The sequence below is a fragment of the Trichosurus vulpecula genome, chromosome 1 (assembly GCF_011100635.1).
Source record: "Trichosurus vulpecula isolate mTriVul1 chromosome 1, mTriVul1.pri, whole genome shotgun sequence".
Classification (NCBI taxonomy): Eukaryota; Metazoa; Chordata; class Mammalia; order Diprotodontia; family Phalangeridae; genus Trichosurus; species Trichosurus vulpecula.
In genome coordinates, this window is record NC_050573.1 from 306,060,304 (window position 1) to 306,204,482 (window position 144,179).

At 38.5% G+C, this 144,179-nt stretch overlaps 1 protein-coding gene and 1 pseudogene across 1 annotated transcript; one reads left to right on the plus strand and one right to left on the minus strand.

The window, feature by feature from the left end:
- The first annotated feature begins 21,668 nt into the window (after window positions 1-21,668).
- On the plus strand, window positions 21,669-78,573 carry LOC118833539 (carbonic anhydrase 13). The gene is made up of 7 exons (XM_036740900.1): window positions 21,669-21,705; window positions 26,581-26,778; window positions 37,522-37,640; window positions 64,427-64,522; window positions 65,860-65,922; window positions 66,699-66,854; window positions 78,454-78,573. The coding sequence occupies exons 1-7, from the start codon at window positions 21,669-21,671 to the stop codon at window positions 78,571-78,573; spliced, it is 789 nt and encodes a 262-aa protein (XP_036596795.1).
- A 61,804-nt stretch (window positions 78,574-140,377) lies between these two features.
- LOC118837472 lies at window positions 140,378-142,968 on the minus strand (annotated as a pseudogene).
- Between the last annotated feature and the right edge of the window lie 1,211 nt (window positions 142,969-144,179).

Sequence of the window (144,179 nt, forward strand, 5' to 3'; positions counted from 1 at the left end):
CATTTTAATTGAATCCTCTTTATCAACCCTGATAACAGGGTTCATAGGAGACAGACATATTATCTCTTTATATTTGAAAGTAAGCAGTTTATTCTTGTTTAGTACTTCATCATTGTCCATTCACGTTTAGCCTTTTATATTTCTCTTCACTCCAGTGTTTTTTACTTTAAAGCTTCTTCACAGCTCCAGTCTTTCTGTCAGAAATGCTTGGAAGTTCATTATTTCACTAAAGGGTCCAATTTTCTCTCCTGTAACATTTTACTTAGTTTTGCTGGGAAAGTTTTTCTTGGTTATAAGTCCATATCCTTTGCATTCTGAAATATCGTATTTTACAACTTTATGCTGGTGGTTGCTAAATCATGTTTGATCCTGGCTGTGGCTCCTCAGTACTTGGATTCTTTCTTTCTGACTTCTTGCAATATTTTCCTTTTAACTTGGAAACTCTGGATTTAGGTTATGATATACATTTTGAGAGTTTTCATTTTGAGGTTTCTTTCAGGAGGCAACTGGCGGATTCTTTCTGTTCCTATTTTGTCCTTTGGTGCTAAGAGATCTGGGCAGTTTTCTTTTGAGATTTCTTGAAATAGGAGGCTTAAGCTATGTTTTTAGTCACTTTCAGATAGTCCAATGGCTCTTTTTTTTAAATTTACTTTTTATTTTTAGTTTACAACACTCAGTTCCACAGGTTTTTGAGTTCCAAATTTTCTTCTCCTCCCTCTCCTCCCCCTTCTCCCTCGCAAAATGGCATGTAATCTGATATAGGTTCTACATAGACCTTCACATTAAACTCCAATGGTTCTTAATTTTTTTTCTCCTCAATCTGTTTTCCAGATCAGTTATTTTTGCTATAAGAAACCTTATATTTTCTTCTATTTTTTTCAGCCTCTTAATTTTTTTTTTGGAGGGAGGCAGAGCTAAGGTGGTGGAGAGAAGGCAGGGACTTGCCTGAGCTCCCCCACCAACCCCCTCCAAATACCTTTAAATAATGCCCTACAACAAATCCTGGAGTGGCAGAACTCATAAAAGGATAGGGTAAAACAATTTTCAAGCCCAAGACAACTTAAAAGTTCATCAGGAAAGATCTGTCACATTGTAGTAAGAGTAGAGCACAGTCCAATGCAGCTGCACCAGCTCAGCAAACCAGGGGCAGCCTTGGAAGCAAATGAATCAGCAGCTGCAGTGGCTGCTTCTAGAGCTTTCAGCCCACAAATGGTAATGGGGCAAACAACTGGTCAGAAGGAGATTACAGGCTCTCTTTGCTGGCATTGGAGGTAGGATTCTGTTGTTTTGTGCATACTCAGATCCAGGTCACAGTCCTGGCTGCCAGTCCCAGGGTGAGGAGGAGCACTAGCACATCAGAGCTTGAGGCTGACCTCCATCACAGTTTCAGGGCAGAAAAGAGTGCTGGTCTTACTCTCAGACCAGAATACAGGCCAGGAGGGTAATAAACACATCTCTCCTTAGATCATACCACCTTGGAAAAACTGAAAACTTACAGGTCCCTGGAATTATCTGTGAAAATAGATACACAAAACCCCTGATGTTTGGGACAATGTGCCCTCTACCCTGGGACCAGAGTCCCACTTTAGCAAAGAGTTAAAAGTCAAGAAATAGGTTAGAAAAAATGAGCAAACAACAGAAAAAATTCTGACTATAGAAAGTTACTATGGTGACAAAGGATATTGAAACACACACTCATGAGAAGACAGCAAAGTAAAAATTTCCATCCAAAGCTTCCAAGAAAAATATGAATTAGCCTCAGGCTGTGGAAGAGCTGAAAAAGCATTTTAAAAATCAAATAAGAGATGTAGGGGGAAAATTGGGAAGAGAAATGAGAGTCATGCAAGAAAATCATGAAAGAAAGAGTCAACAGCTTGGTAAAGGAAGCACAAAAAAAAATTGAAGAAAATAATACCTTGGCTCAGATTCAATCTAGCTCAGCTCAGATTAATCTGGCCCTCTAGCATTAGTGTCACAAATGCTCAGGCTGCCTAAGAGTCTACCCAATATTGCGAATCTTTAATAAACTTTGTTTTTCTTTGGCTGAAAAAGAAAAGAAAATAATACCTTAAAAAACACAATAGGCCAAATAGTAAAAGAGGTACAAAAATCCAATGAGGAGAAGAATGCCTAGAAATGCAGAATTGGCCAAATGGAAAAAGTGGCACAAAAATTAACTGAAGAAAAGAAGTCATTAAAAAATAGAATTGGCCAAATGGAAAAGGAGGTACAAAAACTCAGAGAAGATAATAATTCCTTAAAAATTATAATTGAGCAAGTGGAAGTTAATGATTCTATGAGACATCAAGACACAATAGATCAAAACCAAAAGAATGAAAAAAAAGACAACGTGAAATTTCTCATTAGAAAAATAACTGGCCTAGAAAATAGATCCAGAAGAGAGAATTTAAAAATTATCAAACTTCCTGAAAGCCATGATATAAAAAAAGAGCCTAGACATCATCTTTCAAGAAATTATCAAGGAAAACTGCACTGATATTCTAGAACCAGAGAGTAAAATAGAAATTGAAAGAATCCACCTATCGCCTCCTGAAAGATCCCAAAATGAAAACTCTCAGGAATATCATAGCTAAATTCTAGATCTCCAAGGTCAAGGGGAAAATATTACAAGCAGCCAGAAAGAAACAATTCAAGTATCAAGGAGCCACAGTCAGGATAACACAAGTTTTAGCAGTTTCTACATTAAAAGGAGGACTTGGAATGTGATATTCCCAGAAGGCAAAGGAACTAGGATTACAACTAAGAATCACCTACCCAGTAAAACTGAGTAGAATCCCTCAGGAGAAAAAATGGATATTTAACGAAATAGGGGATTTTCAAACATTCCTGATGAAAAGACCAGAGCTGAATAGAATATTTGACTTCCAAATACAAGACTCAAGAAAAGCACAAAAAAGCAAATAGGAAAGGGAAATTTTAAGGGACTTAATAAAAAGGTTCAAGCATTGTCTGCCACCCCCTCATCTCCTCCACTGTATAATGTCTTGTACACCTCTTTTATGTGAGATAATTTACTCCATTCTACCTCTCCCTTTCCCCTTCTCTGAGCACATCCTTCTTCCCCCCCCCCCCAATTTTATTCTTTTAGATATCATCCCTTCCCATCACACCTGTGCTCTCTGTCTATGCATACTTTCTAGCTGACCTAGAAAGGACTCTTAGGAGTTACGAGTATGACCTTCCCACTCAGGAATGTGAACCAGTGAATTCTATCAAACATTTAAACAATTAATTCCAATACTGCATACAATGTTTGAAAAAAATGGAGAAGATGGTAGAGTACAGGCAGCAACCCAACTGAACTCTCCTAACATTTCCCTCCAGACAACTTTAAAATTACTCCTTAAATCAAAAGGTCAGAATGAGGTGTTTTTCCAGTTTAAGACAACTTAATACTGTTTATACTCAATACTGTTTATATTTCTACATGGGAAGATGATACTTGAAATTCATAAGATCTTTCTCATTATTAGAGCAATTAGAAGGAGTATGTATAGACAGAAGGTACAGGTGTGAGTTGAATATAATGAGGTGATATCTAAAATAATTAAATTAAGGGGTGAGAAAGAGGAATACACTGGGAGAAATGGAAAGGGAGAGGTATAATGGGGTAAATTAACTCACATAAAAGAGACAAGAAAGAGCTATTCCAAAGGAGGGGAAGATGGGAGAGGTGACAGGGAACACTTGAACCTTACTCTCATTGGGAGTGGCTTAAATGGAACAACATACACATTCAATTCATTATGGAAATTTATCTTATCGTACAGGGAATTAACAGGGCAAGGGGATAAAAAAGGGAGAGAGAATGCTTATAGAAGGGAGGATAGATTGGGGGAGGCAATAGTCAGAAGCAAAACACTTTTGAGGAGAAACAGGATGAAAAGAGAGAGAGAATAAAATAAATGGGGGAAATAGGATAGAGGGTAATACAGTTAGCAATCGTAACTGTGAAAAAATTTTGAAACTAGTTTCTCTGCTAAAGGCCACATCTCTCAAATGTATAGAGAGATGAATCAAATTTATAAAAATAAGAGCCATTCTCCAATTGACAAATGATAAAAAAAATAAGCAGTTGGTTTTCAGATGGAGGAATCAAAGTTATCTATAGACACATGAAAAAATGCTCTACATCAGGGCTGTCCAAAGTGTGGCCTGCGGGACGTATGTGGCTCGCAGTGCTATTTTACATGGCCCACCTGTGTTTACTGCTGGTGTGGAAATTGACATAAATGCTTTAACTGAAGCATTTGTGTTGATTTCTGTGCTTGTGGTGGACATAGGAGGGCCACATGGGGGTGCATGGCCTGTGTTTTGGACAGCCCTGCTGTAAATCACTATTGATTGGAGAAATGCAAATTAAAACAATGCTGAGGTACAACCTCACACCTATTAGATTGGCTAATAAGACAGAAAAGGAGAATGATAAATGTTGGAGGTGATGTGGGAAAATTGAGACATTAATGCACTGTTGGTGTAGTTGTGAACTGATTCAACCATTATGTAGAGCAATTTGGAACTGTGCTCAAATATTTATAGAGGTTCTTTTCTGGTGGCAAAGAGTTGGAGACTGAGGGGATGCCCATAAATTGGGGAATAGTTGAACAATTTGTGGTATATGATTGTGATAGAATGTTACTGTGATATAAGATATGATAAGCTAGATGCTCTCGGAGAAACCTGGAAAGATTTGCTTGAACTAATGTGGAGGGAGATGAGTAGAACCAGGAGAACACTGTGCACAGTAACAGCAATATTGTAAGATGATCAACTGTGAAGGACTTAGCTATTCTCAGTAATGCTTTTCTTTACAACATATGACTAATATGGAAATATGTTTTACATGACTACACATGTATAACCTATATCAAATTGCTTGCCTTCTCAATGAGGGGGGTGGGAAGGGAGGGAGAGAATTTGGGAACTCAGTTTTAAAAATGAATGTTTAAAATTGTTTTTACATGTAATTGTGGAAAACAAAATACTGAATTTTTTAAAATTTTATTTTAATTTTTCTAGCTGCCTCATGGAGTCATGAGTTTCTATTGAGTCTATTATAATTTTTAAGCAGTATGCTGCTTGGGCAAAGTTTTGTACCTCTTGTGCTAAGCTGTTAATTCCTTTCCAATTCTTTATTCAATAGATAGCATTTCTTTTCCGAATTTTTCTTCAAGCACTTTTATTCCATTTATAAAAAAAGCATTTTTAGCTCTTGCTGCATCTCTTCCAGAAGATGTATTTTCCTCTGAGGCTTCGCTTGTAGGTGTTTTAGATTCACTATCTTCTCCATTTGTGTCTTGAATGTCCCTGTCACTGTAATAGTTTATTACAGTGGGGTTCTTTTTGTTTGCCCATTCTTCCAGCCCACTTCCTGGATGTTAGGGCTGGGCTCTGCCACATTTCTGGTGAGGTCTGGGATGGTCTTACTGCTGCTTTTGTGGGGTTTGAGCATTGTCTTATTCCAGGATCTCACCTAGAAGCTTTTGGGCTTCCATAGTCTGAGCTCTGCAAGTTCTTCACCTAGGTTTGGGTCTGTGTAAGAGTAGACTGCTCCTGGACTCTGCCTCTATCAGCCATCTGGAAAGTTCTCTTGGTTTAGATCGTAGGTTCCCCTTTGGCCTGGCACTCCTACCTTGCTTATTCCTTTGCTGCCTGGGTTAGATGTTGGAAGTGAGACTCTGCTCTGTGCCTGAGGACCGAGTTACATCACTGCTGCTACAAGTTTTAGAACTTCCACTTTTCTCCATACATGGCCCAGGTCCCCTTCTTGGTCTGCCCTGGGTCTGTGATCCATAACTGGGCAGTAGATGACAAAACTGCCAGTGTATACCTGTTCCTGTTGCAGTTACCCAATTTGGGTCTGGTAGTGCCCAGTATGGGTTTAGGACCTCCTCTTGCTGCAGTTAACAGACCCTTCCTGGGCATTAGAGTGCTCTAGGGGAGGTGACTCCAGGCTTGACCCCAGTTCTCAGGGTCCACAGACCGCCATATTTGTTTTCCTAGTTGGGCTGAATAAATGAGTCACTGTGACTTTCTGGATTTGCTCGTCAGTACTTGGTCTGGTGCATTTAAAAAGGAATTTTCCAATTTCATGTAGAAACAATTTTTTACATTCATTTAAAAAATTGAGTTCCAAATTCTCTCTCTCCCTTCTTCTCTCCTCTTCCCCTTCATTTAGAAGGCAAGTAATTTGATGTAGGTTATACATGTCAGTCCACGCAAAACATACTTTCATATTGTTCATATTGTGAAAGAAAACACAGACAAAAAAATCCCCAAACAAAAATCAAGTAGAAAAGAAAGCATGGTTCTACCTACATTCAGACTCCATCAGTTCTTTCTCTGGAGATGGATAGCATTTTTTATCATAAGACCTTTGGAATTGTCTTGGATCATTGTATTGCTGAGAATAGATAAGTAGTTCACAGTTGATCATCATGCAATATTGTTGTTACTGTGTGTGCCCTGTTTTCCTGGTTCTACTTACTTCATTTTGCATCCATATATATCTATATCTATATCTATATATCTATATATATAAAGCCTTTCCAATTTTTTCTGAGAGCACCCTGTTCATCATTTCTTATAGCACAATATTATTCCATTATATTCACGTACCACAACTTGTTCAGCCATTCCCCAATTGATGGCATCCCCTCAATGTCCAATTCTTTGTTCTTTTCCTGTTTTTCTTTAAATCTCTTTGTGATGTAGACCTAATAGTGGCATGGCTGAGTCAAAGGGTATGCACAGTTTTATAGCCCTTTGGGTGTAGTTCTAAATTGCTCTCCAGAATGGCTGGATCAGTTCATAACCTCATTAATAGTGCAGTATTGTCCCAATTTTCCCATATCTCCTTCAATATTTGTTATTTTCCTTTCTGTTATTATATTAGCCAGTCTGATAGGTGTGAGGTGGTACCTCAGAGTTGTTTTAATTTGCATTTCTCTAATCAGTAGTGATTTAGAGCATTTTAAAAAATGACCATATATGATTTTGACTTCTTCATCCTTTCATTTGGGGAATAACTTTTATTTTTATAAACTTAACTCAGTTCTTTATATATTTGAGAAATGAGGCCTTCATCAGAAAAAAAAATGTGTTGTAAAGTTTTTTTCACAGTTATGCTTATTGACCGTGTATTTCTTTCCATGCTATTTTTCTCTTGTTTATTCTTCTCCATTTCTTCTTTTACCCTATCCCTCCTCAAACGTGTTTTGCTTCTGATCACTGCCTTCCCCGAGTCCATCCTTCCTTCTATCACTTCTACCCCTCTTCTCTTATTCCCTTTGCCTTCTACTTTCCTGTAAGGTAAGATAGATTTCTATACCCAAATGAGTGTATATGTTATTCACTCTTTAAGCCAATTCCAATGAGATTAAGATTCAAGCATTATCTGCCGCATATCCCTCATCTTCTCCTCCACTGTATAATGTCTTGTATACCTCTTTTATTAGAGATAATTTACTCCATTCTACTTCTCCCTTCCGCCTTCTCTGAATGCATCCCTCTTTCTCTCTTCTTAATTTTTTTTTAATTATCATCCCATTATAGTCAAGTTACACCTGTGTTCTCTGTCTGTACATACTCCTTCTAACTGACCTAATAATGATAAAGTTCTTAGGAGTTATAACTATCAATTTCCCAAGCAGGAGTGTGAGCCAGTGAATTCTGTCAAATATTTAAACAATTAATTTCAATATGACATATATTGTTTGAAAAAATTGGAGATGGTGGAGTACAGGCAGCAACTGAGCTGAACTCTCCTAACATTCCCTTCCAAATAACTTTAAAATTACTCCTCAAATCAAAAGGTCAGAGTGAGGCATTTTTTCCAGTTTAAGGCAACTTAAGAGTTTGGCAGGAGAGGTCTGTGACACCAGGGTGGGGAACCTTTCCAGAGCACATTAATAGCACCAGTGTTGGTGGTCACAACAGCAACAGCTTCTGGAGCTCTCAGCCAACACAGACTGTAAGGGGGTTGGACAACTGGTCAGAAAGAGATTACAGGGGACCATTTGCTGGCATTGGGTGCAGCTGGCACTGATTAACAACTCTTTTGCATATAAGCAGTTCTGGGTTACAATTCTAGAACAGAGAGAAGCACAAGCACTTGCAGCTGCAGGGGAAAAGGGGCCCATCCTGAAAAACACCAGAGTGCAGACCACAAGAGCAATGCCCACACCTTCCCCAGATCACATTGCCTTGGAAATGCCAAAAACTTGTAGCCTCCAGAACTAGCTCTGAAAACAACAGCACAGAAAAAGCCTAAAACTTGGATCAGTGATTCCACAACCCCAGGTGAGCAGAGCTCAACTTTAACATAAAGAGAAAAGTCAAGAAATAGGTTGGAAAATAACAAAAAAAAACTTGACCATGAAGAGCTAATAGAATGTCAGAGAAGACCAAGATATAAACTCAGAACATAACATCAACTAAAAACAGCTATAAGTAAGGCCTCAAAGAAAAGTGCTACTTAGACTCAAGCCCAAGTAGAATTCCTAGAAGAGTTACAGAAAGAGATAAAGGTGGTAGAGGGATAAAAAGAGGCATAAAAAATCACTGAAGAAAAGAACTCCTTAAAAACCAGAATTGGTCAGATGGAAAAAGAGATACAGAAGCTTATTCAAGAAAATAATTCCTTAAAAATTAGAATTAAGCAAATGGAAACTAATGACTCTATGAAACATCATGAAACAATAAAACAAAGTCAAAAGAATGACAAAATAGAAGAAAGTGTGAAATATCTCATCAGAAAAACAAGTGACCTAGAAAATAGATACAGGAAGGATCATTTAAGAATTATTGGACTACTTGAAAACCATGATCAAAAAAAGAGCCTAGACATTGTATTTAAAGATACAATATATCTTGAATCCAGAGGGTAAAATAGAAATTGAAAGATCCACTGATCACCTCCTGAAAGAGATTGCAAAATGAAAACTCCCAGGAGTATTATAGCCAAATTCCAGAATTCCAAGGTCAAGAAAAAAACATTACAAGCAACCAGAATAATTCAAATATCATGAAGCCATAGTCAGGATCACAGATTATACAAGATTTAGCAGCTTCCATGTTAAAGGAGCAGAAGGCTTGGGATATGATATTCTGGAAGTCAAAGGAGCTGGAATTACAACCAAGAATCACCTACCCAGAAAAACTGAGTATAATCCTTCAGAGAGGAAAATGTATATTAATGAAATAGAGGACTTTCAAGTATTCCTGATAAAAAGACCAGAGCTGAATAGAAAATTTGTCTTTCAAAGACAAGACTCAATTGAAGCATAAAAATGTAAACATAAAACAATAATCATAAGAGATTCAATGAAGTTAAACTGTTTACAGTTTACAGATGATACATGTAACTGCAAAGAATTTTATAAGTATAATAGCAGTTCAAAAATGTCTACACAGACAGAGGACATGAGTGTGAGTAGATGATATTGGGATGATCTCAAAATAAAATGAAGGGGTGAGAAAGAGGGATGCACTAGGAGAAGGGGAAGGGAGAGGTAGAATGGGGAAAATTTTCTCACTTACAAGAGGTGCACAAGAAAGAGGATTTATAGTGGAAAGGAGAATGGGGTTGAGGTGGTGGGCAATGCTCAAACCTCTCTCTCATTGGAATTGGTTCAAAGAGGAAAGAATATATATATATATACACACACACTTGGTTATATTTGACTCATTAGGGAAATAGGAGGGGAAGGGGACATGAGATATGGGGGAGGGAGAACAGAATAATAAAAGGGAGGCAGTGGTCAGAAGCAAAACAGACTTTTGAGAAAAGGGACAGGTTAAAAAGAGAGAGAGAGAAGGATAAACAGAAGTAATCCTATGATGGAGGGAAATACACAGTAATCATAATCGAATGTTAATGGGATGAGCTCACCCATAAAACAGAAGTAAATAGCAGAATGGATTAGAAACCAGAATCCAATAATATGTCATTCATGAGACATACTTGAAACAGAAAGGCACAGAAAGAGTTAAAATTTGGGGCTGTAGCAGAGACTGTTATGCTTCAGGTGAAGTAAAAACAAATTCAGGGGTAGCAATCATGATCTCAGACAAAGCAAAAGTAAAAACCTGCCCAAAAGAGATAAATCAGAGAAACTACATTTCACCCAACAGTACCACAGATAATGAAGTAAGATCAGAAATTTTTTCCAGCAAGTTTCTCTGATAAAGGCCTTATTTCTCAACTATATACAGAACTGAGTCAAATTTGCAAAAATAAGAGCCATTTCCCAATTGATAAATGATCAAAGGATATGGACAAGTAGTTTTCAAAAGAAGAAAGTGAAACTTTTTGTAGTCTTGTGAAAAAATGTTCTAAATCACTATTAATTAAAGAAATGCAAATTAAAATAACACTCTTTCTTTTTTTGCTTTTCTTTTTTTTTGTAATATGGCTAATATGGAAATATGTCTTATGATTCCATGTGTATAACTGATAGGATTTTTCTTATCTTCACAGTGGGTGGGGATGGGTTGAGAGGGAGGGAGAGGATTTGGAACTCAATTTAAAAAGAAAAGAATGTTTAAAATGAATAAATATTTTTTAAAAAGAAAAATAGGAAAAGAAGGGGTCCTATCAAATTCTTCTATGACTTAATTATGATCTTGATGCCTAAAGCAGAAAAAATCAAAACAGATAAAATTATAGACTAATAATCTTAGTGAATATAGATGCAAAAATTTAAATAAAATATTAATGAGGAGATTAAAGCAACATAGTTTGAAGATTATATACTATGATCAGGCTGGATTTATCCCAGGAATTCAGAGCTGGTTCAATATTAAGAATACTATAAACATAATTGACCATATTAATATTTTTTAAAACCCCAAATCATGATTGTATCAAAAGGTTCAGAAGAAGCTTTGGACAACATACAACACCTATTCCTGTTGAAAATACTTTCATTAATATGAGAAATAGTGCCCAACTAAAACTAAGAGCCATTATGGGTAAACCAAGCCAATATAGCAAAAATGACTATGCTACATAAATTAACTTACTTAATCAGTGCCATGCCAATCAACTACTTTATAGAGCTAAAATAAATGATAATAAAATTCATTTGGAGGAACAAAAGTGAAGAATATCAAGAGAATTAATGAAAAAAAAGTGGGAAGGAAGGGAGCCTAGTAGCATCAGATCTCAAACTATAATAAAAAAACTATAGTAGTCAAAGCAATTTGGTAATGAGTAAGAAAGAGAAAGGGTAAGCAAATGAGCATAGTGGCCTACAGTTTGATAAATCTAAAGACCCTAGCCATTGGGGCAAGAATTCATTATTTAGCAAAAACTGTTGGGAAAACTCAAAAGCAGTCTGGCAGAAACAAAATACATTACATTATACTTTAAACCAAGACAAGCTCCAAATGATTTAAACATAAAGGGTTATATCATAAACAAATTAGAGAAGTATGGAAGAAATTGCCAGTCAGATTTATGGATGGAGAAGAGTTCATGACCAAACCAAATGAGATAATATTTGTAAGAAGTACTTAGTATAGTGTCTGCATTGTCATAGTAGGTGCTATATAAATACTTATTCCCAAACAAGAGATGGAAAGGTCCAAAGGAGGGAAAGTGGACAATTTTGATTATGTAAAATTAAAATGTCTTTGTGCAAACAAAATGAATATACTTCAAATTAAAGGAAAAGCTGGATGTTGGGGGGAAATCTTTGCAGCAAATTTCTCTGATACAGGTCTTATTTCTAAGCTATGAAGGGAACTGACTCCAATTTATTAGAATAAATTATTCACCAATTGATAAATGGTCAAAAGATGTGAATAGGTAGTTTTTAGAAGAATAAATCTAAGCTATTAATAGCAATATAAAATGCTCTAAGTCACTAATAGAGAAATGCAAATAAAAATATCTCTGATGTATGACCTCACACTCATCAGATTGACAAAGCTGTCAAAGAAGGAAAATGACAAAATGTTGAAGTAGCTGTAGGAAAAGAGATTCATTAATGCACTATTGATGGTGCTGTGAATTGGTCCAGCCTTTCTGAGAAGCAGTTTGGAGCTGTGCCCAAACAGCTCTTAAACTGTGAATGTACTTTGACCACAGAGATGAAAGAAAGAGGAAAAAGACTATATATCCAAACATGTTTAAAGCAGCTTTTTTTGTGGTCACGAAGAATTGAAAACTGAGGGGATACCTATCAATTAAGGAAAGGCTAGGTTAGGTTGTTACACTTCATGTTCAAAGCAGAACAAAATGACATCATTATGTTAGGGTCCATGTGTCTGACTATGGCTGATTAGACCAATATGAGCTCAGAACAGATCAGGCACAACTAGTCCATATGAACATTTGGAGTGTAGATGTCTCTAAATTTGTGCAACTCATGTTTCTTTGGAGCTACTACAATTCTGCTTTGCTTCTAGAGCACAACACCTTCTTTGATGCAGGCACACCATGCTGGGTAGTCCTGTGCCAGTGTCTGCCATGTCTCACAATCAATTCCAAAGTTCTTCAGAGAGACCTTGAGAGTGTCCTCGTATGCTTCTTCTGACCTCCATGTGAGTGCTTGCCTTGTGTGAATTCTCCATAAAATAGTCCTTTAAACAAACGTACTTTGGCATTCAAACACCACAGTCAGCCCATTGGAATTGTACTCTCTGCAGTAGAGTTTGAATGCTTGGCAGTTTAGTTCAAGAAAGGACCTCAGTGTTCTGTACCTTATCTTGCCAGGTGATCTTCAGAATCTTCCTAAGACAATTCAAATGGAAGTGATTCAGTTTCCTGGTTTACGGTCCAAGTTTCACAGGCATATAGCAATGAGGTTAGCACAACGACTCTGTAGACCTTCAGTTTGGTAGGCAGCCAAATACTTTGTCTCTCACACTTTCCACACTTTCAGTTATGGTATATGAATGTGATGGTATGGGTATTGTGCTGTCCATTATGAAAGGGATAGTTTCAGAGAAATCTCAGAAGACTTATATGAGCTGATGCAAAGTAAAGTGAGCAGAACTAGGAGAATAATTCATAAATTAACAATAAAATTGTAAAGACAAACAACTATGAAAGATTTAGGGACCCTGATCAAGTGCCCAACCATAATTCTAGAGGACTCATGATTCTTCATCACCCCATTTAGGGTTTTCTTGGCAGAGATACTGGAGTGGGTTGCCATTTCCTTCTCCAACTCATTTTACAGACTAAGAAACTGAGGCAAGTAGGGTTAAGAGACTTGTCCAATGTCTGAGGCCAGATTTGAACTCAGATCTTCCTGACTCTAGGCCTGGTGCCTCTCTCCACTGTGATGCGGTCATGAAGCATGCTAACCACCTTCATATAGAGAGATGATGGACTCACAGAGCATATTGAAGCATACACATGGAGAGAGAGAGAGAGAGAGAGAGAGAGAGAGAGAGAGAGAGAGAAGAAAGGGTTACATAAAAGGTTTATATATGTGTATATATATGTATAATGCCAGTATATATGTGTATACATACATTGGATATGATTAATGTGAGAGTTTATTTTATTTAACTATACCTGTTTGCCATGGGGTTCTTTTTCTTGCTTTTTCAGTGGGTGTTGAGGGAAAGGTGAGAAGAAGAAAATTTGGAACTGAACATAAAATAAAATTGAATTTAAAAGAAGTTGTTGCCCAAGATAAGCAGGGAGATAATAAGAGAACAGTTAATCACCCCAGATTAGTACCATTCATGAATCCCAGATGAGTTACATTGCAGGGAACTGAAAGAGTTGAGTAGAGTACATTTGGGAAAGTATATGTCTATATACGCATGTATATATGTATAAGTGTATGTATATATCTGTATGTGTATGTATATATCAAGAAACATATCTAAATTATATTGCAGCCTTCTGGGGGTGGGGGGAGGGAAGAAAATAACAAAGTTAAAAAGTGCACAGCAGAGAACAAAAAAAAACACAAGGAAGCAAAGAAAAGATGGACAATTCTCAACACAAGGTGTATTACTTATCATATAAGCTTTCTTGAAATGAAAATTTATTGTTACATATTTTGAATCCTCTCCTATGTTCTGCTATGCACATGACATACTTTTTTTTCTTTCTTACTTTAGATTTAAGTTTATGATATGTTTTTGTTTCTTTTCTCTATTTTGTATTTGTGTTCTGGTAAAATAAAATAAAAACTGTTTAAAAATAATAAAAAAAGAAAGAGTTGAGACATGCTGGCAAGTGATCTTTTTTAAAAAAGGGAAAGGACTGGAAAAGTGTAAATGTCTCTATTTTTTAAAAAAGGAGAGAGTAGAGTCTAAAAGCTATACATCAGTGGGGTTAACTTCAATTCCTTGAGAAATTCTAGACTATTTTATTAAAAGAATAAATGGTAAACAAATGAAAAAGGAAGTGTTGATCATAATGAGGCAGCATGGCATCATGGAGAACTGGTTGTGCCAGACTAACCACATTTTCTATTTTGAAAATGTGTTACTATATTAGGGGAATTCTAGATATAGTTTGCCTAGATTTTGGCAAAATTTTTGATAAAGTTCCTTAGGCTATTCTTTTGGAAAATATAGAGCTATGTGGACTGATGATAGTACAATGAGGTGCATTTAGAACTGGCTGAATTGAATGAATTAAGTCAGAAATTATTTGCTGTCAACTTGCAAGTAGGTCTTCTGGGAAGAGCTACGGGGATTTGTGCTCAGTCTTATTCTTTTATTTTTTTCTTAATATTTGTATAAAGTCATAGCCTGCTTATCAAATTCTTGGATAACACAAGACTAAGAAGGATAATTAGCACACTGATTGACAATCAGCATTGAAAAAGATCTTTGCAAGTTAGACTACTGGCCCACATCCCATTACTATGACATTAAATAGGAATACATTTAAACTCTTAAACTAGGGGTCCAAAAATCAAGATGTAGGAGGTGGCTAGACAGCAATTCATTTGAAAAGGCTCTAGGGGCAGCTAGGTGGTGCAGTGAGTAGATCAGGTCAGGAGGACCTGAGTTCAAATCCAGCCTCAGAAACTTGCCACATGTACTACCTGTGTGACCTTGGGCAAGTCACTTAACCCCAATTGCCCTGCCTTCCCTCCTCAAAAAAAAAAAAAGAAGAAGAAAAGGAAAGACTCTAAAGGTTCTGCAAGTTTCAGCAGTGTGGTATGGTGACCATAGTTAAAGGTCTGTATAGGCTGTATTGAAACAGATATAGAATCTAGGAATAAGGAGAGACAGTCCTTCTGGGCTCTACCCTAGTTAGACCACATTTTTGAGTTCTGGAGCATTCAGGTCTGGGTGGCACACTTTTTTTTGTGCGTGTGGGGGGGGGGAGGGGGTGTTGTGGGGTGGGGGCAAGACATTAATCATTTCAAGAGCATCTACAGGAGGGCTACCAGGAGCTCATGTAATAGAAATTAAGTATGTTTAGCCTGAATCAGTGAAGACTTAGGGAAGGATATGATACTTCACTTTAAGTATCTGAAAAGCTTTCATATGAAAGAGGGGACATTTTCTTCTGAGCCTCAGAGAGTTCCCTGGGTAGAAGTTAGAAAGAGACAAATTTATACCTGATGTCAGGAAGAGACCTTCTAACAGTTAGTAATTATCCAGAAGTAAGATAGACTGAGGGGAGGTAGTAGGTTTCCCCTAATTGGAAACTGTTGGGCAAAGGCTGTATGGCTGCTTGTCAGTTATGACAAAGATCCCCTAAACAAGAGAGTACTCTGGTTTTGGTATGAGTTGGCCTTAATGGCTTCTGAAGTCCCTTTTGAGGCTGAGATTCTGTGATTCTGTAGGTGTTTCAGGGAAGTACCTGAACTGTAAACCCTGAAAGAAGACGACTATTCTAAGAGATAAGAGGTACCAACCCAATTCTTGAAAGGGGGCCAAGGTAGCTTATTCATCTGACAGGTTTATGAACCTGACTTTGATTCTTGGCAAAATCCTAGAACATGTGGTTAAAGGGATGGTTTATGAGCACTTAAAAAAAGGAAGACGGTGATCACTAAGAGCCCTCATGAGCTCTTCAATAACAGATGATAGGCTTTAGAGCTAGATGGAACCTTCTTGTCGTGGTAATTGTATTTCCTATTTTGGCAGGATGGCTAGTCTGATGGATCATTGGAATGCTATAGTTATACCTAGATTTCAGCAAGGCATCTGGCAGAGTTTAGCACAGTGTCTTTGTGGACCAGACAGTTATAGGCTGATTCAGAGTACAGCTAGGTATAACAAGTTAAATGACCAGACCCCAAAAGGAATAACTTATAGATTAATGGTGATAATATGGAGGGATAGCTTCAGTGGAGTGCCACAAGCCCTGTCCCTAATCCTGTTGTGATAAACCTTTTTTTTAAGTTAATGATCTGGATGAAAGAAGGTAGTATCCTTATCAAATTTAAGCAGTGTAAACATATAGTTTTTCACTTAAGTTTTTAAAAATCATCTATGTAAATACAGACTGGAGAAGACTTGGCTAGACAATGTTTCACTTGGAAAAGATTCAGGGATCTAACTTCAGTGAGTCAAAGCATTCAGCTCTGGGTGCCACATTTTAGGGAAGATAGTGAAAAGCTGGAGAACATTCAAAGGATGACAGCAGGGGAATGACTGGACTGGAGAAAAGTAGACTTATAATAGGCACACAACTTCTATTTTTGTATTTTTATTTTTAACTTATGGAATAAAACAAGCATTTCTGTAACATAGTATAATAAAAAAGATGATTGCACATGAAACTGCAAATCTACTATGTACAACTTGCTGTTCATTTAAAATATATGATAAAGTTATCATGTAAATTTCTTTTTCTTCTTTTTCATTCCCTTTTTTTCCTTCCCTCCCACTTCCCCACACTGGAGATGGCCACCATTAGACACAAATAGATTTTATTTTATTTTTGATGAGGAAGCGGGATGAGCTTTGTTTTGCTTGGAACCAGGGGCAGAAGTAAGAACAGTGGATGGAAGTTGTGGGTAGGTAGATTCCAGCTCAATATAAGGAAACATTTCTAAATTGAGTTTTTCACAAGAAGAATGGATTGCATAGGAAGGTACTGAGTTACCCCTAACCACTATAGACTTCAATCAGAGGCACCTATCCCTTGTAGGGATAAAGTCAGAATTTTCATTCACTTAAAAGTTGACTTAGACAGGCAGCTAGGTGGTGCAGGGAGTAGAGCACTGGTCCTAAAGTCAGGAGGACCTGAGTTCAAATCCAGCCTCAGACACTTGACACACTTCCTAGCTGTGTGACCTTGGGCAAGTCACTTAACTGCCTTCCCCACTTTGAAAAAAAAAAGAGTTGACTTAGAATGAATGAATGATAAAGAAAACATTTATTAAGCATCTACTTTGTGTAAAGCATTTGGCAAGTGCTGGGGAAGGCAATATTTATGGAAGGTTTAAGGTGTGAGTCACATGGAAAAGTCCCATAGTTCTTAGAGTGCATGAGTCATATGGAAAAGTCCCATGGTCCTTAGAGTTTAGCAACCAAATAAATTGTAATTCACTTCCATGGGTAAAACCAGCTCCATTTCAGATACTGAAACATTCAATGGTGCCAAGGACTTTGGCGATGAGAACTTTCTTTCCTAGGTCTTCAGTAGCTATGACTGTTGAGGAGTTGGGAGATGCATCTTCTTTAGAAGCAGCTACCAGATAGCAGCTCCTCAAGGGTTACTTCTGGAGGGGTGTTCTGGAGCCAGCTCTCAACAGGGAGAGCCAACTGTTAAACTTTCCGTGTGTGAGCATTTATACATCAGAAACAGTTTGTTGATTGTTTAGATTTAAGAAAGTATTACTAATGCAGATTAGATTTAAAAGTGTGTGTGCATACATATTCCTATCCCCATCCCCTCTGCTCCCCTCTCCTCTGGTAGTCAAACTTTTAACAGCACAACCCTGTATTGCCTATAAACATTGTGAGAGAAGACTCAGGGAATGGAGTCGTTACCAGACTGGAAGTCTGGTGGTTGTATAATAATAATAATAATGATAATAATAATGATGATGATGATTACAATTAATAATAATAGCTGGTATTTATATAATGCTTTAAGGTTTGTGAAGTATTTTACATCCATTATCTCATTTGTACCCTACAACACCCCTGGCTGCTTCCAGGCCATTTCTAAACCATGCTCCACTACAGTCGCTGTGCTTAATTAACCCCCTCACCATCCCACCAAACCTTGGACTTAGGCTCTGGGATCATCTTAGGCTCTGACAGGTGAGCTTGCACTTTCTTTTGCCCAGAACCAAGCCTCTATCTCATCACCTGGCCATTTTGTGTGAGCTGCATTGTGAGTTCCTTGAGGACAAAGACGGAACTGTTTTCTTGTATTTGTATCCCTAGCACTTAGCACAGTTTCTGACACATAAGAAGCATCTAAAAAATGCCTTACCATTAATTCATTCATCCATTCCCTGGATGGTGGTTGATGGGGCTGGGATGGAAATAGGGGTAGTGACCCAGGGGTTTGGAAGATGGATTGTTATTCCCTGTACTTTGGGGTTTATTTTTCTGACAATGCTAGTCGGTCAGTGAAGGTGGTAGAGAGGATGGTGGACCTGTGGATGCTCACCTATAGTCCAGTTTCCCAATTTGAAGTTTCAGTGATTTCATATTTAGATAACTGTAGTACACTGGGGTGGGGGGAGGGGAATAAAAACATTGCAGCATATATAAGTCAAGGGACCTTGATTCTAGCCTTGCCTTTGCCACAACTGGCAGTATGACCTTGGACAAATCTCTTCTCTTTAATTTTTAGTTTCCTCATCTGTAAAATGAGAGGGTTGAATTATATGGTATTTAAATCCCTTCCAATTCTAAAATTTGATGACTATGACCTCAAGTTTCTAACTGGAGTATATAGGCATATGTAGTCAATAGGAATATGTACTGAGGAATTTTTCTCAGTCAATTAAATTGCACTTAACTATTTACTGGGCCAGTTAGGTGACTCAGTGGATAGAATGACCAGCCTAAAGTCAGGAAGACTCATCTTTGTGAATTCAAATCTGGCCTCAGACACTTTCTAGCAAGCCGGGCTTGCAAGTAGGCAGATAAAGACAATAGATGTTAATAAACTGTAATCTGAGGAGTCTGAAAAAGACCTGTTATGCCTCCAAATCATAATTGTGTAGGAAAGGCTGGATTGACTGATAGGAGTCATTTCAGGAAGTGTGTGCCTAGAGATCCCCCAAAACTTCCAGGGACTCCAGGGACGTGTTGGGTGACTTAGCACCTAGGCTTCTAGAGAAGGTGCAGTGGATAGTGCTCCCGGCCTGAAGTCAGGCAGATCCATCTTCAGCTGTGTGACCCTGGGCAAGTCACTTAACCCTGTTTGCCTCAGTTCTTCATCTGTAAAATGAGCTAGAGAAGGAAATGGCGAACCACTCCAGTATCTTTGCCAAAAGAAACCCAAAAGTGGTCACAAGGAGTCAGACATGACTCTAACAACTCAACCACAACACGCAAACAACTATGTACAAACAAGCCTTGTGGAGGATTAGAGATAATAGAAAGAAGGCACTAACATGAAGAGGAATCTGAGAAGGTTTCTCACAGAACAGGGAGTTTATCCAGGGCATGAAGGAAGCCCGGAAGCCAGAGGGAGAGTATTCTAGGCACGGGGGATAGCTACTGAAACTGCTGGGAGACAGGAGATGCAGTTTCTTGTGGGAGGAACTGTCAGGAGACCAGTGGCACTGGATTCCAGAGAATGAGTGTGGGAGTGAAAGGTGTAAGAAGAATGGAAAGGTGTGTTTGTGTGTGTGTGGCCATTCAGGTTATGAAGGGCTTTGAACGTTAAAAAGAGGTTTTATATTTCATCCTGGAGGGGATAGAGAGCTACTGGATTTTATTGAGTAAGGGAGTAACATGGTTAGACCTGAGTTTTAGGAAGATCCCTCTGGGTTGAGTGGAGGATGGACTAGAGTGGAGAGAGGTGTGGCGATGAGGCCAACCAGCAAGCTGGACATGAGCTAATGAGAGACTACAACAGGGTTGTGGTAGTGTCAGAGGACGGAAGAGATCTTAAAGACCATTTTCTCCAACCCCTTTATTTTTACTGGGTCTGTGAGGTAGTGCAGTGGATACAGCCCTGGGCATGGTATCAGGAAGACCTAAGTTCAAATGTGACCTCAGACACCTACTAGCTGTGTGACCCTGGGCAAGTCACTTAACCTCTGTTGGCCTCAGTTTTCTCAAAGTAAAATAGGAGGAAAAATAGCAGGATTATTGTGGACAGGGTACCGGCCCCGGAAACCCTCCCGGAAACCTCCCCTCAACTTTCCCACATGGCCAAGTCTCTGGCATTAGCCAGAGGCATTGACATTGACCCATCCCAGGCAACTGGCCTTTCATTGTGGCCCCACCGCCCAAACCTCCAATTCTCTGTTCCCTTTAACCTAGCCCAGCCCCTCATTGTTTGCACCAGGCCCCACCCTAGACTCCCTGATTCCATCTAGACCCACACCTTGACCACTGTATAAAGGTCTATCTCACCTCTGTTAAAATGCTAAGATTCCTTTAGAGTCCGGTCAATGGTTCAGATTCACCGTGGTCCGCTTATCAATACAAGAGTCACAAATGCTCAGATTCCTAAAATCTGGTCAATAGCAGGGATTCTTAAAATCTCGGCCAGCCCAAGTGGTGTTCTAATAAATCTTGTCTCTGGCTGAAAGAAGGCTTGGGTCGGGATTCACTGGAGGCAGGACCTGTGTTTGCCCTTGAATTTCAGGGTCCCAGCACCCCTAGACTTCAACATTGTGAGAATCAAGTGAGATCATAAATGTAAAGCCACTTTTCTATAGTAGGTGCTGTATAACCATTAGCTGTCCTTGTTACCATTATTGGGACCTTAGAGATGCTTTACTTTAACCCCTCACTTTTACTGGGGCTGCTAGGTGGAGCAGTGGATAGCACCCTGAGCCTGCAGTCAGGAAGACCCAAGTTCAAATGATTACTGGCTGTGTGACCCCAGGCACACTCTGAACCTGTTTTCCTCATATGTAAAATGGGGAAATTAATAGCATCTACCTCTCAGAGGGCTGTTGTGAGGACCCAGTGATAGATTATCTGTAAAGCTACTCTTCTGTTATTACTATTGGGACTTTAGAAGCTATCCACCTTCCTTTAACTGATGGGGAAACTGAGGCCAAGAGAGGTTGAAGTGCCCTGCCTAAGGTCACCCACGGCAGACCTGGGGTTCGAGTCCAGGTCCTGTGACACCCAATTCCCTGCCTGGAGGAGCCGCTTCACTCTAACTTGGGGGAGGCTGGGGAAAGGGTGGGTGCCCCGTAACATTCATCGCTTCTTCCGCCTCTTCCCCTGCCCTGCCTCTGCCCGCCCCAGACGCCACGCGGGGCGAAGGTTCCCGGAGCGTGCTCTCCTTCCCCTGGGGTGCGCCTCCCCGGGCAGCTCCAAGAGGGCACCGGGCGCCCCGCCAGCACCCCCACACTCCGCCCCCGTCCCGGAGCGCCGCCTCCCAGCGGGGTCGGCTGGGAGGGGCCGCCCCCGCTAGACGCGCGACTTGAAGTTCATTCCTGAGCCGGCTACACCGCGCGGGGCTGGCCCTGGTGTGTCCGCGCGCTCCTCCGCCCACCCGGTCCTGTCTGTTCTCTCTGAAGTCACACGCGGCCTCATCTCATCCCGAGGGAACAATGTCCAGGCTCAGCTGGGGCTACTGCGAGCACAATGGTGAGGGAACGGACTTGGGTAACTTGGAGGAAACCGAGGCCAGGGCGGGGGTTTCCAGCTCTGCTGGGGGCACAGCTCGCCCTGCTCTTAGTGTCTGGGTGACGCGCTGCGGGGTCCGCGGGGAGGCTCGGGGCTGGGCTGCGGGGTTCCGCGGGGCCAGGCTGCGGAGGGTGGCTAGGGGAGGCGCAGCCCTGGCTCCTCTAAATAGTTGGAGGAAACTTTCTGGTTCCTCATTAATTGGTTTGCAAAACCCACAGCCGGGGAAGGGCTGGCAGGGTCTGTGACGTGTTGCTGTGAAAAGCATTAATTTTTTTTTGGCGAGAGTTGGTATGTGTCATCATTGTCATGGTTACAAAAACCCATCACTAAATAATTTCCTGAAGTGCTTCCCAGCCTTTGCTCTGTAGTAATTGCTTAACTAAAGTCAGGTACTAATCGGTTCAAATCAAACAACGATCTTTTTTTTTCCTTATAAATGAATTGAGGCGTGCCAGGTGTCGGGCACTTCTCAGCGCTGGGTCCGATATAACTGGCCACTGCAACACGCGCAGGTTTAAGGGGCTCTTTTTGCTTGGAAAGAAGGTGCGGTGGCATGGGCTGCAGAGGAGTCGGGCACACGCAGTCTGGTTAACGGTTATGCCCCATTGCCTGAGTATGCGATTCTTCCTGGGAATTGATGCTACCCTGGTGCTCTTTCTTAACACACCGCCTATCGGGATTAAGAATTACTCTTTGTAAATCTCCACTGAAAGCATAGATTTCATGGATTGAAGCAACTCCAACGATAATATGCGTGTTTGTTCATGTAGGTCCTAAGCTTGATGCAGTAAAACAATAATTCTAGTTTTTCTACTTTAAATGCCAGTAAGTACTAATCATCCCTTAATGAATTCATGTTGTGGATGACTGTCAATTAGGTCATTATGTAATGAACCAAGTATTGGTTATGTTTTAATATATATTTTTATATAAAATTTGTATATTTTATATTAATATATTTTTTATTTTTGCCACAATAAAACTACAAAACAAAATTCATTTTCCTGTGTCGTGCTGTGTGTTGTATGGTAAACAGTAAGCAAATTGTGGAATGCACACTAGGAAAGATGGAAAGATGGATTTATTTTCTAATTAGTGTTATACTCTGGCTTCATGGAGTTTGTAACGAATGTGCTAGTTAAGTTAATGACAGGAGGTAAAATTTAGAAGTATAATTTAATGAACGCTATTCTTTTGGAGAATTTCTTCCTAGCTGAGGTCTTAATTACAATTTTATATTTGGCTAATTTCAGCTCCTATTTTGAAAGAGAAAAATGCCTTCCTCTTCATTTCCTTCTCAGCTGGAATCATTTCTATTATTGTTATGTACTTGTTACTAGATGCCAGCAATATGCTTATTGCTCAGAAGGGAGTAAAAAAAAAAATCCCTGCTCAGTAGGGTAGTGAATGGAAATGTATGGCCTCCAGAGAAGCTGGTCTTGATTCCTAAACTCTTTTGTCAGGCCTAGAAAAGTTTTGAGCAAAGGAAGAATTTAAATCTATGCTTGGGATTGTAATATTTATGTGTTTCTTCACACTCCCCTCCGCCCCAATAAATTCATTGTGATTTTGAACAAAATATCTGAAACTGGATCACTAAAAGGCTATTTGATAGGCTTTATTTGTTGGTTTTGGTCTTGGATATAGTGTGTTCATATAGCAGGAATTTAGAACTGATTTCAAATAGTAAGAGATAGCTTTTGAGTTGTTCTAGGGAAACCACTACATAATTTGTTTTGAAACTGTGCATGTCACTTTAAAATGTGTTTTAAATCATATGTTCTCAAAAAAAGAAAGTATAATTTCTTTAAGAAGAAGGTTTGCTGGTACAGCAAACTCTATACAATAGTTAGTTAATAAGTAACCTTTGGTATTTGATGCAAAGTAGCTTATATGCCAGCTTTGAGCTTCAAAGGACTTTTGATAAGGAGAGGGAAATCTCTTGATTGGAAAAAGATAAAGAACAGTAAATATATGCTATGGATATTTTCATCTGCAACTTAATTTTCTTCCACTTAAGCCAAACCTTGTCAACTGCTGGAACTGCAGTTTTCAAAGTTTCTGCCTCATAAAAAGAAGTACAAAAAGACTGGACTGTTATACAGTGGTATTTAGAGACCTAAATGAGAGAACTAATAAGGTAACTTGATCTATCCTCTCTGATAAGTTGAAAGCAGGTATTTGAAGGTTTTTGATAAGCAAAGCTTCTAGTTAAGCTCCCTGGGCAGGATACAGAGCTGAAGTAAGCTGAAAAGCCTTTTAACTTAAAATGGTGTAGATAGCTGAATTGACCTTGGGGAAATGTAAAGGAAAGGAAAAGTTAAAGATCCCTCCTTAGTGTAAGAAAAAAGAAATCTTGGTGAGATTAAGCAGTGTGAAAATATAGTTGAAGGTTATAAGAGTCTATCTAGGGTGTTTGATTTTCTTTAAATCTTGCTCTAACTTAGGATCTCCTTCATGCAAATATTAGTCATCATGAATTATGCCTTATTTTTTTTTTATAAATTTCTTTATTTATTTTTGGTTTACCACACACGGTTCTACATAGTTTTGAGTTCCAGATTTTCTCTCCTCCCTCCCCCCTCCCTCCCCAAGACGGCATGGAGTCTCATATAACTGTCATGAATGACTTTGCATTGAATTAATTTATGCACTAGTCAAGTCGTGGAGAAGAATTTTGACCAATGGAATGAATCATGAGAAAGAAGAAACAGAACCAAAAAAAAAAAACCCAAAAACAAAAACAAAAGAGAAGCAGAAAAGGCGAGCATGTAGTGTGCCTCAGTCTGTATTCAAACTTTGCAGTTCTTTGTCTGGACGAAGATAGCATTCTCCATCGTGAGTCCCCTGGAGTTGTCCTTGCCCCTTAGGTTGCTGAGAAAAGCGCAGTATGTCAGGGTTGGTCCTCACGGAATCCACATATCTGTGGCTGTGCACAACGTTCTCCTGGCTCTGCTCCGCTCACTCAGCATTATGTCGTGTAGGTTTTTCCAGGTTGTTATGAAGTCTGCATCGTCCCCATTTCTTATGGCACAATAGTATTCCATCACCTTCATATACCACAGCTTGTTCAGCCATTCCCCAATTGATGGGCATCCCTTTGCTTTCCAATTCTTGGCTACCACAAAGAGAGCTGCTATAAATATTCTTGTACATATGGGTCCTTTTCCCGCTTGCGTGATTTCTTTGGGATACAACCCTAGAAGTGGAATTATGCCTTATTTTAATAAAGGGCTGGGTGTTGTGTTTTTTTTTTCATAGAAGAAGCATCATTTGCTTACTGATATGTTAAATACTCTTCAGTTATTTGTCCTGACTAGGAAATGCTTAGCCAATTAGCTGAAAAAAAGAAATAAAATTAGTCACCACTATTCAACTGGTGGTTGCTGTGCAAATTGGAAACAATAGTGTCTAGCAGAAAATAAACAGCCTCCGAAAGTGGGGTTCAGCTATCCAGGTGACTGTATGTTTCCTATTGATTTTGTTGAAGATAAGAGTTAGACTTTCAATACAGTACTGTCCTGGTAATATAGTATTCATAGTAATGTGAGAAAGCAAAAACTCATAGGTCACTCATGCCACCTCTGTCCAGCAGCCTTCTCTACATTGAAATATGGGGTAGAATGTTTGTTTTACCGTGTGTGAAGGAGTGTCGTGCTTCCTGAGCCTGTGCTCCCTATTATAACATTGAGGGAAGATGGTTTGCTAAGTTTTACTTGAATGCTGAGATGAGGACAGGGTGGCAGAGATGAAGTCTATGAATTGTTAAAGAGTAAGGCAAAGGCATCCTTGAATACTCTTCTTCTGCCCTCACTTTCCCAAGTCTCCGCCTCACCTTCTGTAAGCCTGAGGGTTGCTGCCCACTACATTTGCAAAAGCCAATATTTTGTTTCTTAGAACAGAAAAGAAGGCACACCTTTTTCCAATAATGACTTTTGGGTTTTCTTTGAAAGTCAGGCTTCTTTTAAAGACCTGTTAGATAAACTTGTATGACTTCTTCATATACAAAGAGAAGATATTTTGAAAGTTGTATTTGGAATTTAATTAGGGAAAACCAAAGGGTTTCATATTGGTAATGAAAAAATGTGTTACGCTACAACTAGACAGGCATCCCCTTGAGGTCAAGGAGCATTTCATTCCTTTTTGTATGTCTCTTACCTAGAACATGGTAGTTCGCATAGAAGGCCTGCATAGATTATGTGTGTGTGTGTGTGTGTGTGTGTGTGTGTGTGTGTGTATACATATATATGTGTGTGTGTGGACAAGTTTCAGTGTGTCCAACTGTAGTTGATCAGACCAATATGAGCTCGGAATGTTCTATAGGTCAGGCACAAATAGTCCATGTGAATATTTGGGGTGGATTCTTTAAATTTTCACATCTTGTGTTTCTTTTGAGCTATTTCAATTCTGCTTTGCTTATATAGAGCACAGCAGCTTCTCTGATGTGGGCATGCTATGCTGGGCGGTCCTGTGCCAATGTCTCCCAGGTCATGCAATCAATTCTAAAGTTCTTGAGAGTATCCTTGTATGGCTTCTTCTGACCACCATGTGCGTGCTTGCCATGTGTGAGTTCTCCATAAAATGGTCTTTTTGGCAAACGTACATTTTGCATTTGAACACTGTGCCCAGCCCATCCAGCCCATCGGAGTTGCTGCTCTCTGCAGTAGAGTTTGAGTGCTTGTCAGTTTAGTCTGAGAAAAGACCTCAGTGTCTGGTATCTTATCCTGCCAGGTGACTTTCAGAATCTTCCTAAGACAATGTATGTATATGTATATATGTATATAAACACAAATGAATGAACAAACCAAGTTACTTAGCTCTTTCTCATCATCATAGGCCCTGTTCATTGGAGTGAACTTTTCCCAATTGCTGATGGGGATCACCAATCTCCGATTGAGATCAATACCAAAGAAGTGAAATATGACTCTTCTCTCCGGCCTCTCAGTATCAAGTATGATCCAACCTCAGCCAAAATAATCAGCAATAGTGGTCATTCCTTCAGTGTGGACTTCGATGATTCAGAAGACAAATCAGGTTGGTTTGGGGAATGGAAAATGTTATGTTACATTGAAATTAATTTCTTGTCGCTGTTCGGTCATGTCCGACTCTTCGTGACCCCATCTGGGGTTTTCTTGGCAATGATACTGGAGTGATTTGTCATTTTCTTCTCTAGCTCATCTTACAGGATGAGGAAGCTCAGGCAAACAAGGTTAAGTGACCTGTCCAGGGTCACATAGCTAGTTAGTGTTTGAGGCTGAACTCGGATCTTCTTGACTCCAGGCCCAGTGCTCTATCCATCTAGCTAATTATTCAAATTAAAAAAAAAACCCATAGTTATTGTTTGTGTGTATCAGGAGGACAATCGTATTTCTATTAAGTTTTAATAGTGGTCTTAATTTGTAACTTGACCACTTAGTATTCAAGACCATGGAAATGTTGACAACTCATGATTATTTCATAAAATGATTAATTTTTTTTCTTTTAAAACTCGAGTTATCATACACTTAGAAGTTTTAGAGCTGGAGAGGTCCTTGGAGACTCTACAGGTGAGGAAGCAGGCTTGGAGAGAGACTAAACAGCTTATCTGAAATCGCACAGCTAATAAGTGGTAGGGGCAGGACTCAATCCCATCTTCTCAGTTGCAGACCAGTCAGTTTTCTTTTTGTGCCACCATAGCACTGTACCAGTAATTGGAGCACATGTCTTTCATCTGAACAGAAGGGATTAGGATTTTAATTTTTAAAAAGGGATATGGCACAACTTTCTATCACATGTTGATAATAGGAACATAACCTGAAATTAAAGGTCATGTTCTGATCAGCGCTTAATTATCACAGTGCCTTATTAACAGCAAGCATTTAATAAGGATTTGTTGATGGACTGGTTAATCAGTAAAACTTCATTGTCCTAGTCAGTACTTTAATAGATGTATGATTCTTTCAGTGTGTATGCTCCCTCTGATGTAAATCAAAGTCCCTTTTCTTCTTAGTGCATGGTTTTAAGTTTCCATGGACAAAAAAAAATGTATCACATGGTGGTAATTCTTTAAAGATGATGATGTTCTCCTTGACCTGGGTGTACCTTTGAAGACTTTCCAATTTGAAAATACTGCTTAGGAGCTCAACCTTTGCAGCTTTAGCTTAAGGTCACTTCCACATCCTTTGGCAAAGCCAAATAAATATAGAATATATTACATAGTGTTGTCTTCCTTTAAATGAACAGTTGTAGTTTCCTCAAAAGCTGTGTGTGTTTTTATAATTATAAGGATTGCCAAGAAAATGGGTCATTAAAATGAGGCTATAGATGACAGAGAAAACTGTATAAAATTGTACCCACAGATATTTATTGGAGTTTCTGACTTCCTTTTTTTTAAATTTAGCTTTGAGAAATCAAATCAAATACCATCCTAATTAGAAATAGAAGTTTTTAAAAGATGCTATTCATTGGAAGAAATTTTCTCTTATTTAGAGAAAAGTTGCTATAGTTTAGCAGTAATGTCTTAGATTTATATATAGTTTTGCAATTGGCAAAAGTTACCAGCCTTCACAAATTTCTTTCCCATATTTCCAAATTCATAGTGGCAATATATCTTTTGCCAGAGCATAAATTACTTGAAGGAACACTGAACTCTTACTACAGACTTCATTTCCATTTTTATTTCCCACTATTTCCTATAGAATCAGTCTAATTCCTTTCTAGCTTTAATCCTTAACCTTTTAAGCTAATTGGTGTGCTATAAATAACAGATAAACATAGACACCCTCCAAGGCTCTAAATATGTCTTGTTATGATTATTACTATCACTAATAATAGTTTTAGTGCCTTTGAAAAAAATCATTTGCATCATTTAAAGAAGCCTGGCCATCCCCTTTTTGTTTTAGGATAATAATTACTTAGATTGTATATTACCTAAAAGTTAACACTTTACTCTGTACAAAGATACATTATTTTTCACCGGTGAGAACCTGTATTATCTTCCAGAGCTGACGTTGGGTTGTGGGCTTTATAACAGCAGTGTCAAACTCAGATAGAAATGGATTCTTCCCTGTTGCATATTGATTAACATTATCTTTGTTGTGTTGTATTTTTATTTATTTTGTCAAACCTATCCCAATTACATTTAATCTGGTTCCTGGGGCTGCAAGTTTGACAGCTCTGCTTTGTAAGAAGGGAAAGCAAAGAGAACCTAGTGGCAGAATTATGCAGCTCTGGGGAGTCTAGTTGTCAGGGTATCTTTCCTTGTGTGCCTAGGTTTATGTTCCCTTTGGAGTATCTCTTGTGTTTGTCTGGGCTGTAAGCTACCTGAAGTCCTAGGGACAGAATGTACCAAAGTGCTGAACAATGATTATTTTATGTCACAAGATCTACATCCATGGCAAGTTTCTGCAGGGCAGGGAATATTGCCATTCTAACTTTTGTATGTCTTCCTTCCTAGCATAATGCCTGGTACCTAGTAGGCACTTAATAAATGCTTGTTCAGTCGAACATCTTTTTAGCCCTTTACTATTCTTTTCAGCATTACAGTGTCAGAGGTCAGCATATGCTGGTAGTATTCAAGGAACCCTGACAAGCAACGACCAATATACAAAAGGGGTTCCCCTTATCCTTGTAACCATGATAGTGAGGGTGCCCTTTGATAGCAGGGGATAGTGTTAGACTTCTTAGATACTTATTAGTTATGTGACTCTGATCAAGTCACTTTACCTCTCCCAGCCTCAGTTCCCTCATCTGTACAATGCGTGTTATAGCACCCAACTCAAAGGGTTCTGAATTGATGAGATCACAGACCAGTTTGAGTGCATGTAGCATCATTTTTATAACTTTCCTAGCACCATTCACAGGGTCAAGCCTTCAGTGACTCCTGAGGCTACAACCTCTTTACTAGCAAGAGCCTTAATACATCAAGGGGGAGTAAAACAACAATGAAAATAGCTTTTTAAGGTTACAGCCCCCCCCTTTTTTAATTTATGGTTTTGCTAATTGTATCAGGTGTGGGAACCTGCAGCCTCAAGGTCACATGTGGCCCTCTAGGTCCTCAAGTGAAGCCCTTGGATTCAGTCAAAGGGCCATATGTGGCCTCGAGACCTCAGGTTCCCCACTCCTGGTTTGGGTGTTAAAAAAGTGATGGAGAAAACGCTAATAATGCAGGTTACACTTAAAAAGGTGTCCTGTATTCATTTTTTGGAGGAGAGAATTGGGTCGTTAAACATTTACTAGTACCCCCCCCCCAAATGGTAGGTGTTTTTCAAATGGCAGAATCCTTTGAAGGCTACATTACACATGCAAGCAAAGGACTATATAGGACAATAAAAAAGGATAAGGAATTTCATCTTTTTTCCCCATTTTTTTAGATCTCTACTTTTAAAAAAAATCATCAGTTTATTTTTAACATTCTTTTTTTTTAAAACGTTGAGTTCCAAATTCTCTCCCTTCCTCCAGCCCTTCTCCAACCCATTGAAAAGGCAAGCAATATCATATCAGTATGAACCCTTTTTCAAAACAACCCTGTGTGGTAGGTGGGTGGCGCAAATATTACCACAATATAAAACTGGCATATGCAAACTGAAGCTTAGAGAAATTAAGTGACTTGTTCAGGTCATGTAGCTAGTGAGTGTTAGAGCTGGGGACCTAAACTCGATTATTTAACTGCATTCTCCACTTGTAAGGATGGAAATACAGGAAACTTAGGAAGATGAGGAAAAGTTCCTGATGGATGTGATGATTAAATTCAAGCCTCTCTCTGGAGTTAACAAGCCTCGAGAAGGGGAAGATGCAAGAGCTGTCATTTTGTCCTTCCTGGCAGAGCCCAGAAGGTACAACACCAGAAAGAGTAATTGGGAGTGGAAAGTAACACAAATGATTCCTTTGGAAGAGAGGCAAGGAAATGAGCCCTGCCTATGTGGATAGTGCAGTGACAGGCTTGCCTTGAGGCAGGCTGTAACATATGCAGGTCACTGACATAGGAGGAAGTGCTGGACCACCACTGATCTTGTCTGACCAGTGGTGAGGAACCTCTGCAGGACCCAGATGGTTCCCCACCAGCAGTTACATTGAAAGGCTGGTCACTCACCCACAGAAAGGGAAGTGGCAAGGAAGAAGCCTAAAGGGAAAGTGCTGTAATTACAACCAGGAAGACAGAGCAGTTGATCTGTGGGATGAGAAGATAGTGGCTGCTTGTTGGCAATAGCCCAATGAAGAAAACTAGGTGGTGCAGTGGATAGAACGCTGGGCCTGGAGTCAGGAAGACTTGCATTCAAATCCAGCTTTAGACGCACACTAGCTGTGTGACCCTGAGCAAGTCACTTAACCTCTGTTTGCCTTAATTCACTGGAGAAGGAAATGGCCAACCCCTCCAATATCTTTGCCAAGAAAACCTCATGGACAGTATTGGTGTGCTATAGTCCGTGGGGTCACAAAGAGTCAGACATGACTAAAAGACTGAACAACAAGCTGACAGCTGGGGTGCGAGGGAGAGGGAATCAGAAAAGATCTCATGCAGGGAGTTGTATCAACAATCTTGCTAGCAGCCATTGTGGGGGCAAAAGACCAACCACAAGAGCACACAGGAGGGCTGCTAGCACAGGTTCTTTGATCTGCTTTTTCTAAGGAAAGCAACTTTAAGGGGTTAACAATCTCAGTTTAATTAAACATACATATATCATTCATTTAGTTCAGGGGGAAAAGCCAACACCCTGAACTTCAGAGAGAATACAAACAGAAATTACAAGCATACATTATATAAACAGAACGAATAAACACAAATCAGTCTATCCACAGCAATACATAGTTACCAGAAAGAAGCACCAACATCTGGGTTTTCAAAGCCGGGGGGCTCTTAACAATGGCTACCCAGGGTCTTGTCTGGTCAAATCACACGACACTCTTCCAATGAGTAAGAGCCCCAAAACAAAATGCCAACCTCAGATCTTATATACCCTTCTCAGGGTCAGAGAGTGTTACAACCATGTAACTCAAGCCTATGTGAACTAGGCTTTCTTGTTTCTTAAGCAGATCAAAGACTTTCAATTCAATCAAAGAAACAAAAGACAACAAAAAGTCTACTTTGCTTGCCATTAGCAGAAGCTAGAGATTTTAAGGCCCAGAGGCCTGGTAGGAGGTATGTTGCCCACGTACGGGACAGGCTGTGCAGAGGCACAAAGATGGGCGATGGAATGATGTTGGACAGGAAGAGATCATTTGACTAGATTGCAGGAAGAGGATAAAATATAAGGCTAGAAAGATGAGTTTGAGCTGTGCTATGAAGAGTTTTCTGCCAAATGGAGGATTTTTATATTTGATCCTAGCTTTTAGAAAGGGATATTTACTGAGGTGATAAATACAGTAAGAACAGTTGGTACAAAACAACCCCCCACCCCACCCCCCCAAACACCCCCCCCAAAAAAGTTTGTGAACCATAAGTACATATAGAGTCCAGGGGAAAGTGAACTCTAGCTTAGCAAGTACATGTGACAGAGATATAACCCACAGCTTCTGGTTGCTGAAAGTCTTCTCCCATTTGTGGGATGCACAAGAAATTCTCCTTAAGTGTAATGGATCTGTGTCTTTCCATCCTTGGACCTCAGTGCATACACTGCTGCCACTGGCTGCTGTGGGGGTCCAAGGACAGGCAAGGGAGGGAAGGGACAGAGGATGTGAGGGTGCCATGGTCAGATGATGGTGAGAAGATACGAAGTTCAGAATCCTCTGTACCCTTCAGAGCTTATAAGATCCTCTTCTGGCCAAGGTGGGATGGAGTAGGAGACCTGTCTAAGACTAAAATGGAAGATTCTCTTTCCCTGGCAGATTTTTCCTTCTGAAGGGGTTTAATAAGAGTGCCACACTAACTCTAGCTTCTGGATTGAATCCCTTCTCAACTTGTTTGGTAATTTATAGATGATCCCTGGGGCATGACCAAATTTCCTTGGCCTATCTAAACATGATTCTTGTGCAACTCTTTCTAGGTCAAAGTACTTTTTACAGTTAATAATAATTGTGAGCATTTATAGCTTTAAAGTTTGCAAAGCACTTTAAATATGTGAACTCATTTAATTCTCACAATAACCCTATAGGTGGGTGCTTTATTATCCCCATTTCACAGATGAGGAAACTGGGGCTGTAAGAGCTTAAATGACTTGTCCAGGGTCATCCAGCTAGAGAGTGTCTGAGGCTTAATTCAAACTCAGATCTTCTGGACTCCAAATCCCAAAGTCTATCCTCTAGGCCACCCTAGTAAGTCTAAGACCTATGATTGAATTGATTGGACCCCTTGTCACTTACTTTAAATGCTGTGGGGTTGAGTAAATCAATCAACCCCACCCTTATGGTGGTAAGAGCCAACACTGCTTCATTAAAAAAGGAAGCATGCCAGACTAACCTCATTTCCTGTTTTGTTAAGATGAGTAAACTTGTTGGTCAAAGGAATACTACAGATATACATAGAATATATAGGTATTAAGCAAAGGATTTGACAAAATCTTTCATGTTATCATTATGAACAGAATGGAGAGATAAGGGCCGGATGATAGTATAGTTAGAGATATTCAGAATTGGTTGAATGAATAGACCCAAAGTATAGTCATTAATGGGTTGGTGACATCTTGAGGTCTTTGTTGTTTAAAACGTTTATTGTTAACTTGAATAAAGCATAGGCAGAGGCTTATCAAATTTGGATAAAGGGATCAGTTTCTAAACAGATCTTAACGTGGCTGGAAAGATTGCCAAATTTAATGGGATGAAATTTAGTAATAATAAATATAAAAACAATGAGTAGCAGAAAATATAAATTTTACAAGTACAAGGTAAGATATAGCCAAATAACAAATTGTTTGAAAATGTTTTGGGGGTTGTAGTGAGCCACAAGCACAATATGAGTGATCACTGTGGTTTGGCAGCTAAAAAAACTAATGTGATCTTGGATTCCATCAGGAGAAGTGTAGTGTCCAGAACAAGCAAGATGATAATATCACTACATTCTGCCCTAGTTAGACCACATTTGGATTACTGGGTTCAGTTTTGAGTGCTGTGTATTAGGAAGGACATTGATAAACTGGAGAGCATCCTAGAGGATGATCAAGACGGTGAGAGGCCTAGAAACCATTCAGTGTAAGGACTGGGAGAAATGAAGAGGAATAGCAAAGATGTAGGGAGGACATGACAGCTATCCTTAAGTATCTGAAGGGCAGTCATGTGGAAGATGGTCTAGACTGGGATCAGGACAAGGTCAATAGGTAAAAGTTTCAGGGAGGCCCATTTAGGTACATCATAAGGAATCGGCTGCTTTGTGCGGTAGGGGATAACTGTTACTGGAGGGCTTCAAGCATAGACTAGGTGACCATTATTTGGAGATGTTAGAGCTACATTTATTATGGACCCTTCCAGTACTAAGATTTTAAAATGCATGTTTAATTGAACTGAATTTTTCAAATGTGACATTTTGTGTAAGTGTTCATTAGTTAAGTGTCTGTAAAAAGTGGATCTTTTATTTAGATCACAGGGAAATTTCAAGGATAAATTTGAAAATGTCTATAAAATGCTTTGTATCCCTTAGAGATAAGAACTATATAAAAGTGGGTCAACATTCTGTATTTCTCAAGATAAGTTAAAAGAGAACACTTTAGGTTCATTTTGTGAATTAAAAATGTGTACCGGGATTTAACAAAGAAATTAAATTTCTTGCAGAGATCTTATTAAACAAAGAAAACTGCTGCTAATATATACTTGTAAAACGAAGAGAAGATATAAAAGATCTTGTTACACCAACTTCATTTCTTGGGGAGGGGAGGGGAGTAATAAGCAACAGTCTGATCACAGGCAAACAACAGCAAGGGAAGCTTCTCTGTAGGAAGATTGAAGGCTTTAAGTTTGGCAGTTGGGTTGTGTTAAGTGTATATTCAGTGAATGATCAGGCTTGAATCCCCAGTTGGAGACTCTACTTTTGTCCTTCTTCAACAGTAGAGAGGGATGTAAGATCCCCAACAATCTGGGGGACGTGAGAAAGTTTTAAGGGAAGACTCCTATTGACTCCTATTGAATTTTCAAGCTTTCTTCTAAGCCTGGGCTTGTGAACATTGAAAATATGGGGTTTACTGTGATGTGTTATCAAATTGCAGTGCTATTGGAGAAGCAGTGGTGGTGGAGTGAAGTGAGCAACAAAATGAGTGTCAAGTAGCCTAGCTTCTTTTCCAGGAGTTGGTCTAGTCATTTAACTTCACCAGGCCTCAGTTTTCTCATCTGGAAAGTATAGGGATAAGATTATATGATCTTCTTCATCTCTTCCAGTTTTAAAGTGCTATGACTGTATGTTTACCAGCAAAATATGCAGGCTACCTGGCTTCTTGTCCCTACGAGGTATAATCTGGTACTTCAGTATCTGGTACTCCCCTAAAAGTAGCAACCAGCTCCCCTTACAAGCACTCAGGCTTACAAGGCTTCAAAATATGTAACATTTTAATTTACAAACTAAAGGATACAGAAAAGATCTATGTCCAAATCCATGGGTTAGAGACCCCTTTAAACCTCTCTGATGGGCTACCTTTCTGAAAGCATCTGTGTTCCCTCTTTGACTTGTACTACTGTCCTGGATAGAGTTCTGGAAAGGAGAAAACTGGAGTTTGTTTTTCCACACTAATGTTCTGTGCTATCAATTTTTTTTGACAGCTCTCCTCTGAGCTATTTTTCATTGTATAGGCTTCCATTGTTATTTTGTCATTTTTCCCTCAATCCTGAAAGGTATCCGGGGTCCTCTTATTATGTACTTGTTTATATACATATCACCTCCTTTGTGGATTGTAAGCTCCTGGAGGACAGCCTAGGACAGTGCCTTAGGTTTAGTAAATATTGGTTGGATGAATGACAATGACTTTTTCTTATTTTTTTATCTCATAACTGCCTCGCTGTGGCTTTATTTTATTATTTCTTACGACCAGATGTTAAGAAAGTCTTACTTTTGTCTTCTTTTTTCTCTTTTGATTTATTCTGAAGGACATCTCTACATTAGAATCATTTTCTTCATAGCTGCACTGTGCTGATCATAGCGCCACATTGCATATCTGGGCTAAAGCACACAAACCCAAGGCCCAGTCAGGTGACCTTAGTTCTGTAATCAGTAGTGCACATTCCTGTCTCAAGCCTAGATTCTGAACTTGACTTACTTTTGGAATGCATTTTTGTTCTACCACTTTGCTGCTCCTGGACCAGCTTGTCCTCTCCTTTCTTCAAGGTTCATTCCACAACTATTATTTAAACTCCGTAATCTGCGTTTTGTCTGCCCAGTGAATGGTTTTATGGCTCAGCTCGGGTCTCATTATCCAACAAGAAGAAGCAAAGAGACAATATCACTGTTGATTGCTTTCCATGAAGCATTTCATTGTCCCTTAGTAATTGACAGCTTCACTTTGCAAAGTACTCCACTTAGACAGACTGTGATTTCATTTAGGAAAATGTGTCTTTTAAAATCAATTGCCCTATACCTGGCCTTCAAAAGCACTTTTTTAAAAGTTCCAGAAGCATACTCAGATTTTTATCATAGATTTGCATAGTAGAAACTGTCTCTAAAAGAATGAGAGAGGATGGAGTCCTCTTTTCTAGTATATAAGGTTAAGAGCTATTTATTTTCAGGTTTCTTTTGTCTGCCACTACTGAGAAGGCTCTGGGAGATTGATGTCTTCTTTATTGTAAAAACATCTGGGAGAATGAATCCAAAAGGAACCCTTGCCACTTGGCCCCTTCTCAACACTGTGATTAAATATTCTCAAACCATGGTCTATAAGTATGAGCTCTTTTAATTGATAGGAGTTTCTAAGGTCAACACTTGTTAGGCACAAATATTAAGCTTGAAACACAGTCCTTTGGAGCAAGGGAAAGGTGACTTAGAACAAGTAAATCCGTATAGCAGTCAGTGCGCATTCCTGCCTCCCCACATGAGGTAAAAAGAAGACAATGACTCAGGCAAAAAATAAGATTTCTGTTAACACTTTTCCATTGTCAGGTATGGCAGATTGTATTCGATTCCTCATGACATCCTGTTTATACTCTAAGAGGAGGATGGTCTTAGCTGAATTCTTTGTCACCTTTCTCACGGTGAGACTGATATAAATGGTTTTTGAAAGGGGCTCAGTAGTGCTTATGTATGGTATTTCCATCTCTTCCATCTTCACCACTGTTTCCTTTTTAGTCTGCTCATGATAGAGGAATTGTGATGAGTTCAATTAAGACTGCCTTCCCCCTTAGAAGCTTTTGTATATCTCCTCTGTATACATCTTATTGCCCTGGCTTTAGCATCTGTAAAATGTGAAGGTTGAACTAGATGACAGTGTTTTTCCATGGTCCTAAAGTTCTCTGCTCCTATGTCTTTTCCCTAAGGGGACCAAATACTACTTAATAGCAAAGTTAATTTTTTTAAAGAGTGAATATTGCTGTGACTATATAGCTTTTTTATTGATGTGTTTCCATTAGAATATTAGATGGAAGGAATAAATGCTTTGGAGGCTATCCATCTCAGTGAGAGAGGAGAGATCTAACCTTATAGCATCATTTTTAAAGAGGATTAAACCAAAGTTCAGAGAACATGACTTAGTTCAGGCTAGAGAATTCCTGATTTCTGATTCTGATTTTTAATTCCTCTGCCCATTTTGGCTTCCACTGTATTTAAACAGGGAAAACATTCCTTCTTGTTCTCTAAAAAGTTACTATGTGGACTCCATAGCCTTTTAAATTGTTGATCTGCAAAATTGCAAAAAGCTGTTTCTTGTTAACAATTTAAATTTTATTGCTTTTTAGTTCTGAGAGGAGGTCCCCTCACTGGAACCTACAGGCTACGACAATTTCACCTTCACTGGGGCTCCACTGATGATCAGGGCTCTGAACACGCAGTAGATGGAATGAAATATGCAGCAGAGGTAAGACACCTGAATATATATTCAGGGCTGAATATAGAGAAGGTATTTACCTATTTGTTATGACTGAGGGGCAACTATGAAGAGTTTCTTGCCCAATCCTTAAATTCCAGCATTCTTACTTTTTGATTAGGTTGCACCCTCTCCAGGAATTTAAAGGCATAAACATTGGCAAGGAGAAGACAAAATTATTCTTATTTTCAGAGGACATAATGCTTTAGAAAACTCTGGAGAATGAGTTATGATTAACAGCTTCAGTAAAGTAGCAGGATGCAAAAATAAATATACAAAAATCATTAGCATCATTATATAGTGCTCACAGAAATTTAGAGGAAAGGATAGAGAAATCCCATTCAAGATAATACAAAACACGCAATCTAAAACATTTGGGATTTAAACTACCAAGACATGCAGGGCTTATATAAGTAAAGCTATAAAAATATTCTTTATAAGAATTAAGGAAGATGTAAATAATTGAAAGATTTATTGTTCATTGTTAAATTAGTTCACAGACAGTGCTAGATTAATCAAATTTTCTAGGGATCGCTTTATGGAACTAGACAAAATAACAAAATAATGTGTTAGCAGGAACAAAATTACTAGGCTCACAGAGAAATAATAATAATAATGAAAGGAATGAGAGGGTCCTAATATTATGAGACCTTAAACTATACTATAAAGCAGTTAGATAAAAGCTAGGTTTAAAAATACAAAAATAGATCAGACTAGTGTCAACCAGACTGAACCTTTTAGCCTGTGGAGGCTGGAGCTGAACAGACAGAGCTGGCAAGAACAACTGTGCAGAGATTAAGACAGAAGTTTGTTTTCTATAGTGAGGGAAACTGCTTGCAAGCAAGGAGAGAAATTAGACACATGTGCTGGGCCCCCCTCCCTGCCCCACCGCGGTGGAGGACCTGACTTCGTTTGGTTAATATCAGTACTCAAACAAGTGGCTATGCAGGGAGCTTGTAGCCCTGACAGTGAGGGATAACAGCAATATTGAGACAAGTTTGATTCATAGCAGTGCTTCCTGGCCAACCTGCAGGTACTTGTCCGAACTCAGGGAATACCTGCTGCTGGTCAAAACAATACAATAATTATGTGAAACAATTCTGGGATTTTGCTGTGGCTGAGATCATCCAGAGGGTGAGCACAAAGGATTGTTGTTATGCCAAGCTCAGGGCACAGCTTGCTTGCTGGGCCTTAGGTCTGGAAGACAGGATATCTCCTAATAGTATCTTGACACTAGATAAGCCATCAGTCAGCCAGCCTTCACTAAGTTCTTAATATGTGCTAGACACTGTGCTCAGTGCTAAGGATACAAAAAAGGGGTAAGCAATACCCCCAAGGCAAAGGAGCAGAGTAACCCAATGTTAGATAAATTCTGTTGGAAAAATTGAATAGGGGGGCAGAGCCAAGATGGCCACGGAAAACAGTGTCTTACCGGAGCTCTCTCATAAGTTCTGTCAGATACCTCTAAAAAAGTGAATCTGAGCAGATTTGAGAGAGTTAGAAGCCACTGGTAGGCTGAGTGGGGCAAATTTCCAAGACAGGAGAGTCTGCAAGGTTGATACGACAGATCTGTAGGCTGAGAGAGCGCCAGGCACATGGAGCTGCACCAGACAGCACCAAAGTGGAAGCAGCTGTGGAAACCAGCCAGTGATCCAGACTGGGAGAAAGCTGGGTGTCTAAAACTGGACGGAGCTCCCCAGGCCTCCCAACACAGGATGGCAGTCTGTTGAAGTGATGGGAGGCAGCAGAACAGTGCCCGTGGCTGTGAGACATCTACTCCTGAGACTTGCAGCCCAAAGGTTTGAGACTTGCCTTCTTGAACTTCCGGGAGACTTAATGGCCAGGTAAACGGCTCTCATCCCTCCCTCCCTGACCCAGAGAATACCTCAGGAAAAACCCTGGAATAGAGGGGCCAGAAGAGGGGCTTCAGTAGCCAAACAGTGGGAATTCCTGAGTACCAGAAGGGTGGAGCCAGCAAGGGTCAAGACCAGGAACCCAGCCATGCCTTTGCATAGCCAAGGGAAGTGGCAGACACCAGCACAGACAATGGCTGAGATCACCCATGCTGGAGAGCAGCCCTGGGGAAGAGGAAACTTCCGGCAGCAAGACGACCCCTCCTCCACACCTCAGGAAACTGAAGGCAATAATGCACAAAGCCAGTAACTAGGCCCACAATTCCCAGAACAAGGAACCTGGGACAGAGCTCCCTGAGCCCCAAGAGCAGAAATCCATTGTAAAGCTAGGAAAAAGCTAACCAACATGAAGAAGAACATGAAAAAACCTAGGACCATTGATTCTTTTTATGCAGACAGGGAAGATCAAAACACCAATTCAGAAGAGGACAGCATTGACACTATACCCACATCTGATACCTCAAAAGGGAATGTGAACTGGTCTCAAGCATTCCTGGAAGAGCTAAGGAGAATTTTAAAAGCCAAATTAGGAGGGTAAAAAAAATGGAAAAAAAACCCACTGATAAGATAAAATCTTTAAAAAGTAAAATTGGCTCAATGGCTAAGGAGATTCAGAAGCTAAATACAGAAAATGACACCCTGAAAGGTAAAATCAGCCAGTTGGAAAAGGAGACTCAAAAACAAAATGAAGACAGCAATTCATTAAAAATTATAATTGAGCGAGTGAAAGCTAATGACTCTATGAGCATCAAGAAGTAGTCAAACAAAATGTAAAGAATGGAAAAATAGAAGAAAATGTGAAATATCTGATTGGAAAAACACTGACCTGGAAAACAGGTCCAGGAGAGACAGTTTAAGAATTATTGGTCCACCAGAAAGCCATGATCAAAAAAAGAGCCTGGAGAGTATCTTCCAAGACATTATTAAAGATAACTGCCTAGAGGTCCTAGAACCAGAGGGGAAATTAGACATCGAAAGAATCCGCCGATCACCCCCTGAAAGAGATCCCAAATTGAAAACTCCAAGAAATATCATAGCCAAATTTCAGAATTATCAAGTCAAAGAGAAAATACAGCAAGCAGCCAAAAAGAAACAATTCAAATATCATGGAATTACAGTCAGGATCAGGCAGGATCTTTCAGCTTCTACGTTAAATGACAGGAGAAATTGGAATATGATATTCCAAAGGGCAAAGAAGCTTGGACTACAGCCAAGGATCAACTCCTCAGCAAAAATGAGCTTAATTTTTCAGGCAAGGAGATGGACATGCATCGAAATTAGGAATTCCAGACCTTCCTGATGAAAAGACCAGAACTCTATGGAAAATTTGATCTTCAAATACAAAACTCAAGAGAGACATAAAAAGGTAAACAGGGGGAAAACCCCCCATGAACCTTGTTAATTAATAAGGGCAAATTGTTTACATCCTTACATAGGGTTATATTGTTTATAGATGTTTTATATATATATACGTATATATATATATATATATGTCAATCTTGAAAATAGTACAGTTTTTATGACTATTGAAAGGGATACACATAGACTTCGGGTGTCAGTGTAAAATAACTGATATAATGATAAAAAACATAATTAAGAGATATAAAGGGAGGGCTCTGGGAGAAGAAGTAAGGAGGTAGTAGAAAAGGGTAAACTATATCACATGAAGAAGCACAAAAACATATTATAGTACAGGGAAAGAAGGGAGGGAGAAGAGTAGTATATGAGCTTTACTCTCATCGGATTTGGTTCAAGAAGAGAATAGCATACTCTGAGAAGTATAAAAATCAAACTTGTCCTACAGGCAGTAGGAGGGGAAAGGGGAAAGAAAAGGGGGGTGGTCAGAAGGGAGGGAAGAAGTAGCAAGGGGAAAAGGGTAAGATAAGGGAGGGAAATCAAGAGGGAGTGTAAATTGAGGAAGACAGTGGTCAAAAGCAAAACTCTTTTGAGGAGTGGAAGGGAGGAGGGAGAAATAAAAGCATAAATTGGGAGGAGGGAACAGGATGGAGAACAAGACACAGCTTGTAATCATAACTGTGAATGTGAATGGGGTGAACTCTCCCATAAAACGGAGGCAGATAGCAGAATGGATTAAAAACCATAATCCTACAATATATTGTTTACAAGAAACACATTTGAAACAGGGATACACACAGGGTAAAAGTAAAAGGATGGAGTAGAATATGTTGTGCTTCAGCTAAAGTAAAAAAAAAAGCAGGAGTAGCAATCCTAATCTCAGACTAAGCAAAAGTAAAGATAGATCTAATTAAAAGAGTTAAGGGAGGACATTGCATACTGCTGAAAGGCACCATAGACAATGAAGCAATATCATTATTTAACATATATGCACAAGGTGGTATAGCATGCATATTCTTAGAGGAGAAGTTAAGGGAGTTACAGGAAGAAGTAGATAGCAAAACCATACTAGTGAGGGACCTCAGTGTCCCCCTCTCTGAACTTGATAAATCTAACCTCAAAATAAATAAGAAAGAAAGTAAGGAGGTGAATAGAATTTTAGAAAAGGCAGATATGACAGACCTCTGGAGAAAACTGAATGGAGATAAAAAGGAATATACTTTTTTCTCAGTGGTACATAGCATGTACTCAAAAATTGACCATGTACTAGGGCATAAAAACCTCACAATCCAGTGCAGAAAGGCAGAAATAGTCAATGCATCCTTCTCAGATCATGACACAATAAAAATTATTTGTAATAAAGGACCATGGAAAGATAAACTAAAAATTAATTGAAACTAAATAATCTAATCCTAAAGAATGAGTGGGCCAAAGAACAAATCATAGAAACAATTAATAACTTCATTCAAGAGAATGACAATAATGAGACAACATACCAAAACTTGTGGGATGCAGCAAAAGCAATTCTTAGGGGAAGTTTTATATCTCTAAATGCTTACATGAATAAAATAGATAAAAAGGAGATCAATGAAATGGGCATGCAACTCAAAAAGCTGCAAAAAAAACAAATTGAAAATCCCCATTTAGGTACCAAATTAGAAATACTGAAAATCAAAGGAGAGATTAATAAAATTGAAGTCAAGAAAATTATTGAACTAATAAATAAAACTAAGAGGTGGTTTTACGAAAAAAAAAACCAATAAAATTGATAAACCCTTGGTCAATTTGATTTAAAAAAAGAAAGAAGAAAACCAAATTACTAGTATCAAAACATGAAAAGGGTGAATTTACCTGCAATGAAGAGGAAATTAAAACAATACTTAGGAATTATTTTGCTCAATTGTATGCCCATAAATTTGATAACCTTAGGAAAAATGGATGAATATTTACAAAAATACAAATTGCCCAGGTTAACAGAAGAGGAAATAAATTACCTAAATAACCCCATCTCAGAAAAAGAAATTTAGCAAGCCATCAATGAACTCCCTAGGAAAAAATCTCCAGGGCCAGATGGCTTTACATGTGAATTCTATCAAACATTTAAAGAACAATTAATTCCTATTCTTTATAGACTATTTGGGAAAATAGGTGAAGAAGGAATCCTACCAAATTCTTTTTATGACACAAATATGGTACTAATACCTAAACCAGGAAGAGTCAAAACAAAGAAAGAAAATTACAAACCAATTTCCCTAAAGAATATTGATGCAAAAATTTTAAATAAAATATTAGCAAAAAGATTGCAGCAACTTATCAGGAGAATAATATACTATGATCAGGTAGGATTTATTCCAGGAATGTGAGGCTGGTTACATATTAGGAAAACTATCAGCATAATTGATCATATCAATAAGAAAACTAGCAGAAACCATATGATTATCTCAATAGATGCAGAAAAAGCTTTTGACAAAATACAACACCCATTCCTATTAAAAACACTAGAAAGCATAGGAATAAACAGAATCTTCCTTAAAATTATAACTAGTATCTATCTAAAACCATCAGCAAGCATTATATGTAATGGGGATAAGCTATGTGCATTCCCAATAAGATTAGGGGTGAAATAAGGTTGTCCATTATCACTTCTGTTATTCAATTTGGTACTAGAAATGTTAGCTGTAGCAATAAGAGAAGAAAAAGAAATTGAAGGAATTAGAATAGGCAAAGAAGAAACTAAATTATCACTTTTTGCAGATGATATGATGATTTACTTAGAGAATCCTAGAAAATCAAGTAAAAAACTACTTGAAATAATAAATAACTTTAGCAAAGTTGCAGAATATAAAATAAACCCACATAAATCCGCGGCATTCCTATACATTACTAACAAAGCCCAACAGCAAGAGATAGGAAGGGAAATTCCATTCAAAGTTACTGTAGACACTATAAAATATTTGGGAGTCCACCTGCCAAAACAAACCCAGGGCCTATATGAATATAACTATGAAACACTTTTCACACAAATAAAGTCAGATCTAAATAAATGGAAAAATATCAATTTCTCATGGTTAGGCTAAGCTAATATAATAAAAATGACAATTTTACCTAAATTAATTTATTTATTCAGCTCCATACCAATTGAACTACCAAAAATTATTTTACAGAGCTGGATAAAATAATAACAAAATTCATCTGGAAGAACAAGAGGTCTAGACTATCTAGGGATTAATGAAAATTGCTAGAGAACGTGGCCTAGCCATACCAGATATTAAATTGTACTATAAAGCAGCAGTCATCAAAACTACTTGGTACTGGCTAAGAAACAGAGGCATGGATCAGTGGAATAGGATAAGTATACAAGATGCCGAAGTCAACGACTATAGCAATCTATTCTTTGATAAACACAAAGAATGCAGCTTCTGGGCTAAGAATTCACTATTTCACAAAAACTGCTAGGAAAATTGGAAAATGGTATGGGAGAAACTGGGCATAGACCAATATCTTACACCGTATACCAAGATAAAGTAAAAAAATGGGTTCATGATTTAGGAATAAAGGCTGATACTGTAAGCAGTTGGGAGAGCAAGAAATAGTTTACCTATCAGATTAACGGTAAAGCAAAGAATTCGTGACACAACAAGAGATAGGGAGCATTACAAAATGTAAAATGGATAATTTTGATTATGTTAAATTGAAATGTTTTTGTATAAAAAAGCCAATGCAACAAAGACTGGGAGGGAAGCAAAAAATTGGGAGAAAATCTTTACCACTTGTGTCTCTGATAAATGCCTCATCTCTAAAATATACAGGGAACTGAGCCAAATTTATAGGAATACAAGTATTCCCCAATTGAGAAATGGTCAAAGGATGTGAACAGGCAGTTTTCAGAGGAAGAAGTTAAAGATATCTATAGGCATATGAAAAAATTCTCTAAATCACTATTGATTAGAGAAATGCAAATCAAAACAATTCTTAGGTACCACATCTCTCCTGTCAGATTGGCTAACATGACAAAACAGGAAAATGATAAATGCTGGAGAAGATGTGGGAAAATTGGAAAAACATTAAAATTCCTGGTGGAGTTGTGAACTGATCCAGTCATTCTGGAGAGCAATTTGGAACTATGCCCAAAGGGCTATAAAAATGTTCATGCCCTTTGACCCAACAATACCACTTCTAGTGCTGTATCCCAAAGAGATCACACAAGTAGGGAAAGGAACTATATGTACAAAAATATTTATAGCAGCTCTTTTTGTAGTAGCAAAGAACTGGAGATCAAGGGGATGCCGATCAATTGGGGAATGGCGGAACAAGTTGTGGTATATGAATGTAATGGAATACTGTTGTGCTATAAGAAATGGGGAAGATATGGACTTCTTAATAACCTGGAGAGACCTACATGATCTGATGCTGAGTGAGCGGAGCAGAACCAGGAGAACATTGTACACAACCACAGACATATTGATTCTGTGATGACTAACTTTTATAGACTTGGCTCTCCTCAGCAATACAAGGCTCAAAGAGAGCTCCAAAGGACTCATGATGGAGAGAGCTAGCTAAATTCAAAGAACTGTGGAGTCTGAATGCAGACTGAGGCAAACTATTTGCTCTCTTTTATTTTCCTCTTTTTTTTTGTTTCTTCTCTCTCATGATTGGTCATAATTCTTCTTTGCACCTTGATTATTGTGTAAATAAGTTTAATGCAAAGGTTTATGTAGAATCTATATTGGACTGCATGCCATTTTGGAGGGGAGGGAGGAGGAGAGGGAAGGGAAGAAAATTTGAAACTCAAGAATGTGTAGAACTAAGTGTTGTAAATGAAAAAGAAAAAATCTAATTAAAAAATTGAATAAAAATAAGTTTAAATCAGCATTTTATACCATATACCATAGTAAATGCCAGATGAGTTAGTGACTTAAATGTAAAAGGCTAATATTTGAGAACAGTTACTGTTTACAACTTAGATTGGGGGATGGGAATTTATAACCAAACAAGAAATAGAGGCAATCATAAAAGAAAGGAAAAAATGCACCTGCATTAATAAGAAGAATAAGTTTGAGTGGAGGAAAAAAAATCTTTGCCTTGTCTATCTCTGGAAAAAACTCTGATGCTGATATATACATATATATATGTATATGTATATGTATAGATGTATAGATATAGATATAGATAGATTTACACACATACATATACATATGTGTATGTATGTAAGTGTGTGTATGTATATGTGTATATATATTCCGACCTTGTGTCAAACATGTAAATGATCATTGCTCCTAATTGGACAAGGCTGTTGGCTGATGGCAGCAGCTGTGGCAGAAGACCCAGGGGTCCCCAGTTACCAACTCAAGCCCTCACCCAATTTCTGGGGCTGATTAGGAGACTCCCCATAAGCATTGATATATAGTAAGATGCTGTAACCATTGCAAATTAAATATGTGCTATCACAAATGAAGTTACATTTCTCAGAAAAGTATAAACCCCTATACTACACATTCATTATACCTTTATAAGTTTAACTTGAAATCCAGGTTCATTCAATTAGCAATATTGGTGAAATCATATCATAATCTCTCAGGGATATAGTTCCTGCCTACCATAAAGTTCTGACGATTACTCTCTTTACTATAATTATGTGTATGTATAGATATATATGAGTATGTGTGCTATTACATATTATACATATATATATATATATGTTATTTATTAATTGATGAATAGTTTCATTCTTTCCAGACCTCTGATTGGAGATGTATGTATGTGACAACAAGAAAGAGTGCTTTAATTTTGTAGTAGCAAATGCTGATGGTGCTCAAATTGATTAGAAAACGGTGGAGAAATTGTATGACACATATAGAATCTGTACAAGTAAAAATAAATTAACTGGAATACAATCCAGGCAAGATAGAACTAGTACCATGAGCCAAAGATCTGTTTTCCTTATTTCCTTTTAGTCCTATGGAACTCATTGTATATTGGCATCTACTCATGATCATACTGGTTCAGAACACTTTTCTTTTTAAAATATTTTTTTCTCCTGTAAATTATGGTCTGCTCTTTAAAGAACAACCAAATGTCATTTACATAGTACATTTAAGTTTTTAAAAAATCTTATTTTATTGATTTTCTTGTTTTTAAATCACCATTTCAGAATATAATTTTTACTAGCCTTTGTAAAACAAAGATAAAAAAGAAATATGGAAGAAAGCCGTGCAGCAAAACTAATCAGTCCATCATTCATTTCAATAGATGTAATATTCCACTCCCATAGCCCCCCACTTCTGTAAAGAGGGGGAAAAGATATCTTTTCTTGCCACTACTCCTGGGCTTGGTCATTATACTTCAATGTTCTCTTTTTTTTTGTTTTTGTTTACATTGTCATACTCACCGTATATGATATTTTCCTAGTTCTCTTCACTTCATTGCTTCACTAAGTATAGGGCTTTCCTGGCTTTATCTGAATTCTTCATGTTTATAATTTCTTATGATGCAGTAACATTTCATTTATGTTCCAGAATTTTTTAGTTATTGCCCAGTCAATTGTCCAGTTTCCTTCTGGAAACTCATTCCATTGCAGAATACAGCAGCTTGTTCAGATACATGGTGAAGGTATTACTCCAGATTATAACATATTGGAAATGTTTAAATGCTAACTCATAAGCTCCCTGTGGCATCAGGGAGGACAACATGGTATTAAGGCAAGAGCATTCAGGGGACCCAAGTTTATAGTCCCCACTTTGCCACCCCTGCATTGTTTTTAACCTTAAGTAAGTCATTTTACTCTCTTGGCCTCAGTTTCCCTGTAATAACAGAGGGACAGCCATAAAATGAGTTCACATATTGAACATTCTAGCAAAGTGCTTGACCTGGGGAATGCAGAAAGATACATTGCTAGATTTCATTTTCTTCTATAGATACAGTTTTATGCCTTCACAACTAAGATTAGTTATAATACTATTGATCATAACATAATTTATCTAAACATGATAAACATAATATTCATATTTTAGGAGTTGATTGAAAGTGCAGATCTATGCATCTAGAAAATTTTTCTTCCCTAAACTGGCAAAAATGGTTTCTGTCAGATTGCATTTAGAAATTTATTTAACTAGAGAATACTAACATTCTTTCTAGCATCTGTTCTATAAAGTACCTAATTATTTGTGTAGTAGGTGCTTTCTTTAAAAATAAAGACATAGAAAGCTTAATGTTGCATTGAAATAAACTTTAGCACTTAGTTTCCTGGGTTACTTTAATGGTGAAATAAATAAGAAAGATGAAGAAAGCCAAAGGGTAGAAGAAGCATGGTAAATAGATACATGTATTACCATAGGTAATTGCTTAGCCTTTGTAGGCCTCAGTTTTATCATCTGTAAATTGAGGGAATTCAGCTAGATCATGTCTAAATTTCTACTCCTGTGACCTAATTGAAAGGTGTGGGGGTGGGAGTGGGTGTTAGAGTGCAGCCAAAACAAGTTAGAGAACACTTGGACATTTTTAACATTTCAGATGATTCAGAAACATTAACCTATCTGAATCTTAGCATTTTACCTTTGAAATTACTAATTCACATTAGCTACTAATTAGATTTCAAAAAATAAATTTATTTATTGACATCTTTTATTTTTACGTGATCTACATTTCCCAGTGTATCCTTCCCACTTTTCCTAGCCTTATGACAAAGAAGAAAAAAGAAAAAAAAGTTAAGCAAAACTAAACAAAACATTGAAAAAGTCTGGCATTGTATATAATGTCACATACCCATAGTCTCCCACCTTTGCAAAGAAGTAGAGAAGATATCTTTTCATATCTCTTCTTTGGAGCCCAGCTTGGTCATAATGATTTCAAAGCATTCAGTATTGATTGTATTCTTTGTATTTACATTGTTGGAGTCATTGTATATGTTGTTTTCTTGGTTTCATCTACTTTACTCTGGCTCAGTTCATATAAATCTTCCTGTGCTTCTCAATATTCATCTTATCCATAACTTCTTACAGCATAGTAATATTTCATTACATTCATATACCACAACTTGCTCAGCATATCCTCAGTGGAAGACCTTCTATTTTGTTTCCATTTATTTGCTACCACAGAAATACTGCTATAAACATTTCGGTTTACATGGGGCCCTTCTTTTTACCATTAACCTTTTTGGTGTATGTGCCTAGTAGCAGGATCTCTGGGTCGGGGGGAATAGACACTTTAGTTACTTTCTTTACATAATTCTATTTGCTTTCCAGAAGGGTTGGGTCAATTCACAGCCCTACCAGCAGTGCATAATGGGCTTATCTTCCTATAAGACCTCCAACACTAATTATTGATACTTTTAAACTTCTTTGCCAACTGGCTTTATAGTTCTTTGGTGAAATCTCAGAATTGGTTTGATTTGTACTTTTCTTATCGTTAGCAATTTGGAGCATTCTTTCATATGGTTTTTAATAATGCCTTTAAGTGTTGTTTGTTCTTATCATTTGATCATCTATTTATTGGGGAATAGCTTTTGGTCTTAATTATTTGTTTGCTGTCACTCTGGCATATCAGACCCTTATCAGAGATATTTGAAACAGATATTTTTACCTAACCAGTTGTTCCTGATTGGGTACCTGATCTCATTCTCCTAATTTTTTATGTTATGACCTTTAATATTCAGGTCACATATCTACTTTGAATTTATCATCCTATGGGGTGTAAGGTAGTCAACTAATTAGATGTTAACTTTGCTTACACCTCATGATTTTTAAGATTTAACATGCTGTCTCTAACCTTGAGCTCTGACTTCTTTTGACCACTTTTTATTTCCATAAACTATAAATAAGCATAACTTTGCCCTATTAACTTATGGCCACACCTTATATTTTTGTAATTAGCCAATAAACTCTTAGTTAGCAACAAAGTTTACTTCTATTGACAGAGTGTTTTCTTATAATGGCTTACTTATACCAGAAGAAAGTTCATACACATTATGAATATTATGAATTTAATTAAAAAAAGGCAGCATACCTTAGTGGCGAAAGGGTTGTCTGGAAAACCTGGGTTCAAGTCTTGTCTCAAACATATTCTAGTTGTGTGATTGCACAAGTTACATAACCTCTCAATGCCCCCAGGCATTGGAATTTCTTTTACTGTTGAAGTCATGTGTCTGAACTCTGTACCCAGACCCCCAAAAGAGAAATATTTTATTTTTATATTAAAAAAGTGAAATATATAAACATTTACTGTATATGATTTGTTGTGTAAAGCTTTTGAGAGAACAGTCTTCAAATAGATTATATCAGTTGTTTTTGCTGTGGATACTCCCTCCAAAAGTACAGATTTCAACCCATCCACACTTTAATCTCTTGTGTGATTTGTTCCTGTTCTCCTGTAAGTACTGAATAGGAAGGACAATCTGAATTCTGGAGTTCTTTCTATAGACATCTTGAGAATATGTAGTTACAAAGGGAGCACCTGACCTATCCACTGATTTTTCCTTCTCTCTTGCCATGTGACCAGCCCACTTCCTTTTCTGGTCATGTATTTCCTTGATCATATCTTCTACCTCACTTCTCCTGCACATTTCTTCATTGTTAGTAAGCTGTAGGCAATCTGTGCTGACCATTCAAATCTGCATTGCCCTTTGGTCAATCCTAAATGGAATATTTTGGAAATCATGGCTTTCCATGACTCATAGACATAAAGCATCACTGGAAGAGTGTTGATGTTTAAATTAATGGCCCTTTGTTTCAGAAAGAAGTCATTGAAAGTGCTACACAGTTTTGCCAAGGTTATTTAACCCCTTCTCTTCCAACTCCATCTGATTTTTGGCCCAGTTCATTGTTCATCAGCAGTGCCAGTCCAACATAGACGTATATACTGAGGAGCTAACTCAAAAGGGTGTTAATCTAACTACATATCATAGTCTGGATAATGGAAGTCTTCATTCACTTAACTTTCCTGGTGTGGATAGTTAGGACTAACTCTTCTGAGTAATTATGGTTTTCGTTTTAAGAGGCTTTGCAATGTTATGGGCCTTGAGACAATAAGCAAAATGTCCTCCGCAAGCAACAGTGTCTTGGGAATCTTGCTTCCTACAGGGAACCTCTGTTCCGTTTGGATTATGCATTGGACATTCTCCATGATAAAAGCAAATGCAAATAAAAAAAAGAGGCAAATGACCAAAGTAAAAAAGTATATATGTTCCCTTGTTTTATTGACCTGATGTCTATAATCAGTAAGTTATTTAGCAGTGTTATCTTGGCATCTTTCAGGCTTCAACTTTTAAGTACTTGTGGTTAATTTTTAACATGTGCTTGAAGGGCGGTTTTCTGGAGGAGAGGATTTTATGCAGCATTTTGCACTATTGAACGCCATTTTTTTGGAGTCAACAAACAATTGCCAGAGTGGGATATTTGATGCTTACTACCCATGGGACCTTGGGCATGTTGCTTAATATCTTCAGACCTTGTTTTTTTCATCTGCAAAATGAGGAGGTTCAACTAGATGGTCTCCGAGGTCCCTTCCAGCAGTAATAATAGTGATAGCTGGATTTTATATAGCACTTTTAAGATTTGTAAAGCGCTACATGTATGTTATCTCATTTAATCTATCATCCTTGGTCTAGAAGCACTTGATAAATGATCTTGAATTTTCTGCACTTTTTGGTCCATTGTATGATTGTAAAGATGTCGTCTGCTGTAGAATTACCATTTGGGAAATCTTACCAATAACCTTCTTCAGCTTTCATCTAGGATGCTCTTAATTATTGTTCAGATTCTATTCATAAAAACCTTGTGGGGATGGGAAAGTAGGCATATGGGTTGATCATTATTGATGTTTTCTTAGTCAGTTTTTCCACTTCCATGCATTTCTCCCCTGTGCGTTTGGCATCACTCCTTTTTAAGATATTTTGAGAATTGATTCCTCAAAGACTTTACAATCTAACCAGCTTCAGTATGAACTCTCTCTGTGTATACTTGGTCTACTTCAGTTGGTTTAACTCATCTTTGTTTTCTTTAGTGCAGGTTCTACTTCAGACAGCACAAAGAGAATTGTGGTGTCAAGAGTCTAAACTCAGGGACTTTTATGTCATTGATAGAATAGTTTTTTATTTTTTATTTTTATGGCTATTTCAATGGATTGCTTCTTTTTTTTGTCTGTTGTCTTCCAGTTTTAACCTTAAATTCTCTCCAGATGATACTGTTTAATAGTCTCTTTATAAGCTTCCTGATGACATGTTTTTCCTTGTTTCTTGATGTTTGATGAGACTGTGCTGCTCATACACTTCCCCAATCCACTTCTGTAAGATTTTATGGACAAGTTATATTCTAACTGGTGTTGCTTTTATCTTTCTTATTGTCTCTACTTGTCAAGACTGGGTATTCACTGACTTGATTCTTTTAATTTTCTTTTTGTTGCTATTGATTTACATTGGTTAAATTTCCTTGGGAAATGAGATTAGTCCATCTGGACGATATCTTCTGATTTACATTCTGATTTGGTTTTGATTTTGATCTTTGCTGTAGCAAGTTGATGGACTGACTGTCCCTGTGGCTGATTTGGAAATGCCAGCCTGTAGCCAGCTATTTCCTCTTTCTTAATAGACGATCAGTTTTTGGGTGGAGGAAGGAGTCAGCATGGTATAATGGAAAGTACAGTTTCTGGGAGGGAGTGAAGGGAGCAAGTATTTATTTAACAACTGTTATGTGCCAGACACTGTGCTAAGTGCTTTATAAATATTATCCCAGTTGATAATGAGAGAACATAGAATAGAATCCCAACCCTGATGCTGACTCTTTGTGACCTTGGGCAAATTACTTCACTTCGCTGGGCCTCAGTTTCTTCATCCGTAAAGTGAAGCAGTTGAGCTAGATGACCTCTGAGATCCCTCCCACCTGTAGCTCTAAGATCCAATGAGGGGGAATGTTAAATGTTGTTTAGATTTCCCAGGGCCTAACAACTCTTTTCTTGAAGAAAATAGTCTCAATATATATTCATAATATATATTGCGAGGCTTCTGTGTATTTTACAAGTCTTTGGCTGCTTGTATTTTTTATTCTTGAGCCACATTTTTCAATATGCCATTCTTCTCTTTGTTCACTGTTGCATTGAAGTCAAAGAGTCTTAATGTATATGTTTGTTTAATTTGGAGGGCCTTATCAAGTTCCTCATAGAGTTTTGCTGCCCCCTTATAGACACTGATGACTTTTTAAAAAACAAATGCTTACCATGAGCTCTGAAATACAAGATGACCAAATATTCTATAAAGTGGAATTTCTTGTTACCTTTAAATGCAGGCTAAACTCAGCTATGCCATTTCCTTTATTTATTTCTCTAAAGAAGGTCTGTTAATCATTCTTTTACATTCTGATTTCATTTATCACAGGGGTCCTTAATCTGGGGCCCTTGAACGTAAAAAAATTGATAACTGTATTTCAATATCATTGGGTTTTTATGTGTTTTATTTTATACATTTTAAGATATTATTTTGAGAAGGAATCCATAGGTTATTTAGTAGGCTCCCAAAAGGATCTATGACACAATAAAGGTTAAGAACCCCTAATTTATAGTAGTCATGTCAAGACTGATAAGAGTGATTAAAGTGATTCAGTTTCTCCAGTGGCATGTACATTTCTTCACTGTACAAGCAACCCATATTTATAATACCAAAAGTTAAGATGATATTATATGTTATTACAATATAAATATATATATATTACATAGAATAAGGTAGTATAATAAGGTAATAAAGGCCTAAAACATCATGAAAACACTACCAGAGCAATTTAATTGTATCACTTATCAGTCTTAATATTCTCACTAAAGATGAAACCAGAGTGCAAAACAAAGTTACACTTAGAAAGAAGGATGGGGAGGAGGAGCACCAGTGGGAAGGAAGAGGCATTTATTAAGCATCAGTGCCAAGCATTGTGCTAAGTGCTTTCCTAGTATCTCACTTGATGGCTCACAGGTTCCTCCTTAGAAACAAAAACAAGAGTTGACATAGTTGGTTTTATCCTGAACCTAAGGAGCACTACTTCATGAGATAATTGGTCATCTTAGCAATCTACTGTATTTTACATTTAGCTCTCAGCCTCACTATGACTAGCTTGTAGCATCTCTTTCATGAGAAAGCACCACTTCATGGGATACTTGATCCCTTTTGCCCCCATTTAGCTAGATCATAGATTTAAAGTTAGGAGGGACCTTAGAGGTCTCTTTATTTTAAAGATGATGAAACTGAGGCTCAGAGAGGTTTAATGGCTCCCCCAAGGCAACCTAGATAGCAAATAGCAGAGCCCGAATTCAAACTCAAATATCTTGGCTCCCAGTCTAACCCATTTTCTATTGTACTATGCTGCTTTCATTTCTGCCTCTGTCAGAACACAGGTGAAAGAGGTGGCAGGGAGGGCCTGCACTGAGGGCCATTTATATTTTCCATTGTTATTTAGGTTGTGGCCAAAAATTCATGCCTTTGTGGCTTGCCTACTAATAATGAGCCTGTTTGCACTAAGCTGCACTGGTTCTCAGTAATCCGATGCTACGCTGTTGGTTGCTGTTTGGTCTACAAAGGCCAGCTGGATTTTGAGCTCCAGTGGTAGAGCCATCGAGAGCCCAGCCACCATCACAAGGCATTAGAGTAGGACTGCATCATCCGATGTCAGGTTTTGAAATGATAGATTTAGATTTAGGTGTTAAAAGAACACCAAGGCATGACTTGGTCTCTTTGCTATTTTTTGTACATGTCAATAACATTACTGGAAAGTAGTATCGCCTCAGAAGAAAACAGATTTTAACTACAATTTAAACATAGGATGTCCCAAGTCTTTTTTTTTAATTTATCTTTTATAAATTTATTTTTTATTTTTAGTTTGCAACATTCAGTTCCACAAGTTTTTGGGTTCCAAATTTTCTCTCCTTTCCTCTCCTCCTCCCTCCCCACCAAGACAGCATGTAATCCAATGTAGGTTCTACATATACCTTCATACTAAACATAGTTACATAATAGTTCAGTTGTAAAGAAGAATTATACCCAATGGAATGAATCATGAGAGAGGAGCAACAAAAGTAAAAAAGGAGGAAAAGAAAGACAACAAATAGTTTGCCTCAATCTGCGTCCAGACTCCATAGATCTTTCTCTGGATGTGCATAGATTTTTCCGTCATGAGTCTTTTGGAGCTGCCTTTGAACCTTGTATTGCTGAGAGGAGTCAAGTCTATCGTGTACAATGATCTCCTGGTTCTGCTCCCCTCACTCAACATCAGTTCATATATGTCTTTCCAGGTTATAATGAAGTCTGTCTGCTCCTCATTTCTTGTTGCACGGTAGTATTCCATTACATTCACATACCACAATTTCTTTATCCATTCCCAAATTGATGGGCATCCCCTTAACTTCCGATTCTTTGCCACCACGTAAAGAGCTGCTATAAATATTTTTGTACATACTGGTCCCTTTCCCACTGTGTGATCTCTTTGGGATATAGCCCTGGAAGTGGTATCGCTGAGTCAAAGGGTATGTACATTTTTATAGCCCTTTGTGTCCCAAAAGTCTTAGAGTTTTTAGCTTCACTAACTTTAGAAATATAAATACTACAAACTCACAAAAAATTGAAAGTTCTAACATTTGCATTTTTCTTGTACTCATTTAGTTTTGTGAATTTTGAATAATTTGACTAATGAAGTTGTTCAGAACCATGCCCAAGTCAGGAACAGATCTCAGACTGGGAGGGTAGTGATAAGACTTTGCCTTGGATAAGACTACTTTGGAATCACTGAAAGTGTCCAGGTCTTCAACTTGGTCTGTCAAAGAGATCCTGGGATAACATGATTCTTAAACCCTCCAAAAAGCAGCAGCAGGATCAGCCCAGATATTCCCTTCAGAAATGTTCAGAGCCTGGGTCTAATATAAAATTCAAAGTCTGGAAGCAGAATAGACGAATGAACAAACAAAAAGCCATTGTGTACATAGATGTAAGGTATCTCGTAGCAAAAACTGACCTGGAAAATAGATCAAGAAAAAAATTTAAGAATTGTTGAGTAACTCAAAAGCCATGATAAAAAAGTGTAGACATCCTATTTTAAGAAAAATTTAAGAGAAAATTGGTCAGATCTTTAGAACCAGAGGGCAAAGGAGCAGTAGAAAGAATCCACTGGGAGCTTCCTGAAAGAAACCCCCAAATGAAAACTCCAAGGAACATCATGGTCAAAATCCAGAGTTTCCAGATCAAAGAAAAATGACTGAAAGGAGCCAGAAAGAAAGAGTTCAAATAAGGAGCCATAGTCAGGATCATAGAAGGAATCTAAATAGAACAACTAGAAGTAGTTCTGTTATTTCTTGATTATCTTACAAAAAGAATGTAAACAAAAAGAAAGAGGAATACTATGCAGCATTAGGGTAATTGAAGGGAATATACATACATCTATATCTATATCTATATTGACAGAGGGCACAAGGTAAGTTGAATATGAAGGTATGATATCTAAAAAATAAATTATGGGGTGATAAAGGAATATATTGGGAGGAGAAAAGGGGAGATAGAGTCATCTCACATAAAAGTGGCAAGAAAAAGCAGTTATAATGGAAGGGAAGAGGGGGTAAGTAAAAGGGAATGAGTGAATCTTGCTCTCATCAGATTTGAATTAAGGAGGGAATAACATACACACTCAACTGGATATCTTACCCTACAGGAAAGTGGTGGGAAGGGGATAAGAGAGGAGGGATGATAGAAGAGAGGGCAGATTGGGGGAGGAGGTAGTCAAAAGCAAACACTTTTGAAAAGGTACAGGGTCTAAAGGGAAAATTGAATAAAGGGGGACAGGATAGGATAGAAGGAAGTATAGTTAGTCTTACACAACATGACTATTTTGGAAGTGTTTTGCATAATGATACATGTATAACCTATATTGAATTGCTTGCCTTCTCAATGGAGGTGGGTGGGGAGGGAAGAAGGAAGAGAATTTGGAATTCAAAGTTCTGAAAACAAATGTTAAAAAAATTGTTTTTACATGCAACTGGGAAATAAGATATATAGGCAATGGGGTATAGAAATCTATCTTGCCTTACAAGAAAGTAAGGGGAAAGGGGATGGGGGGCGGAGTGGGGTGATAGAAGGGAGGGCAGACTGGGGAAAGGGGCAATCAGAGTACATGCCATCTTGAGGTGGGGGGGGAGGGTAGAGATGGGGAGAAAATTTGTAACTCAAAATCTTGTGGAAATCAATGTTGAGAAGTAAAAATAAATTTTAAAAAATCTTTAAAAATAATAAATTTTAAAGGCATTAAAAAATTTAAAAAAAGAAAGAGAAGTACTATAGAGGTGGGGAACCTGGGGCTTCGAGGCCACATGTGGCCTTCTAGGTCCTTGGTTGCAGCCTTTTGACTGAGTCCAAGTTTTACAGAAAAAATCCTTTTATTAAGGGGATTTGTTCTGTGAAGTTTGGATTCAGACAAATGACCACACTTAAGGACCTAGAGGGCCACATGTGTTCCCCACTCCTGGTTTATACAATGACAACAATATTGTAAAGACAAACAACTTTGAAAGACCTAGGTACTTTGATCAGCATAATGACCAATCATGATGAAACATGTTACCCACCTCCCTGTAGTAAGATGATGAAAGACTCAGAATACAGAATGGAACCTTTTTTGGGGGGGGCAGGGGGAGTTGGGGGCACGGAGTGGAGACATGGCCAATGAGGAAACTTGTTTTGTTTGACTATACACTTCGCAATGAGTTTTGTTTTCCTTTCCCATTAGGGAAGGAGGGAGCGGGAGGGAAAGGATGCAGATTTTTTTCTGATTGAAAAATATTAATTAAAAAAAGAAAAAGTAACTGAATAACTTCTTCTACATTTAGAACTCTATTTGAAATTATCTTATGCTCAACATGTTTTTCTAACTTCTTTGCCTGATGAATTTCTTCCTATCCTTTAAAACCCACCCCCCTACATGAAGCCTCCCATCATTTCCACCTTGGACCAGACATAGAACTTTACTCTGTGTCTTTCTGATATAATAATTGTGTTATATTTTGTATTAGAGTTATTTATGTTTGTAGCTTATCATCCTACTAGAATAGAAGCTCATGAAGATAGAGACCAGTTCTTAGCTAAACTTTATCTCTCCCAGGATCTTTTACAATCTGTTGAGTGAGCAGGAATGATTGCATAAACAAAAATTGTGATTGCAAGCTTAGTTTTCCAAACAAAGCAAATGTCATTTCATTCACCATCATTACATTGGTTTCTGAAAGCAAAGGTGAATAGTATTATTGTCGAAAATAATTTGAAAAGTATTGAAAACTTTTCAGTTGGGAAAACAATCCTTGATTTTTTTTAAATGAAGATTAGAATAGCTTCCTAACTTGTCATATGGCTTGATTTACTGTATGGCAATAAAAATTATATTACTACAAGTTAAGCAAGGTATGTGGGAGGGAGAGGCTTTTTTTCCTTTAGAATGTTTCTCATTGTTTCCTATTACCTTTCAAAATGCCATAAATTTTTTTTTCCCTAAGGGAGAAGCCAAAGTATAATACCCCAAAATAGCTGTCTTTCATTCACATACTCCATTTACTTTTATGACTATAATAAGTTATTTATTTCCTTGTTAACTGTTTGATGTTATCCCTTATTTCTGTATAGGTGCCAAGACATTTAAAGAATTTTGACCTCCCACTTAGCCTCTCCCTTTCTGAGGATATCTGTGTGTCTCATATGATCCAAATGTATTTTGTTTCACTTGTGCAATTTGTTTAGGCTTCTTTGTTTATCCAGCCACCCAATGCCGACATTTACTATGTGGTCACAGGACTCATCAGAATTTCCAGTGGCTTTTCTGGCAGCTTCCTTTCATTACTCATAGATGGTACAGAGCAAAACTTTTATTATGAATTTAAAATGTTGATTTCCTTAAAAAAAAAAGTAAACACAGCAGAACCGCCCTGTAACACCATGCTCTGTAGACTCAAATTTGTTCAGTGGAAGGGAGTCTAAGTCACTAGAAGGAAAGCACTGTCTGGAGGCTTCCTTTAAGAGGCTCTGTGGAGAGTATTATTTTGAGGTTGTGATCTCTTTTTCTTGCCTCCCTTCCCCTCCTCTCCCCTCCCCTCCCTTACTCTCCCCTCCCCTCCCCTCCTTTCCCCTCCTCTTCTCTTCTCTCTTCTTTCCTCCTCTTTCTCTTTCTCCCTTTCACTCTCCCAAAAGCTTTAAGCTTTAAAACTTAAAACCGTACCAAGACTTTCAGGACAGTCTGTATATAAAATCTTCATGGTTCTCAACATTCGAGTGTTGTCAGAACTTTCTACTATTACTACTGGCCCAACCTTTGGGTTTGGGGGTATACTTTTCTTTGACATCTCAGTTTGCCCTTCATTTTAAAAAATGAATGATCACTTGTTTGTATATCCTCTTCATTTCCAGATATATCTTTCTCTCCTTCCCTACCCAGCAAACTATCTTTTGTAACAAAGGTTTAAAAAAAAAAGCAACTAATGCATCAGCTACTTTTTTTTTTGTTGTTGAACATCATGTATTGACTGATCTCAGCTGTCACTGAAGTTGTGCCAACATACACATAAAACATAAAATATTCTTCAACTCCTGTTGTTTGGGGATAGAGGTGTCTTCCAGGAAGCACAACAACAGAACGAGAGACTGATGATTGCAGCTTTGACAATGGTGCCATCCAAAAAGGGTAGGGTCATGGCATGTTTGATTGTGTTTTGCAGAGGTTATGAAATAAGAGACTTCGGGGGCTCAATCTTCCTGTCACTTTGTATGACTACTGTCAGTGTATGTTTTATATTCTCTAATGGTACTGGGAAATAGGTTACATTCCAAACAGAGTGTCACTGGTAGTTGCATTCTATATTGAAATGATGCCCTTCTGGAAATAGACAGAGATGACTGTTTCACACATCTCCTTGTCCATTGTGAAGTGTTTCACCAACATGACAAGGAGAAGATTCTCACAGTCCTGGGAGGCTAAGCCCTAATGAAGTTGAAAAATCAATTTACCACCATTTTTATTTGAATCTTCCTGCATATGTTTGACTCTCTCTTTGAAGAAATGCAAGTCCTTCCTTATGGATCATCAGATCCCCAGGACATACAGTGTGGCTATAAAACCTACAGATGTACTCAAATATAAGACATTGGCCAAAGTTTTGTATTCTTCCCCAGGAGCCTTGCTAAACATCTCTGTATCATTCCAGTTTTAGTATATGCGTTACTCCTGTGAGTACTGATTACATCATCAGCTATTTCTAATAGATTAGTCCATACCTGCACTACACCTCTGCAAAGGAGGAAGGGAGGTGTATTTTCTTCATTGTTTCCTGATTGTCCTTACCTTTTAACACTAGATTTGAAGGCTTTCCCAGAGTTATTTTTTAAATTCTTTGACACTTGTTTATTGTATTTGTGATAACAGCTGACCATTTAAATAGTGCTTTAAAGTTTACAGAGTACTTATATACATTATCTTTTTTAATTCTCACAACTCTGAGCTGGGCCTTATGAAGCTGTCCCCTCATTCTTGGAATAGTCTCCTTCCTGGCTTCTTTCAAGTCTGAGATAAAATTCCACCTTCTACAGGGAGTCCTTCCTGATGCCCCCTATTTCTAGTGCCTTCTCTCTTTTGATTATTTCCAGTTTACTCTATCTGTATCTTCTTTGTACATAAATTTTTGTATGTTATCTCCTCCACTACACTGTGAGCTCCTGTATTAGGAGGGCAGAGTTTATAATTTCAAAGAGGATCATATATATGTCTGAAAGGTTCGGAAGCGCTGGATATAAGAAATTCTCAAGATAAGAGGCAGAAGAATCAAAGCATATATTTAGGCTCCAGAGTAACAGATCCACAAACCAGCATCCCCATTTTGATATATTGATCAAAAGCTTCCAGGCCCAATAAGTATGCCTCACAAGAGTAACCAGGAGGCCACAGAGAAGCATGATGGTGTAAAGTAAAATCATATACATGCTTCCCCTCTATGGTAAAAAGATTACCCACTGGCCTCAAGTCCTTGTTCAGCTTCCTCCCGTAGGTCAGCTCTGCTACCGGCAGCTCCTGCTTCAGCATCGGCTGTGGCTGTAGCTGTAGCAGCCTCTGGCTCCAACAGAAGCTGTTTTTAACCATCTGGCTTCTGCGGGGGTGTAAGGTACGCTGGGGAAAACACAGGTTCTTTCGATCTGCTTAAGCAAGGTGAAGGGGTTGACTGGGAAAGCACAGGTTCTTTTGATCAGCTTAAGCAAGGGAAGCAAGGTGAAGGGGCCGACAAGCTTACTCCAATCCAATGTACAAACAGCATTCAGTTCAGGGGAAAAAGCCAAACTAGTCAAGGGCACTTGTTGACTAAGTGCTAAGGAGCCCATTTTTGGTTACCAACACAGCTCCTTGAGACCAAAGACTGCCTTTTTGCATCTCTTTGTATCCCCAGCTCTTAGCACAGTGCCTGGTACACAGTGGGTACTTCATACGTGTTTATTGACTGATTGTAGGTATTTCATATAAGAAAATTGAGTCACAGAAAATTTTAGTGACTTGCTAATGGTCATGCTGCTAGTAAGTGCCAAGGTAGGATTAAAAACCAAGTTCTCTTCTGGCTCCATGCTTTCATTCACACACACACACACACACACACACACACACACACACACAGCTTCTTTATTTGTAAAATGAGAGCTTTGGCTTAGGTCAGCCATTCGGTCAATAAATATTTAATAAGTGCCTACTATGTGCAAGGTACTGTCTTTGCTAAGCCCTAAGGATACAAAGAAATGCAAAAGACAATCCTTGCCCTCAAAGAGCTTACAGTCTAATGAGGGAGACAATATACCAACAACTATGGCTGAAGCTGGCCCTGTCAGATATCAAAGAGGCTAAGGCCATCCACTGCTTCCTGGGCCATCCCCAGTTGTTTTGAATTCTTCCTTACTTAAATCCAATTCACACACAAGTCACCACCCTGTGATGTCATTGGTCTTCTTCAAAAACAAAGGATGAACAACAAGAATAAACTACAGGATAAATTAGAAATAAACACAGAGGTGTGATGCCAATCAGTGATTAAAGATCTTATCCCTCCAATAGGTCTCAGGTAGGGCTAGTTAAGGGAGGCTTGATTAGAGGCAGGCATACACTCTTGTGATGCCAATCAGTGATTAAAGACCTTTCCCACCCATTCAATAGGCCTCAGGCAGGGCCAGTGAAGGGAAGCTTGATGAGAGGTTTGTTTGTAGGCAGGCCTACACCCATTACTTACTAGGCGCAAAGCCCCAGGCCTACACCCTTTTGCTGATTGGGTGCGAAGCCCTCAGGCCCTAAAAAGAGTATACATATATACACACACATATCTATGTATCTATATATCTATGTCTATATGATAGATATTTCTAGATATATCTATGATAGATAGTTAGATAGATCCAAAAGGTAGCCGTTGTTAAGTCAGAATTCAGAATTCAGCTCAAGGAGGAGAAGTAAGAACTCCAAGATGACAGAGCTACAGAAAGAATGCAGAGTGGAGAGTCGAAACCAGGTAGCTTTGGAGACCAGAGAACTGAGGGGCTAGAGAATGCAGGCAAGCAGACACTTGGGATTCTGAGTTTTTATGGGGAGGTCCCAGCAGGGGGGGAGGTTACAGGATGACTTGGTTCCTTGCTGTAATACTGCGTTATAATCTTATTACATTGAGGTGGATTTACTGGTTTTGGAATACAAATACTGCTATATTGAATTGCAGTTATTGGTTCTGGGATTCGATCCTCTGTTGTCTAAATAAATGTTATACTTCCCCTGTCTTCTACCTAGAAAACCTTTTTTACTTTGTGATTCCTAACTATACAGGCATGTTTATGGTTGTCTTCGAGGTCATGAATCTTGCCTTACTGATACAAGAGAAGAAGACAGTATCACTAAAAGGGACTGGGAAGGGCTTCCTGTAGAAGGTGGGATTTTCTTTAGGACTGGAAGGAAGTCAGAGAAGCCAAGAAGTGAAGATGCAGAGGAAAAATATTCCCGTGGCAGTGGACAGGCAGAGTCAGGAGATGGAGTGTCTTATGGGAGCAACAGCGAGTGGGTTGTCACTGGATCAATCTCAAGAGTACATGGAAGGGTGTAAGGTGTAAGAAGACTAGAAAGGTAGTGGTGGGGGGTGGCAGGGATTGGGTTATGAAGGGATTTGAATGCCAAACAGGATTTTTTAATTTAGAGAGCCCCTGGACTTTAATGAGTGTGAGGGAAAGGGAGTGATATGATCAGGCTTGCACTTCAGGAAGAGCATTCTGACCATTGTATGGAGGATGGACTGGAACAGGCAGAGACTTGTGTCAGCGAGACCAACCATTGGGGTCTTTCGGTAGTCCAGGTGTGAGGTGAGGAGGGCTTGAACCAGGGTAGTGGCAGTGCTAGGGGAGAGAAGGGGACATATACAAGAGATGTCACCTAAGGAAGATTGACAGGTCTTGGCAACATATTGGATGTGGAAGGGAGAGGTGAGAGTAAGTGAGGAGTTGACTTTGATGCCCAAGTTATGAACCTGGGTTAGGATGATGGTGTCCTCAACAGTAATAGGGAAGCTAGGAAGAGGGAGAGGTTTGGGGGTGGGAAAGATAATGAGTTCAGTTTTGGACATGATGAGTTTAAGATGTGTATAGGACATCCAGTTTGAGATACCGAATAGGCAATTGGAGATGTGAGACTGAGGATCAGTAGGCTAGGGCTGGATAACTACATCTGGGAGTCATTAGCATAAAGGTGATAATTGAATCCTGGAAGCTGATGAAATTATCAAGTGAAATCATATAGAAGGAGAAAAGATGAGGGTCTAGGATAGAGCCCTGTAGGATGCCCAAGGTTAGCTAGTGTCAATGGATGAAGATTCAGCAAAGGATCCTGAGGAGCCATCAGATAGTCTACAAGGTTTCTTCTAGCTCTAACATTCTATGTGAAACTCTCCCTGTAGGGTGTTGGATATTATTAACCACTGAGCAAAGGAACTGTTATTGTGTACAGCAGAGCAGTACAAACAGTGTGCCTGAAGGGCTTTCTCAGTGACCCCATGGAGGTGACCACTTATTTCACCAAGGCATTATTAGGCTGACTAGGCCTCAAACAGTGGGCCTAGATAAGATCTGCTCAGCTTTCAGCACCACTTATGACAGAAGGAGACTTCAGGGGGGAACTTCAGACTGACTCTGTCAGTAGTTTGTAGCATGTGGACATAGTGAAGTTGGGGTCAAGGATACTGGTGAAAAGCTATAGGGCAGGCTTAACTGGGCAGTCCAGATTGTGATGTATTCCATCTTCCAGCCCTCAGAATTATGCAACACTGACCTTTCACCTCTTTGGCCTTCAGCTTTTCATCGGAAACGGATAAAAGTCTGCCAGTTCCTTCCAGGGCCCTTCTGAAGAATCAGTTATACATATGAGTATGCATAGCATACTATATAATTAATTAGAATTTATTATGTTTTTAATTGTGGTTATTATTACTATTTGAAATTGTACCCTTCCTTTTTAGCTCCATGTGGTTCATTGGAATTCAGACAAGTACCCCAGCTTTGTTGAGGCAGCTCATGAACCTGATGGATTGGCTGTTTTAGGTATTTTTTTACAGGTGAGGACAAACTGATTTCATTTATAATATTGAGTCTTCAAACACCACCTGAGTTCCATACACAAAGCAGGCACTCAATCATTTTTCAGTGATGAACTACTCTTAAGGTTTACTTCTTTTCTTTTCAAAACTAAATTTGAAATTTTTTGTATTATAATTTGTTCATTCAGCACCCTCAAATCACCTTTGATATCTATTAAATATCTTACAGATTAAAAGAAAAGGACCCATGATTCTGAGAAGTTAAGTCATTTGCTAGCTAAGAGTAAAAATTCACACTTTGAATTCTCAAAGTGGGTAGTGGTGGATAGCATCAGTTTCTCTAAACAAATAGAATGGCTTTTTACATTTCAGTCAGACAAGTATTTTTTTCTGTAACATTTATCATCATGGTGTCTATGAAACTAGCATGGTTGTCCTGGGTTCCAATGCGGCCTGTTCTGATAAGGACAGTACTTTTGCTCTATCTGAGACTCCATAACATAGCTAGGGAGAAGGGGTACCTGAGATTGGAAGACAGAGAGGAGACAGGGCACAAATGAGTACTGAGTACTACAGCTCTTTTTTCTTTTTAAAGCATCCACATCTAGATCGTTTCCATGGAGTGGGGCGGGGGGGGGGGAGCTGAGGCACCATGTTATATTTTGATACCATAGCCTTAAAAAGTAGGTTCAGGACATGCAGCTAACTACTGATAGCAGCATGACGTAACTCAAGAATCCATATATCCTTTATTTAAGGTAATGCTCATAGTCTTCTGACCCAGAAGGGGTCATTTTCACTTTGGTTAAAAACAAAACAAGAATCCCCAAGTCCTACCACCCACACACATGTAAATGAAAGCCTCTTCCATTGCATCTTGAAAATATCAATTTGAGTCCCTAAATTAAGAGTAAACTAAGTTAATTAAATTAAGAAATCTGGGGATACTTTGTCCAATATTTTGACTACAGTGATAACCAGTAGGGTCTGGAAAGGTATATCCTAGCTGAATAGTGAAGGTGTTATGACTAAAGATGGAGCATCAGGCTTCTCTCAGAGTTTTTAGAATTAATTCCATCATTCCATGGTGACTCATTAAAAAAAATAGAAGTGCATGGTGAATTAAGAACTAAACTGTTTGGCTAAGTAATAGTGTAACATTATCTTCTTGTTCTTCCTGATCTGGTATGATAGGGTCAACAGGTAAATGAGAACTTCATTATTTTGTGAACAGTCACTCCCTGTTCTGGGTTATATTTTCTTTAAAGAAAATTTGATATTGATAGCTGAAATGTACTGTGACACATGTGTAACCCTGGGGAGCTACATTCTCATTTCAATTGTGTTGTTTTCAGATTGGCGAACATAATCTACAACTGCAGAAAATTACTGATATTTTGGACTCCATTAAGGAAAAGGTAAATTACCTGTTTTGCCAAGTAGGTAGGAACATGCTTTAGATGAGCATTCTTAGATGAATTTAAATTAGATGGACACTATTAGAATTTTCCTCTCTACTAATTCATGTTGCTTTCTTTCAGGGATAGTTGAAAGGAAAAAAATAGTATAGATTTGGAACAGCCTTGTAATGTACTTGGCAAGTAAATGAGAAATGATCCATTACTACCCTTCTTTTGTAGAGTGTGATAAGAGTCTTAATTAGCTACAGTGAGTGAATAAATGATGAATCTCATTATTTATAATGGCTCCACTTTTGGGGGATCTTTGCACATTTAACTTTTATGGGAATACTTTAAAGACCATTTCTGTGAAAGCAACCAAGATTTGCTTTAGTAAAACAAACAAATCACATATTGATTTTAACTATATTGTACTTTACTATAAAGTTTAATAATACTATAGTTAAACCATACTATATAGTTTATGTAATAAACCATAAACTTTATACGTGTGTATGTGTGTGTGTGTGTTTGTGTGTAAAATCTGTTACATAAACTATGTAGTATGGTTAAACTATACTATATTATACTATACTATGCTATATTATACAACAAGAAGTAAGTTGTTTTAACTGTATTACATATTTATTTAGTGGCCACATACATCTTCTATGTCTTTGGCATTCCTAATAAAGGTATCACCTGGTAACCAGAAAAGTCTCTCTTTTTCTCTCTATCTCTCTTCATTTTCCCTCTTTCTCCCTTTCTCTCTCTCTGTCTCTTTCTGTCTCCAGGGTAAACAAATCCGCTTCACCAATTTTGACCCAACGACTCTACTTCCTCCATCGTGGGACTACTGGACATATCCGGGCTCCCTTACTGTTCCCCCTCTTTTGGAGAGTGTCACATGGATAGTTTTGAAGCAGCCTATAAGTATCAGCTCTCAACAGGTACCTTCCATTCTTGTCTCAAAGTTGATCTTTATGTTTTAAAAGCAAACTTGCCAAATTTTCAATGTATCTTAAGTTCAATTCAAGTATTTATTAGTGAAGCTGGGTTCAAGTCCTGCCTTTGCTACTTATTTATCTGGTTGACCCTTGGCAAGACTTCTTTGACCTTCAGTTTCCTCACCTGTTAAAAAATGAAGGTATTTAATGAAATAATATAAAACCAAGAGAGAGCAGTGTCACAAAAGCCCAAAGAGATGAGAATATCCAAGAGGAGAAGGTCATCTATGGAGACAGATGTACAGAGATGAGAAGAAGCATGAGTATTGAGAAAAAGCCATCAGACTTGGCAATTAAGTGACTAGAGAGAATGGTCTCATTTGAATGATGAGGTTGTAAACCAGATTGCTGCAGCATTTGGAAAAGAATGAGAGGAGAGGAAGTGAAGGCAGCAAGTATAGATTGCTCGCTCGAGGAGTTTAGCCAAGCAGGGGAAGAGAGATTTAGGATGATAGCTAATAGCATTGATCAATTGGGGAGGTTTTTTTAAGGATAGAGAAGACATGGGTATGTTTGTAAGTGCATGGAAAAAGGGTCCCTAGTTGAGGAGAGAATGAGAATGATAGAGGGGACAATCTGCTGGAAAAGAAGAGAGGGTATGGAATCGGTGATGCTTATAGAAGAGTCGACTTTGGCAAGGAGAAGGGCTCCCTGTTCATGGGATACAGGAGTGAAGAAGTGAAGTGAGATGAAGAGGAGGGAAGAAGAGTGGGTTCTTGTCAATTTGGGGGAGAAAGTATTGAGTGATGTCCTCAACTGAGGGGCTGCTGTGGGAGGCTTGAGGATAAGATATATAAAGTATAATATAAAAGTTTTTAAATAAAAAAAAATTCAAAATTTCAGAGGAAAGCTCCAGCAACTATGGAAAGCAGGACAGGCTTTCTAAAAGGTGGCATTTGGTGCTATGGATTCTGAGATGTAGATGAGGAAGGAATGAATTCTTGGCATGAAGGCACGGGCATAGAAACAGGAGAATAATAGCAAAGAGGCCACTTTTTCTGGAGAAGAGAATATATGTAGGAGAACTACATGCAGTAACCATGGAGAGGTAGGCAAGAGTTCTGTTTCCAATCTTTCTTCTCTCCAATTTAATATTCTTAAAACACAAGGTAGGATCTGCAGTTCTTTTGATCAAAAATCTTTAATGCCCGTAAGGATAAAATGTAAACTCTTCAGTCTACCATTTAAAGTTCCCCACAGTTTGGTTTCCATCTACCTTTCAGGCTTATTTGCTTTCTTTTTAAAATAAATTATTTATTTTTTGTTTTCAACATTCACTTCCATAATTTATAAAATTTTCCCCACCTCCTTCCCTTCCCCACTCCTCAAGATCGCATGCAATCCAATATAGGCTCTACATATACATTCTGATTAAACATATTTTCACATTAGGCATGTTGTATAGAAGAATTAGAATGAATGGGAGGAGCCATGAAAAAGAAAAAACAAAACAAAAAATAGAAAATAGTATGCTTCGATCCACATTCAGACTCCCGTATTTCTTTCTCTGGATGTGGATGGCATTTTCCATCATGAGTCTTTTGGAGTTGTTTTAGGTCCTTGCATTGCTGAGAAGAGCTAAGTCTATCAAAGTCAGTCATTCTACAATGTGGCTATTAATGTGTTCAATGTTCTCCTGGTTCTGCTCACTTCACTCAGCATCAGTTCATATAAATCTTTCCAGGTTGTTATGAAGTCTGCCTGTTCATCATTTCTTATAGCACAACAGTATTCCATTACATTCACATACCATAACTTATTCAGCCATTCCCCAGTTGATGGGCATCCCTTCACTTCCTGGTTATTGGCCACCACAGAAAGAGCTGCTGTAAATATTTTTGTACATGTAGGTCCTTCCAGGCTTATTTTCATATAATTTCCTGTCATGTACTTTGCATTCCAGTCAAACTGGCCTATTAGTGAATCAACATCCTCTCCCCTGTCTTGGTCCTTTTGTGTAAGCCTGGAATGCCTTCCTTTCATCCCCTGTGGGAAACCTTTCCTGATATCCCTGTTTGTGTTTTCTCCCTCCTTAAATTACTTTGCATTGATTCATTTTTAGGCATAATATATCCTCTTTCCTCTCCCCAACCTTACCCAGTAGAATAAATTCCTGAAAAGAAGGAATTGTTTTCTGTTTGTTTCCCAAGTGCTTACCGAATTACCTGTCAGGTTCCAGGACAGGTTCTTGGGCCACACCCACAACAAGGAGGTGGGAGGGCTGAGCATAAGTGAAAGGAACCAAGAAAGAGCAGAACTGGATCACACAAGTCAAGGGAGGAGAGACTATCTGCAAGGAGTAATGTTTTGTTTTCCTTAGGTTCTAGTAGATGCTTAATAAATGTATGCTGAATTGAGTAAAATCATACAGTCAGCCTCCCTGCCCTGGACTGGTGCCACAGATAGTAACCTTGTGATGGATGTTATAACTTGAGCCCTTATAAATATGTCATGACTTTAACCAATTCACTTAACCTCAAAGGGAGCCTAAATTTCTTCTTCTGGAGAATGAAAAAAGGTCCTTTCTAGCTCTTAAGTCTTGTGATATTATTACTTTAGCTAGCCTTACCCAGACTGCCCTCTAGTCCTGCCTCTATAGGCAGGGCTCGGTAGATCTGGGTTGCAGACTTCTCATTTACCATACAGAAAGCACAGAGAATGACAGGTGTGTCTGCGTTCTCCTTGCATCTTTATAAGAGTACCAGGAGCCAAGAGACCTGGGTTCTTTCAAGAATCCTGCTACCGAGTAGCTTTGTGACCTCGGTGGCAAGTCATCTAACAATTCTAAGCCTCAGTTCCTCATCTATAAAATGGATATTCTGCCTAATTAGGTAGAATATGCATATTCCACCTAATTCGAAGCATTGTGTTGAGGATCAAAGGGAATTATTTATAGGGATCTTAGATTTGGAAAGGACCCCAAAAGCCATTTAGTCCCACTCCTGGCCAGTCCTGTCTTCTGTGTGCAAGTCATTTGAAAGGAGACAATGCCATGCAAATGCAAAGGATTTCTATGTCACCTAATTAGAGATGAAAGATATTTCTGATTGAAATTGATGTCCCAGAGTGAGTTATAAGGAATACTCAAAAGAATGGACTAGTAGTTATGAGACATGTGTTCTGAACTATCTGTGCAATCTTGTATAAATTACTTCATTTCTCTGGGTCTTCATCTCCTTATCCATGAAATGGGATGGTTAAATAGATGAACTCTAAGAGCCTACCCACCTTCAAAATTCTGGGATCCTGCTCAAGTCCCATATCCTACAAAAAGCCTCTCCTGATTTCCATCAGTTGTTACTGCGCTCCCCACTCAAAATTAATGTGTATTGATTTTAAAAACATTTTATATTTACTAACCTGGGTATGTGTTGCTCCCTTATCCCTCCTCCCCTAATAAGAATGTAAGTTTCTTAAAGGCAGAGATTGTTTTTGGTTTTTTCTTTGTATCCCTAGTACTTAGTGCAGAGTCTGGCACGTAGTAAGCAGTTATTCAAGTAGTGAGCAAGCATTCATTATATGCTTGGAACTATGCTGAGAGTTGGGATGTAAAGACAAAAATGAAATATCCCCTGCACTCATGAAGTTTACATTAATAAGTATTTGTTGAATTAAATTGAATCCTAGGTATCATGATGTAATAGAAAGAGCTCAGGTTTTAGAGATGTAGGATCTGCATTCAAATCCTGGCCTGTGTGACACTGGGCAAATCATTTAACCTCTAGGTTTCATTGCTCTTGTCTGTACAATGGGCATAATAAAGCCCTTCTGAGATTCTCATATTGCCATGAGATGGTTTAACTTTTTGGAAATTTTTTGGTGTAATGGAATGAGCATGAGACTAGCACTCAGGACATTTGGGTTCCAATCCTGGCTCACTCATTTATTACCTATATGACATTTTGACAAATGAGTTAACCTCTCTGGTCCCATGTTCTTTACCTGTAAAAAAGGAAGAAACCAAACACTTCTTAAGTGACTACTAAAGCTAGGCACTGTGCTAAATGCTTTACAAATATTATCTTATTCAAGCCTCACATAAACCCTGGGAAGTAGGTTATTATCCTCATTTACACTTGGGGAAATTGAGGCAGACAACAGTGGAAAAACCTTGTCCAGGGTCACTCAGCTACTAAATGTCTGAAGCTGGATTTGGACTTGGAGTTTCCTGACTCCAGGGCTCATGCTCCACCCTCTGCACCGTGTAGCTGCCTCTCACACTCTGTGAGATGAGGGGGTTGGACTAGATGACCTTCAAGGCCCCGTTTAATTTTATGTCCTATGACAGAATGAGGATCATAGTTCCTGTACCTCCTATCTCACAGGATTATCATGGGGAAAATGCTTTGAAGACCTTAAAGCATTCTGTGAATAAGTCTTCCTTAATCTTAGTGCTTTCCCTCTATATTATTTCCAATGTAGACCATCTATTTCCTGTTTGTGCATGGTTATTTGTATATCGTCTTTTCCTTCAGACCATGAGCAGCTTAAGAGCAAAGACTGTCTTTTGCCTTTCTTTGTTTCTGCAGTGCTTAGCAAGTATAGTGCCTGGCACATAGTATGCACTTAATATCTTCTTTTTTAAAAAATTATGGTTTTTCTTGAGGGGGGTAAGGAAGGGCAATTGGGGTTAAGTGACTTGCCCAAAGTGACAGAGCTAGTAAGTGTGTCAGGTGTCTGAGGCCACATTTGAACTCAGGTCCTCCTGACTCCAGGACTGGTGCTCTACTCACTGCGCCACCTAGCTGCCCCAGTAGGCACTTAATAAATGCTAGCGGACTAATAATGATGATAAAGTTAGGCTGCCTCAGAAGGCCATCGGCATTAGCCTGTTTATCTTCTCTAGTGAAGAGGAAGTGATAGCAGTGGCACGCCATCCCTGGAAATTCTGCATCACATCCTCCCATCCTCTGGACCTGCCTGCTTTATGAATGAAGTCCAACCACCTCTAGCCAAGGAAGGGACAGTAAACATGCCCCATTTTCCATTGGATATTCCTCAGAATTCTGTTATTCCTGTCTTTGGGGTAGGACGCAGTGTAGTACAGTGGTAAGCACACTTAACTCTGGACTAAGAGACCTGGGTTCAAGTCCCATCTCTGACATTTATTTATTGCCTTTGTGACCTTGGACGAGTCACTTGATCTCCTTCGACCTCAGTTTCCTCTCCAAAATGGAAGAGCTGGCTTAGATGGCCTCCAAGGTTCCCACCAGCTCTAAATATATGATCCTGGTTGAGGTAAAAGAGCTGAAAATGTTTGTTTAGCCTTTCAGTAGAAATCTCAACTGGGCCATGCTTGATTGACATGGCAACTTACCCAATGAATGTTCTCCAGAATGTCAAGTTGGTTGCAGCATTACAAAAATTCCTTTAGCTGATGTGAGTAAGTTTCATTTTTCTCCTAATCTCACATGTACTTATATTTGTTTATTTTCACCAAGATATGACTAATTAAAGCAGAGGGACCTGATTATCCCATACTTCAGCAGGGACACGATTCTTTAAAGCCTCTTGGAAAATGCCCAGCCAGTCATCTAGAAGAGAATGTGTCATAGAATCATGGCCCTAGAGCTGGGAGACTCTTGGAGGTCGTCCAGGCCAACTGCCTCGTTTTTCAGATGAGGAAACCGAAGCCCAGAGAAATTAAATTATTTGTCCAAGGTCACATAGGTAATAAGTAGCAAAATGCTAAAATTAACATCGTCTTCATCTTTTTACATATAAAACACCATTGCTACTAATAATACCTGGGTAGGTTTTTAAGCAGTTACAGCTCTTCAGTTTTAGAATCATGAGGTAATCATGGTTTGTACAAAACTTACTTTTGAGGGGCTATTAATTAATGGGTAGGACACAGACCCCGAAGAATGGCTGTTCTTCATTATGGCTTACCCAAGGAGGAGCTGCAAAGCAGAGTGCTAGTGTGATTAATTCTTTCACTTTGAAATACTTTAATATGAATATTTTTAATAGTCATTAAAAATGTTGGCTAAACTTCTCAGAAATGTTCATTCTTAATTGAGATTCAGATTCTTTTCAAGGTTTGTGTCTTAAATCTATTATAGTATAGAGTTTACAACTATATTAGGAAAATAGGTATTTAGCTTATTTTTTCAAAATTTTATTAATATTATTTTTTATTTCTCCTTCCTTTCTTAATATGTCCCTTTGCTCCATTGTACCTAGCAAGTCACCTCTTATAACAAAAGAGTAAAAAGAAAGAGGGACAAAGACAATTTAGTTTAATTAAACCAATACATCAAACTGGGTTGACAATGCATGCAGTGCTCCACACCCATAGTCCCCCACTTCTGCTAAGAAAGGCAGGCCACATTGCATTTTTAAAGATGCAAAACATGATTGAATATGTTTTAGCAGGGTTGATACCATTTTTCTATGTATTAGTTCAGTTTGCTTTATGAGGGAAAGCTAATAACTGAGGCAAAATATTGTTTTTCGCATGGGTACCATTACCTTATGATGTACCTAAAACAACATACCTTTTATTCATACATTAGAATGTGTGGTACTTAGTGTCAGCAGTATAAAGTTGGTAACATTTTCATTACTGTTTTTGAAATGAAGTATTTTAAAACTATGCTTTAATGTCACCTTAAATTCACCATCATGCCTTGAAGAAAAAAATGGCAAGTGTAAGAGAGCTTTTTCCCCATAAAAATTATTTTAGAATCCCTGTTCTAAAGTCTGTATTTTTCCTTCTTAATTTCCATAGACTATTTTTTTAAAGTGACCGCTTTCTCATCTCACCATGTAATGTTATGAGCAGGAAGTTGGTGCCAAACATTTTCCCCTTGGGCTTTGCCACTGTTCTACCTTGCCAGCTGAAGCTGTGACCTTAAGTACAGGTCAGGTATTTCAATCTCCCTTCTCCTTACTCAAACCCATTTTTCTTCCCTGAACTCAAACACTTAAGTGCTAAAGTCTTGTTCTAATTAACATGCCAGTGAGAAGATTTACTGTTTTCTAATACTTTCAAGAACATATTTTTCATTTCTTCATTAATGCAGCCTGATTGCCAAGGATTAAAGTTGTGAATTTTGATCACCTGAATTGTCTGGATTGGCTTTCTATATGAAATTCACTGGATCGAATTGCTCAGCTTTCTTGAACTTTATTGTGTGTTTTTTTACTTTGTTTTTATGTTAGTGATATTAGAGCCTTATAATGAACAAAGACATATAGTCTTTGCAGCTAACCTTTTCTACTATGTAGTAAACCATGTAACAAAGAAAAAAAATCATCCATTGTAAATTTCGTTCAAGAGATGTAAAGTTCAGCAAAAATATACCTTGTGAATAAAATCTATACAGTGTAGGAAAGTCATGAAATGTCCTTGGATAATCACTTAGAAGGATTCTGAAAAGCCAGCTTTTAAAAAAATTAATGGTCTGAAAAGTATTTACAAAGGATTAGGAAACACTTTAGTAATTTCAATGGTGTGTTACTACTTCAGAAATCTATTAAAAGTTTGAATTAAGAAAAAAAATTAGGTGAGATTTTCTTGCTCACATTGGTTGTCCCTAAATCATCAATTCGCTAGGAAATCTCTCTTTTGACTTTATCTGCTAAGACTTGGTTTAATTTAATTATATTGTTGTAAAATTGTTGAATATATCACAATGTATCACACACAGCAGTGTGTATCAAATTATTTACAATGGGCCCTAGAGACTTCAAGAAAATAGTGCCCATTTATTTGAAAGATCTCCCTCCCCCATTTTAGCTATTACTATCTACTTTCTGCTTTGGTCCTCATTTGATAAATTACCCAGTTGATGTATCTGGTACTAGATTTCAGTGATAAGATGACTTAGCAGAACTAGTGAATTGAGGTATTTAATTTTGATAATTTAATCCCCCCCCCCCAAATCAATGATCCCTTCGATGTTACATGCTACCTTTTTCTTAAATTTATAATTGTGCCACGCAATGTTGGTGAAAGACAGGCTTGTCAACGTATTTTTGAGAAAAGATTTTTGGGTAACTCAGTGAAACAAGAAGATTAAACACTCATGATGTGTTAGGTGCAGTGCTTGGCAATGGGGACACCGTGAAGTGAATAAAACAATCTTTACTCACAAGGAGTTTATATTGTCAGTTATTCAGATAATTTACAAAATTTTCTGTTTTACTAACCAGGCTTGGCCTCAGTCTTAAAATGTTGGACATACTGTTAAACACATAAAGATAAAATCTTTTGTAAAATTTACCCCATTAGAATATTTTATCATCTGAATATTGTTCATCCTTTGTTTTTGAAGAAGACCCAATGACATCACTCAAAGTTAAATGGCATTATGCTTTTTCCATCCTCAGTGTTTTTTACCCAACGTTTTACAAAGCACAGGGATGATGATGGCAAACATTTTTCAGAGTTCAGGATATGTTCTGGTTAAGGAAAAAATCTTATGCTAATATTTGAAAATATAAAAGGCAGGGTTCAATATGGCAGAAAAAAACCAATCTGTACTATATTTTAGCCAAAGCCTGTCAGAGACAATTTATTAATGTGAAAGAGCTTCTGCTTGGAGAGAGGTTCAGAGTTTCTCCCACTAATCAGAATGTATTCTTTCTTCTAGGCAACTTCCCAATTTATATTTTATGATTCTCATGTATCAAAGGACAAAGTAAAATAGAGATAAACAGATAGTGAAAAGTTTTTTGATTTACTAAACAGAACAATAGTATTGTTAATGCCAACTGTTGGCATCCTTGGAGAAAATGCCTGTCAGAAACTAATCATCCCCTCTTTAACTATTTTCCTTTCAACCTAGCCAAAGGTGAACAGAGAGATACTGCTCTAAATTGAATTAAGCAAAATATGCTTGCCGTAAACAAGATTACTTCTTCATTTCAGGAAATTATGCTCCCTTCCTGAAGCTGATAAAGTAACAATGGTAGCTAATATTTAGAAAGTGCTTTAAGGTTTACAGAGCACTTCTTCTCTATTTTCTCATTGGATCTGCATGACAGTCCTGTGGTGTGGGTGCATTTTACAGATGAGAACTGAGACTGAGAAAGGTTAGGGGTCTTGCCCAGGGCTATATAGCTACCTTCTGATGCAGAATTGGATGGAGGCCTAAATTCAAGGAAGACTGAAGGTTATATCTGTTTCAAATGAGACCACGACGCTATCATAATATTATTTCTTAACATCTTTAACAATGGAGACCTTAGTACTATGTGTTTTCATTGTGTGTGTGTGTGTGTATATATATATATAGTGTGTGTGTGTGTATGTGTGTATGTATTACTTAAAAACCATATCTTTTTACTACACACTAAGTTTTGGACCTGATGATATAGCTTAGTATCTTTTACAATTATTAAATATAATTTGATGGAATCACAGACTCAGAAGAAGAGATCTTAGAGATCTGTTGAAACAAAGCGCTAATTTTACAAATGAGAAAGCAGATCTAGAGAAGCTAACATTGACAGGGATAGAGATTGGTTCACATACTGGCTTTGTGACCCTGGGCGGGTTATTTAACTTAATAGTATTCTAGCCAATTAGATGATGAGTTTTTTGCCACATTCATTCACAAAGTTACCTTCTAACATGTCAAGAAATTGTGATCTACAAAGATGGAGGAATGAATGAATGGAAAGCATTTTCTATGTACAAAATCATAGGTAGTTGAAATAATTATAGAATCAGTAACTAGGTTAATTATTTCATTTTAGATTCCACAGCATGAAACTATCTACAACTACAGAGAGTACTGAGAAACAATTTGTTTCATAATTAAATTCTTCCCATTGATTCTTCCCATCTTTCTGGTTTTAAAAAATACGCCTTTCGCATTTTTATTTTATAGTTATTTTCTGATATGCCTAACCCCCGCGATGAACCTTTCCTTGAAACAAAGAAAAATAATTAAGCAAAACCAGATTGGACAGGATATTCTACCCCTTGAGAACTCCATCTCTCCATTGAGAGTAATGAAATATGTTTCTTTATTCTTTTGATTAAGGCTAGTCATTGCAATTAGTATTTTTTTGCAAAAAAAAAATTCCAAACTAAAACCATCATATAAGTTTTTGTGTAAGTTGAATAAAAGCCCAGGTGGACTTTGAGTCTCAAGTAAATATATGACAAGTTATATTATTTTAGAATGCTTTGCACTAAAGCAGTTTACTAGATTTTGCCGCCCCCACCCCCTGTCCCCATACCTTTCTTCCCAAGACATCTTTTACCTTAAAGTAATTTACTTATCCTTGAGGTGGTAGCCAGCTCTTAAATAGAAGCATAAAATTTTAGGGCTAGAAGACACCTTAAAGGTCACTGCATCTAACTGCATTGTTTTATAGATGAAGCATCTACATCTCAATACAAACCAAAATATTCTTAAGATCAACGGCCAATACAATATATAGTAGCAGCAGTTCACCTCTATTATTGGCTTTAAGCTTTAATTCAATTCAGTAATTCAGTAAACATTTATGAAGTGCCTACTATGTGGCAGGTACTGTGCTAAGTCCTGGGGTTACAAAAAGGGGCAAAAGACAGTCCCTGGCCTCAAGGAACCTCCTGTCTACAAGAAACTTTCACCAAAATGACCCAGGACAGACCTTAAGGTTCTCAAAATGCTGTATGTGCGTTTTCTCATTCAGTCTTCACAACTGTAAGAGTATCTAGATTTATTATGTTTACCATTTTACAGATGATGAAACCGAGGCTTAAAGAGGTTGTACCCAGGCTCTCAGTAAGTGTCTGAGGTGGGTCTTCCTAACTTAAAGCTATATCTCCCCAAGCTGCCTGTCTAGGAAGTACAAACATGATTATCCCCCCCTTAACAGATGAAAAATTTAGAGCGCTATGAGATTAAGTGATTTATCTAAGGTCTACAACTGTTAAGTAGCAAAACCAGGACTTGAACCTATGTCTGTATGCTGGATTTAGTATGAGAGGACCGGGGTTTAAATCTCGGCCCTTCCACTTAATACCTGTGTCACTTTGGGCACACAGAAATTAACTTCTTTGGTCCTCAGTTTCTTTATCTATTTTAGAATGAAGGGGTTAGTTTAAATGACCTAAGGCCCCTTCTAGATCTTAATCTACAATTCTACGATTCCCCTGACTTCCATATTAATGCTCTTTCCACCGTGTTGAAGCAATATACAGAAAATCACCTCAATGAGAATGAATGTCTATGTATTCAACACTGATTAAGTACCTACTGTGTGCCAGGCAGTACGCTAGGTGCTCGTGGTTCCAAGGCCTGCCCTCAAGGAGCCTACTATCTACAAAATATAAATGGTCCGTTTGTATAGGGCAAGAATTGTGTTGAGTGTGTAACAATGCTGAGCAACCTATGGGCATTCAAAAAATATTAAATAATGGTTCTGAAGAGAGAAAAAGATGTTAGTAGTAAAATTACTGTAGACCAATTGACTACAGTGCTGTAGTGGTCTTGGCAAGGGTTAAGTGCTAGGTATGTCAGCTTTCCGTGTGGAGGCATTTACTTAGTTGGCATGACAATTGAGTGTTGAAATATCTCCCTCTTTTCTTCAACAGCTAGCCAAATTCCGAAGTCTCCTGTACACTGCAGAGGGGGAGGCAGCTGCCTTCTTGTTGAGCAACTACCGTCCACCACAGCCTCTGAAGGGCCGAAAAGTGAGAGCCTCTTTCCGCTAAAAGTTTCCCCTGAAAACAGCTGGAACAGATGGGACTTTAAATTCACCAGGAGTGCTTTGCTTGAATCTTAGTTTACTGGCACGACTGTTTCTTTCGTGACTGGGTTGAAGCCCTGAATTTATTCATCACAAAAGAGCGCTTCTCTTGATCTTTAAGGCAGAATGTAATTTGGCCACCCCAGACTGGCACATGTTAGCTAGTATTCATGGGTTAAATGTTGTTTGTCTTGTCTCAGACTGTGAAATACCTTTAGGTCTATTGACGAAAGTATCCCAAACAGTGCACCTTGCCAGGGAAGCCAAATTGCTCACTTCTCTTAAAGGATATCTAGTTAAAAACTTAATGTCATGTCTTTAATGTTAGGATTTTACTAGCCCTAAGTATTTTAATTTGTAACCTGTGGGTGCTATTTCCTTTTAAAATAAACCCTTTGTCTTAATTGCTGATTTAAATATTTAGAATCTTTTTTTTTTATTTTTAAGGATAATAAATAAATGTGTCTGGGATAGTTAACCTGGGTTGTTGAATACAGAGCTTCCATATAATCAGGAGGCTCAAGTCCTGCTTCTAACCCTGGGCAAGTCATTTAACATCTCCTTGCCCCAGACTATTCTCTGTATATATTGTGAGTTGCAGAACAGTTGCCATTTGGTGGAGGGAATTCTCTGGCGGGATGAAATCCAGACCAAATAAAATAAACCAAAAAGCCCAGAGGCCAAGGATAATTAATAAAATATGTGACAAAGTAATTGAATGATAAAGACACTATATTTGGCGTCTGCCATGAAAGCACATCTTTATTTGCTCATTTAGAAACAAACATTAGAAATCTAAACAGTTTGAGGAGTTCTCCCTAATCTTATAAAGTGACTTTCATAGGCCTCAAGATTTCACAGGCAGAAGTACTCTAGAGTATGGCATATAAAGGTAATGACCCATTGGCTCCAGGCTTTCCCTCCCCCAACACATACACTCACTTTGCTGACTACTGGGCAATGATTCAGGGAGCTAATCTTGTTTCAGAGAAAGGGTGGGGGTGGCAGTAGGGAAAGAACTGCACTGATTTCCTAGCTGGTGCTAAAATTACCTGAAATTCATGTGCACACTCTCCCTACAAATGTTGGGGGTGTAGCTGCCCCACTCCACACTTGCCTTTTGGTGAGCAATTGTTATGGTCTCTTCCTGGCTCCTTTAGATGTTCACTTTCAATTTGATGTAACTTGGTATTAAGAGGCTTCTCTGTGGTTACTTCAATTCACTTTCACTATAAAATGAATTAGATGACACTAACTAGAATATTTAACTGTTTCTTTGTTGTCTTTTGGAGGAAGTGCTGATTCTGTAGGATTATGTTTCTTTGATTTTGTAAATTTGTTTAATATTCTATTATTTCTTTGAAAATAGGTTTTAACATATGAATTTGTTTTGGAATATTTTCTGAGATTATAGTAACTTGGCATTAAAATATGTAATTGTAACATTGTGTTTCATATTTTGGTTCAATTTAATGTGAAATTCTTTGATAAATTTATATTTCTTCTTGAGACTAATATACCAAGAGTTAATTTAATGTTTAAAAAAACTTCAAGTCAGATGTCCTTATAGTATAGTCTTTAAAAAGGGAATTCTGATTAATTGAACTTGCATACATGCTTTTGAGTTAAAATTATTCTAAAGAAACAAAACCTGTGTTGAAGAAACCAATTTGAAAAAGTTAACTGTGAAGTTATGGTTGCTGAAATAACCTTGTTTTCCTCAGAAAATCTAGGAATACACAACCGGAGCATATATGAGAATATAACCCTAATTGGGGTGTTCATGGGTTACTGTTTTAGTATCATATATTTTTCCACTGCAGTAGTGGCATCTGTACCATGTTGCAAATTATGTTAGGTGACTGAAAAAAAAAACCCAAACCAAAACCTGGAACTGATCTCGCTGAGATTTGGCAACTATGTCTTTATCTCCCAGAAACAACAAAAAATTAAGAGTGAATTAACCAAATAAGCAGAAATGATCCATTGTTTTAGCCACATTTTTATATTGTTGCATCTATCCTTTATACGCCACTGAATTTATTTATTGAATGTTATTTGTTGGTCACTTTGTCAAGATTTTAGCACTTCAATTTCAATTCCAACATAAAATCTAATGTAAAAAAGCTGAAACTATTAGCTAAGTAGTCAAAGGTCACTGATGCATAGTATAATGAAAGCTAGCTAGCATTTATATAAATGAAAAGCACTTTACACCGTCAGTCTCATTTGATCCTCCTAGTGACCCTGGGAGGTAGGTGGTGGTGTTATCCCCATTTTGCAGATGAGGAAACTGAGGCTAAGAGAGATTAAGTGACTTGCCCAGAGTCAACACAAGTAAGTGCCAAGCCCAGCACTATCCACTGTGCCACTTCACAGCCTGAGGTATACTGTCTAGAGTTGCATTTTTAGTGATAGTTTGTCTCCTTGTATTTGATGCCTTTTAAAAATTTCTTTCCTCTGTCATAAGATGATTAAAAGTGAGGCTTTGGAGACACTTAAAATTTCTTTTTGTTTTTGTTTTCCTTTTACTATTTGGGATTGTTCCATTCCTGTAACCATGGAATGTTTTCTTTCTACCAGGGGTAGGTAGGAATGAACCTTGCTGGGGAGGGCTACAAAGGACTACAGTGGTATGATTTCAGGGGAAGAAAAGCTCTCCATAACCAATATAATTTCTCCCAGCTTGTCGATGCCAAAAATTCCAATTTAGGAATTTGGAAGTTTTCTTTTCTAATGCAAATCCTTATGAGAGAGAATTCTTTATACCCATCTAAGTATATACTTATTAAAAGCCCCATAGTGTAATTAAAATAGTGCTGATCTTGGAAAAGGGAAAGCCTATATTCAAATCTTGTCTCTGAGACTTACTACTACGAATTAGGGCTTGATTTATCGGGATAAAAAAGTGATGGGAAAATATTAATAATTCAGATCGAATTTTAAAATGTGTTATGCATAATCCCCTCCTCCAGCCTTAAACATTTACCTGCACACCCCCATTTCAGTCTCTTCAATTTACTGATAGGAAGGTGAAGTGATGTGTTTCCATGGTCACACAGGTAGTATGCAGCAGTATGGAGATTTGATCCTAGGCCCTTTGATTCTCAATGCCTTGATTTCCTCTTGAAATCTTGATGGCCTCTGAGGTCCCTTTCAGTTCTAAATCTAGGATCTTATGAATGTATGAATCCAAAACCAGCATTTTTTCCCACTCAACCATGTTGCTTCCTTCTGAGTGGACGTAAGTACTACTTCTTTCCTACTGGAAAAGTCCATCACCCAGGAAGTATTTCTTTTGTTTTTTTTTAATTAAATTTCTATTTTCAGTTCCAAATTCTCTCTCTCCCACTTTTCCCTCCCCCACTCATTGAGAAGGTAAGAAAAGCAAGAGCCATTACAGATAATGTATAGTAAATCAAAATAAATTCCTGCATTATATAAGTTCAAAAAAGAAAAGTAAAGAAAATATACTTCAATCTGTACTCTGAGTCTCTCACCTTTCTCTCTGGAGGTGGATATCATGATTCATTATAAGCATTTGGGATTTGGGATTGGTCGTTGTGTTTGATCAGAGTTACTAAATCTTTCAAATTTACTTATCTTTACAATATTGTTGTAATTGTATTTTTTTCTCCTGGGTCTGCTCTCTTGACTTTGTATCAGTTCATACAAATCTTCCCAGGTTTTTCTGAAACCATTCACTTTATTATTTCTTATAACACAATAGTATTCCATCACTTTTATATACCATGATTTGTTTAGCAATTTCTCAATCCATGGACACTACTTCATTTTTCAATTTTTTGCCCCAGTGAAGAGTTTCTGTATTTTTTTTGTACTTATATGTGCTTGTCTTTTTTTTTGATCTCTTTGGGGTTATAGACTTACCAGTGTTTTCACTAGGTCAAAGGGTATGCACAGTTTAATAGCTTTTTGGGCATAGTTCCAAAATGTTTTCCAGAATGGGTGGACCAGTTCATAGCTCTACCAATGGTGTGTTAAAGTATTTTCCCATAACTGAGCCAAATTTGTAGGAATACAAGCCATTCCCTAATTGAGAAATGGTCAAAGGATATGAACAGGCAGTTTTCAGAGGAAGAAATTAAAGATATCTACAGTCATATGAAAAAAAATGCTGCAAATCACTACTGATTAGAGAAATGCAAATCAAAACAACTCTTAGGTACCACATCCCTCCTGTCAGATTGGCTAACATGACAAAACAGGAAAATGACAAATTCTGGAGAGGATGTGGGAAAATTGGAACATTAATATATTGTTGGTGGAGTTGTGAACAGATCCAGCCATTTTGGAGAGCAGTTTGGAACTATGCCCAAAGGGCTATAAAAATGTTCATACTCTTTGACCCAGCAATACCACTCCTAGGGCTGTATCCCAAAGTGATCATTAAACAAGGGAAAAGGACCCATATGTACAAAAATATTTATAGCTGCTCTTTTTGTGGTGGCAAAAATTGGAAATCAAGGGGATGCCCCTCAATTGGGGAATGGCTGAACAAGTTGTGGTATATGAATGTAATGGAATACTATTGTGCTATAAGAAATGGGGAAGATACGGACTTCATAATAACCTGGAAAGACCTACGTGATCTGATGCTGAGTGAGCGGAGCAGAACCAGGAGAACATTGTACACAACCATAGACATATTTATTCTGTGATGACTAACTTTGATAGGCTTGGCTCTCCTCAGCAATACAAGGCTCAAAGACAGTTCCAAAGGACTCATGATGGAAAAAGCGACCTACATCCAGAGGAAGAACTATGGAGTCTGAATGCAGACTGAGGCAAACTATTTGCTCTCTTTTTTTTTTTTGGTTTTCTTCTTTCTCATGATTCATTCCATTGGTCATAATTCTTCTTTCCAACTTGACTATTGTATAAATAAGTTTAATGCGAAGGTCTATGTAGAATCTATGTTGGACTGCATGCTATCTTGCGGGGCGGGGAGGGGGAGGGAAGGGAAGAAAATTTGAAACTCAAGAACATGTAAAACTAAGTGTTGTAAACTAAAAATAAAAAATCTAATTTATTGAAAAATATTTTCCCATAGCCCCTCCAAAATTTATCACTTCTTTTTTCCCCCAACTTTGCCAATCTAATGAGTATGAGGTGGTGCCTCAAAATGATTTTAATCTGCATTTTTCTAATAATTAGTGATTTGGAGAATTTTTTTCAGATGGCTATGTATGGTTTGGATATCTTTATCTGAAAACTGCCTATTCACATCCTTTGACCATTTGTCAATTGGGGAATGGCTCTTTTTCTACTAAATTTGAATTAGTTCCCTATATATCTTGGAATTTAGACCTTTATTAGAGAAACATGCTGCCAAATTTCCCCCCAGTTTCCTGCTTCTCTTCTAATTTTAGTTGCTTGCTTTTGTTTGTGCAAAAACCTTAATGTTATATAATCAGATTTGTTCATTTTACCTCCTGTGAACCTCACTATCTTTTATTTGATTATGAATTCTTCCCTTATCCATAGGTCTGACAGGTAATTTCTTCCAAGCTCCTCTAATTTGCTTATAATGTTACCGTTTTTGTCAAATAAGCACTTGGAGCTCATTTGGTATATAGACTATTTTTCAGTTTTCCCAACAATTTTTGCCTAATACTGGGTTCTTGCCCCAGTAGCTAGGATCTTTGGGTTGCTGGGTCCATTTACTTCTATATATTGTGTACCTAGTCTTTTCCACTGATCAGCCTATTTCATTTGTCGTTGTTCAGTTGTTTTAGTCATGCCCAACTCTTTTTTTTTGTCAATATCTTGGAAAAGATACTAGAGTGGCTTACCATTTCCTTTTCCAGCTCATTTTACAGATGAGGAATCTGAAGCAAATAGGGTTAAGTGACTTGCCTACAGTCACACAGCTAGTCAGATTTGAACTCAGGAAGATGAGTCTTTCTGACTTCAAGCCTGTCACTCTATCTACTTTACCACCTAGCTGCCCCCTCTATTTCATACCCAATATCAAAATTATTTTGACAATTTCAACTTTACAGTATAATTTGAGTTCTGGCACTGCTAGACTTCCTTCCTTCCCACTTGCTTTCATTAATTCTTTGATGTTCTTGACATTTCATTCCTCCAGATGAATTTGTTATTAATTTTTCTAGCTTGATAAGATAATCCTTTGGTAGCTTGATTAGTCTAATGCTGAATAAGTAAATTAATCAGTATTTTAAATTTTATCATTTCAATTCATCCTACCCATGAGCAATTAATATCTATCCAATTATTTATATCTGTCTTTATTTGTGTAAAGAGTGTTTTGTAATTGTGTTCATACAATTCCTGTGTGTGCCTTGGCAGGGAGACTCCCAAATATTTTATATTCTCTGTAGTTATTTTCAGTGGAATTTCTCTATCTTTTCCAAGAAGTATTACCTGAACCTCACTATTTCTTGAGCACTGTTTAGCATTGCTGGAGGAGATGACAGGGATATGAGACATAATTCTTTAACTTAAGGACCATATTAACATTTACTTGGGAACATAAGACTATCCTACATAAAACAATTGGGGAATAGTGTGAGTTACAGACTTTCAATACTGCAGGAGCTCAGGAAAGGGAGAGATAGCAAGATAGGCTGGCATATTTAGGGACTGGTTATTAGGGCTTAAAGGAGGAACCAAGCTTGAAGAGGTGGATTCTGGGTAGATAACAGGAGGGAGAACAAAAGGAGCAAAGAGGGAAGGAAGGCATTAATTATGTCGTACTCAATTAAGACCAAAGCTTAGTAGGGAGACATTAGGTTGAATAGGTTGCAAGAGACTAAACTATGCATTTCCTGGAAAAGTGAGAAATTTGTATTTAATTTGGCAAGTAATAAAGAACAGTCACAAGTTTTTGAGCAATGAAGTATGTGACAGGAGAAACATGGTACTTAAGAAGATTAGTCTGGTAGCCACTGGAATAGAAGAGGGCAGAGCTGGAAAGTCAGTTCTCTGCCAATGGAAAAACACATTTTTCTTAAGTGTTAATGGCTTAATATATTACCTCTCACAAGTGACACTCAAGATTGTTATTAGAGATTAACTTGCATATTTACCCTGAGTACTATGAAATACTACATGCTAGGTTAGCATCTGCTACAACTTCCTTTTACCTCTTGGCTGCTGCCTTGGCTTTGGATTTTCTAAATCTGAATCCTATCCCTGCCCTTCTTGCTGCCTCACCAAGCCCACTCCCAGTTCCATTTCTCACTTCGCCCCAGAGATAGTCCAGTATATGTGTTGAGTAAATAGGACTAGTATTATCAAGAGACTAGAGAAGGCTGATCCCCTGTTTTTTGTTTCCCTCATGGCCACTCCTGCAGCCCAGTTGTCTGGAGATTGTTTTTTTCCCAGCATCTCCAGCCTGTGACCCATATCCTTACCCTTCCCTTAACCCTCTAGATTGGGCTTTGGGGTAAACACCATCTTTTCTGACCATCTCAATCCTACCTCCCTACTCCCATAAAGTGAGTCACTCCAATCAGCCTTCCTTATTTACAATTTGTATTCTGTAAAGGCTCTTTTCGTTAGAGGGAATGATGCCTACCTACTAAGAGACCTAATGCTAGTCACAAAAGCTCTCGGTTGTGGCTTTAGTCAGCAGTAGAAATTCTAGCCTACAACCAGGCCTTCAGATTCCTCTTGGAAGGTATGGACTAGGAAAGATCATATAAGTGTAGCATAAAAAAAAAGGTTTCTGAACTCAAGGACTGGCTCTATGCCTAATCCCTTTCTCTAAGGTTCCCAGCTGCTCCACATTCAGGCATGTGGTCCTGATGACAACTGGCCTCTAAGGAGAGGAGAGTGAGGCTCCTTTTCGGACACTCTTCACCTGTTTAAACACCAGCCCCAGCACCCTGGGGACAAATTATTTAAAGTTTGGGTTTTGGTTCACATCTATATCTCCCCGAAAAGTGGAGTAGAAAGGTACTCAATATACAATTTAAGTCAAATATAGTGCAGGCTTTATACAGGCAAAAGAAATGCTGGAAGATATGAAAGAATCCCGTCATGCATTGATAGCCCAACTTAAAACAGGATTCAGTAACTTAAAACTACTATTATACTCTCAGAAGGCTGATCCTTAAACCTCATCAGTACACGAAGCAGTGACTGTTGATTAGACATTTTACGTTTCACTTCTTCTCACAATTCCCGGTCCATGTCTTTTGGTCAAACAGACTTGGCCTCTTCCTTTTGTAGGTAGTCATCTTCCGTCCAACGATGAAGTTCTTTTTGCTGCTGGTCAGCTTTATTCCAGGGACCCATGACCTCTGGCTTTCTAATTCACAAGGTTGCTTTCAAACCTGGACATGCCCACCTCAAGTTTAATGATTGGTCACCTTCTGAGGAAAGGAAATATGAAGTGATAAAAGCAGTGAGGGTCTCAGGCACAGATCAGCTAGTAACATTCTCTTCTTCCACATGAGAGCAGTTCCCACAATACAGTTAGGGAGCTGGAGGGAGGGAAGGCTACCTCATCTCCATCTACAAATCCCTCAGGAGTCTCAGAGTTACATGATGCCACATGGGTGGTTGAAAGAAAAGAGCCAGTAGGAAGTGTTGAGTAAATAGCACTAGTATTATCAAGAGACTAGAGAAGGCCGATCCCCTGTTTTTTGTTTCCCTCATGGCCACTCCTGCAGCCCAGTTGTCTGGAGATTGTTTTTTTTCCTTTATTTTGTTTGTTTGTTTTTTGTCAGGGCAATTGGGGTTAAGTGACTTGCCCAAGGTCACATAGCTAGTAAGTATGTCAAGTGTCTGAGGCTGGATTTGAACTCAGGTCCTCCTGACTCCAGGGCCGGTGCTCTACTCACTGTGTTACTTAGCTGCCCCACTGTACCTCCTTTTAGCAAATACAACAATCACCCCACTGCTGCTGGTGTGGGAGTAAGGGAGGAACAAGAACACTCAGTTTTCTTCATCATAGCAAAGCATAAGACCTTTCAACTGGACCACTATATTCTCAGTTGTTCAGTCATTTTTCAGTTGTGTCTAATTCTTCATGCTCCCATTTGAGGTTTTCTTGGCAAAGATACTGGAGTGCTTTGCCATTTCCTTCTCCAGCTCATTTTACAGATGAGGAAACTGAGGCAAACCCGGTTTAGTGACTTACCCAGGGTTACACAGCTGGTAAATGTCTGAAGATGACTCTTTCTAACTTCCAGCCTGGCACTCTATCCACCGGGCCTCCTCTAAAGGCCCAAGTGCTGAGTCACCCATTATATCTCTGGAATCCCTGGACAATTTTTGAGGGGAGCTCTAGGCACATACTTCCTGAATGGCTCCTATAGGTCAATTCAATCTCTCCTACACGATTATGCTTTAGAGGCATAACACGTCTTTCTCAGACTCCTCAGATGACGGGTATAAATCTATTTTCTCTATCTACCTACTTGTAAGCCCAGCCCCTCAGTGTATACCAAGGGAGCTGTCATGGACCTGAATAAGTGTGGCTTTGCTACCACAGGGTAGCTTGTGGAGTGCTGGCTGATCTAGTGTGGGAGAAGCCTTCCTGGAGACTGCTGATCCTAAAGCAAGAGAAAGGAAGACAAAAATCAGCATGTCTGATGAGGGAGATCCAAAGCTCACCAACAAAGTTCTGGACTGTGGAATACAAACATGGAGGGAAGGGGCAGTTGCAAAGGAAATTTGGGGGTCGGGACTGAGTCAGGGTGTTTAATAAAAGGGACCTTGTCAGTAGAAATGGGAACCTCAGCCAGGAAATCAAATCAGTCAATTCTCTCACAGCAGAGAATGGACTCTGGTAATTTATGCAACTTCCTGCATGTGTACATGCACAGTTACTTTCATGTGTTCTGCCATCCCTGTGTGTAATGGCTCCCTTTCTCCCTCCTCCAGCCCACTGGTGCTGCCCAAATCCTCTGCATTTACTTTACACAGAAAGTCCCATGATACAAGACTACTAGGCCTACTTTCTAGGGATGGCAGGCTCTGAGATACTTGTCTCCTATTTCACAAAAGTACAAAAGTCCTGGTTTCCTTTTAGGTCAGCCAGACAAATGCTTTCATTGCCCTGTGGAGGAATTCAACCCTTCTGGGAAGTTAACCTTATCCCCATGAGATAGATCACCTATCTCAGGACGGCAACGTGAATATTTCAGTGGAGTCCGGTGACTCTTGGGACAACTAAAATTGTTTTCTTTGCTCTTTAGCTGAAGTGATGGGCAGATGACGGCTTTTCCCCCAGTTGTTATGTGAGACTCTAGACGACATTAGGGAGGAGGATGGAGATAACATACAATTGATCGGGCATGTTCATCAATAGCTTTGATTTCATGTTCCACTTACATCGACATAATCGCATTCATTTGGAGAAGAACATAGCTGCTGGAGGGATGGACTTCAACTCAGGAAAATCTAGGCTCAAATTGAGAGAAATGATTATTAGTGACCAATGATTTGAGGAGATCTAGAGTGTCTCCCTTTTTCAAAAGTCCTTATTTTTAAAAGTTCAGTCTCTTGAAGGACGTTGCTGACAATGAGATTGGACTGTCTTGTTCAGACCCCATCCTGGAGTGGCCTTTGTGTTGTGCTCATGCTTGGGTGGGGCAAGGCTGGGCATGGTCTGGGTATTGAGAGAGTCTCTCTGTCCAAGGATATGATGTCACTCTCAACTCCTCATTGTAACATTTTTTCTTTCATTAATTGTCAACCAGAGTTGATTGCCATTCCTCTTCCAAAAGAACATCTAAGCCCTGAGCCTGTGGCCATGATTGTCTTTGGTCTAAGAAAGGCGGCCAAATGACCATCCTTTTATTAATAAGCATGCTGGCCTTATTATAAAATGATTAAATTACCTAGAAACTATGTGTCTAGAGCCCTTTTTAATTACCACAAAATTCTGCTTCCAGTTCTTACTTAGCTATGTAAACATGGGCTGGTTACTCAGCCTTTCTGATCTTCAGTTTCATCATTGGTAAAATAAGGACGACGATAACTGCATCTCGCAGGATTGTTGTGAGGTTCAAATGGGATATATTTTTAAGTGCTTGCTAAACCTTAAAGTGTTTTGTAAATGTCTATTATAATTATAGAAATAATTATTATTCTGATAGCAATTATAATTTACACTATAGTTACCATATAAATGGTTAGACTAAGGGGTGGCCAGCTTCCCTAAACTAATTTGGAGTGCATATGCATTTCGACTTGATGTTGAATTTTCTTTTATTTCTTTCCCTGCTTATTTTGCTTGCCGTATTTTCTGCTCTTCATTTGCAGGTGCTGGAGTTGTTTCCTATTGCCTTATGTTTCCAGTTTGGCTTCATCTTGGAAACTATCTTTTCTTTCTGGATCTTCCAGTTCTTCCTGTATGCATGATTAGCCATCAATAATATTTTCTTCTTCTTCGGTAACTCTAACATTCATTCTGATATGCACATCCATACTTTACACATTCACATTTACTCATCTGATTCTTCCTAATTAAAATCCTTTTTAACGGGATGAATTTGGCTTGCATATTGACCACTATAGTACTCATAGCACAGTTTTTTGATTCGAATGATAACAAGCAATCACTGTTTTGCTTGGAATTGCAATTAATGACTCCTTCTGTGTGTTATCACACTGTTTCTAAAATCTATGACTGTGTCACAGTGGTTGCATAGGACTATTATACAGCAAGGTGACCCAGTGAATAGAGTGTTGGGCCTGGAATCAAGAAGTCTTGAGTTCTAATCCTGCCTCAGATACATACTAGCTGCATGATGCTAGGCAAGTCCCTTAACCTCTGCCTGCCTTAGTTTCCTCATCCATAAAATGGTGATAATAGCACCTACTTCCTGGTGTCTCGATAATCAAATGAGATAGATATTATCTCATCTAAGATAATTTTTATAAAGGGCTTGGCACAGACCCTAGCATACAGTCGGTGCTTAATAAATGCATTCCAGGATGTGGCAAACTTGGCCTTTTGATGGTTCCCTGGAAGCACTTTTCCTGCTGCTGCTCAAGGTACCCATGGTCAGATAGGCCAACCTTTATTCCCTCCTGGCTGTGCTTCTGACTTTCTTAAAGTTCAATCCCATGCCCTGGTCCAGTTTCCTTTATCCCCATGTCCCTTTCCACCATGCTGCTTTTCCGTTCTTTTTTGTGTTGTCTCCCTTCAGTAGAATGTAAGCTCCTTGAAGGCAGGGATTTAGTTTTTGCTTGTATTTCTATGCCAAGTGCCAGCATGGTGTGTGATTCATACACACAGTTTACACGCTATTTTAAGGCTCGCTGCCTACTATCACGGGTTCACGACTATTCTCATCCATCTGCCTCTGTTTTGGTGGCAGGAGGACCATGGAAAGGCCTGATAAGTGTTGAGGAGCCAAACCTGAAGGTGTCTTGTCTATACCTCTTAGACTCGCCTGACAGCCAAAATTAGTTGATGGCGCCTTTTACAGAAATTATTCTGATGCAAGTAGTATCAGCAGATCTTGAAGGGTCTTCTGCCTTCATATATTCTGATTGTGGTAAAGTCACCTGCATTTAAAAAAATGAGCAGTTTTCACTAGAATGATTGTTCAATGAGGATTTCTGCCATTAGAAATGCAAAGAAATTATACCAGGTGCTTAGATAGAAAGGATTTCTATCCCAGCTTACTGCCTGAACAGACTCTCCTCCCACTGCCCCATTCCCCACGACCGGCTGTCTTCCCCCACCCCCACTCTTCCCTAGGTCTCAGCTAGTCCTCCTGTGGATAAGTTTTAAATCTGCACAACAAAGAAAAAAAGATTTTGTTTGTCCTTTGTTCTTGAAGAGGACAGTGACATCAGGAAAATGATGACATGACTTGCAGGTGACTTGGATCTGAGTGACGGAAGGCTGTGCAAAGTCACCAGCCTTTCTCCTCCAGAGCTATCCAGGTCCAGTGGCCTGATATTCATCAGGATGACTGGAGATGGCCCAGGATGCAATCACCAGGGGAAAAAAAAGAAATTCACCTTTAAAGGCATGCAATTTGACTCATTTATCTCCTCTGACAGAATGCTTCGTAAGAATTCATTCTAGAATGTATTATTTTCACATGTAGTCTGTTTAAGGAAATAACAAGGGTGGGGAACCTGTGGCCTTGAGGCCACATGTGGCCATTTAGGTCCTTGGGTGTGGCCTTCTGACTGAGTCCAAGTTTCGTCCTTTTATTAAGGGGATTTGTTCTGTGAAGTTTGGATCAGTCAAAGGGCTGCACTTGAGGACCTGGAGGGCCACATGTGGTCTCAAGGCCTCAGGCTCCCCACCCCTGGCACTAATCCAATAACTTGAGTTTCCCTCTCATTGTAATAATACTGCACCTAATCACAACAATAATCCTTTTCATTTAAAAAATGTCTTAGAGTTTACAAAGTGTTTTTAAATAACACTGTAAGGAACACAGGGCAGAAATCACTAGGCTCTTTTGACAGAGGGGGAGAGTACAGCTCAGAGAGGTTAACTTGTTAACATGTCTGAGGTCACGTCTCATAAGTGAGAAGGCGAGGAGGAGTATCAGGGTCCTTTATTTCCCAATCTATTGGTCTTCCATCATTTTTGTTGTGATTGACTCAGGTGTGACTCCATTTGGAGTTTTCTTGGCAAAGATACTGGAGTGTTTTGCCATTTCCTTCTCCAGCTCATTTTAGAGATGAGGAAACTGAGGCAAACAGGGTTAAATGACTTGCCCATGGTCACGCAGTGTGTCTGAGGCCAGATTTGAACTCAGGAAGATGTCTTCCTGACTGCAGGTACAGCACTCTATCCACTGTGCCACCTAGCTGTCCATGTCTTCCACCATATCAAAATTTAGAGATTTGGGAAGTTATAGGTACATAGCCTCACATTTGACATGGCCTGAGAGTATCAATCAAACAAGTGCTTCCTAACCGGGCACTGCGCCAGGTGCTGGGGATACAAGTACAAACAATGAATGATCTCTACTTGCAAGGAAATTGCATTCTAATGGGGGAGACATACATATAAATATATAGGAAGGATAGATATATAATACAAATATATGTAAAGTAATTAAACACAAGATAGTCTGGCACTAGTAGTTGATGGTACCAGAGTTGCATTTTAAAGGAAGAGAGGGATGAAATGAGGTGAAGGCAAGGAAGCTGTGCCTTCCAGTCGTGGGGGACAATCTTCAGGTTCACAAGATTTTATAATGGGAAGAGACCTGACATACCTTGTAAACCAACCTATTCCTGCACAAACTCGATGGTTCAACGGATAGAGCATCAGGCCTGGAGTCAGGGAAGACTCATCTTCCTGAGTTCAAGTCTGGCCTTAGACACTTACCAGCTGTGTGACCCAGGGCAAGTCACTTAACCCTTTTTGTCTCAGTTTCCTCATCTAAAATGAACTGGAGAATGAAACGGCAAACTATTTCCATATCTTTGCTAAAAAAAAGCCCCAAATGGGGTCAGAAAGAGTTGAACATGACCAAAAATGACTGAACAGCAACAATAAAAGTGATGGGGAGCTCACCACCTCCTGAATCAGCTCATTTCACTTTTGGTAGGTCTAATTTTTGGAAATTTTTTCTAAGTCATCTGTTTCTTTTGGGTCTGGACCTGGCATTTCATTAGTGTGAGCAATCCTGAATCAACATTGTGTCTTTAACTCATAGCCTTAGAAAGTTGTCTGGGATACTGAGAAATTAAGTGACTTGCCCAGAGTCATACAGCTAGGATGTATTAGATGCAAGGCTTGAACTTAGGTCTTCCTGACTCCAATGCTGGCCCTCTATTCACTGTGCTACACAGCCTCTATGGTAAAATTGAAATTTTGAAGGTCTGATGATTTTTATAAATTATTTACAAAGAAGATTTGGAAATTGAGGGAATGCCCATCAATTGGGGAATGTCTGAACAAGTTGTGGTATATGAATGTAATGGAATGCTATTGTGTCATAAGAAATGATGAGCAGGCAAATTTCAGAAAAATCTGGAAAGACTTCTATGAACTGATGCAAAGTGAAATGAACAGAACCAGGAGAACATTGTACGCAGTAACAGCAGCATTGCAATGATCCACTATGAATGACTTTTTTCAGCAATACAATAATCTAAGACAATTCCAAAGGACTTGTGACGGAAAAGGCTATCCACATTCAGAGAAAGAACTGATGGAGTCTGAATGTAGATCAAAGCGTACTATTTTCACTTTCTTTATTTTGTGTGTGTGTATGTGTGTGTGTGTGTGTGTGTATGTGTGTGTTTTTTTGGTTTGTTTCTTCTTTCACAACATGACTAATATGAAAATATGTTTTACAAGATTGCATGTATATACCCTATATTAAATTGCTCACCATTTTAGGGAAGGAGGAGAGAGGAAGGGAAACAAATTTGGAACTCAAAATTAAAAAAAATGAATGCTAAATATTGTCTTTACATGTAATTGGGAAAAAACAAAACACTATTGTAAAAAATAAACTATTTCAAAGCTGCTATATAACTACAATTTCTCCAGTAGTCTTGGGGCTCAAAAAGGCAGGCCTGATCCTTAACATTGTGTCTCTCTCCTAGACATCATTCAGCTGTTAGTTGATGCCCTTTTTCTTTTGGCCCAAGAACTGAGATATTAGATTTCTCAGTCTGTCACTGGGACTTCCTGATATTGAGCAAAGAAACAATCCTTCCCAACCCCATATCTGTTTGCTTTCTTCATTTGTAGTAAAGCAGATACACTTTCCATGTTTTTCTTCTAGAAATCCGAGACTGGGCAAACAAGGAGGTGGTAATGCTCCCTGGTCTGAACAATACAAAGCCCTGTTGTGCTCTGTAGCTTCCAGTAAGCATACTTTTTTTTTGGCTGAGTTCAATCATCACTAGATGTTGGAATGTGAGCCCCGATTTTTATTTTCTTTTTAAAAAGTTTGTTGAGACAAACAGAACTAGAACTAGAACTTTTCTTGGAAAAAGAAGGAATAAAGGAGAAGGGATGTGGGAAGAAGTCATTTTTTCCCTTCCTAATAGAGACACAGATTACCCCCATTCAAGTAGATGGTTCTATAATGAAAATATAGTCTTATGTATTAGAGGGAGTAAGGCAGCAAAGGATATCAGGGTTCTTCCTTTGTTCGCACCTTTTGTAGGTAAACATTCTCTTATTTATCTGTTTTAACTACTGTTCAACAAGAGGCTAATGTCCAACATTGGCCTTCATGGATAAAGTTCAATGTATTACCCTCTTCCCTCCCCCCGCCCCTGCTATAGTATGATCTCATATGTACAGGTACAGCACCTCCATGCCTTCTCATCCTATGTGATTTTTGGCCACTTTCTTCCATTCTTCCTTTATAGGTTCACAGGAAGCTTAAAATCTCAAATATGGCAAAGCTGGGATTGTGTGGCCTTATCAGCAGCCATCCCCTTGAGAAGCAGTTAGCCTAAGGCTTTCTTATCCACATTAGGGATGCCACTGACACTGGTGGAAAATTTGCTGGCAAAGCAAGGACTCTGTGTGTTGATATGTAAGACTGGGAAACTTGAGGAAACCCATTTCTGCAATGTTTGGATTTCATCTCCTATAGGTCCACCTGCGTGAATTTATGGGCCTTCTTCTGGTCCAGAGTCTCTGCCAGGGTTCTAAAGGGGATGGTCTGGGCTCAGTGTTCTCAGGAGAGAAAGTTTTCTTGGGAAAATGAGATAGTATGTGTCTGTCTAGGGAACCTTTGATGGTTTTCTGGGGAGGAAGTGACATGATCCAGTGAGCGCTTTGGGTAGATTAGTCTGATAGCAGGGAGGCAGGATGAATTAAACTCTTTCCTTAACTTCCTTGGTATATAGTAGGTGCTTAATAAATGTTTATTAACCTAAATTGAGACTCTGGAGGCGATAAGACTAATTAGGGACTATTGAAATAATAGCAGCCAAAGGTGCCTCAAAGTATTTTATAAAGCAGTAATCATAAAAAAAGCAGTAATCATCAAAATGATTTGATATTGGTTAATTTTTTTAAAAAGCATTTCAATGTAACAGAATAGATAAGCAAGAAATAGAAGTAATAAAAATGATAGCCCATTGTTGGGAAGAAGGACTTACTTTTTGACACGAACTGTTGGCAAATTTAGGATGCACTTTGGCAGAAATTAGACAAGTATCTTACATCGAGTGGAAGAATAAGCTCAAGACTAGAAAATGTCACATAAAAATTAGAAGAGAAAAGATGTATCTTCTGCAGTTATGACTGGAGGTGGAGTGTGGGTGGGGGACAATACTTAGCCAAGCGAGAGATGGAGGAAATCATAGAAGGCAAAATGGGCAATCCTGAATATATCAAAAAGTTTTTGCAAGAACAAAATGATTGAAAATGGAATAAGAAGATAAATTTGTATTAGTTGTAACAAATGTCACTTATAAAAGTCTGATGTCCAAGTTATATAGGGAATCTATCCAAATATATAGCATCAAAAGCCATTTTCAGTAGACAAGTGAACAAAGGATGTGAACAAAAGCTTTTTGAAAGCTTTATAAATGATAATTCCGAATCACTAGTAGTAAGAGAAACACATTGCATACCCTGAAAATTGGCAAAGAGGACAATGGGAACAGTCAGTGTGGTAGGGACCGTGAGAGGATAGTGTGTCTGTCATACTGAAGATATACTGATACACTGTTAGAGGAGACGTGAGAACAATTTGGAATTATGCCAAAAAACTAACTAATTTGTCTCTACTATTGCACGGGGCGAACGCCACCCTTGAGGAAGTAAAAGACAGAAAGAAAGGTTGTAGAATAGACCTCTGTTCACTTGTGTAAAAATGTTGTGGAATACTACTGTACGATATGAAATCATGAATATGAGAGCTCAGAGAAATGTGAGAAGATTTATAAGAACTGAGGTAGAGTGAAATGAATAGAACTACATAGAAAGAATAATAAAATGAAACAGAAAATAAATACAATAAGCAATCATGAATGATGCCATAAACAGTGACAACAGCGAGGTAAATAAAAAGATTACCAAAAGGAAGCCAAATTCTGTATGTGGTAGACTGAGCCAGGCTGAGGCCGGTGCTCTGGTGATTTCGGTCTGATATTAGAATGAGCTGAAACCCTCATTAGTCGTCCAGCTGGGTGGATAAAGCACTATACCCAGAGCTCAAATCTGGTCTCAGAACCTGGCTCGCTGTGTGCAACCCTGGACAAACCATCTAAACTCCTTGTGTCTTAGTTTCTTCATCTAAGAAGTGAGGATGATAATAGCACCTGCCTCCTAGGGTCGTTGTGAGGACAAAATGAGATAACATTTGTAAAATGTTTCGCAACTCTTAAAATGCTCCATCAAAATGATCATCATTTTTGCCATCATAACTGTTACTCAGTGAGAGTTCACAAAAAGATTTGCTTAACCACAGCATAGAAAGATACTAATATAGCACCTTATTTAGATCTCCCTGATCTCCATATGGAAACATATGCAGGGTTGGGTGAGGTGCCTCTTGCTGGGCTTTGGGACATCTGCCAAACCTGAAGGACTCTAACTCCCTGTGAGCCTTTTACAGCCTTGGGTGATCAGGAAGCCATAGTCAATACTGCTTGAGGCCATTAAAAAACCACATCAACAGTTAGGTGGCTTGAACCTTACTTAACTCAGCCAGTCATTAGGGACGGTTTCCTTGGCTTTAGGAGAAAAAGACTAATCTATATAAGGAGGAGAGGAAGTCTAGCCTGTCAACATTGAGTAATTAAAAAATAAACGATAAGCCCAGAGAACAGATAATGAAATCTGTCTCCTAGCTCATGGCACCTGGTCATTGTATCAAATATTTTTACTTGCTTTATTTTGTTATAAGGGAGGAAAGGGCTCCATTTTGTGAAGGGACAGTTGGGCGTGGATTTTTTTCCCCTCAGAAATGACTGTACATAACTACAAAAGGCATCAAGAAAACACATTTCAAAACAAATAGGCTAACTGGAGGAAAAAGGATTAATGAGAACCTGAACTCATGTCAAGAATCTAGCTCCTAGAATGACAGATATTTACAGGCTTGTTTAACCAGTCTGCCTCCCACATACAACACGTAGCTGCCACCAATATTCTGACACAACTCATACAGAATTTATTAACATGCTCACTCTGTGCCAGGTGCTACGCCAGGCCCTGGAGATGACCAAAAAAAAATGAACTACAGACAAAAATCAAATCAGTTCCTGCTCTCAAGAAGCTTATATTCTATCCGAGAAACACATAATACACAGATAAGGAAATAATACAATACGTACCCAGTAATTTGAAGCCCAGTACTTCCCAGAGTGGGAAGTTTGTGTCAGAGGAAACTAGTACATGAACATTCCAGTGGGAATATTGCCCCTTCTGGGTTCTACAGACTCTTCCAATTACAAGCATAGCTTAGTTAAGATTTCAGCACCACCCCCTTTTTGATCTCTACCTCCCTATCACTTACATGTCAGTCTAATTTAATTATCAACCAACCTAAAATCTAAAAGTTGTTCATATCATTCTTATGGTAAGCCTCTTATTTACATGCTAGCCCATCAATAATCTGCAAGCATTTATTCAATACCTGCTATGAGCTAGACTCGAGGCCACATGTGGCCCTCTAGGTCCTCAAGTGTGGCCCTTTGAATCCAAACTTCACAGAACAAATCCCCTTAATAAAAGGATTTGTTCTGTAAGACTTGGACTCAGTCAAAAGGTCTCACCTGAGGACCTAGAGGGTCGCATGTGGCCTTGAGGCTTCAGATTCCCTACCTCTGAGCTAGATGCTACAATCAACACTAGAGATGGAGGGGACCCTATCAGGACTATCCATCACAACTACCTATTGCCCATGGGAGTTAGTTGGACTTTCTAATGAGTAAGTAGAAAAAACTGATGGACACTCACCTAGGAAAAGGCTGAGAAAAAAAAATACTGTCCATCAGTTGTACAAAGCCTTGCTGGGCTAGATTAGAATCCAGTGAAGTAAGTCTGTGTATTATTACAGGGCAAGAGAAATAAACCTAGAGGCCACTCCTTTCCTCCCCCAAACTACAACAAAAATTTATAGGGTACAGATTCAATTCATGGAGCCTGAGCATGCTAATGGCTAACCTGGCATGGCTGCCAGCTCAGGTGTAGACACACAAGTCTATAATCATGATGGTCAGCCCATACCAGCTACTAGCTGTGGCACAGGAGCAAAGAGATCAGGCAGTGACAGGAGAACTAGGCCTATTAGACCAGTCATTAGTCTAAGTTATAACATTATAAGTAAACCTGAAGATATATTCACATATATCTCCAGGCAACAATAATAAAGAACGCCCATGTGAAATGTGCCTGTTATGTAATTGCATGTATTTGATGCTGTACGTGTGAATTACCACATATTTGAGTATACTTATTTTTTATTTTGCTGTTATGTTCATTTGACTATGTTTTGTGTTATCTTGATGCCATAAGTGGCCATTTGTTGATTATTCTGTGTACAGCCTGTGCTAATGCTTATTAATATAGTCTATATATTGGCTTATTGATAGTGTTATTGTAGTAGTTAGCTAGCTTTGCTTTGTTGGTTAGCCATGCTATTGTTTTTGATTGATTGCTGCTATATACAACAAATATGCATATGCTTTCAAGATGCGTATGTGCTGTATGTCCTATATGTAGTTAGTTATACTGTCACCGTAGCGCATTCCTAGGTGATGATCGGTATAGTGCCATGACTTTTGCATGCACTGTTAATGTACATTTAATTTATTTCAGTTTCAGTGGTACAGATGGTTGGTTATCTGGGATGACAGGAAAATCATCCTTACTGTTTTAAAGTGCTAATGTTTGTGTTTATTTTGTAGAATTACAGAATTTAGACTTGCCTCAGCTGATCTTTGCAAGGGACTAAAAAAAGTTTTGGCCTGGCAGGGAACATAACCCTAGTCCCAAAGTTCAATAGTATGAGTCTCTCTCCTTATTGATGGAGATGCCCCTCATTCAGGGCAGGACCACGTAGAATTGGTGAGAGGGGAACTTTAGCTTTCTTCAATCTTTTTCAAGTTTTGAGTTGCTTAGGGCCCGGCAGTTTTCTTCAGGTGCTTCTGGCTTCCAGCTTCGAGAAGGAAGTTGGAAGAGGTCAGTTCCACTTCAGGTTGCTGAAGGAAAAGCCTCCAGGAAGAAGTTGACATGAAAAAAGATGTCAGTCTTCATCATGTTTCTATCCCCAACTTGCTACATGGAGACTTTGGGAAACTTCCCTTTGGGGTGAGATCTAGAAATATCTCTGTCTCTGTCTCTCTCTCTCTCTCTGTCTCTGTCTCTCTGTCTCTCTGTCTCTCTCTCCCTCTCTCTCTGTCTCTCTCTCCCTCTCTCCCCCTCTCCCTCTCCTTCTGTCTGTCTCTCTGTCTCTGTCTCTCTCTCTCTGTCTTTCTGTCTCTCTGTCTCTCTCTCTGTCTCTCTCTCTCTCTGTCTCTCTCTCTCTCTCTCTCTTTCTGTTGAGCCAAGTTACTTTACTTCCAATGGGAGAGTTCTTTTACTGGTATTGTCTGGCATATATTCTCCTAAATCATCTCCAATTTCTGTTTTGCTGCAATTAGTTAAATAAATTTATTCGCTAATTGCTATATGTATTCATTGTGGAACTGATATTTGGTGGGAAAGGGGTCAAACATTAGATGTAAAGCTTGAGTCCTGGCTTCCCCCAATAAAGAAAGAGCAGTGGGGGCAAACTGTAAATGTTTGTAATATAAAAAGAAAACATAATGATGAAACTTTACAAAACCCACAATAATGCAAATGCATTTATGCCCACACAGTTTCATTAATTAGTTCTTCAGTAAATTTAAATGATTCACTAGTTATTTGAAAGCTTTCCTAGGATCACAGATTTAAAGCTGGAAGGGCCTTATTGAATAAGTAACTAGCCCAAGGTTACACAAAAGTGCTAAACTTACACTTGAGTAGCTTATTCATTAAGAGAGTATGACTCGAAACTTAATAAACTTAATAAATATTCATCAGGGATATAGTACTATGCCTGCATTTAGGGACATTTTCACCTTGAGCTGTCCCAAAAGTAGGAAGGGAAAAAAAAAACTTAAGAAAGTCTTCAATCAATCAACATTTATTAAGTGCCTAGTATGTGCCAGGCCCTTGGCTAAGTGCTGAATACATAAAGGAGGCAAAAGATGCCTTTGCCCTCAGGTTTTAAGTTTAAGAAAATAGTTAAATGAGAGAGGACCATGGAAGGATACATATGGATGTGAGAAAGATTGCCTGAGCTGGAGTTACCTGACATGTGAACAATGGGTGAAATAGAAAAGGTCCCATTATTTCCTTTGAATCAGACACTCACTGTGCCAGCCACCAGGTGGTGGTATCAATTCAGGAGAGGTTTGCTCTTGAGTTAATGTTGAGGAGGTAGGATGGGATAAGAAGGCAGCTTTTTTTGTTTTTGGTGGTGGGAGTTGTGTGTGTTGTGAGGACTGTGAAAATAGCTATTCATACATTCAGAATGATAGTAGGTTGGTTGGTTGTAATTTGGGGAGTAATTATTTGGGTAGTTAAAGAAAAAACAAATACTTTTTAATGATTATATTATTGTGGAAAATTAATATAGTTTAGATGTTATTAATTGGTGAAAATTCTATTTAGCCTATACTTCAAACAGAGAAAGACAGCATTTTACTTGGTGGAAAAAACCTTGGTTATTCACAGATTTACATTCATCATCCAATAACTAGGAGAGACTTGAGCTTTAAGAAGGAATGGAACAAAGACATTTTTACAGTGTCAGTCTTTTCATAGTCAATATGACTTTTTTAATATGGCAAATATAAGAAAAGAACAGAGCCAGAACTAGTGACAGGGAAGCTAGGCTATACCTGTGGTACAATTTGAAAAGAAGCATAAAGAATGACCCCTGCTAATATTATTTTTTCTGAATGTACATTCTTAATTTCTGAAAATTCTACTCTTCATTACATATAGGTATTTATTTTGTGGTAAATCAGCTACGTATGTTGCAATGGAAACTCAAAGCCTCCAAAGAGACCTAACAAAAACAGGGTGATCTTGGCCTACATTGAATAGTGCTAAATGCTAGAGTATTCTGCCCAGGTTAGAGCATATGTGGAATATTGTATTTAGTTCTGAGTACCACAACTTAGGAAGAAAACTGAGAAACTGAAGAATGTCCAGAGGACAGTAATCAAGATGGAGGTCCTTGGGTCCATGCCACACGAGGATTGGTTGAAGAAATTAGGTTTGTTTAAGCTGGAGAAGAAAAGACTCAGAGGGATCATGTTAGCTATCTTTGAGGCCTATCACATGAGAGAAGGATTAGATTTGTTTTGTTTGGCCCAAGAACTAGGAATGCTAGATGAAAGTAGCAAGGAGGGAAATGTAGGCTTGATGTTCAGACGTGGAATGGGCTGCCTCAGGAAGCAGGGGGTTTCCCTTCAATGGAGGTCTTCAAGCAAAGGCTAGATGATTATTTGTCCAGTATGTTATGATGGAGATTCTTTGGGGGGCATAGGCTGAACTAGATAACCACTGATCCTATCAACTCTGAAATTCCATGATTCTGTAATAGTAAGGCTCCAGGGATACAATGTTCTAATGCCGCCTAAAGCACACAAATGTTTTCTAGCTCTGCTTTTAGCAGAATATTTTCACTTGATGTGAAAATAGTTAGGGGTAAGGGGTCAGGAACCACCTTGCAAAGGATGATCTGATCCTTAGGGGGCACCTAGGATAGAGAAAAGTCCAATGCCCACCTCTGTGGGATTGAAGGATGGGAGATAGGTGGCCCTCTAAAAGCGATACCACAGCAAGAGAACCCTGGGTGGGGTAGGCTCTGCTAATAACTCAGTAGATAAAATAATCATCTAAGGAAGGAAATACATTTGTGCTCAGGTTAGTGGAGTATTATAATATGAATCCCAGGGATGGTGGTCTTAGTGGGAAGAGGTGTACTATCTTCCTCTCCTCATTCTATTAACTGCAAACTTTAGGCAAAGCCCCTTTTACCCCTTGCTTAGTTGTGATCCTGGCCATCAGATCTCCATGCCCTAAGGGATAATCAGATCTCAATTAATCCCTCATTATCAAGAAGCACTTATTAAGTACTTACTAAGTGTTCAAGGCAGCATGGCATAGTGGATAGAGAGATGGCTTTGAATAAATGAATGAGTAAAGCATTTATTAAGTGATTACTATGAGCAATGCACTCTGGTCACAAGCACTGGGGGTATAAATAGAAAAGCAACACAAACTTCATCCCATGGTATCTGTAATAGTAAAACAAACACAAACAAAAAACAGATCTACAGGCAGAGAGAATAGAAGGCAGGTTAAGTCAGGCAGTGGGATTTAAGTATCAGCACCTCCTCAGGCCCCTGGCTGTGATGCCAATCAGTGATTAAAGATCTTTCCCACCCATTTAATAGGCCTCAGTTGGGGCTTGTTAAGGGAGGCTTGATTAGAGGCAGACCAACACTCTTTACTTAGTAAGTGCTAAGCCCCAGGCCATAGCTGGGATTGTGAGTGTTTATGGGAAGGCCCCAGCAGGGGGGAAGGTTACCTGGTTCTTTGCTGTAATATTGTGTTATAATTTCCTTGTTGTTACATTGAGGTGGACTTACTGGCTTTGGGATATAACTGTTGCTATGTTGGGTTGGGGTTATTGATTTTGGGTGTCTAAATACATGTTATATTTTGCCTGCCTTCTACCTAGAAAATCTCTTATACTTTGCGATTCCGAACTATACACGCATATTCACGGTCATCTTCGAGGTCATGAATCTTGCCTTGCTGATACATTGGCCCAACTTGTGCAAGGTTAGCATGATCCCTTCCTGGCCTCCCCTTTGTGAATTCAGTATTAAGGCTGACCTTTCAAGGAGCTCCAGCTTCTGACTGTCTGGCAGAGGGGGCATCTTCAGCACTGCTCACTGGCTTGTGGAGCCCAGATTGAGGACTACAAGGAGTTCTGGTTCTAAAGGCACACAATGGCAGAGGTCATCCTTTGTGGGCAGGTCCACAAGGTCTCTGTGCAGCAAGGACCAAGTTGCTCACATTACAATGAGGGAGACCATGCATAGAAAAGGTTTCAGCTGCAAGTCAGATGGAAAGGTTCCATGGTCCTTAGGGTGCAGAAACAAAGTGTCTAAATTTTTACTGATAAATTCACATCAGTTCTAAATTATCAGTGGTTTTTCCAATGAGATATTTCACATTGTCTTCCATTTTTTCATTCCTTTGGTTCTGTTTGATAATATCTTGATTTCTCATCAAGTCACTAGCTTCCACTGCTCCAATCTAATTTTTAAGGTAGTATCTTCTTCAGTGGTCTTTTGGACCTCCTTTTCCATTTGGCTAATTCTGCCTTTCAAGGCACTCTTCTCCTCATTGGCTTTTTGGAGCTCTTTTGCCATTTGAGTTAGTCTACTTTTTAAGGTGCTATTTTCTTCAGTATTTTTTGGGTCTCTTTCAGCAAGTCATTGACTTGTTTTTCATGGTTTTCTCACATCACTCTCATTTCTCTTCCCAATTTTTCCTCTATTTCTCTTACTTGCTTTTCCAAATCCTTTTTGAGCTCTTCCATGGCCTGAGCCCAAATTCATATTTTTTTGTGGAGGCTTTTGATGTAGGTTCTTTGACTTTGTTGACTTCTTCTGGCTGTATGTTTTGGTCTTCTTTGTCACCAAAAAAATATTCCAAAGTCTGAGTCTGAATCTGGGTCCATTTTCACTGCCTGGCCATGTTCCCAGCCAACTGACTTGACCCTTGAGTTTTTGTTGGGGTATGACTGCTTGTGGAGTAGAGAGTACTTTGTCCCCAACTTGAGGGGATGCGTTGCTATTTTCAGAGCTACTTCTACACAGCAAGCTCTGCCACACCAGCGCTCCTCCTCCCCCAAGAACCACCAACCCGGACTGGACTCAGATCTAAGCTGGCTCTGTACTTCCCCTATGATCTGCTGCTTAATTCCTCCCACCAGGTGGGCCTGGGGCCAGAAGTAACTGCAGCTGTAGCTCTGTAAGCAGTCTCAGAGCTGCACCACCTCAGCTGCCCCCTGGGGCAGTGGCTGAACCTCAAACTCCTTTTACTCTGTCCCAGCAGCTTTTCCCACTAACCTTCTCTGTTGTCTTTGGTGTTTGTGGGTTGAGAAGTCTGGTAACTGCCACAGCTCACTGATTCAGGGCACTAGGGCCTGTTCCACCCAGTTGGTGATTTGGTTGGTCTGGGCATGGCTCACACTGGGCTCTGCTCCACTCCGCTCCCAGCTCCTTGCAATAGACCCTTCCCAGAGACCATCCAGGCTGTTCTAGGCTGGAGCCCTGCTTCCCTTTGCTATTTTGTGGGTTCTGCAGGTCTAGAATTTGTTCAGAGCTATTTTATAGGTGTTTCCAGCTGCCATCTTGGCTCTGCCCCCCCCCATCTGTTTCTGATGTTGAGACTTTCAACCGTGCTGAGGACCTGGGTGGCAAGAATCTTATTTTCTGAGATTTCAGTAGGATGACTGATGTTGAGATGAGGCTGTATCACCTGCCTAAGAGATTGTCACATCACGTTTCCATGGGGATTAGTTCTTGGATGATAATTTTGGAAGCTGAAATGGAAGTAAAACTGGTTGTCTTTGGTCTGTCTCCATCAGCATCTGAGGGATGATAGTGGGGATAGTGGCTTGACTCCCCTGGAATTCGTGGCCTCTTGTCTCTTCTTCAGGGTGCCTTGCTTCTTTGGTTAGTCTGCCTTGCTCTGTCATTGGCAGTTAGTGAAGATGGATGGGATGAATGAACTCATACTCCACAGGAGCTGTTTCTCTGGATAATGGCTGTAGGGGCTGATCTGGAACTAGGACCAGAAAGGGGATGGTGGTGGTAGTATTTGGTATTACTGCTGCTATTGCTATTCCCAGGTTCCTTGCCCATTGGTGGAAGTTGGTTAATAGTTGATGTTGGGAGTGGTAAGGAGGGTGGGCCCCTTCTTCATTGGGATTGCTCCCTTCAGTGATGGATGGAGGAGAATCAGTTTGGAAGCACAGCTGGTAGTCTGGTGGGGTGGAACATGGCTATTTCTATGGCTTTGGGGCTTATTATTCTGAGCTGTCACCATCTCGTTTAAAAGGATGTGGTAGTTGAAGTGATAGGGACAATTTAACTTGCTTGCCACCTCCTGTCTCTTCCTGAGGTTGATTTTCTGAGTTCAAATCTTGACTCTGAGCCCTAACTAATAGCCCCAGGTAACTTTTTAAGACAATACATCGCAGAGCAGGTGGTGGCCTGTCTAAATTTAGGGCATTTCCTTGTCTGTAGTTCGCTATACCATGAAATCATAGGTCTGGTCCTTCTGTACCCCAAAATGTTCTTGGCAATAGGGGTACAAAAACAAAAAAAGAGGTAATCCTGACCCTCAAGGAGACTGCTTTCCACAAGAGTGATGTGGCATGTTTACAGATAAATACATAGATGACATATAGAAAGTATATCTTCAGTGACTTGGAGAGGGGGAAGGACACACTGACAATGGCTGGGATCAGAAAAGGCTTCTTGAAGGAGGTGATACTTGAGTCAAGCCTCAAAGTGAGCAAGGGGTTCCAAGAGGCTGAGGTAGAGGGCATGGGAAGAGAATAATAGAAAGCAAAGTCTAGAGACCATGTATATATCACAGCACAACATACACAGGGAGTGTCCACAAAGTCTTAGAGCAGTTTTAAGCTGCTGAAGCTATCCCAAGCCTGAGGTATCTCAAGATCAGTTTGGCCCAGCTGTCCAGAAACATCCACCAGGAAGGATAGCTCCAATCCTGTCTTTGTGGCCTTAAGTAGACCTGGGAGTCAGCATTCTATCTGCAGTTACCTTTCAAATAGCTATCTACACACGCGCACACACGCACACACACCCCCTTGTCTCCTTCTTTATAATCTTTTGACATTAAGAAAACATTCCAAACTAGTAGAGTATCTCATCCTGTCAATTGATTCCTGGACTTTTGGCTACCTTGAAGAGAAGTCTATGTACATGTCTCCCAGGGTTTGACTGAAAAGCTGGGCAGAAAGTTCCAGGAATGATACCTTAAGATTTTAACATGAAATTGTGGGAGTGAGTGCCTGAAGGTTTAGCTCTATCTTATTGGAGGATATACATAGAATCGTGGGGCTTGCCAGAAAGCACGGGTGTAGAAAAACAAGGGCTCCACCTAAAACCCAGGCCTGCAATCAAAGGCAGTTAAAAAAAATTCTCAGCAGAGCATGAGATTGCACCAGTACTGCAGGAAATGACTTCAGGGCTTCACACTGGATCATAAGCTAAACGTGGCTGTCAGCAGTGTAGTTCACTAGTTAATACTGAGCAGCAGATATTGGGACATAGTGGGAGCCCAGAGGTGACTTTTTGGATATTTAGCCCTTGTCGGATATTTTGGGGAACTCTATACCTAGTCTGGTACTCTGTGACTAAAAGCTTATGAAGTATTTAAGGAAGTTCAGATAAGAACCATCAACATTTTGGAAAAGATGTGAGGGCATTAAAAAAAAAAACTTTTATGAAGAAGAAAGAAAGCTAGATTATCAAGTTAGAAGCGCAATGTTCAAATCCAATTCTGCCAAATTCTCTTTTTGACCTTGGGCAGGTTACTTAACCTCTCTGAGTTTCAGTTTCTTCATCTGCCAGTAGAGGAGGTTGGATGAAATAACTTCTGATGTCCTTTTCAGTGACAGATCTATGGCTTTATTAAGGTACATATTAAGTTCATTGCACTGTAGGTGACAGCACAATTATAAAGATGTAACACATGCTTGGGAGTTACTATCCCAATTCTCATTCCCAACGAAGAATTGGATCCTGAGAGCATCATAGTTTCTAAGTCCTCTCAGCACTTGAGGGGTTCGAGGGTTGTCTTTTTTAGACTTCAAGGATTCAACCTCCGAGGGGTTGAGGATGGTTTTTTAAAGTGATCTAGTTCATGAGCCCCCACTGGTGTGCTTCTTATCATGATTTTCAGTTGACATCAATTTTATTACTTTTCAGAAAGGGTTATTTTATGGTAATATAGTTTATACAGTTGTTATCCCTCAAAGTTATTATCTCTCTGAAAGCCTGTTACACACTGTCCTACCAGAACATACAGAGTACAGGGGAAAATTCTCTTTGATTGATTGATTTATTTATTGAAACATTCTTACCTGAAAAATTTATCAGGGCAAAAGGGTCACTGTGTTCTTATCTGACAAATGTATAAGGCTAAATAAGTGGAATTGATTTCTATTTGATCCACAAAAAGATAAGTGCCATCCAATTCCATCTTTGGAAGAGAAAAGAGCAAGAGACACTCTGATAATACTCTTCCAATTGACTTTTGTACAAAGGACAGTATTTTGCATAAAAAGGCCTGTTGATTTGCACCTGGAAGGAACCTTAAAAGCCATCCAGTTTTAGCTCTCTGCCTCCACTAAGGACAAAAGCAAGAGGAGGTAAGCTCAAACTGCTTGACAGGGGCCATAGGTAACACTTAATGAAGACTTCCTTAAATACAAAGTTCTTTCAATAATAATTATAATGTAGGTCCACATAGTATTTTGCAGTGTTTACAGCTTGAATGTCATATAACATTTTTTATCCAATGCAACCTTCAAAACAACCCTGTCAATTAATAATACAATGTAGCAGTTAGGGAAAATATGTAATCTTCTTCTAAGGGAAAATAGATTCTCAACCAATTGGGAAAGTTTCACCATTCTACCTGAGGGCAGAGGGAAGAATTAGTTGGGGAATTCCAATCATTAGAAAGAGTCCAGGCAAAATATTTGGGCACCCTAGGCAAGGTTTGAAAATTACATGCCCTATGTATGTACATGTGACATCAGAAATAAATACCTTTAAATCATGAACAGTAGAATTTCTGTTATTAAAAATACACATTTATAAAAAGTATGAAAAAAGTGATTTTGTATATTATATCCAAAATGACTTTCTTAGCCCAAGTTCCAGATCTGCCAATCAATAGATAGGATCTACCAGGAGATTTCAGAGCTTTAGGGTCACAGGTTCAAAGATCTAGAGCTGTAAAGAACTTTGGAAATCATCTAATCTAGGGATTCTTAACCTTTCTTGTGTCATAAACCCCTTTGATAATCTAGTAAAGACTATTGATCCCTCCTCAGAATAATGTTTTTAAATATATAAATACATAGTTATCAAAATAAATAAATAGTTCTCAAATAATAGTTATATATATAATATATAAATATATATTAATATATAAATAGTTATCAAAATATATTTTAAAAATCCCAGATCCCCGGTTAAGAATCCCTGATTGAATCCAACTCCTTCACTTTGCAAATGAGGAAACTGAGACTGGAGAGGTTTAGTCATTTGCCCAAGGTCATACATGTAGTAAATGGTAGAATCTCATGATTCCAAATGCAATGCTCCCACTGCACTACACTAGGCTTCCCATCCCCTAGGTCTCTAAGCCAACTGCTGCCATTGCGGAAATCTCACTGACAGCTTTCACAGCAACCAGCAATCTTAAGGTCCTCTTCACAAAAAGTTGGGGATTCCTGTATTATACAATGTTGTACAGACTATCAGAGGTCGAAGGGACCTCAGAGTCCCTCTATTCCAACCCCTACCTGAACAAGAGTCCCACCCTCAACATCCCTATACCGTGACCATCCAGTCTCTGATTGAAGACAGATTTTCAGTGGGGCAAAACATTACTTCCGGAAGCAGCCGAATTTGAGATAATGCTGAGTGTTTGGAGGTTTTTCCTCCTGTAATGTGCGCTTCAGTATTTTTGCTCCATCTGGTGACTCTGCACCTCAAAGATAAAGGTTTCACTTGAATCAGTTACTCAGACAGGGGAGCACTAATTCGGTGTGGGCGCATGGGGAGTGGGGGTGGGGGGTCGTAGTAAGTAGGAGGGTTAATGTTTGGTTCCTTTTTACTCTAAAAAGATAAAGTGCTTTCATCATTGTTAAGCCCCAAACTCTCGTGATAAAAGAGAGTAGGGGAAAGCTGGGCTGAATTCACCTCTCTCGGTGAGGTGGGTCCCAGCATCCAAACTGGGAAAGGCAATGGATGGGACGGTCACGTTACAATGTTCTGCCAGAGACTACCACAAGGTGTCGCTGCTACCAAAGTGATATTTTCTGCTTTGTCTAAAGAAGCTGGGAAAAGTTCTACTTCAAACAGAGAAGACCATAGTTCCTTCAATGAAGGAGATGGAGTTTTGGTTTCATCTCCCAATAGCTATCTGTGCTAACATATAAGGCTCATGCCAACACATCTGGAAATCAATTGGCAATAGTAGTCACTTGATAAATAGGTAATCAGCTGTTTACAGTTAGGGCAAAATAGACTTAAGGGCTTCTGGAAGGCTTGACCTGGAAGACGTTTGAAAGAAGAAATAGTATAGCACCCCATTTAACAGAGGAGAAGACTGATCCCCAGAAAAAGTGAAGTGGCTCAGGGTAAGCGGTAGGGCAGGGACTCAAACGTAGTTTTCTGATTCCCAGGCCTGTGCTTTTCCCCCTCTACTAAAAATATTTTAGAAAATATGTTTAGGAAATGGCAGTATTAGATCTGCAGCTTGAAAGCACAGATGCAGCCTCAAGAACTTGGAGTGGCGATGACAGCATGTGCATATGTCTGTGAGTGAGAAGAAAAGCAGTGATATACAAACCATGTAAAAGCAGCAGTAAATGTGCTGACTACTTTCCTATCTTAGGTAGCTCTATATATTTCTATTAGAGGCAAATAAGCTGCAAAGTAGATGAAGTTCTGTGTTTGGAGTCAGGAAGACCTGAATTCAGTGCCTGCCTCTGACATTTACTAGCTGAATGACCTTAGGTAAGTCAATTAATGTCTCTCATTCTCAATTTCCTCATATGTAATATTGGGATAACAATAGCACCTGCCTCATAGGGTTTGTTGTGAGGGTCAAATGTAAACGTGTAAAGCATGTTGCAAATCTTCAAGTACTGTATAAATGCTAGTTATCATTATCTTTATTTATTATTATTATTAATGCATTTCTACCTCTTCCACATAACGTAGGTATTGCAATAGCCTGGACCAGCAGAGGGCAACCTACAGCCTTGAGGCCACATGTGGTTTTCTAGGTCCTTGGGTGCAGCCTTTTGACTGAGTCCAAGTTTTATAGAACAAATCCTTTTATTGAGGATTATGTTATTTGTTTTGTGAAGTTTGGATTCAGTCAAAGGGCCACACTTGAGGACCGACAGGGCCACGTGTGGCCTCGAGGCCACAGGTTCCTCACCTCTGGTGGACTGTTGGTTTCCTTGCACCTTGTTTCACCACTTACCAATCTACCCACCACACAGTGGCCAAACTGACATTCCTAAAGCACGTGTTTGACTCTGACACTATTTTCTTTCAAAAAAAGTTTTTATCGATGTCTTTCTTTTTCATTGTCATAGTTTCTTCCAGTATCCCTTTCCTCCCGCCTTGGAATGCTATACCGTACTAAAAATAGTACTTTTAAAAATGAAAAAAGAAAAAAAATTATCACAACGATCAAAAATATGCTTGTTGGCTGATTGGTGTACGGTCAATTGAGTTGGACCCAAAAAGTCTTCCTATTTGCTCTTCCTTTGGAAATTCCTACTTCCTCATAGTCTGTGTAGTGCAAAGATTGCAGGACCTGAAGCCAGGAGAAATATGGGTTTGAATCCCAGTTCCAACACTTACAATGTGACTGTGGGCAAATCATCTAACGTCTCTTAGTCTTCAATTTCCTCAGCTGTAAAATGGGGGTAATTCTACCTGTAGCACCTGCCTCACAGTGTAGTTGTGAAGATCGAATGTGCTAATGGACGTAAAGCACCAGCTATTTTTGCGTTCAGTTCCGAACAACATAAATGAATTAGGAAGGACATTGCTAAGCTACAGAAGTGGGTGACTAAGAGGCACTTTGAGATCATCCCTTGGGCGGATCAAACATCGAAGGAACTGCAGATGTTTAGCCTGGAAAAGAGATGATGTAGGAGGGACGTGATAGCCATCTTCAAGCCCTACAAGGCTGTCATAGATGTGAGGGATTAGTCTTTTTCTATTTGGCCAAAGATGACAGAACTAGAAATAGTAGAGCAGAGTTACAAGGAGAAAAACTGACGTAAAGAAAAACTTCCCAACAAATGGAGCCATCCCCTAATGGAATGGCTGCCTCAGGAGGCAGTGGGTTTCCCATCACTGGAAGGATTCAAGCAAAGGCTGAATGACCATTGGTTATCGATCACTATGTTTTAGAATGGAGAAATTGCCAAATGGCATCTGTTCCTCAGTAGGCCAGGGGAGGAGAGAAACTCTGGAACCTGGGATGGTGATGCTAGTGCTGGAGGGAATAGGAGGGCCAAAGCTGAGGCCACGGTGAGGATGTACAGGGCGCTTCAAAAATCTTGGTGTAGTTTTAAGCTATTAAAGCTCAAAAAGTTAAGACTTTTGGAGCACCCTCTATAGGGAGACAGCCCAGGGCTGAACATCTTCAGGGATTTATCCCAGCAGAGGAAGCCCCTATACCTGATCCCAAGGAGCCCCAGTCTTTACCCCATATCCGCTTTGAGATGAGGGAAATTAAGGAAGGTGGGGAGAGGGTGAACTTCCTACCTCTACCCAAGGGAGAATGTGTTCCTGATACTGCAAGTTTGAGACCTTAAAATTTCCCTTCCCTTGAATGTCCAATCAATTGACAGTGTGTTCTTCTCCTCTTCTCCTTTGCTGCTGCCATTAACCTAGGGCATGCCTTCCTTAGTACTCACTGGGACTATTGGGATAGCCTCCTAACAGATTTTTCTCTCTCCCTCCAGTACATCCTTCATGTTGCTGTCAGACAAATCTTCACACATACACATGGTCGTATCACCTTTCTGTGCCCAAATCTGCAGTGGTCTTTTATTGGCCACTGATTTCAGGGGTGGGGAACTTGTGGCCTTGAGGCCGCATGTAGCCCTGTAAGTCCTCAAATTCGGCCCTTTGACTGATTGGGCCGAACTTGAGGACCTAGAGGGCCACATGTGGCCTTGAGGTCCCAGGTTCCCCACCCCAGTTTAGATTCTTTTATTTAGTATTAAAGCCCCTACAATCTGATGCCACCCTGCCTTTCCAGTTTTATTTCATATTGCTCTTGGCTGTATGATTTATGCACTAGTCAGGCAAGTGGTGCTTGGATAGAGTACTGGTCCTGGAGTCAGGAACTCGAGTTCAAATTTGCTTTCAAACACTTAGTAGCTCTGTGACCTTCGTCAAGTCACTTATCTCTGTTTGCCTTAATTTCTTCAACTATAAAAGGAGGCTGATAATAGCCCCTACCTCCCAGGGTTGTTGTGAGGATCAAATGAAATGATTGCAAAATGCTTAGCACGGTGCTTGATACACATCAGGCATTATACACATGCTAGTTATCATTGCTATTGGTATCACTACGATTGTAATCAAACTAGGCTACTTTCTCTTCACCAACATTCCTCGTGCTTTTCTCTGTGGTTGGCCCTGCCATCATCTTTGCTGGTCAAACGCCTACCTGTCCTCAGAAGCCCCACTCAAACGTCAGCCTCACTAGGGAATCTTCAATTGGTAATTTCCCATGCTGCATCTCACAATCCCCCCACCTCTCTCTCTTTTTAAAAACATCTTCCTAGTTCATTTATCATGTGTTAGAGCACAGGGAGGCAGCAATGTATTCCAATTCCAATTCCAGTTGGTCTTGAAGTCAGAAGTTGTAGGTTCCAGTCCTGGCTTCAAAATTTGGGTGATCGTGGGCAAAGGCTCTTGGCAGAGAATAGCGAGAAGAGGCTCTGGCTTCAAATCTCGCTACTTAGAGTCACAGGGTGTAGAATCGGAAGGGTTATTAGAGAATGTTTAATCCAATGTCATCATTTCACAGATAAGGAAACTGAGGCCCAGAGAGGTTAAGTGACCTCTATAGTGTCAGAGGTCATCCAGATTTGAGCCCAGGTCTCATCTTCAAACCCTCCATTACAATCACCTGCGTGACCTTAGGTAACTCACAGCCTTTCTGGCCTCATTTTTCTTATCCTTTGAAAGAGAGGTTTAGACGATGTGACTTATAGGACCCTTCTAGGTCCTGGGATTCTAAATCATTTAATTTCTCCGAGCCTATTTTCTTCTCTGTAAAAGATCATTTTAATACTCACTTTCAGGCTTGTTGTGAGAAAGGGCTTTGAAAACTTTACATATGTATCAGTCAAAATTTTATACTATGGTTGTATGTGTATGCTTTGCTATGCAGCTAATCATAGGCAACAACTATGTTTTCTTTAACCCTTTTTAGATTAACAAATACTGATAGTGAAAGTATTACTATCCCCATTTTCCAGGTAAGGAAACTGAGGAGTAGAATGATTTGCCTAAGGCCACAGCAGGGTTGATTTAGCAGAGGTCCCTTGGCTTTTTACCTCCATCTCTTTCCATTGAAAGTCTCTTACAGGAAAGCTCAAGGTGTAAAACATCTCGTCTTTCTTTTGTAAGTCAGCGAAGAGGACAAGGAGCTGTTGTGTTGTCTCTTCTTGCGCTTTTCAGAATGCCATCCTCTATGAACAGGGAAGCCATTTCCTGATAAAATATTGAAGATTCTAATATCACTCCAGAGATTCCCCCTTCACATCCTTTATTCAGTCTCCTGCCATTTTATTCTCTTTTCTGAGATTCCTATTGTAGTTACTCAAGAATCAGTCTTTCCTCCTCCATGCTATTATTTTATGCAATACTGTTTCTTCACTGTATTAGAAGCTTTTTCTTTTCCCCACCTGACTGATGAAATCATCAGTCTATCTGCTGGTTTTCCCCCCTCTGGGGATTTCTTTGTGGGATTTTCTTTCCTTTCTTTGTGGTCTATGTTGTTTTTTATTATTGTGGAACATTTTTAGAATTTCTGTGGTGATAAGGTGGAGCAAGGTGAGCTCATACATAATGTCTCATTCAGGCATCTTGCAAGAGGTTTCATACTTTCATAGATTTAGAGCAGGAGGAGACCTTAAGCATCATCTGGTCCAATCTTCTTATTCTGCAGGTGAGGAAACTGAGGCTATAGAGTTTAAATGACTTACCTAAGGTTGTAAACCTTAGCAAGTAGCAGAGCTCGAGCTTGAACCCAGGACCTCTTACTCCATACCTAAGGGTCTCTTCCACTGTACCATGTCCCTTTTCATGAAGCAGATGGACTCAATCTATAGGGTTATATTGATGATAACATTCATGTTGGAAGGAAAAAAAGGAAGAACTTATCTTTTATCTTTAAATCCATGAATCAAGTAGAAACCAGTAACTTTCCTATCAAAACTCTATTTGAAGTTTGTAACTCTGAATATCTTGGTGTTTAGATTTTTGGGGAGGAAAGCTCATTTGAAGTTTTGCTGAGTGGGGGGCTGTGGGCTGGCCTCACCAAATCAAAACATCCTCACTTCAGCTGACGCATTCAGATCCAATTGATGTCACGAGGAACCGCCTGTGCAGGACAACAGAGCAGTGTGGTTCAAAATCCTTGGAGATTTGCAACTCTGTTTCAGGGACTTGCACCCAAGTGATATGAGTTGTTTAGCTTTGTCACGGTTTTACCTCTTTGTAGGCCTTAGAGGTTCTTGCTGCTAAGATGCTGTCATGTTGTACGATGCAGAAATGAACATGGATACAGCCGTAAGAAGGAGAGACAGACCTGTATGGTGGGAAGAGCAGTGAACTTGATGGCAGGAAATATGGCCTCAAATCTTGGCTCCCTGACAACTATTTGTTGTGTGACCCTGGGCAAGTCAATTCACCTTTCTGAGTCTCTAAATTCAAGTCCCACCTCTACCAGTCACTACATGTGTAATGTTGGACAAGTTGCTTAAGCTTTTTGGGCCTTAGTTTCTTCATCTGTAAAATGAGACTAGATGATTTAAAATTCTATAGTTCTAGAACCATGATCCCTACATCTCTAGAGAGATTCCAAAATTCCAAAAGGCAGTCAGTTATTCAGCAAACATTTTTAAATGCTTACTCCGTGATAGGTATTGTACTAAATGTTAGGGATACAAAGAGAGGCAAAAGACAACCCCTGCCCTCAGGGAGCTCACAATTTAATGGGGGAGACAATATGTAAGCAAATATGTATAAACAACAAAAAAGTGACTTGCCCAAGGCCACACTGGCAGTAAAGTGACAGTGATGAGATTTGAACCCAGGTCTCCTGACTTCAGCTCCAGTGTTCTTTCCATTGTACAATATTGTACCACTTGGGGGTTGTGAAAAAATCACTTTGTAAGCTCTAAAACGCTATATAAATTTTAATTGTCTTAGAGTTACAATTGCTTAGGACCTGGGATTATGAGACTGTATTTAGGTGATGTCTATATGAACCAGAGCCCTCTAAGAGGGGCAGCATGGTGTGGCACAAAGAGCATTAGACTGAGTGAGTTGGGGGATGGGGGTGTTGGAAAACTTAGATTCTTGCTCTGGTTCTACCATTAACTAGCTGTGTGACTTTGGGCCAGTCACTGAAGCTTTCTAGGGGCTCAGCTTCCATGAATGTAAAATAAGGAGATTTGACTATATGATCTCTAAGAATCCTTCCAAGTTTAATGTCCTATGGTCCAATATGATTTGTACCAAGGCAGAAACTAGTGGCTGCGGGCAGGTCTGGATCCAGTGGAGGGACTGCAGTGGAAGGTCTTTAGCTGTGTCATAGGAGGGATGAGACAACTATGATGTCAGGCAGATTGTGACAGCCCCAAATTAAGCATTAAAGAGTACTTACCTTTAGAAATGGTTTTGTGCATTAATATTCACATACTGAGATCTATTCATATATTCTTGGAAAAGGCTTTGTTAGCATTTGAGGTATGCCGTATTCTTATTACTGATGTTAAAATATAACAAGCAATATATTAATTTTCTGGTGTTCCTCACTTTACAATAGAACCCCTACTTCTTTTTCATGGAAATCTGTTGAAAATGGATAGAGTAAGGACTCTGGAGGCAGGAGAACCTGAGTTTAAATCTGGCTTCAGATACTTGACACAGACAGCTAGGTGACCCTGGGTGAGTCACTTAGCCCTGATTGCCTTGCCAAAAAGAATAAATCTGTTAAAAAAAAGAAATTTTAGTATATCAAAGCTAGATCTCTGAATCAGACAAAGAAATATCTGGAAAAGCAAGACACGTTCAACAATGGAATTTCCCCTAAGTTTCTTGCAGATTTTTAAAATGGATTTCTCTGATTTCTTTAATGCTTTGTGGAAAAATAAAAGAATGAAAATGTATCCTTTAAAGAACAAGCAGCAGAAGCGTAATACAAACCTAACTCCTGGCCCCTCAGTCTCCAGAGAAGAAATGATTGAGGCTTCTACCTCCTGTTTGTGCTGGCAGGGACACCTGCATGAGTGTTGCATTTGAGATGGGATATGGGACCTTAATAATAATAATAATAATAATATTGCTATATGGTGCTTTAGCTTTTAATAATAATAGTAGCTACCATTTATGTTGTACTTAAAGGCTTGCAAAGCAATTTACATGTTACCTCATTTGATTCTTAAACCCATGAGGTAGTGTGCTATTCTTATCTTTATTTTAGAGAGGAGATAACAGAGGCCAAGAGAAGTTAAATGACAGGGCCAGGATCACGCAGCTAGAAACTGAGATAGGATTTGAACTTTGGTCCTCTTGACTCCAAGGTCAACTATTCTATCCATTGCACCACCAAGCTGCCTTTCCTTATACAGATTTTTCCTTAAAAGCCCTATAAAGTACTTTGTTCAGGTATTAGTGAAGTGACTTGCCCATAGTCACACATCTAGTGGGCCAAGACTCAAACGTGGGTTTCTCCTGACCCCATTCCAGCTCTTGGCAAAGTACAATGCTGTGCCATTCTCCCCCCTGCCTCCACCTCCATGCCCTCTCTATTCTTCTGCTGCACAGTGCTACCCTTGTATTGTCCAGGGACCTTCCTCCTCACCCTACTTTTCCCAAATACAGATCTAATTCTCATAGGAATGGGATGTGCTTCCAGTCTCAAGTGGGATAACAAGAGGAACGCAAAGGCAGCAGCTATTGATTTCACTAAACACAGACGCATTTCGAGGTTTTTTTTCCAGTCCATCCAGGGAAACATGGAAGTAGCAGCTTACTGATGGACAAGATCCAGAATAAGGGAGCTAACTGCTGACCACGTGAATGACCTGCTTCTGCTCATAGCAGAAAATAGAGCATAGTTCAAAAAAGAAAGGAGCGGGGAGAGAGAGACAGAGAGATAGAAAGTGATGGGAGAGATACAGAGAGACAAACAAGGACAGAAAGAGAGGGGGAGAGACAGACAGACAAATAGAGAGACAGAGACAGACAGAGGCAGAGAGACAGTCAGAGAGAGAAGGGAGAAGAGGAGAGAGAGAGGGAGAGAAATACAGAGGGAGAGACAGAGTGATATATATATATATATATAGAGAGAGAGAGAGGCAGAGACAAAGAGACAGGTAGAAAGAGACAGACAGACAGATACACATACGGAATTCCTTGAAATACTTTCCGATCTTGAATGTCTCCAAAGATCTTAGTGCCTACTATAGCCTCTCCCTAATTTGACTAAGGAATACAGGGAATCCCAGTTATTAAAGAGCCATGACGTGGGAAGAGACAACTTGAGATTGTTGACTGGCATTTCATAAAGGTCACAGGGCAACCACAAAAGGGCTTGGACAGAAGTAATAGTCATGCTTCTACTATACAGGGAGGAAAAATTCAGGTGCAGCAAATCATAAAACTAAAGAGGATTTCAGAGGTTTGGGTCTTCATCCTTCCCCTTCCCACACTGCAGAAAGGGCTACATTTAAAGACCATTCAAAAAACCAAGAGAAAATAGAATGAACCCCATAAAACTAGTCCTATTTTGGAAGCTATGCATGTTTCAGCCAGCTGGCACCAGGCGCCTCATGCATGGTGTCTGAGCAGACACTCCAGAATAGCACAAAGCCCTTTTCATGCTTTGGTTTTTCCTTACCTATGGGATTAGTTTTCCTTGCTTATTTTTCAAAAGACAATGTCATATTTTGAGCAGAAGCTTTGTGCCAATGAAATAAATCCTGGACTAGCAGTTAGGAAAACTAGGCTCTACCACTATTTAGCTATAGAATCTTGTTGCTACATTTTTACTTTGATGCTTAGTTTGCTTACCTATAAAATGGGGATTCTTGATCTACCATTCATTCGACTAACTGTGTGCAGATTGTTTATGTTATGGGGTGAATGTGAATGTTTTGTAAAGCCTTCTATTAATTTACCTTCACTCTCTTTGGGGGTAAGGAAGGATGATAAATGTTTTATTTTACTGTATGATGAAGGCACAAGATATAAGATGAGACCCTCTGAAAATAAATATAGAAGCCCTGTTGGTGTATTGTTGGCCTCTTAATCAGGGTCTTTTGGAGGGGAAACGAAGACAATAACCTCACCTCAATGATTTCATAATAATAAATAACTTTTATAGAATATTTACAAGTTTGCAAAGTGCTTTGTGTATGTTATTTATCCTCACAGCAACCCCGTAAGGTAGGTGCTATTATTATCCCCATTTTACAGATGAGGAAACTGAGGCTGAGAGTGGTTAAGTGACTCACTCACCTAGTAGTGTCAAGGAAGGTTTTAAACTCAGATCTTCCTATTCTATTCCATTCCATTCCATTCCATTCTATTCCATTCTATTCCATTCTATTCCATTCTATTCTATTCCATTCTATTCCATTCTATTCCATTCTATTCTATTCCATTCCATTCCATTCCATTCCATTCCATTCCATTCTATTCTATTCTATTCTATTCTATTCTATTCTATTCTATTCTATTCTATTCTATTCCATTCTATTCCATTCCATTCCATTCCATTCCATTCCATTCCATTCCATTCTATTCTATTCTATTCTATTCACTATGCTGCCTAGCTGCTATACTGGATGTGGAAACCCAAACAGACATAAGAAATGGTAAAAAATGATAGAATTTTTTTATTAAACATTTAAATTTAATTATTCATTAATATGTTTCTTATGGATAACATTTGTTTTTATACCACAATTTCCAAACATGTCCCTTCTCTTCTACCCAGTGAGCCATCCCTTTTAATAAAAAAATAAAAACAGAAGGGAACTAAAGCAGAACAACGAAACTTACATATCAATGGGCAGTTTAGGAATGTTCCACACTCAAGCTCCCTCACCTCAGCAAAGGAAGGAAGAATGTGCATTTTCTTGTCTCTTAGGAGAAGAATGTCTAGTGAGGGCTTGAATCAAAACAAAAATGGTCTGTCCACAGTGGAAAAGAGTGGCATGGCCTGCCAGCCTAGCCCTTGTGTGTTATGATCGACAGCTTTCCTTCTTTATTGCTTTGCTTCATTTGGTCTGCCAGTTTTCCAGGAGTCCAACACAAGTCCCGATAAACTCTTTGGCGCCTCTTGCTAATATTACCCAGAAATGATTAACATTGGCTGCAAGGTGAAATTTTAGTGTCCATCTATGATTTAGAAGTCTGGCAACAAAATTCCCTGTGATGACAGCAGAAAATAGGCTTTTGGCTGGATGCATATATAGGATGTATTTAAAAGTATGACATACACCAGAAGTTACACAGGGCAGGTACTAAGTCTGAGATCTGATACCTCTTTTGGACAGGCATGAGCAGAAGGCATCGAGAAATTCACTCTCAGTTGGCAGAGTACAGAGAAAGTCCAGGGATTTTTTTTTAAGTTGAAGGCTTCTTGTAACATTCAAAAAGCATTAGATAGGTAGCAATTCAATTCAACAAATCTTTCTTGTGTGTATACCACACATAATATCTTGTTCTTAGGACCTAGATGTCACAAGACAGTTTCCAACATGCCGTCATCCAGTCCTGGCTCAAAGACTTCCAGGGGATTTTCTGAGTCAATCTATTCTACTTGTGGGCATTATGAATTATGAAGAAGTTCTCCTGTATGTCAAGATGACATTTGTTTCTCTTCAACTTCCGCCTTTCTAGTTTTGCCCTCTTGAGCTAAGGAGAAAAAGTCTAGCCCATCTTCCCTGTGAGTCTTACAAATAATCAAGGGTGGCTATCAGGTCCCCCTAAGACTTTTGTTGTCCAAGCTGATGTTGCTCAGTTCCTTCAACTCATCCTCAACTAGCATGATCTTGAGACCCTTCTTGCATACTCTTCCATACGCTCTCCATCAGTCTTCTAAAATGTGGTGACTAGAGAGGTGACTAGCTTAAAGTTACAGAACTTGTGAGTAGCAGGACTGAGAAGCACACCCAGTGTTTCTGACTGCAAGCCCAGGGCACTTCTGATCACACCATGCTGCTTCCATGAAAACAGAGGAGGCAGGTTGAAACTGACATTCGAGGTCAGAGAATAGTGAATTACTCCTACTGTTAGTACTGACTGTGCAAAGTTACAGTTGAATACATTGTTCTATATAGAGCTGACTTTTTACCAATCTGACTTACTAAAAATTTGAGTGCAGCCTGTAATTCAATAGTCTATTTTTCACATGTTGGTAGGGCATGTCCTAGCAACAGGCAAAAAATAGTAAAAAATTCTATGCAACTCGATTTTGACTGCGCAGGAAAGAATACCTTGGAAGTTTCTCACTTATGGCTTCAGACAGTCTGTCTTTCAACTGTGACAGAGAGTGGTAAAGATGTTACAACATAGGAAGATGGAGTAGAAAAGAATAATGATGAAATGAGAAAGAAAAAGAGACCTGGGATGATTGTTAGGGCAATCAAACCTTTCCCTGTTCTTCCCTTTTGGGAAGCTAAGACTATCAAGACTCCCCTTTCCTTGAATGGGTGGGAAACCTTTCTGCTGTCTTTGTTTAGGAGTATTTGTCAGCACTGAGACAATCAGGAATCATTGACTTGTATATGATGTGATACTGGGGATGGGGAACTTTCATACACCCAGCCTGGGTGAGGTTGGAGCCCTCAGGGCTCCAAACAGGATATAATTGAGGGGAGCTTGGTGTTTGACTTTTGGGGCTCACTCATGGAAGGAGTGTTGAGACTGTGGGCAAGCTGTATAACTGCCCCCTGGTTCTGATATCCCAGACAGACAACGGTGTTTCTCTGGTAACTATGAATTGAGATTTGAATCAGACAAGGTCTGTCTGTTGATGTTTGTAATTTCTGTTTGTATTTGCTCTGAAGTTCAGAGGGCTGATCTTTTCCCCCTGAACTAAGTGAATGATATATGCATGTTTGATTAAACTGAGATCGTTAACCCCTTAAAGTTGCTTTCCTTAGAAAAGCAGATCAAAGAACCTGTGTTAGTGGCCTTCTGTTTGCTGGTCGTTGTTGGTTTTACACAGCCACAGTAGCTGCTAGCAAGATTGTTGCTGCAATGATAAAGCTGAATCAAACATCTTAATTTAAATGGTGAAATATGAAAAAGTTTGAAATAAATATCCTTATTACAATAATTATATTTAGTATATAGAAGTATATTTATATATACATGTGTATATATGCACAAAAAATTAGAAATATTAATGTAACACAATACGATGTATCACATTACATAATACAATATAATGCATCACATTTTATATATAACATAATGCATTACATGATATTATTATTTATTATTGTATTACTATAATATATTATTATGATTAATTAAATTATGTATAGTACATTGTATTGCATATACATTATTATATATTGTATATTACAAAATGTAATATATTATATGACACATAGTATAATAATATATTATTGTTTTATACTACAATATAATATAATATGATATATCATACAATACAATACAATATAATACAATATTTATATGCAATTTTTTTCCTGTCAAGGACACCTCATTTTAGTCAGGTTTGGTGGCCCATATTTGAACTCATACCGCAGTGGAGATAAGGCCAGCAAGGATTAAATCTCCCTTCCCCCAGAGATCTGTCTAATCCATAGCCTATGTTATTCTATGGGACAAATTCTCATATTTGTATTACAAAGGCTGGTTATCTGAACCTTAAAAGATCCACACAGAGGTTGCAAAATAAAAGGGGTTATCTTTTGATTCAAAGCTTCAGGAAAGTAATGGGCTTAAAAGTCTTTTGGAAGAAGATTGAGGAAGAGTGGCTATTGAGACAGGGATGATGCTTCTGGTAACATTTATTTTAATTTTATTGCTGAGAGTCTTTAGAGTTCATCTAGTCCAACTCCTTTTTACAAAGGAGGAAACTGAGACCTGGAAGTGTTTAGCCCAAGGTCACACAGCTGGTGGCAAGCTGAACAGAGAACTCAGCTTTTCTGCTCCTAGTTTAGTGTAAGTCCCGCCATACTATACCATAGCTAAGAATGCCTGAAATTGAGTGGGAATAAAGGAATATGGTATTTGGAGGACCTAGACTGCAATAATGACTCTGTCCCTCAGCAAGGCACTAAACCTTTGGAAGTCTCATTTTCCTCTTCTATAAAATAAAGTGTTTGTATTAGCTGGTTTCTATACTTTTTTCCAGCTTTAAATCCTTTGTCTCTATGGCTAAAAAGAACTTTGAAATGAAGCTTTGAATGCCCTTGGGAGAGACTGTGGTGTAGTGGTCAGAACTCTGGCTCAGAGGACCTGGATTTAAATTCTCCCTTTGACATAGCCTACCTGTGGGACCTTGGACAAATCACTTCACTCTGCCAGCCTCCATTTCCTCACCTATAAAATGAGGAGCTCAGATGAGATAGCCTTTGAAGTGTCTTCTGGCTCTAGTAGGTGATCTTGCACAAATGTACAAAAGCCAATAATCGGTGTCAGTCTCATTCAGAGATTTGTAGCCAGAAAGGAGAAATCGGTACTTACAGCAATAGAAAAAGTGAAACTGATAAATAATAGTTTACAACACTCAGTTCCACAAGGTTTTGAGTTCCAAATTTTCTCCCCTTCCCTTTCCTCCCCCTTCCCCCCCCAAGATGGCATGTAATCTGATATAGGTTCTACATATACCTTCAAAGTAAACTTATTGACACAATAGTCAAGTTGTAAAGAAGAATTATAATCTATGGAATGAATCATGAGAAAGAAGAAACAAAACCAAAAAAGAAGAAAAAAGGAAAAAAAAGAGAGAGCCGATAGTTTGCCTCAATCTGCATTCAGACTCTGTAATTCTTTCTCTGGAGGTGGATAGCTTTTTCCATCATGAGTCTTTTGGAGCCATCTTTGAACCTTGTATTGCTGAGAAGAGCCAAGTCTATCAAAGTCGATTATCACAGATACTGTGTGTCTGTAATCTTGTAGAATGTTCTCCTGGTTTTGCTCCCCTCACTCAGCATCAGATCACATAAGTCTTTCCAGGTTATTATGAAGTCTGTCTGCTCCTCATTTCGTATAGCACAACAGTATTCCATTACATTCATATACCACAACTTGTTTAGCCATTCCCCAATTGATGGGCATCTCCTTGATTTCCAATTCTTCGCCACCACAAAAAGAGCTATGATAAATATTTTTGTACATAATGGGTCCTTTTCCCACTTGTGAGATCTCTTTGGGATACAGTCCTAGAAGTGGTATTGTTGGGTCAAAGGGTATGCACATCTTTATAGCCCTTTGGGCATAGTGGCACAACAGTTTTTAAAAATACAGAATGGGAAAAGAGTTAAGAAAGGTACAGGACAACCCCAAGGTGGCCAGAGGAGAGTATGTGGCCTGAAATGTCAGCAAACCTTGAGGAAAACAAGGTTTGGGTTTCAGACATCCAGAATTTTGTTGGTGGAAAGGCACTGGCAATTACAAAGCATGAGACAGAAAGTAACAAAGAGGAATGGTGGGAAATGGAAACCTTCACCACTATCCAATAGCTCAATGGAGGAAGAGGGATGGTAAATTAGACCATCTAGGACTGAATCTGAAATGAGCAGACCTTGGTCTATCTTTGCCACTTGAGCAAGTTACATTACCTTGGAGGCAGCATGGTACAGTGAGGAGAGGCTCTGGAATGAGAAGATCTGGATTCAGATCCTGCTTCTGATGCTTATTGTCTAGATAACCTTAGGCAAGTTACTTAGCCTCACTTGGCCACAGTTTTCTAATATGTAAAATGAGGGACTGGATTAGATGGTCTGTGAGACCCTTTCAGCTTTAGATCTATGATCCTATGATCTCTTGGGCTTCCTCTTTTGGTGAGGGACAAAAAATAGTAGGGATGGACTCAGAGCCATTATGGGTAAGGTTATTGGTTGTTTTCGCCAAGGGCATGGGATTTTTGAGGGTTCTGACTGTGCCCACTTCTCTAGGTAGAAACAGCTGAGCTGGCCCCTTCACTCTGGCCCGGCCCTGCCCTGTCCTCTCTCCAGGCATTGACTTCCCCAGCCACAGTCTTACGGTGTCTCATATTCTCTCTCCTCATGGGGAATTCCAAGGTCCAAGATCTCTTTCTCTTCAATTGTATTGGGTTTAGAATGTTGATTCAAGGGTGTCTTTCATTCAGCTTGCTCCAGAAGTGTTTGCCCTGGGTGACAGAACTGCTAGTTAAAACTCTGGTTATCATCAGCAGACCTCCGTGTTTGATATTGTTCCAGTGTTTGATATTCTATGATCTCTATAATTTCAGGGACTGAGGAAATCCCTCTTGGCTCCATTTACTCCTTCCACTACCTATTCTCTGATACTTGGTACCAGGGGATGCAGTCTCCTATTCCCCTATTTAAAAAAGGCTAAAAATGCAAATATCCTAGGAGAGAGTACACTTTACATTTCATTGGATGCACGATCTCTCTAGCATGAGCAGTCCTTCCAGTAGTGTGGGCATTAACCCATTCTTGCCTTCTCCTCATGAGCAGAACTTGTCCATAGTAGCTCCCCATCCACCTCTCGGTCTATCTATATGTCCCAATATTTGCCTTAAATTCCCCTTACAGTGTCAATGGGTGAGGTCAAACTCTGCTAAGGGAGAAGGGTAGAGAGAGTCCAGGGCTGCTGGGCACCAGATGAAGAGAGAAGCACTATGAGAGAGGGAAAAGGGGAACATGGAGAAAGGGAGATTAGTGGCTCCCAGAGACAAACTTTGTCTACTGATTTGGCCTGGTCCATCCCTGGATCCAGTGAATGATGTTATCTGTTTTGAATCTTCACAGGTAACCACCCTCCATCATGAAATGGGTGCATATATTTCAAGTAGAGCAGAATCTTCAGGCATTAAAAATAAGTCCATCTATAAAAAAGAATATTAAGCAGCATCCTGTGTTCTCCATGTTACATTCTAAGCAGCTGCCTTTCTTGATGACCTCTCTCTAGTTCTTGTTCTAACCTCATGTACTCTATGTTCCAGCCAAAGTGGGCTGTTTGACATTCTGTGAACACATCCTGTGCTCACTCACCTCTGTACCTTCACTCATGTTGTACTGGGTTCTGGGAATGTACTCCCCCTTTCCATCATCTTCACCTATCAAAAATCTGGCTGTCCTTTAAAGTTCAACTGCTCCTTTTGGAGTGTTCTTTGATACTCCCAGCTGGAAATACTTCCCCACCCCCTTCCCATCTGATATCCAAACAATTTGTATTTCTCTGTACTTAGTGTATTATTATTTGTATTACATTTATCTTTAACATGTTTAATCTTTCCCACTAGATTGCCAGTTGGTCAATAAGCATTTACAAAGTACTTACTATGAACCAGTCACTGTGCTAAGCACTGGGATCAAAAGAACCCCTCCACCACCACTGCCACCAAAAAGACTCCTCTAGATCCTGCTATCAAGGAGCTTCCAGTATAATGAAGGTGGCAACGTGCAGATAACTATATACAAACAAGATGAATACCAGATAAATTCGGGTTAGTTTAGGAAGGAGGGCACTAAGATTAAGGAGGGCTGGGAAAAGTCAATAAAATTATAAATTCCTTGAGGTCAGGGGCTGTTTATCTTTTTATCTTCCCTGGCTCTTTGTGAAGCATGCACAAGCATTAATACTTAATATATGCTTGTTATATTGGCCCTATTGAATGTAAAAGGCTCCTTCCTAGCTTAAAGCTTATCCATGTTTGGTGACAGCGTGAACAATGCACCCCAATTTACCTCAGGAGTAACCCAGTCCAACTCAGACCCAAAAAGGAATTCCGCCTACAACATGCCAGACCATTGGTAACCTAGATTCTCCATGAAAACCTCCAATGAGGAGACACAAGTTCACTCCCTTTTGAAGGAGCCCATTTCCTTTAAAGCCTTCTAATGGTCTGGAAACGTTTCTTTGAATCAAGCCTATAATTCCCTCTTTGGAATTCATACCCATTACTCCTGGATCTGCCTTCAGGCGACAAACTGAACAAGTTTAATCCCTCTTTCACATACCAACTTCATGCTCTTGAACACTACGATCATGTCTTCTCTGAGTCTTCTCTTCTCCAGGCTAAAGATTCTCAGTTCCCTCCACTTCATCTTATGAGCTGTAGGCTCTTTAGCATCCTGGTAGACTCCCTGTGAACAGCTTAGCAATGTGGTACCCAGAACCAATTATTATAATCTAAATGTAGTCTGACTGGACTCCATATGGTGAGACACTGAGCTCCCTATTCCTCGAAAATATTAAGCCTCTTTTTCTATAGCCCAAAATCACTTTAGCTTTTGGCTGCCTTATCACACTGTTTTCTCATATGGAGCTGGTAGTAAATTAAAATTTTCAGATCTTACTCAAACTGCTGTTTAATCATGGCTTCCCCAACTTGTATGTGAATGATTAATTTTAGCACAAGAAATTATTTTATTTATCTTTTAAAATATTTTTATTTAAAAATTTTTTAAATTTCATTTTGAGTTCCATATTGTTTCCCTCCCTCCTTCCCTCCTAATCCCTCATTAGAGAAGGCCAACATGTGGTAGATATATGTATATGTAGAACCATACAATGTATACTTCTATATATGAGTTCTTTCTCTGGAGGTGGCCAACATTTTCCTTCATAAGTCCTTCATAGTTGATTTGAATAATCATATTATTCATAATAGCATAGTCATTCACAGTTACTCTTTGAATAATATTGCTATTACTTTATATGTTCTCTTGGTTCAGCTCATTTTAGTTTGCATTATTTCATTCAAGTCTTTCCATGCTTTTTTAAAAACCAATCTGTTCATCATTTCTTACAGCATAGTAGTATGCTATCCCAATTATATACCACAACTTATTCAGCCATTCCCCAATTGATGGGCATCCCTTCGATGTCTAATTCTTTGCCACCACAAAGCGATCTGCTATAAATATTTTTAGGACATATAGATTCTTTTCCTTTTCCCCTGATCACCTTGGGAAACAGATGTAATAGTGGTGTTATTGGGTCAAAGGGTATTTACACAATTTTCTAACTGTTTGGATATGATTCCAAAATGCTCTCCAAAATGGTTGGATCAGTTCACAATTCTACCAATAGTATATTGGAGTCCCAAGTTTTCATATCCCTACCAACATTTATCATTTTCTCCTATCATTTTAGCCGATTTGATAAGTGTGAGATGGTACCTCAGAGTTGGGTTATTTTTGAGAGTTTGTATTTTTAGTTTACAACACTCAGTTCTACATAATTTTGAGTTCCAGGTTTTCTTCCCCCCCTCCCCACGACCCTCCCCAAGACGGCTTGGAATCCGATATATCTTCTATGTATAACACACTAGTCAAGTTGTGAAGAAGAATTGTGACCAATGGAATGAATCATGAGAAAGAGGAAACAGAACCAAAAAAAAAAAAAAAAACGAAACCCCAATACAAGAACAAAAGAGAAAAAAAAAAGAGGGAAAAAGGCGAGCCTAAAGTGTGCCTCAATCTGCATTCATACTTCATAGTTCTTTCTCTGGATGTAGATAGTATTCTCCATCGTGAGTCCGTTGGAGTTGTCTTTGCACCTTGTGTTCTGAGAAGACCAAAGTCTATCAGGGTTAGTTGTCACAGAATTCATATATCTGTGGTTGTGTATAATGTTCTCCTGGTTCTGCTCTGCTTACTCAGCATTATATCATGTAGGTTTTTCTAGGTTGTTATGAAGTCCATATCATCCCTATTTCTTACAGCACAATAGTATTACATTACCTTCATATATGAGAACTTGTTCAGCCATTCCCCAGTAGATGGGCATCCCCTTGATTTCCAATTCTTTGCTACTACAAAAATATCCGCTATGAATATTTTTGTATGTATAGGTCTTTTTCCCACTTGTTTGATCTCTTTGGGATACAACCCTAGAAGTCGTATTGCTGGGTCAAAGGGTAAGAACATTTTTATAGCCCTTTGGGTATAGTTCCAAATTGCTCTCCAGAATGACTGGATCAGTTCACAACTCCACCAGCAATGTAACAGTGTTCAATTTTCCCACATCCTCTCCAGCATTTATTCTTTTCCTGTTTTGTCATTTTAGCCAATCTGACAGGAGAGATGTGGTGTCCAAGAGTTGTTCTGATTTGCATTTCTCTAATCAGTAGTGATTTCGAGCATTTTTTATATGCCTATAGTTATCTTTAATTTCTTCCTCTGAAAACTGCCTGTTCATATCCCTTGACCATTTCTCAATTGGGGAATGAATTATATTCCTATAAATTTGGTTCAATTCCCTGTATATTTTAGAGATGAGGCCTTTATCAGAGATGCTGGTTGTAAAGGTTTTCTCCCAATTTTCTGCTTCCCTCCTAATCTTTGTTGCATTGGCCTTTTTTATACAAAACATTTCAATTTAACATAATCAAAATTATCCATTTTGCATTCTGTAATGCTCCCTATCTCTTGTGTCATGAATTCTTTTCTTTTCCATAAATGTGATAGGTAAACTATTCCTTGCTCTCCTAAATTGCTTATAGTATCAGCCTTTATTCCTAAATCATGAACCCATTTTGACTTTATTTTGGTATATGGTGTAAGATATTGGTCTATGCCCAGTTTCTGCGCTACCGTTTTCCAATTTTCCCAGCAGTTTTTGTGAAATAGTGAATTCTTAGCCCAGAAGCTGGATTCTTTGGGTTTATCAAAGAGTAGATTGCTAGAGTCGTTGACTTCTCCATCTTGTGTACCTATCCTTTTCCACTGATCCATGACTCTGTTTCTTAGCCAGTAGCAGGTAATTTTGATGACTGCTGCTTTATGGTACAATTTAATATTGGGTATGGCTAAGCCACCTTCCCTAGCATTTGTTTTCATTAATACTCTAGATATTCTAGACCTCTTGTTTTTCCAGATGAATTTTGTTATTATTTTATCCAGCTCTGTAAAATAATTTTTTGGTAGTTTGATTGGTATGGCACTGAATAGATAGATTAATTTAGGTAAAATTGTCATTTTTATTATATTAGCTCAGCCTAACCATGAGCAAGTGATATTTTTCCATTTATTTAGGTCTGACTTTATTCGCGTGAAAAGTGTTTCATAATTATGTTCATATAGGCCCTGGGTTTGTTTTGGCAGGTAGACTCCCAAATATTTTATAGTGTCTACAGTAGCTTTGAATAGAATATCTCTTTCTATCTCTTACTGTTGGGCTTTGTTAGTAATGTATAGGAATGCTGTGGATTTATGTGGGTTTATTTTATATCTTGCAACTTTGCTAAAGTTGCTTATTATTTCAAGTAGTTTTTTACTTGATTCTCTAGGATTCTCTAAGTAAATCATCATATCATCTGCAAAAAGTGATAATTTAGTTTCTTATTTGCCTATTCTAATTCTTTCAATTTCTTTTTCTTCTCTTATTGCTACAGCTAACCTTTCTAGTACCAAATTGAATAGTAGGGGTGATAATGGACATCCTTGTTTTACCCCTGATCTTATTGGGAATGCATCTAACTTATCCCCATTACAAATAATGCTTATTGATGGTTTTAGGTAGATGCTATTTATAATTTTAAGGAAGGCTCCATTTATTCCTATGCTTTCTAGTGTTTTTAATAGCAATGGGTGTTGTATTTTATCAAAGGCATTTTCTGCATCTATTGAGATGATCATATGGTTTCTGTTAGTTTTGTTGTTGATATGATCAATTATGCTGATAGTTTTCCTAATATTGAACCAGCCTTGCATTCCTGGAATAAATCCTACCTGGTCACAGTGTATTATTCTCATGATAAGTTGCTGCAATATTTTTGCTAATATTTTATTTAAAATTTTTGCATCAATATTCATTAGGGAAATTGGTCTATAATTTTCTTTCTCTGTTTTGACTCTACCTGGTTTGGGTATTAGTACCATATTTGTGTCATAAAAAGAATTTGGTAGGACTCCTTCTTCACCTATTTTCCCAAATAGTCTACAAAGTATGGGAATTAATTGTTCTTTAAATGTTTGATAGAATTCACATGTAAAACCATCTGGCCCTGGAGATTTTTTCCCAGGAAGTTCATGGATGGCTTACTCAATTTCTTTTTCTGAGATGGAGTTACTTAGAAATGTTACTTCCTCTTCTGTTAACCTGGGCAATTTTTGGTTTTGTAGATATTTGTCCACATCCCTAAGGTTGTCAAATTTATGGACATACAGTTGGGCAAAATAATTCCTAATTATTGTTTTGATTTCCTCTTCATTAGAGGTGAATTCAATCTTTTCATTTTTGATATTGGTAATTTGATTTTCTTCTTTCTTTTTTTTTAAATAGAATTGACCAAAGGTTTATCAATTTTATTGTTTTTTTTCATAAAACCAGCTCTTTGTTTTATTTATTAATTTAATAGTTTTCTTGGTTTCAATTTTATTAATCTCTCCTTTGATTTTCCGTATTTCTAATTTTGTATTTAATTGGGGATTTTCAATTTGTTCTTTTTCTAGCTTTTTCAGTTGCATGCCCATTTCATTGATCTCCTTTTTCTCTATTTTATTCATGTAAGCATTTAGAGATATAAAACTTCCTCTAAGAACTGTTTTTGCTGCATCCCATAAGTTTTGGTATGTTGTCTCATTATTGTCATTCTCTTGAATGAAGTTATTAATTGTTTCTCTGGTTTGTTCTTTGGCCCACTCATTCTTTAGAATTAGATTATTTAGTTTCCAATTAATTTCTAGCTTATTTTTCCATGGTTCTTTATTACAAATAATTTTTATTGCATCGTGATCTGAAAAGTATGCTTTGACTACTTCTGCCTTTCTGCACTGGATTATGAGGTTTTTATGCCCTAGTACATAGGCAATTTTTGAGTATGTGCCATGTACTGCTGAGAAGAAAGTATATTCCTTTCTATCCCCATTCAGTTTTCTCCAGAGGTCTATCATATCTCCTTTTTCTAAAATTCTGTTCATCTCCTTACTTCTTTCCTATTTATTTTGAGGTTAGATTTATCAAGTTCAAAAAGGGGGAGGTTGAGGTCACCCATTATTATGGTTTTGCTGTCTATTTCTTCCTGTAACTCCCTTAACCTCTCCTCTAAGAATCTCCATGCCATACCACTTGGTGCATATATGTTAAACAATGATATTGCTTCATTGTTTATGGTGCCTTTTAGCAGGATGTAGTGTCCTTCCTTATCTCTTTTAATTAAATCTATCTTTGCTTTTGCTTTGTCTGAGATTAGGGTTGCTACTCCTGCTTTTTTTACTTTAGCTGAAGTGCAATATATTTTACTCCAGCCTTTTACCTTTACCCTGTGTGTAGGATTATGGTTTTTAATCCATTTTGTTGTCTGCTTCCCTTTTTTGGGAGAGTTTATCCCATTCACATTCACAGTTATGATTTCTTTCTATGTCTTTTTCTCCATCCTATTTCCCCCCTGTCTATGCTTTTATTTCCCCCTTTCCCCTTCCACTCCTCAAGAATTTTGCTTTTGGCTGCCACCTTCCTCAGTTTACCCTCCCTCTTGATTCCCCTCCCTTATCTTTACCGTTTTCCACTTTCTACTTCTTCCCTCCCTTCTGACCAGCCCCTCCCTTTTTTCCCCCTTTCCCCTCCTACTGCCTGTATGACAAGTTAGATTTATATACTTTTCAGGGTATGTTATTCCCTTCTTGAACCAAATCTGATGACAGTAAAGCTCATATACAATTCTTCTCCCTCCCTTCTTTCCCTGTACTATAATGTTTTTTGTGCCTCCTCATTTGATGTAATTTACCCTTTTCTACTACCTCCTTACTTCTTCTCCCATAACCCTCCCTTCACATCTCTTGATTATGTTTTTTATCCTTATATCAGTTATTTTATACAGACATCCACAGTCTATGTGTATTCCTTTCAATTGTCATAATAGCTGTACTATTCTCAAGATTGACATATGTATATATATATATATTATATGTAACATATATAAGATGATATAATTCTATGTATAGATGTAAATAATTTGTCCTTATTGATTAATAAGGTTTGTGGGGGTTTTTCCCCTCTGTTTACCTTTTTACGTCTCTCTTGAGTTTTGTATTTGAAGATCAAATTTTCCATTGAGTTCTGGCCTTTTCATCAGGAAGATCTGGAATTCCCTTATTTCGTTGAATGTCCATCTCCTTGCCTGAAAAATTATGCTTAATTTTTCTGGGTAGTTGACCCTTGGTTGTAGTCCCAGCTCCTTTGCCCTTTGGAATATCATATTCCAATTTCTCCTGTTATTTAATGTAGAAGCTGAAAGATCTTGCATGATCCTTACTATAGTTCCATGATATTTGAATTGTTTCTTTTTGGCTGCTTGCAGTATTTTCTCCTTGACTTTGTAATTCTGAAATTTGGCTATAATATTTCTTGGTATTTTCAATTTGGGATCTCTTTCAGAGGGTGATCAGTGGATTCTTTCAATGACTATTTTACCCTCTGGTTCTAGGACCTCTGGGTGGTTATCTTTGATAATTTCTTTGAAGATACTGTCCAGGCTCTTTTTTTCATCATGGATTTCTGGTAGAGCAATAATTCTTAAATTGTCCCTCCTGGATCTATTTTCCAGATCAGTTGTTTTTCCAATCAGATATTTCACATTTTTTTCTATTTTTTCATTCTTTACATTTTGTTTGACTACTTCTTGATGCCTCATAGAGTCATTAGCTTCCACTTCCTCAATTATAATTTTTAATGAGTTGCTGTCCTCATTTTGCTTTTGAGTCTCCTTTTCCAATTGGTTGATTTTACCTCTCAGGGTGTCATTTTCTGTATTTAGATTCTGAATTGCCATAGCCATTTCACCAATCTTATTCTTTAAGGCCTTGATTTCATCAGTGGATTTTTTTCCCATTTTTTCCATTTTTTCTTTTACCTCCCTAATTTTGTTTTTAAAATCCTCCTTTAGCTCTTCCAGTAATGCTTTTTGGGCTTGAGACCAGTTCTCATTCCCTTTTGAAGTATCAGATGTGGGTATAGTGTCATTGCTATCCTCTTCCAAATTGGTATTTTGATCATGCCTATCTCCATAAAAAGAATCAGTGGTCCTTGGTTTTTTTTTGTGTGTTTTTCTTCATGTTGATTAGCTTTTTCCTGGCTTTACTGTGAATTTCTGCTTTTGGGGTTCAGGGCTTTCTGTCCCAGGCTTCTTTGTGTGGGGATTGTGAGTCTAGTTACTCGCTTTGTGTATTATAGCCTTCAGTTTCCTGAGGGGTTTGACTGCCTGAAGTCTCCTCTTCCCCTGGGGCTGCTCTCCAGCACTGTTGCTCTTCAGCAAGGGTCTCAGCTTTTTATTGTTTGTGCTGTTGTCTGCCACTTCCCCTGGGGGTGCAAGGGTATGTCTGGGCTCCTGGTGTTGACCCCTGCTGGCTCTGCCCCTCTGGAACTCAGGAACTCCCACTGCTTGGCCACTGAAGCCCCACTTTTGTCTCTTCTATTCCATCATTTTTTCCTGAGGAATTCTCTGGGTGGGGGTGGGGGGGGAAGGATTAGAGCCGTTTATCTGGCCATTATGTCTCCTGGAAGTTCAAGAAGATGAGTTTCATACTTTTGGGCTGCAAGCCTCAGGAGTTGATGTCTCACAGCTGGTGGCGCTGCACAGCTGCCTCTAGTCCCTTCCACAGACTCCTGTCGGAAGGCCTGGGGATCTCTGCCAGTTTCGGGCACCCAGCTTTCTCCCAGCCTGTCTTGCTGGTTGGTTTCAGAAGCTGCTTCCCCTTTGGTGCTGTCTGGAGCAGCTCCACATGCCGAGCGCTCTCCCAACCTACAGATTCATCCAGTCAGCCTTTGGACTCTCCTGGCTTGGAAATTTGCCCCAGTCAGACTGCTCGAGGTTTCTAACTCCCAGAGTTGTTTTAATTTGCATTTCTCTAATCAATAGTGATTTAGAGCATTTTTTCATATATAGCTACCTATAGCTTAGATTTCTTCTTCCAAAACTGCCTGTTCATATCCTTTGACCATTTATCAATTGGGGAATGACTCATATTCTTATAAATTTGACTCAGTTCTCTATATATTTGAGATATGAGGTCTTTATCTGAGAAACTGGCTATAAAATTTTTATCTCAATTTTCTTCTTTCCTTCTAATCTTAACTACATTAGTTTTATTTGTATACATCCTTTTTAATTTAATGTAATCAAAATTATATGTTTCATATATAATATATAATGCTTTCTATCTCTTGTTTACTTCTGAATTCTTCTTATCCATAAATCTGATAGGTAAAATGTTCCATGCTCCTCTAATTTACTTATGATATCTCCTCTTATACGTAGGTCATGTATTCATTTTGACCTTATCTTGGTAAAGATACTGGTCTATGCCTAGTTTCTACCAGACTGCTTTTTTGTTTTCCCAGCAATTTTTGACAAAAAGTAAGTTCTTATCCCTAAAACTAAGATCTTTGGGTTTATCAAATATGAGATAACTATAGTCATTTATTAGTGTCTATTAAGTACCTATTCTATTTCACTGATCCACCATTCTATTTCTTAGGTAGTACCAGATAGTTTTGCTAATGACTATGTTATAATACAGTTTTAAGATCTAGTACTGCTAGACATCCTTCTTTTACATTTTTTTCATTAATTCCTTTGATATTCTTAACCTTTTGTTCTTCCAAATGAATTGTGTTATTATTTTCTTCCAGCTCAATAAAATAATTTTCGGTAGTTTAATTGGTATGGCTCTGAATAAATAGATTAGTTTAGCTAGAATAGTCATTTTTATTATATTGGTCAGCCCACTCATGAACAACTAACATTTTTCCAATTATTTAAATCTGACTTTATGTATATAAAAATGTTTCATAATTATGTTCATATAGTTCCTGGGTTTGTCTTTGTAGGTATACTCCCAAGCATTTTATTGTCTATGGTTACATTAGATGAAATGTCTTTTGCTCTCTCTTCTTTGAGAGCTTTGTTGGTAATATATAGAAATGCTGATGATTTATGTGGATTTATTTTAAATCCTGCTATTTTGCTAAAATTATTAATTATTTTAGCTAATTTTTAGTTGAATCTCTAGCATTTTCGAAATACAGACCACATTGTCTGAAAAAAGAGATTGTTTTATTTCCTCATTGCTTATTTTGATTCTTTCAATTTCTTTTTCTTCTTGTAATGCTGTTGCTACCATTTCTAGCACAATATATTTCAATCCTGATCTTACTGGGAAGACTTCTAGCTTATCCCTGTTACAGATAATGCTTACTGACAGTTTTAGGTAGGTGTTTCTTATAATTTTAAGGAAAAATCCATTTTTACCTATGCTTTCAAGTGTTTTTAATAGGAATTGGTGTTTTATATTGTTAAAAGCTTTTTCTGTATCTATTCATGTAATCATATGATTTTGTTGTTGAAATAGTGAATTATGTTAATAGTTTTCCATATATTGAACCAGCATTGCATTCCTAGGATAAATCCCACTTGGTCACAATATGTAATTTTTGTCACATATTGATGTAGTCTCCTAGCTGGTATTTTATTTAGGATTTTTGAACTAATATTCATTAGTGAAACTGGTCTATACTTGTCTTTCTCTGTTTTTGGTCTTTCTAATTTAGTTATCAGCACCATATTTGTTTCATAAAAAAAGTTTGGTAGGATTCCCTCTTTGCCTTATTATTGCAAATAATTTATATTAAGTAAATTATAATAAATAAATTAAATTGGAATTCATTGTTATTCAGTCATTTTTTGTCATGTCCAAGGCTTCATGAACCTATTTGGAGTTTTCTTGGCAAAGATACTAGAGTGGTTCGCCATTTCTTTCCAACTTGTTTTAAAGAAGAAGAAACTGAGCTGAACAAGTTAAATAACTTACCCATGGTCACACAGATAGTAAATTTCTGAGAACATATTTGAAGTAAGGAAGGTGAGTCTTCCTGACTCCAGACCCGGTACTCTACCCACTGTGCCACCTAGCTACCCTCAATATTGGGATTAGTTGATCTTTAAGTGTTTGGTAGAATTCACTTGCAAAACTATCTGGTCCTGGTGCTGTTTTCTTAAGAATTTCATTTATGGTCTGTTCAATTTCTTTTTCTAAAGTTGGTTTATTTAAATATTCTATTTCCTCTTTTTTTAATTTGGGTAGTTTATATTTTTGTAAGAATTCTTCCATTTCACTTAGATCGTTAAATTTATTGGCACATAATTAGGCAAAATAACTCCTAATAATTGCTTTAATTTCATCTACAATGGTGGTATATTCACCCCTTTCATTTTTCATACTAGTGATTTGGTTTTCTTCTTTTTAAAAATCATATTCATCAATTGTTTATTTTATTTTTACCCCTAAGACAGCTCCTAGCTTTATTGATTAATTCAATGATTTTCTTACATTCAATTTTGTTAATTTAATCTTAAATTTTAATTTCCAATGAAACACCATTTTGGTATTTAATTGGGGTTTTTAATGTATTTATCTTTTATTTATCTAATGTATTTAATGTGTTTTTCTTTATTAAATTCTATCTTATTTGATTCAGCTCAGTATTTTATCATCATGACTGATTCTGATTCTCTACTTATCCCTCCCAGCTTTGTGTTTCTTGCAGTTTTGACAAGCATAACCATCCATGCTTTTATACAAATCAATGATCAAAATGTTAAATAGCACAGGGTCAAATATAAATCCCTTGGGTACTTTGTTCAATGTTTCTTATCAAGTGGACATCCAACTAATAATGATTACTTTTCAAAGTTGGCCATTCATCTATTTCCAAACTCATCTAATTGTGAGATCATCTTGTCAACATCTCTCTGTCTTTTCCACAAGAGTAGTTGTGGAAAAGTTGATACTTTTCTAAAATCTAGATAAATTAAACCTGCATCATTCCCCTGACCTACCATTTTAGCAACCTTGTCAAGAGAGGAAATGAGGTTAGTTTGGCATAACCTACTCTTAATTTTTAATCTCAGTTTTCCTACTAGTTAGTTCTCTTCTGTCTATGGATATTCTCTGTCAACTTCCTGGTACAGCTTTTTTTCTCTCTTTTGTTTTTGTTTTTGGGTTGTGTTTTTTTCTTTTGGTTATGTTTCTTCTTTCTCATGATTCGTTCCATTGGTCATAATTCTTCTCCATAACTTGACTAGTGTGTAAATTAATTCAATGCGAAGTCATACGTGGAAGTTATATGGGATTCCATGCCATCTTGGGGAGGGAGGGGGGGAGGGAGGGAAGAAAATCTGGAACTCAAAATTATGTAGAACCGAGTTTTGTAAACTAAAAATCTAAAAAAAAAAAAGAAAAAGAATGGTAATATTCACAGGGACTTTTTAGTGATATATTGGACTCCTAGAGCTCCTTGACTTTTAGTCTACTGGTATTTAGAATTACTGCCTTTAGTCATATAAAGCAATAAAATATATTCCTTTGTTTTCTAGCTTTCTATCTCTGCTAAAGGTTTATATCTTTGCAATCTAGGATCAAATATTATTCCTTCTTCCAATATCTACAAAAAATAGACTGACAAAGGAAATAACATGTAACATGTTTTGAAAACCTTAAAGTGCTCTCTCCATCTCTCTGTATGTCTCTCTCTCTCTCTTTCTCTCTACATATATGTGTGTATGCTGGATATATTTTATTACTTATTTATATATAAATTTATTATTTAATTATAATTGCTGAATTAATATATAGTTATAACCTTATTAATATAAGTGCATTTATATAATTATAATTTATTTATGATAAATTTTGTTTGTATATTTATCATCAATAAGTATTGGCTATTTTTATTACTGTGATTATGATTAAATTTAACATTAAAAAAATTAAACTATAATAGTTTTCCAGTTTATAATCCTAAAACAATAGTCCCTGAGAGTAGATTTGCAATAATCCATCATCAGTTGCTTATATTTTAAAGTCTTTTAAATTTCATTTTTTAGTAGAATTCCTTAACCCCCAGCAAGGACCTTCCCCCTTATTATCTTGTATTATTTTAAAAAAAAATTCATGTATATGTGTGTGTATATGCATGTGCATATATGTGTATATATGCATTTGCATATATGTATATATATGCACACACACATATTTACTTGTTTCCCTTAAGAGAATGTAAGCTCCTTGAGAGTTGGGACTATTTCATTTTTGTCTTTGAACCTCCAGTACCTACCATAGTCCTTGGCACATAGGACTAATTTAGTAAAAGCCTTTTGATTAATTCACTATAAAGTTAAAATCATCAAGACTTAGCAACTGACGGGATAGGTGGATTGAGGGAGTGTGAGAAGTCTGAGGCTATGGATCTCATAACTGGAAGGTTGGTTGTGCCCTTGACTAAAATAGAAAGGGAGGGCTGGGCTTGATTGGACAAATAATAAGTTCAGTTTTAGGTATCTTGTGTTTGAATTATCTACAGGAAATTCAGTTTAAAATGTCCAAGAGGTACTGGAGGTAATTGGTAACTCAAGTCTGGCGGAGAGCAATGACAGCATTATAGTGATTCTCCAACACAATGACCTTTAAATTGAATTTTTCCCTAAATTTTCATGTAGCTAGTAACTTTATTATTAGTTTACATAAGAATCTTCTGATTCTTTTGCTCTACCAAATATTATTCTACTTGTAATTAGCAAGTTGGAGGGAAGAATAGACAGGTTAAAAGGGAAAGGAAAGTACAATCTAATTGGTGGTTGTATGACACTCAAGAGATACCCATAATCTTTGTGAAAAGACTCCAATACCTGATGACTTTGGGGAAGAAGAGAATTAGCACAAATAAGGATGTGCCTGAGAGACAACATGCCCCTGGATCCAGGAAGATGCATTTTTTATGTCAAAAAAAAGAGTTTATTGAAATCACGGAGTATATGTTTATATTTATACATAAAAATATTTCAAGCTTGATACTGAAAACTACTACAATATTGCTGCTTGGTTAGTCAGTTAGATTATTTCTTCCTCTTCTACTTTACATACTTACAACTCATCTGAGCAATGATCTATATTTTCAAAATATTTCTTTATAGGTATGAGGAAATGATTGTCTTTTCCAAATGAAAACATTTCCTGACCTGGGAAAGAGTCGTTCATAAATTGTTAAATATTAATTTTAGGTGCAAAATAAAAAGAAAAATTTACCTTTTCCCTTAAAGATCCTCACCCCACCCCAACCTCCAATCAAAGAAAAACCAAGCATAATCAACCCATACCATTATTTATAAGGCCTTAAAGAAGTGAAGGTGGCAGTGGATCATCCCAGGCCCTTAAGAATAAAAAGTTCTACGTTGGCCACATAATTCCTTTGAAAATTAACAACAGGTTATAAACAGTGAAACTTATTTCCCATTTCTCATATTAACAATGTATACAGTTGAAAATAAATATACAGTGTTTCAAAACAAAATCTTCTGGAATACTTGAAGCAATGGTTTCCCAGGAAACTATGCTCATGCCCCTGGCATTTCAGAGACCACTGTAGCTCAAAGATGAAGTTTTCTTTTCCATCAGCTGTTATCCAAGTCTTCATTCTCTATGTATCTTCTAAGGTAGTTTTTTTTAAACAAGTGACATGACTTGACATTCCATTACACTGACAGCAAAACTCAGTTTCATTTTCTCCAATACTGAGCAAACTTGTGGATCTGTTCAACCACTGCAGCAAAAAGAGCATGGACATTTTCATCGATTAGGCTCTGCATACAATGCACTGCTTCTTCATCAGACAAGTCTAAATGGAACTTATCTTGCACATTTTTTACAGTCTTATCTCGTTCAAGAGCAATATCTGGAATGTTGGCATCCACCATAAGTGAAAACAAGTTCAAAATCAGGTTGGAATACCTTCGCAGGTGGAGAAAAGCTGTATAACACTGTTTACTGAACTCTTGATACTGCTCACTGTGTTCCTCCCATGCCTTCCACCATTTCTTTATTCAGCTTCATTGGAGGAGGAAGAGGCTTTGAATCTTGACCCAAAATATATCCAAAGTCTATGTGGAAGAGTTTGCCTGTTTTTGTCAGTAAAAGTTTATCCAAATGCCTGTCTCCAACTCCAAAGATGTACGTAATCACACAATAGCCAGCATGGCTTTTAATGTAAGTATCCATCACTTCAGCACTTATTCCATTAGGTCCATTCTCACTTGGCGCATATCTTCCAAAAAAGTTCTGAATGCTTCCTTCAGTATCAAGAACTTCAGTAACAGGAACTGACTGAATAAACTGCATGAAGCCATGTTTTGTACTAGTAGCTAACACCTCATAAGGTGTCAACTTCAAATCTAGATTCTCTTTCCGTAACAACTTATCCACAAGTGAGATGATTTGGAGAATAAGTTGGTCTTGGCGTAGATCATCTCCATGCTTAAATATAACAGGATATTTACCTCCATCTTCTGTTTTAAAGAACAACTGGGCAGGCATAAGAGCACTCTTAAATAGTGTACCTGTCTCTGGGATTATTCCTTTAATTTTCACCTGTGGTTCTAATGGCAATGGGATGAGTTCCACATCTGACAAATTCATCTTTTCATTATCTCCCAGCAATGCCTGTAGCCTTTCATTCTTTTTCTTACAATTTCCACTTTCACGTTGCACAGCCTTCATTAGACAAACCAGTCGATCTACAAATGTCTGTTGTGCAGTCAGCAAAGAACGCATAACTCTAACAGACTTATCACCCTTCAGTAATGCCTGACTGAATCTTCTCATTACATTCAAGTACATTTCATGTGTTTTTGGGTCTCTCAGTTGAATACCTTGATCTTCACATTCCACTATAACATACCAATATAAATAGTTAGCAAATATAGAGTTTTTGCAGGCTCTTGATATCAAGAAAGAGCAGAGATCTTGCTCCAGATTTTCACCATCTGCAGATTCTTTTGTTTTTGATGCAGGAGGAGGAGAAGACACTGGAGGAAGGGGACTAGTTATGATTTGGGACCTATCTATTTCTGTAGCATTTGTACCAGAACTTGATATACTCTCAGACACAGATCCTTGACTGTCTTTCTCAGTAGGTTCTAATCCATTCTTTATGTCATCAAAGTTTTCATATTTGAGGGCCTGAACCAGCTGCAATAAGTACATCAACAAATCCTCATCATCAGCCTGCTGCAATCGAGCAGCAGCATAGTGCCTCACTGTTGGATTAGTAAAATGTGAAGATAACAACTCCAAAGAATCTTCCACATCTATTGGCTTCTATTTTCCTAGTAGTTCCAATGCTTGTTTGGCCTCTTGAGGACGATCCCAGTTGACACATTTTAGAAATTTTGTCAAAGCTTTTTCTTGATTAGTAAGGTAATATCCAAACTTCCAAACCAGATCTTGTTCTTCATATGTAAGCTGCTTTGTTGGCGGATAACTTACTATAATATTTAGCTGATCTCTGGTGGCAGCATTAGGTTTGAGATCATGGTCACATGGTCTACTTCTTAAACTTCGGGCAAGCTTATGATGTTTGCTTTCAACTAAATTCTCCATAGACATCTGGGGGTCAGGCACTTTCACTATCTCAAAACTTGTTAGAATTGGGGATGACTCATCACCATCCTTCTCATAGTAAACTATACCATATTCTTTTTCTTCACATTTGACACATCAAAACTGAACGATTAGGTACATAAAATTAGAACTTCGTCTTTCACTCTCATTAATCATTTCTATTTCTCTAAATATCAGTCTATCCAGCCAGTCCACTTTTACCATGTGACCCTGTCGATGAGCCTTGGTGATCTTAGCTAATCGACTCATCTGGTCCTCTCAGAGAGTGCTGCTTGTCCTCCCAGGAGTTTTTGTAGGTTCAGATCCATCTGCTTCAACATTAGGCCAGACTTGTCGTGCATTCCCTGGTGGAACATGCCACATTTTCCAAAGAGTGAGACTGTTGTCCCTCCTACAGGGACTGCTTTTCCAGGTCCATATACATCCCATATTGTCGGATCTACCTGAGCATTCCTAGGCAGGTCAGGATATGTCACTAGTAACTTCAACCATTCATTCCAATTCCATCTTGTACTAAAAGCCTTATAGGAGGTTCTCACTGGCAAAGCCAAAGGTTTCCCTTCGGCAAAAACTTGACAAGTAACATAAAGATCAGAACAGGTCTCCTGATATAATCCTGAAAACTTCAACATAGGATCTTCAAGGACAGCTTTGTAACTCTTTTGTTCTCTCTTCCCTTCTAGGCTTCCTCCAATATGAGTCACTTTTCAAGGACCAGAAGATTTTTACATTTCATGTGGCCTGTTACTTTTTCCACTAATGATAATGGTCACTAAATCATTGTTATACTGGGTAAGTCATATGACCTATCTGAGCTTCAGTTTCCTCACATCTTGAGCTTCACATTGATGTCCAGCTTGCAGCTGTAGATGTAGTAAAACTTCTCTGCCTCCCCCATGGTGCCGAACCACAGACCCAGGCCTGCCAGGATCGGAAAGATGCATTTTTATGCCTCTGATGTATACTGGTTGTGTGACTGTAGGCAAGTCACTAACTCTCAGTGCTCTAGACAACTTTCTGACTGTGAGTTAAAGGGAAGTTGCTGATCTTCATTGGTAAAGGAAGTTTTTCATGAGAAGCCTCATATATTAATGAATTTGCAGGTCCAGTTTAAAAAAAAACAAAACAAAACAAACAGGGCATGTGCACTTGATAGCAAAGGAAATCAAATAGCAACAAAATTTAAGAAGACATATCACAGAATCATTTAACTACTGACTCCACTTTGAATTTTAAAACCAATCTGGGATCACAGAATAAAGAAGGATATTTATATAAAGAGTCGACATGGGAGAAAATCAGTTCTGTAGGGAATATTCAGTCTTCTTGTGAATCTAAGAGAGTAAAATTTTAGAATATGGAGCCATCTTTTTTCCATTTCTTTTTAAGTGATGTTGTCTACGGGTGTTGGTAAGAACAGTTAAGGAGTGAATATGATTATTATTCTTTTTCCTTTGCCCAGGTCCAGTTTCACTTGATATTCTCTGATGATTTTACTGAGAGCCTTTAAGAGCACTCTTGACACTACTAAACTTCTTTTCCATAACTTTCATCACTACTACAACTAGCCAAGCTACAGTACAATCAGTGAGTCTGCACGCTGGAGTCTCCAACATAACGCCTACTTTAAACATGATCACATACAAAGTACCAAGTAATGGTAAGGAATTAATTCTAAGGAGACTGTACAGCAAGAAAATCTCGACAAAGATGTTATTAAGTCAGCCTATTAGTTTGCTGCTTGAGGGATTCTTTGGCTGCTGTCTTCTTAGATTTCAGGAGTTCGTCCCACAGGTCTATCAGATCATGTATAATGTTGGTCATTGAGTTTTTTGCCCTGCAA

Excerpts from the sequence above, each read along its gene's own strand:
- LOC118833539 (XM_036740900.1), top strand. The coding sequence starts at position 21,669 with ATGTCCAGGCTCAGCTGGGGCTACTGCGAGCACAATG. Across the intron at positions 21,706-26,580 it reads GGGCTACTGCGAGCACAATG|GCCCTGTTCATTGGAGTGAA; the intron begins GTGAGGGAACGG and ends TCATCATCATAG. Across the intron at positions 64,523-65,859 it reads TTTTAGGTATTTTTTTACAG|ATTGGCGAACATAATCTACA; the intron begins GTGAGGACAAAC and ends TGTTGTTTTCAG.